Here is a 144,179-nt window from a genome sequence, read left to right on the forward strand (position 1 = left end):
GTGACCGCATTACCCTCAGCAGTTTACATGTTCTGCCTTAGTTCCTTGGCCTCGTTTATGTGACAGCATGACATCGAACCACTGACAGTTTTACCTTTTGATTTTGAAAAGAAAAACAGAAGTAAAGCAAATGCACACAATAATATTATTATTTACGTCTGTGGTGTCGAGGCATAAATGATCTTCTCACGCTTTATGTTAATGAGTCACACATGGCAGTGGTTATGGTTGTACAAAGAGGATAACTTGATTTTGGGTTGGTGTACAGGTTGGTTACAAGCATGGCTGTAGTGGTAAGTAAAGGGCTTGATAGTCTATATCCACTACGTTCCAATTCCGGGATTGCTCCGTTGCCACCGGAAATTCCGCCAGATTTCACTCTTTTCGGCCGGATGTCAGTTAGCTTACTAGCTTTCTTTGTGTTGTAATTTAACATCCCGGTATGCTGTGTGGACAAGCCTGACCCTCCTCCACAGCGCCGTGGAGGAAGGTCTGGCAAAGCGAGACTAAGGGCTTGATAAATCTGGTGCTGTGGCCCAGCCAGGATGAGACTGTTATGAATGTAAACTGTATGCATACACATTATATCATTCTATAAAGAGATCTAACACAGATGGGGGGAGTTTAGCTGCACATAAGGGTTGATAAGCACTTATCAAGTGTTTTTTTATTCAGTAGATCATTTGCATGTTTCAAATACTGTTGGCCGTTGGTCCTGCCTGACCATCTCAGGTTTGTCTGCCCCAAGAAAGGGAAACCAGTCAGTGCTGACTTTAGCACAGGCAAAGGTAAATTTGTTTTACCCCAGCCTCAGGCTAGTGGATGGTGGGTTGATGGTTGCTCCATCATTCCATGGAAGCCATCATCCTGTGAACCATGATCCACAGGAGCAAACCAAATGACCCCAATATTTACCAAAAGGAAGAGTGAGCATGATAACATGTGCATTACACCCAGGGGAAGTGTAAAAAGGATTTTAGAAGAGAGTGAATGGCGTTTTTTAAGTGTCATCAAGTGCCAATGCCTTCTCCGTTAACCATGGGTTGGAGAGCATAAAGTTGCTTATAGCATCCTCTCTGGACTGATGTTTTCAGAAGGAATGAACAACAAATGAGTTAAACATGCACCCGATCCTGTAACCCCCCCATCTAAAACTCTTGGCTAATTCATAGCCCTGTTGATTACCCAGGGGAATTGTTTTATCTCCCCCATTTCATTCGTGAAGCCCTTGGCGGACATTTTAATGGCTGCACTTTCATCGTCTGTCAGATATTTAAATGGAGAAGTGCGTGTGTGTGGTGAGGAATGAGGCAGTGTGGGGGCCTTCTCAGATTCTGCATGTCAATCTTTAATGCCTAGAGATATGGGCGAGCTCTGACCTCTCACTTTGTCATTCTGCCTCTCCCTTGCATAAATTGACCTCCTGATAATCATTTCCTACTCCTGTATGCTGTAACGAGTGTTCCAGAGCACTTCGCAGTCACATGACCCAAAGAGAGCCATTAGGGTTGAGAGATTGACCCCATCTGCAATGGCTAGGCTATAGAGCCTTCCACTCACATATGCACTACAGTAAGACTGTTATGGCAAGTGAATTGCACTCCGCCTGTTTGGCCATGAACATCACAGAATCACATGTAATAAAAGGGGGAACCATTGGTATAATGGAACTGCCAGAGCGATTTATTCGTCATTGCTGCTATCTGTTGGTAGTTAGAGCTAAAGGAATGGCTAAAGTGAGAAGGAGAGTGAAGGGTCCGCCTGAAGAACGATAAATGTGAAATTCTTAAATATTAAGGTCACTTTCATATTGTTTGTACTGCATTGCTAGGGCTGGGTACCGAACTTTGATACTTTTAGGCACCGACCGAATTGCCGCCATAGTATCGAGTATTGGAAAATGCCTTGTCATTCACTACCAAATTTCAATAGCTAAAGGAGTAAATCTTATCAGCGTCAGTTACCCAAGACGCTTGTAGCATGCTTGTAACAAGACAAGATCTATCAATGCTTATGATTGGCTCTCTAACATTACACGTCATAGAGGCATGCAGGAAAAAGACTACAGTACGTTATGCACAGAGACAGGGCTCACGTGTGTGTTGTTGTATTTTGAGAGGCTTGACAGTTTGTGTTGAAAAGGTGTAAAGGTAAAAAAAATTTTACTTACTGTATGTTTAATGTTTTAATTTATTTTTGTTAAAAGGGATTTTATAAAATTGTTATTGAAAAAAGTATTGTTCAGGAACTGGTATTGAAAACACGGCATCGGTATCAAATTTTTTTGAATGATGCGGCCCTATGCATCGCTCAGGCATTTTCCAATATTTTGGCTTGAAATTGTCCCCTGATGGTGCTGCCTTTTGAGCACTGCTGCTTACCTGGTTTAGCACCAGTTTAATGAGGCCCCAGTTTCCTGTCTTTCTCCATCCCAGGCCACACTGCATATGGCTACACACCTGCTCCACAGCAGTGGCTGTTTACAGATGACCAAACACTTCCAACAGGGGCTAAGGCCAATAGGGCCGGTATTAGCATAGTATATTATTTTCTTTCGTACCAACTAATAAGTCTTGTTATTTCCTCCATAAAGCCCACTACATATCGCACCACCTCATCCATAAGGGTTTTTTCCATCCATAAAGACATTTTTATGTTTCAGCCATACTTCCTTTAATTCCATTTGATTTGTCACCATCTTTCTCACTACATAGGACCACAAATTAAAAGCACAGAATTTGAATCCCTTTGAATGGTAAAAAAAGAAGGATAAAACAAAACCCTGACCTTCTGGATCTCTCCAATTCTCTAAATGTATACACCTAATTAGCTCCAGATGTAAATTCTTCTTAATTAGTTTACTTAATCCTTTCAAGAGTTATGGCCACAGGCCAGTGGTCCTCGAATGAACATTTAATCCTTTTGGGGACACCTCTAATCTTTTCATATTAAAAGCTAAATAGTTAAATGTGAGTATTGATCTAATTACACATGGATTGCTCTGGAGAGTGTTAAAAAATAAATGTTGTGTAGTATGTGATGATGTGTAGTACTGAGCCAGACCCCATGGTTAGTGTTCATTTAGAATTTGGTGCTATTGGTTGCCTGTAAAAATACCTAAAAGAAAACCTACAGTATGAATTATTTTTAAGTTCCCAGATTGTTAGCCCCTTATTCCCTAGCTTTACATCTTGTACCTACATTTACAACTAGTTAGCTGCCATATCAATTAATCAGTCATCACTGTGTTTGTTTGAAACTTCTGCCAAATGTTTGTCTTTTTGTGAAATGTGTGCATATACTGGTAAGCAAACCTGGATCCAAATGTCCAAGGACTTGCTAATAACATAAGGGATTTTTTTCCCCCTGTAAAACATTTTGTGCATTGCTAAAGGACACGTATTGTGCCCTTGGTAGTAGGCGGTGCACTGGACTGGAAATGTAATTGGTTTTGTTTATTTAGTTAGGAAATGCAGTTTTGTGCTTATGTAAGTGAATAATTTTTAGACAAATATGTACCCCAACTTGGCTGGCTCACAGGAATACCACAGCTGTGGTGTTGAAAAATAGATGGTTGGTATAATCACTGAGCAAGAATAATGCGTAGAGGTTTGTTCTGAGCAAGAGGGCCAGAGACATCTATAGATCTCGTAAACGATAGCAGTATTTTGAAAAACTTTTAATTTAGTTTCAGATGATGTTTCCTTTCATGTGATCATGTATAGATATATTTTATATGAAGAACAGCTGTCCTTAGAGGTATAAGAAGACTGAAGATGTCCCAAGTACAAAATCATAAGTAAAGTTTAGGTTTTTAGTGAAAACACTAAATGACATTCTTACCACTTGAATCAACCCAACTGAAAGTAAAGAAACTAACATTAACTAACATCAGGTAACTAGTAACACAATCAAGATATTTTAGCATATTGTTTTCCGGAAATACTTCTGTGTGTTTGACTATTCCTAGTACAATCAAAATATAGGGGGCAGTGTATTCAGTATGGAGAAGGTCACTAGTTTCACCATCATAGGTTTTCCAATGCGTTATAAACAGTTTTAGATTTTGGGATGTTTTTATCCTTCTTTTCCAGGCAGCCATTGGCTTATTTTCATTTATCTATGGTGTAACGATCGATTAGCAAAGTCAAGCAAAGTAAAACTTGCTTTGGTTGTGTAATTGATCACAATAATCCTCAAGTAAAATTTTTCCCGTTCATTTTTTTGTTGGGTAGTAAATGCTAAAAAGTACAAGTTTATTTGAAAAATCAGCAATGTGTAACCTAATAACAATATGACAGCTTTGACAAAAACAAAAGCAGACCTGATTTTTCCTGTGACGGAACACACAACTCGAGAAAGACTGCTGATTCATTTTCATACAGTATAGAAATGAATGACAACCAATAGACACCTGGAATGGTAGAAAAATACATTCACATTTTAAAACACAGCAGAGTTGTTTTAAAAATATATTTTTTTTGTGATGTACAGCATATGTGAAATGTAGTGAATGGGCTAAGACATGCACAAGCACTGGTATGGTGCTTTTAAAGAGACCAACCGTGAGATGCTGATGAGGTCTGATGGGAGTTCTGAGAAGTCTAGAGCACTAAACTGTTGATTCCTCCAGTCTATGAGAGCTCCCGGCCTGTCAGTGTTATATCCTTCTCCCTGGTGGGAGGCTACATGCTCCATGGGAAGGGCTATCACCATGGTCTGGTGTGGAATCAGATTCTCCTATCAAATCCCCTGACCTCACTGTTATATGATAGAAAGTGAAAGTTAACCTGTATCAGTGCCTGGGGACAGTGTCTGCCTTTGTCGAGGGAATATGATGTTTCACCGCGTTCTGAGACTTCTCTCTCCTCGGTCTCGCTATCGGACTTGCATGTGTGTGGCTGTACACATGCAGACACATACACACACACTATACCTTTCTAGCTTTCTAAAGCTAGACCAGCCTAGAGAGTAGGTTTCTGAGTCAGTGCAGGCCACATAAGCTTTTTTGTGGACCTTTGTTTATTTTTCAAGTCATATTTCCTATTTCGTCATTCCCCTGTTTACTCGCTAAAGGACATACCTCTTTTACAATACGCTTGCTCGTGAAAAACTGTTATATGCAAGATAAAGAGTAAGGGATAGTAGAGGACAGTGTCCACAACCATTTTACTATTGACTATTATTACTTACTATAATAATAATAAATAATGTAATAAACTTCAGCTTTAAAAAATGAAACATTAGGTTCTCTAAACAAGTACAGTACAAGTGGCATTTCTTAATGAGGTACACATCCTCTACAAATGAGAACCACAAAGAGTGATTGCAGCTCATTCTATAGTACTGTTGGGTTTGGCTGTTGTTTAGCAGTTGCAGTCTTCACGGAGTATCGCTATTTATGTTGGGCAATGCCAACACTGAGTGCAAACCACGAAAGCAATGACTGGTATCACAAAAGCTGCACCTAAAATCTAGGAAAACAAGAATTTTCTAGATTATCCCCTTAAACTTTTACGCAGTGCAGCTGTAACTTTCAGTAGATGTGTGGGAGGACTACTGCTTATAATCCGCTGGGAAGGATCTGTACATGCACTGTTCTGTATAAAGGTTAATGAAATAACGCAGAGGGCTGGTACCACAGCTGCAGGTGTGCTCTCTCACACACAGGCACACTTAACAGAGACAGTGGAAAACAGGACAAGCTGAGTTCCTTTGTTGCAAAATGAACTCTGTACAATTGCATTTGCAGATTGCTAAATCTGCACAGCTGATGGTTTACACTCGCAGCACAATTGACCAGATTGAGAGATGTTAATACACAGACGTAGTTTTACTGGGCTTGTGGACATGATCATGTTAACTTTGAATATTCTCATAGTATTCTCATTATGACAGCATTGGTCATTTTCTCCTTTAACTTTCCTCTTCCCTTCCTATGTACCTCCTTTGTTCAGACCTTTTAAAGGAGAGTATGTGTTTCTATGTGTGTTTAGTTGTATACAGTGACATTGCTAAACATAGTTGTGTGATATGGCCACTTTTCATCATAAAGTTCCACTCACATGACGTTAGTGACTAACCTAATTAAGAATATATTTAAACCGCAAGCCGGACGTGGTATTGAAAACGCAGCAAAGTATCTTTTCTTTTTACGATTGCAGGCCTTTTGTTTTGTGGCGTTTTTTTTCTTAATGTCTTGGTTTGCTGCAGCGGGTCACAGGGCACATAGTGATGACTACGTCTGTGCCCTAGTGAGCTAGAGTGAACCAAGGATTAGAAGGAGCAAAAATACGAAAATGACAGCAGGACAAAGATATTAAGTTTCACTGTCTTCAGTCTGTTCTCTATTCTTAAAGCTGTTTCACAGCTATGTCTGATCCCAGGGAACAGATGGTAGGCTCCCCCTCACTGTTTTTTATTTCTCCATGTGTATCGCCCTTTGCTCATGCATGTTCAAATGCTCATATGTCTGTTTTTTTTGTATGGGTTATATTTGTAATCTATATCTTATTCACTGTACAGCTTTTTTTTTAAGCTTTTACTTTTCTAAAACTAAAAACTTTGGCGCTATCTAATGTTATTCATATTTTCAGCCACTTTGCAACAAATGTGTTTTGTTGTTGTTTTTAGAGTTAATCCCATGTATAGTTTATTAGCAGATTTGGTTGTTTAGATTGTTTACTGTGTACAAAAACATAAATAAAAAGGTTAGATGACAAGTAAGACTAGACAAGATTCTGACAGCATACAATGGCATGGCCAATGATGACATGATAGACAAAACTGATTGTCATGGCACAAAAAAAGAAAGGAGACTGCAAAAAAAAAAGATGGAATGGATGGAAAGGGAGTGTGTTGATACTGAAAACAGATGAGATAGAGTTGCATAGAGAGATGGAGTTAGAGACAGGGAGGGCTAGAGGGATACAGGCAGTGTTCTAATGACTTCACACCCCATTAGCCACTTAGTCTGATGCGTCACACCTCATTATGCTGCTGGAGCAGCAGTGCATGAACGCGTGAAACCGTCCACTCAGCCAGACCTGTCCACCCGCTCCAAACGCTCACTCACTTACAGCAATTAGCGTGTGTGTGTTTGTGTTGCTTGCATGTTTGTGTTGCTTGCATGCGTGCATGTGTGCGTAAAGGTAAAATCCAACTGGCCGGCCTGTTTCTGAAAACAAATGTTTAAAATTGATTGTTTAAAGTCCAATATAGAAGCTCCCACTATGTGGCATTTCAACACAAGTTCACCATGGCTACCCCGCAGCTCAAGGTGGAAATGCTGTGAACAGGCCAGGGCAGCGCTTTCTTTGTCAGCCTACATAGGGGAGGAGGACCGAGTAGCGTGCTCCAGAAGCCTCTCCTTAATCACTCTCCCTTAAACACGCGAGTGCACATGCACACTCTCGCACCACAATAAACGCACACGCACGCGCACACACACACACACACACACACACACACACACACACACACACACACACAAGGATAAGTAGATGGGAGAAAAGAGAAGTCTCCCAATGCCATTCCCTGCACGGGCAGCCCCACTTGGCAGAGTGTGAAGTGTTCCTCTCCAGGACAAGGCCTGCTAACTCAAATCCCTGGCCAGCGGCCACACTCCTCTCCATTACAAACACTAGGCCCATTTATCCCAGTGCGGCGCCGCCCCTCTCCCCCACTCCCCTCCAGTCACACTGCCACCCTAGGGGGAATGCTACATAATGGCTCTGTAGCCACTGTAACTGACATCTCTATTCAGCTAATGTTTATTGTTTTGCTCTGCTTGGTTTGTTGATATTCAACAAAAAATGAACGGCACACAAGAAAAACCAAAATGAGTAGATAATTGTTTCATTGCGCCAAGCTTTGTATAATTCATATATCCCAGACAAATATTTCATATTTAATCTGAGCAGTCTTCCGTTTCCAGCCAAGTTAGACTGTGTTAATACCAAGGAGATGAAGGAGCTACTTTATTATGCAGTTTACCTCTGACTGGCATTTCACTATGAGGTTGAACACTTGAGCTGCTGACCTTAAATTATCTCATCTTTCCCCTTTTCATTGTCCACCCTGGACATATTTTGTCCCATGCCAAATCTGATCTGCGCTCTTTGGACTTTACTCTTTGGACTTCATTCATGTGCCAATTTGATAACATTTAAGCATTGTTTGACTCATCTCAGCAGCCTTTGCTTGCTTATAACATGCTGGGAACAGGATCTTTCTCTGCGAGTCTCCTCCCAAGGTCACTTTCAGTTTACTTTTGCAAATGAGATTGTTGTGCGAGTCTTTTCCACATGCATTCCTTTGTTCTAATTTAAGGGTTAAGATTTGAGATGTCTTGGGGTGGCCTCTAGCTCACTTGGTAGAGCGCACGCCCCATGTAGGCTCAGTCCTTGCCAACGGCCCAGGTTCGAGTCGGACCTGAGGCCCTTTGCTGCATGTCATCCCCCTTCTCTTTCGCCCATTTCCTGTCTCTCTTCAGCTGTTCTAAATAAAGGAGAAAGACCTAAAATTAAAAGATTTGAGGTGCCCTATGCCTTTGTTTCCTAATGTACAGACACACTTAACTTGGTGTATCCTTTCATCAATTGCCCTAAAGAGCAGGTTGGAACACAGTGCAGGAATGCAATAGGGCACATGAACACATACAGTATATACTCACTCCAACTAGCATGTTAGCTGTGACTGCATGCCTGCCATTACTGTAAAATGCATGCTAGTCTAGGAAAGATAAAAGCTGGCTAACTTTGGTTAATGTGTCCAGAGTGACACCACATTATGTCAGGTTTCTTCATAAAGTGAGGGTTAGGTTAGCGTTTATTAGCACTACCATCTGCAGTGCATCACCATCATTACAGTACATAGTGAACATGTTAGCAGACTAGATGGTTTGTGTATGCAAATTTCACATATTGATCATCATTCTTAAAAGTTCCTGTCTGTATCCACTAAAGGTAACATGTCTAAATAAGATAGTCATGTAATGTAAGATAAATCAAAACTCCGAGCACTTTTAAAAAAACATTTAATTCAGTCTTTTGGCACCACTGTCTCACAAGTGTTTGATTTAGCTCGCTAGCTGGGGCTCTCCCCTGACCTTCAGCAGCACTCCGAGAGATAATGTAATCATGGTCAGGGAGTCACTACTGTCAAACACGTCTCCTCCCTGTGATGAACGCATGCTGTGTGAGCATGTCAACCATCACACATCTGAACACCTGTCTGTTTCTGTCTCCAGCCCCAGCTTGCCCCCCATCATACAGGACGAGTGAAGGAAAGGACAAAAAACTGCAGAGGGGTTGTTCAAAATTGCAACGAAAGAGAGGCAGTCCTCCGCTTAGAGCCAAAAGCATCTCGGCACACGTTAGATTACAACTCACAATAATTGCATTGTTAATTTGCTAAAATGGAGGTTTAATTACAGAGCCCTTATCAGTGTGAAGTTCACATGGGTGGGATACATAAATAACATAATTTGTCAGTTATCAAACCGGGCTGACTGGCAGCTGTGACAGTGGGCACAGCTTGCAGTGTGTTGCCCCCTGCAGTGTCCTGTTACTGGGTCACTGAGGCCTTGCTGTGACGCTGTGCACTGCAGACAGGGGGTGGCCTTTAGTGTCACATTCTTCTGTGACCTCCCTCTTGCATCCTGCCCTCTCTTCACCCTCCTCATCTTTGCCTTCTGTCCTCTGGGATAAAAATGGGGTAACCCGTATCAGCTGGGGGACCTGGCATGCAAAACATGGCTCGCATTTCATGCTGGGCTAAGAGTTTAGAGGGAGTGGATTGATTGCATAGCACACATGCATGTGTCTATTGTTGTGTATTGAATTGTGAGTGTAAAAGGTGTGTGTTGAACTGTGAGTGTAAAAGGATAACAGGGTGAATAAGTGGTATCACGCTCTGTCATCTTCAGAAATCCTTTACACAAGCAGGCTGTGGCTGCTCAGCCTTTGAACTTAACCCTTGCTGCTGGGAGGAACCAGCGTCAACAGACATGTGATGAACATGCCCTTGCCCCATCCAGATGTACAAAGAATAAATATTACACTTTATTTTGAAGACACAGGCATGCGGGAGAGGGGTAATAAAACTTTCTATGGTCAAATATTCTCATTATCCCTCTCAGTTCATTATTCCCTCCACTGCTTCCATTCGACGACCCCAAGCCCGCTGTTTCTCTCTCCACCTCCCCTCCTCTCTCTCATTCACCCTCTCTTACTCTTTCTCTCTCACACTCCTTCTATTCTTTTGGACAGAGGTATGGGTGAGATCATAATTATGTTTTGACACATGGCGTTAGCCTCTAGAGCGCTTGGATTTTAACTCAAAGTGGGAGTTGTCAGTGCGACAGCCCTTACTGCTCTTAATTGGAGGGGAGGACCAGGAGGCCCGCCCACAGACCAGGGTGGCAGTTTTAATGAGGTTATGTTTGTACAGGAAGTCAGAGTTGTGACAGGAGGAAACTGTCATTGGCCTGTTAAAGAGTGCGGCTGACATCTCAAAGCCTACTGTGTTCGTCAGTGAGAGGGGAAAACCTCTCCACTCCTCTCTCTACAGGTGGAAGCAGGCAATTAAAACAGAAATAAGTAACTAAAAAACCACCCAGGGCAGCCACACCAACTTGAGTACATCGCCCATAAACACCAATCAGAAGAGGAAAAGCTGCTGATAGAATAATAATTGCTAAATGAAATACTTATTAACCCCCTTGGCCTCACTTCAACAGGACTCCGTTAAAACGTAGCAATGATTACCACAACTAAATGGCAATTAACACAAATCAGCAAGAGTGTGTGTGTGTGTGTGTGTGTTTCATTTTGTACCTGCTCGTGAACACATACATATGCAGTGTCCATTGTTGCACTTGCATGCATTCTGTATTTTATTACATGTCTATTAGGGCTGCAACTAACTAACAACGATTATTTTAATATTCGATTAATCTGTCGATTATTTTTTCGATGAATCGGATAAAAAAAAAAAACATTAATTTACATCAACTCAATACATACATACTTGTTGTTTTAGTTAATAGTTGTGTAAAGGTAAGTAACCCAAATAGCAGATACAGACAAGACACACAGACAGACAGACAGACACACACACACTTATTCATTAAATTATTACCATCACCATACATACCACACACTATTATATTTGTCAACAATAACTGATATGGGACAAAGCACATAATATATACATGACAACAGATTGAAAAATGAATGGGCCAAAAAAGGCGAGTGAATAAAACCGTGTCTTTAGTCTTGCAAACTATACCACCCCTGCTTTATTACTGTTATTACAGAGCTAACGCTAGCTTGTCATGCTAGTCAGCTGGATAACGAGTAGCAGCAGCACCAGAAGAGCTACTGGAGGGACGGTACGTTCCTCACTTCAGAACGGAATAGAAGTAGGATAGTGTAGGTGACTAGTGACTTTGCCCTGCTGTTGAACTCCCTTCCTCCTCATCAAGGACTCAACAGGTTTACGTTTTAGGTGCTGACTCATCACCGTGGTGCGCCCGTGCCATGCCGTGTCGCTTTTGTTTATCTTGCAATTAACACGTTTTTGATTTATTTAGTGTGAAATGCTCCCACACCTTGCATGACTTCGGTCGTACTGATTTCTCTGCCTCCGCCGAGTGTTTCAGAACAACGTTGCGGGTTTCTCCGGTCTCTCTCCGTATTTTCTCTACCCCCGCTCTGCTCTTTTTTTCATTTCTTTCGCTCCGCGCTGCTCCGCTCTGCGCTCAACTAAATTTTTTTTTAATCTTCGCGACTAGGTTGCCTAATAGTTGCGCGACACAACGAATTGATAATTAAATTCATTGCCAACTTTTTTAGTAATCGAATTTTATTGATTTTATCGATTCGTTGTTGCAGCCCTAATATCTATAGGTTTATGCATGTTGTGTGCAGTTTAGTGACTTTGCGCTAATGTTCTTTAGCCTTTGATTCAGTCTGAGAAAAGGGGGAGCAAGGTGTTGAAAGCAAAGCTGCAGACTTCTCTAGCAAAAACACTGCCCTTAGTGTTCTCCAGGTGCACCCTGTTGGGAAAGGGTGCTGTTGCCAGAGTTATGTGGCTGTTGGTAGTCTGCCCTGACAAACAGGCAGTGCATAACCTTTGATCTGCACCACCCTCCAAGTGAGATTCCCCTGAGCCCCCACTTCTACGAAAAGTCCATTTACAAAATGTTTTCCATTCTTTCTCCATGTTATAACCAAAGCCAAAATATTGCTCCAACATTTCATTTCAAACTGAAATTTATTTGGAATGGGAGCTGCGTTTATTTTCCTAAGTAGTTTTTGAACAGGTTTGAGTTTCACCGATGCTTTTAAGCACACACACGATGTGTGCCGGTGTCCAACCAAAATCATCACAGAGATGATAGCCATTTCCTCTCTGCGTGTCTCTCTACAGGGCTCTGCATGTTTTAGACAAACCAGTTTGTTTTGAAGACAAGACTAACTTTGCAGGCCAGGAATTTTGTGGGATGTTGAAAAGGCTTTTTACAAGAAAGAACAAGAAAAAAAGGAGATGGTCCACGTTTCACACTGTTGGTGCTTTGTTTGGCGTAGCTCAAGTCTTATAAGAGAGAGATGGTTTCCTTTGTGTTTCTTTCTTAGCTATATAAGAAAAAAATATTGTGTGTATCAGCGGAGAAATTTGAAGACACTGTTTATGTTACATTAGTTTCTGTGGCACATGTGTCTGAGGCACACACACACACACAGACACACACACACACACACACACACACACACACACACACACACACACACAGCTGATGGCAGCCGGCTTGGTTTTGACACATGGCACAGTCTTTGGTTTGGTGCTTCAGCTGAACCTTATATCATGAACGTAATAGACTCTCTTTGTCCACCATGACAATATGTGGCTTCACACAATTAGGGAGGACTCCTTCCTGCCACACCAGAGATAAGCATCACCTGCTGGCTCTATAGATTGAAACAGGCCCTCCAAGGTTGTCTGGAGGTCTTTCTGTGTTTAGCTCTGGCTTCACGTAAACACCACTGAGCTTGCTTCTCAGAGGAGATGGACGGGAACATGGGAGGATCTGTCATGACCTTGTGTGGCACTGGTCAGGAGGAGTACGATGGAGATGAGGTAGAGGGCATGGTCCTAAGCAGAACGGGACAAGGTCACTGTGTATTTTGATGGGCAGGAGGAGGCTGTTTAGTTAGTGGACATGGACCACAGCAAATGAGCTTATCGGGAGATGTAGAGACCGAGGTGAGAAGGGGCAAAGTCCCATTTAAATCCAATCTGAATTTAATGCTATGGTGAACATGGTTCTTTCCCATGTTGCACATCAAAGCATTCTGTGAGTGTTTTCCTGTGATCCAATCTGGAAAAGAAAAAAAAGAAGTAAGAGAGCAAGGTGCCTTTTAATAGCTACTCTGTCAGGACGCAGGATATGTAAGATCTAACAAGTATATTGAGTGGCTGCTACCCTCAGGCATGCAGGCTCCAGTGATATTGTTTGGTTTCAGCTTGTGACCATTGTTCTGCTGTCGGAAGAATCTGTGAGAACTGAGAAATGTGTAGATGTGACTTTTGAGTTGAAACTGCAACAGGAGCGGGATGTGTGCTATTCTTGAGCTGGATTGTGTGTGTGTGTGTGTGTGTGTGTGTGTGTGTGTGTGTGTCTGTAAAGTCAATGTATGTGTGTGCGTGCATTTGGCTCAGAGCTGAAGGCCTTCCACCTACACGGTATCTGTCAATGCGCTGTGATCAGGTTTGACTGTAATCTTACCACAACTCGTAGCTCAATCTGCTCACATTCATCTCCAAAACATTGTCATGAGTTTCGGTGGAGAGCACTATTACCTAACTGAGAGAAAATACTAATTCTCCTTGTGAGAGCTGTTAGATTGTGAGAACTGACATGCTAATGTCATCACACAGTACTTCTGTGGTGTGCCAACGACGGAAAAGTATGTGCTAGAAAAATGAACACGCTCGAATAGCTACAATATGCAATATTGTAATCACTTCTATTTTAAAATTGGATTGACATGATCAGGAAACATTTGAAAAGGTCATAACTCAGACAGAAATAGGACAAATTGGACTAAATGTCAAGGTTTTTCTTTTTTTCACCTTAAGGTTGAATAACTGCAGATTCATTAGTCTAAAGGTTCCAGTAAATCCATCTGTCACACTGTAATAGAATCATGTTGTACAGTATATACTTTGTGAGTCTACAGTGATCACCTCTGGTTAAACCAAGAATCCTTAATGCTCTAAGGTCCATGGCTTCACTAACATTAATAATGCAGAACATTTTCCTAATGAAGGAACATATTTTTTCTTTTCCATTTTTCTTTCAACATGTTGGATAACTGTGTTAATCAAGGCTTTACTTTCAGATTTCCTCTCTAATGGCATATCCAGTGGAGGGAAAAGGTCATGGTGGTAATAGACTGATGTATAGTCCTTAGGGAGATTCTCTCTCTCTCTCTCTCTCTCTCTCTCTCTCTCTCTCTCTCTCTCTCTCCCTGCTCAGTCCCAGACAGACAGTCTCAGTCCCAGACATCCTCATCTGCCTCCCACTGCGCTCAGCCCAGCTCGCCAGGATTTCAATCACAGGGCCAAATGAAATTATTAAGAGGTGTTAAACTTATTAATCATTAAATTAGCTAAATGATCCTCCAAGTACGGCCCAGATGAATGACATGTCATTCTCTAATGCAATTTGCCTCTCCGGCAGGTGAAGATCAGGAGAGGGCCCACAGCATGGCAGTTGATGGCTTCTTCTTTTTTTTTTTATTCTTTTTTCATTATTCTCATTTAATCTCTTTCTTTATTCATTTTCTTTCTTCATGTCCACTCCAAAGCTTTCTCTGAACATTAAAGGAAGAATATTTCCACTACACACTCTGCTTTGAGAATACAATACATGCAGTGACCGAAACGAAAACCGCAAAAGCAAACTAATTTGATGAAGAAAGAAATTAATTTGATGTATACCTGACACTTCCTGTTATCATTTCCCATTTGATAATAGGCACATATACCAAACCAGCTCAAAGTTCCTTCTTATCTGGATTTGATCGTTAGGAAAGTAGGCGAGCGTATGTGAAACACACCTCCTACACAACACCTACAGAGTACGTTCTCTGTCTTTAGTATGCGGTGACATTCTCTTGATATCATTTATATAAACATCCCATGAGAACTAGAATACAGATACTACTAAGTTAATGTCAGCTACTCTCCCAATGGCTGATTCAACTTTCGTGTACGCCAAGTGTCACAGTGCACTGACGTAGGTTTAAAGGTCCTATGACATGGTGCTCTTTGGAAGCTTTTATATAGGCCTTAGTGATCCCCTAATACTGTATCTGAAGTCTCATTCCTGAAATTCAGCCTTGGTACAGAATTACAGCCACTAGAGCCAGTCCCACAATGAGGGGTGTGGGCTTGACCAACTACCATGCTTTGCTTGTTTGCAAGCCATGATGTCTCTCTCTTTCTCATGGGTGTGTCAGTACCCGATCCGTTCCACCTGCACAATCCGTTCTGCGCATGCGCAAAATGTTAACGCATGCGCAGATGATAATACCGTTTTACGACCTGCCCGATCTGTTCCACGCTAGCCTCCACCCAAGCTAACGTTAGTTTAGCTAACAGCTAATTCGGCTAACCGCTAGCCGACAAATAACGCATGCGCAAAACGGATCGTGCAGGCAGAACGGACAGCTAGATTCAGTCTAAAATAACGTTAAGTCAAACATAATGGGAAAAGCAGGCTACAGAAAAATTAAGACTTTACAGTAACAATAAAGACAAGTATTGAGTGATTGTATTTTAAATGAGCACAAGTAAAGTAGAACTGACGTAACAGCTGTTATATATGTTAACGTTTGTTTTGAAGTTTTATTTTGAGGGTCTTTTAAAAGTTTGCATGCTGTCTCAGCTACCGGTTAGCTGAATTAGCTGTTAGCTAAACTAACGTTAGCTTAACTGTGGAGGCTGACGGACGGCAGACCGCTACAATCAGCTAGCGGTTAGCCAAATGAACTGTTAGCTAAAGTAACGTTAGCTTCCCAGTGGAGGCTAACGGCAGACCGCTATAATCACCTAGCGGTCCGCCCGAATTAGCTATTAGCTAAACTAACGTGAATTAGCTCTTAGCTAAACTAACGTTAGCTTCCCGGTGGAGGCTAGTGTGGGAACAGATCGGGTAGTGTCGTAAATCATCGTACCACAGCGCATGCGCAAACATCTTGCGCATGCGCAGAACGGATTGTGCAGTTGGAACAGATTGGGTACAGACAGGGTGGGTCAAATGCTCTGGGCGGGCAAAGCAGAGAAAGGCGGAGGTAACCATGCCCCCCTTATGACGTCATAAGATTCCAGATCGGCCCATCTGAGCTTACTTTTTCTCAAAGGTGGAGCAGGATACCCAGGGCTTGGTTTACACCTATCGCCATTTCTAGCCACTTGGCTAGGGGAACTCATATTAATGTTGAAAAACCTCATAAAGTGAATTTTTCATGCCATGGGACCTTTAAGTGGTTTTGTTTTATGCAAAATGTTCTGCCAAAATTTATTTTTACTCTTAGTTTGAGAACATCAGATTCAGCACTTATTTAATATAATTTCATTTAGTCATTTACGTAGTGATATTATAAGCCTTTTTTTCTCCTCTTCCCTTTCTAATTCATCAACATCAGCAGAGCCATTGAAAATACGACATTGCCAGGCAATCAGTGAAGTTATTTAAGAATTAACAGAAGGCTAACAAAGCATTCCTCTGGTCCACCAATCACAACTGCAGTTAAGGTCAGTGCTGTGCATGAGCCGGCTTGAGTGGATGGTGGGTTTGAGGAGGGACACACATGGTCAAATCGGCTCAACAATAAACAAAAGGCTTTGCACTGAAAACCTCTTCACAGTTAAACATTTTAATTCCAGCTTCAATTTCACTTCAACGTATGATTCTCTCACTTTGTCTCTCACAATAGTATGGAAACGTGATCTCAGGTATCATAGATGTCCTTGCTTGTGCATACAGGTCACAAAAATGTTTCTGCTTACCTGCAAATTACACATCTTGTCCCCACCACCCATTCCTATGCAATGTTTGCTGCCATACCTGTGTGTGTGTGTGTGTGTGTGTGTGTGTGTGTGTGTGTGTGAGAGAGAGAGAGAGACATACACACCAGTAGTGCAGATTACAGTCCTGAGGGATTTAAATATTTTAATTAATCTGCTCACCCGAATTTAATGAGACATGTCCAAGGGGCTGTATGAATGTGTGAATATGTGCATGTGTGTGTCCATATATGAGAAGGTGTGTGTGTGTGTGTGTGCTGCATGTGCATGTATATGTTCAAGTGTGCATGCCTGTGACTAATGAAGTTCATCGCTGGACTTCAAATCGCCTCCTTCATTTGGTCCTTTCAAAAATTTGGTATATATTACCTGTACAATACTTTAGCCAGAGAGAGATGAGATGAAAGCAGAATCAATGACAGGACTTCCTGTGTTTTTACCTTTGCACTACTACACTACTTTTATACAACAAATGAGTATCTAGAAATCAATTCCATCTGTATTAATACTAGTATGATGATATAATTAGTCTGTGATCAATATGACATTGATTCCAATGAAAAAAAGGGATTAGAGCTTTCTGTGTTCTCTGGACAGTTCAGCAGACATGATCTGGACATGTTCGACAGGCTGACCAGCTGGTCTGTACAACCTTGACCAAGTTTACATCAATACGTGATTGAACAGAACACAGAGGTTATGGGAAAATATAGAGTTAGAAGTTACCGAAAAGAAAACATCTTTCAACATCATGTCAATACACATTCAGAGTTCGGCATAATCCAGTGATTTATTTTTACTGATTGGATGGTTCATGATAGCACAAACTTTGCTGAAATAGTCAAGGTAAGAGTAGAAAGTTGCAATGCCTGCATTGGCACATGCTTCCAGCTAACATGGGCTCTTTTTTTTTTTTTTTTAGCAACCATATTTTTGCAGATCAACAAACCAGCAATATTCTAGTGAAACCTGTACCTGATATTACCACAATAAAGGTGATTTTAGCATCACTTTTTAGGTAATTATTTTGGTTTTTCAATGCTCTTGAATGTTGCTAAAGGAAGGAAGGAAGGGAGGAAAGGAGAAAAGAAAGATGTTGATAGACTGGTAAAAGACTAGTGATATCGTTCAAAATCAATCATTCAAAAGATGTATCTGGTATAAAATATAATGGTTATGTAAATATATGCATTTTACCAATGTATATATTTGTAACATATTTATCCATGTATGAATATATTGTTTCTGTTTCATTTCCAGGCCTGTAACATTATTGTGTGTGCCTGTTTGTGTTGAGTGTGACTGTTGTCAGAACGTGGTTGTCAGTGTGAAAGACGACAACAAACATGCAAAAACGTTGCCAGACATTACACAATAGGCGCGCATAAAACCCTCCCTCCCTCTATCACAATTGCCTGTTTCCCTCTGTTGTGCTTTTGTTTTGTCCAGCCTCATTTGTGATGGTATTTATCTTGGTAAAGGATACAAAAACCTCGCTCTTGTCTGAAAGAAGAGTCATTTACAATCATTTACATTAACAAAAACTGTATTTTACCATTACAATAACCTCAGACAATAGCATATATCTGCCTTGTTCATTCTGAGCAACAAATGAACAGAGGTGCACACACGCTCCCATAGTTCTGGGTAAAATGTGCCACAGACGTAATTATCTCCCCCTGCACTTTGTGTATTAGATAATGAGAAGATGCGGATAAGTTCCTCAATACAATCTGCTCCCCATTGGCTAATCCACATCATTCAGTATTGTGAGGATCACAATGATGGTTTATTATTGCTCATTCTGGGCTCAACAATGATTTAAACATTTGCAATATAGGAACAAACACACAGTCTCAGATCACTCATCCATTTAAGAGGATGCCAGTTCTGCTTAGTAGCAGCTGTTTGTCGCTTGGAGGGTGTAAATCATTGTTAGTCTCAAAGCTCCACAGTAGATACCTTCCTTTGAAAAAGCTGCATGATGGAGGGAATGTTTTGTATAAAAATAAAAAATAAATACACCGAGGATCCATGTGCCTGTGAGATGAGATGCAAGTGTGCTTAATTATACACTTGAATACATAGGTTTACAGTGAAACAAAGAAAATGAATCGAGAGTGGAACTTTGACATGACGTGGCTGCAGTAAATGTTTCCATTTCCCCAGGATCTTATAAAGAGAGATGATCTTAGCTCATCCATCCCTCCTCTGTCAGGCACCTGGGGTATTGAATTTCACTGACACTCAGGCCCTTAATGAGAAGCAGAACGACACCTTCATATTATAGCTTGTGCCCTACCTCTCTCCATTTCTATGACTTGCTTTAATAAATTACTGTCCAATAAGAACTTTTATGATCTTGGCATATGTTGCCTTTTATAGGTGAAAATAATTGCGTTCCCAGATCACCCTGCCCATTCTGAACATGAGAATGAGACTAGCAGAGCCTACAAAATGAGATAGTTTCACAGTGTCTGCACAAGTCCTTCTCATTTGGGTCGTTACGCTTCCCCCTCCTTCTTTCTCAGTTTCCTGGTATACCTTTACAAGCACCATCCCCCCCTTTGCCACTCTCGACTCCACATGCCTAAAGAGGCCTGCGCTTGCATGCCAACCGGCACTCTGTAACCCACAACACCATCCCCCAATCGACTTCACACACACACACACACACACACACACACACACACACACACACACACACACACACACACACACACACACACACACACACACACACACACACACACACACACACACACACAGAGCCTTGTTTTTGAGTTCCTTCTGAAGTATGACAGAAGCCACTTGACAGGTGACACACACACTTGATGTTATCAGGTCAGGGCCAAAGATTCAGCCTCTTGAGTGATGAGAGACTGTCACTCGCATTGTTTATCTATGCTACAGGAGGGAAGAGAGGCGAATGACAGAGAGAAAGTGAATGCTTCTTTCCTTCTATATATCACTCAAGGGGAAAAGGAGGGGGGTGAGGGCAGGAGAGTCAAGAGAGAAGACTGAGTCAACCTGTGAAATTTCTGGGCCAAGACCAGTGACTAAATCAACTTTTGAACACTTAAAGGGATACTTCACTGATTTAGCATTAAGCTTTGTATCAGCAGAAACACGGTAGTATTTTTGAATGACCGTGCTTCCCTCCCACATGTCCCCCTGAGACGAGAGATCTCTGTATTGTGGGTCTGAAAAAAATCTTCAGATGACGTAAAATGAAGATTTTTGCGTCATCAGAAGATTTTTTGCCCAGAGGCAATGGACTACAGCCAGTAGTAGGAGCTACTTCCGCATGTTTTCAACCCGCCTATAGGGGGTTGGACTGTCGTCTTTACCCAAAGGTTGCCGAAGCAAAACGAGTGTCAGCCATCTTGAAGCTTCGCTAAACTGGCTCTGTCTTTTCCTATGGTCTTTTCAGCAGAAAACTTTTACAACAATTATGTGCATTCAACCTACCACACGTGTACCACCGGGATACATTGGTACAGATCGAAGAATATGCCAGAAACATTATTACAGACGGAATACTCGACACACTACGCTTCGCCATTTACGGAGACCAGCACCTCAGCCTCCGGTGTCGCCTGATGCTGCTAGCCGTGGGAAAGGGACCTCGACAGCGGTGTGCAGAAGTTAGAGCTGGTGGCCACCTGTTCCATCAATCCTGCTTGCAAGTGTCCGCTCATTATACAACAAACTGGACTACATCCAACTTCAACGAAACTCCCAACGTGAGTTCAGAGACTGTTGTGTTTTTGTTGTTGTGGAAACATGGCTGAACAACCGTGTACTGGACTATCCAGCTACCAGGCCGGCTAGCTCTGCTGTGTCGCCGGATAAAACTTGTGGAGGTGGTTTGTGTTAACACGGACTGGTGCTTGTATCCAACTAACTGGTGGAGTTTGTGACTGTTAGATGCCGACCATTCTAGCTACATTCCACGCAAATTTATGGCTGTGTTTATACTCAGTGTTTACAGCCCACCAAGCACTAATGCGAGTTTGCGTTAGCAGAACTTAAGGAGCCTATGTGTATGCACTAAATGTAGCCTGTTTTGTATGTTGTTTTTATATATTTTAAATGTGTAACACCACTTGAGCCATGGTGAAATGTTGTTTCGTGTATATGGTTGAAATGACAATAAAACACACTTTTGACTTGACTCAGTTGACTGCCTCTCTGTAAGCGGTAGGCGTGGCTTGGGGGTGGGCTCGTAGTGAAGTGAAGCAAATGCATTCTGGGATTTGGTGTCTTTCATCCACATGAGCCAAAAACACATTTTCTGGCTTTTCTTGGCCTAGAAGGTCCCAATTTAAAAAAAAACTTACTACATAAGTGACCCAATTTAAAGATATATTCATCTTTCCAGCGGTGAAATATCCCTTTAAAGACAGAAAAGATTATCATGGTGTACATGATGACACAGTTCATTGTATGGTTTGTTTTGCTTAAATGCCAGCAGGCAAAACTCATGAAGGCCTGAAATAGAAGTGCTCTTCAATCATTTAGAGAAATGTGCTGGAGTCGGCTCACAAATTGATGTGGCTTTGTTATTGGCATTGTCAATTGATTACACCTAGGGCGATAATGAAATAACTAATTGAATGTGTCCTCTTGTAAACAATTTGTTGAAACGTACAAAACACAAACGACCGCATCTTGCCTTGCTCTGTGCAAGTGTGAGCAGCTTCTAATTAATTAAAGACCGATTCTGATAACCTTCACAAAACTATTAGCCATGCCTTTTGTTGCATACGAGGAGTGATCTCATTGATGACACAGAAAATGCTTCTACTTATAATAATCGACAACTTGGTGTGATATCTGGTGTTCGCCCAAGGCCAAGGTAAAGTGAAACTTAACCTCCCTGCTCCATCTTTCACAGCTGGGAGCCAGGGGTCAAAGGTCATTGTTTCTGAGATGAGTAAAAAGAAGAGGGAGCACTTTACCACAACACAAATGTCCCTAAAGGCCCTTTATAACTAAACTCTTTCTCTTCAGTTTCTCTTTCTCTCACTTGTCTTCTTGTCTTTATTAATTGTATCCATCACATCTATACAATACCATCATGGGGAATATGCACAAGTTAAGAGGATAGTTCAGAACACGACACGTTTTCTTGTTACAATAATTATTTATTAAATTTAAAATATCTTTAGCACAGGTTAAAAATTAGACACTTCCATCTACCATGAGCGCCTAGGGATTTAACATGGTTCTAACATGGTTGAAAATAAACACTCTTAGAAACCAAAAAGATTTCTCCCTACTTTCTCCATCACTTTCTTCATAAAATGCCACATTAGAGTTGCTAGGGCAGAGGCAAATTTGGCATAAAGATAATCATCATTTTCACTTCACATAGTATTAGAAATGAGAAAACAAAACTGTCAAAGTTTTCAAAATGCCTTTCCCTTGCAAATCATCATTTGGGGATTTAGGAATGAGTCACAATTGCTTGTTTTACCAGCTTCATAGTTTGTGTAATGGTTTTGAGTTCATTTATCAGAAAGACATGTATGCCATTTCAAAATAACAGCACACTTTAAAGCTGGTGATACGTATATTTGGTGAGATAACTCAAATGGCAGCCCATTTTCTACTGCTTTTAAGCAACGATTTTGCCATGGCATTATATTGGTTGTGTTAGACACTAAGGCTATGTAATTAATTATTAACTGTATGCATGTGAACGTGCAGTGGCAATGAAAAAACTACAAAGAGTATGGTCAGACATCCATCCTTCCCCTCACCTTCTTATCCCCCGACCTGACTAATCCACAAACCAGTGATTTATGGTCCTTTTTGCCTCAGCCCTACCTTATGAAGCATAAAAAAGATAACAAGTAACATGAGCAGAGCACTGTAGTAAATGGCAGGCCAATGCATTAGTTATCAGTAAGAAAACATTAAGAGCAAAGACATATATTTTCCACTTTTGAAGTTGTTTACAAACCATATCCGTGTTCACAATTTATTATGTTTTTATGTTCAATTTTTTTCATCATTACATGCCATATGAGAAGTCTGGATTACAAAAGTACCTGAACAAATTGCTTGTATATTAGCATGCATAGCTGTTTGGTATTTACATCCTATTTACATACTTGAACTAGAGAAGGTTCTACAATACATTTTCTTTCATGTGTTTCATTTACATTTCTAGGATGGAGAACAAAAAGCAGCCTCATACCGATTTGCCGAGTACACAGGACATGCACATGAAATAGAATGTCTGCTTGACTGAACAAAGTGTTTTGTTTTATTCCCTATCACTGAAAAAGGAATAGCTCAATTCTGTAACAGGCTATGTCTCTGACCAGTGCTATTGCATAACACATCTATTTTTTCCTTTGTCTGTATTGCACACCAGTCTCTGAGCACAGTGGGCTTGGAAAGGTTAATTTACGATGTTAACCATGCCGTGAAGGGAAAAGCAAATAGGAAAGAGCATGCACAGCACCAGAGAAGGACATTAAGCTGCGGCTACATCTCTCTCTTTCTTGCTCCCTCTATCTGTCCAGTGACAACAGTAGGGCCCCCTGATGTGTACAAAGACACAGGGCTATCACCATCCATCATTGCAGACATACTGAAAGGATCTTTCACCAGTGATCAGCCTGTAAGCAGGCGCACACTACTGACACCTCAGTATATTTTTTTTAATCCTATAGCGTCGTTCATAACCACAGGAAAATACCCATATTAACTTAACACAAAAAACCAAAACAAAAATACATCCATCGGACAACTTAGTTAACAGGATCAGTGTAACACAAAAAGGAAGACGGTAAAGGGAATTTCTGTAACCTACTGCATACAGTAAAGCTAACAGAATAAATTATTCAAAAATACAATGCTACATAATGTCTATATGCCCATTTTACATCTCTTACATTATAGTAGTGTCCGGTTTTCTAGAAAGAATGGAAGACATGGATATATTTAGACTGCAGACAGTATTTGTAATCCAGCTCATGGTGGGTTGCAGTCATTAAAGATATTGCTCATTTAGTGAAAATAAAATCAGTATTACATCCTTAATTCTCCCCACTACTACAGGTTATTTGTCCATCTCCAGCTCATTGACACGCAACCTCTAAAATAGGCAATCAGCAGCACTGTACCCTTACTGGGGGTCCATGAACAATTGATTCCACAGAACTGTCTTTGATAAAGAAGGGAGGTGACTGCCGGAACATGTTAATGTGATTTCCCATAAAGCTTATCTCTGACTGGGGTCACGGAGGCCAAGTGACAAGGGGCTGATCGCCATAGCAATAAGACCCTAGAAGCCGTTACTGCAGCTTACGACCCCTTTGACAATAACGGAGTGAACCAAGGCCTACCTTTGGATAATCAAACCCCTCCACCAGGCCCATGTGGGAAATAATGTGAACATTTAATACAGTACAATTGAAATGAGGGGTTAGCACAAATTAACCTCTGGTAACAGAGAAGGGGTTCATTGTGATAGGAATCGTAAATGTTTAATTGTCCATTTTAAAAACCATGTAAATACAAAATCATGAGTGGACCCACACTGTTAGGACATGGCTAGTGTTTCAACAAAGTTTAAACAAAGTCATTCCAGGAAAAATGCCCCTTTGCAGTTCAAAGGCAACACATTTCACATATTTCAAAGGAATGTATTGTTTTTTTCTGTTAGTGTGTTGAGCTGCATGATTATTTTTCTTCTATTTTTGTCAGGTATATGTGATGATACTGTGTAATTTAGTGGACTAAAGACGGGAGCTTTGAAGAACACTTTGATAGCATATGGTTATCCCCTGCTGTCTCACACTCTCTGCTCTGTAGGGGGCCCAGAAGGGATGTATGCGTAACTTTCTGGACTCTGCAAACTTTTCACTTCTCTGAAACTGAAGGATTACACCCTGTTCACAGCAGGGGGAACAGCATGCAGCCTAGCATCTCCCCTCGAGCCACTTTAATCTCTATTTTACACCCTAAAGACAAACCCTAATGTCCCCCCAAAGCATTAAGGCTCAGATGGCAGAGAGTAAGGGTAAATCAAATCAATGCTGTTGCCTTCCTTACTTCCCAGTGTACTTGACCCTGAATGAGTACACATTGTCTTTGCATGATCACAATAAGCCTGGTATGGCAACCAGAAAGTCCATTCTGTGTTTTCCATATACATTAGCTTCATCAATAGTGTTTCAAAGCAGGCAGATCAGGAATCTAGTTAAGCTGTTATTCCTGCCGTTAATTTTCTCTCTTTTTTGGCGCAGGTGCAAGAGACTAAATCAAGCTGTCAGAAACCAGACTGCACAGCTAAATGGTGCAGGCTGAAATGCCACCTGTCCACAGCTTCTGGCAATTTATTATTTCCCTATTTATTTATTTCTATAGTGGCATTGGGTATTTGTAAAAGTCCCTGCTGCTTATGGCAAACCCATTCTGTTTGTGTTTTGATACATTCTCGTACAACCCTTATGTGAAGGAATGGGCTATTTCACCACAGCTAATGGTTGCTTAAAGGATGTCTTTTCCTCCATTACCTAATCAGATGCTAAATATTTGGTTTACAGCATTCATCAATGGTATAAAACTGAGGCCAAACTAAAGCATGTACTCCAATTGAGGCATGTTGGTTAATCCGATTTCTTCACCCCCCCCCCAAAATCTTCTTGGGAGCCCATCTCATCTCAGTGAGGGGCTTGATGGCTAACTGCTCACCCAGAGAACAAGCTTATGCGCAGGCCAGAGTGAGGTGGGAGTAAGGGCTTTAAAGGCTGTATTATCTATCCATTAGCTATGTGACATAAGGAGGTCTGCTCTGTCTTTGCTGCTGTCTTGCTATTAGAACAACCCTCATCCACTCTATCTCTAAATCCAAATCCACGCTTCTTTAAATGCTACGATTCAAGCGTTTTACAAGTTATTTTTAAGTCAAAATACCTAACAAGTCAGTGATTCTTTTAGTAATGTCAGGGTGTACACACATTATGTTGAGTTCATACATTTTTCACGAGTCTCGGGTCGGCTTGAAGGTCAGGATTAAAGCAGAGCAGTTGACATGGGTTGCCTCACTGTAATCCTTTCCCCTTTGACCCCACTCCCACTACCCCAACCATGTGTGTTTTGAGGTCACTGTTAATCATGGCACCCTATCAGACGGACACACACGTGTCACACACACACGTGCGTGCGTGCACACGTGTATTTGTGTGTGTGCATTAAAGAGAGAGAAGAAAAGAGCATGGATGTGTAGCCATGCATGTTTCTATACTCTAGAGTTGGTAAGTGTGAGGAGCCACTGGTAGCTTTTTTCCCCCCATGATATATTCCCATTTAAAATTTTCCTTTTAACAATATCCTCAATAGAAACACAGGTTTGTGTTATGGCTGCCAGGTTTATTTATTTAAACTTTGTAAGTCACGTAACATTGTCCGTGGGACACAAATATTAAGACTTTCAAATGGCTCCTTCCACTAACCAACTCAATTATGTAATGTGAAGTGAATCTATTGTAGCTTTTTGACTATCCGAAAATGTTATGTTATATACATATGCCATCGTACTTTTACATTCTTACTAGTCAAAATGAAATTGTTACTGGTAGGCCTGGTTGAAATAACTAAAATATTTAGACATTGTATCTCTATAGTTACCTTGATTCATCTCCATTACTGTATTGTATTTTATATTGGTTGTCCATACAAAAGCCTTAAAGGGGACGTATTATGCTTTTCCGTGTAATATCAACAATGTTATAATGTTGGATTTTCATGTTAAATATGGATTTCTACTCTCGGCTGTACGCAACTCTAAGCTGGCCTGCTATGATTGGCCATTTGCTCCAAGTTGGCATGACTGGATTTAAAAAAAAAAAATTTTAAGCCACTGCGGTGTTAACATTGTCGCATGTAACTAAATGCTAACGGCAGTTATCATCTTGGCTGCCAGTGTCGTTAAATTCTCACCAATTCCGGGTCACGTTACTCCTAGTTTATGTAGTATTTGGTTTAAAAGCCTTTATTTTGACCGTAGAAATTGCTGCTATATTCTATTACGTGTCCACTGCTAACTATAGTAGCTACATGGCTAACGGCAGTAAACAGTGTCATCTTGGCTGCCAATGTTGTTAAATTCTCCCCAATTCCGGGTCACATTACTGCTGAAACATGTCAGATTGGGTAATGTTTGGCTCAGAAGCCTTTATCTGTGATTTTTGACGGTAGAAAGTGTTGCATCGTTCCACTACAATCTAACGTAAGAATACTGCTAACTATTAAGCAGCTACATGCTAACACAACATAGCTGTAATCTTGGCTAATGCTGGTCATTTCTCCCCAAATTCCGGTCACTTTACTGCTGGGACATGTCCGGTTGTGTAATATTTGGTTTAGAAGCCTTTATTCGTGATTTTTCACGGTACAAACTGCTATACACTCTGTTGCAGTAGCTCCAGCTTCAACTAGTGAAACACAAAGTCAGAGAATTTCTAATAAGGAGAAAAGTTCCACTCTTGGGATACTTCTGAACTGGTTGCAGTTCCACTCTGGTTCCATATGAGGGTGCTCACAGGCGAGTGCAGAATGAATGGTGGTCTATGCTGGTCGAGCTATACCCCTCAAAATCCACTTTTGTCAGGATATACTTTTTGTCTAGTAATTTGAATGTTGCGTTCGAAAGGGGAGGCTAAGAAAATACACACTGCTGGGTGTTAGATTTTTTTAAAGTCGCTTTTTTGTTCTAAAAAGCCTTTAAAAATGTGAATGATGTCATACACATCATAGAGATACTGCTTTACAGCAAGCTCTGAGTCACTTCCTTTTTTCTCTCGAGGCATCAACAACACATCTGACAGGTTAGGCTCTCCCTGTCAATTCACGTGCTAGAAAAAGTTTTGCTAATGTTTTAAAGACCATGGCGAAATATTCACTCTAACATTCTGGTTCTGCTTCGGATGCCATAAAGTGGGATCTCTGGTCGTAATCAGTCCTTTACCGACCAATCAGCATTCATTAGCAGAATGCTAGCGTGTTATGGGCAACAACGACTCAACCTGTAAGAAATCAAAAGGACATAAGTACTCGTTCATTCGACTTTCGACCTATAATCAATGTTTAACTTGCAAAAACTACAATCAAATCTGAGATTTATCAACGGCAATCAGGCGAAAGAGACAAATTTAGCCATCTAGCTCCATAGAGTCCCATTCATTTTGCACTCGCCTGCAATCACCCCCAGTGGAACTCTGGTGGAACTCCAACCACATTTGGTACAATGGGGCTAAATAGGGAGTGAACAGGCTCTCCATAGACAGGCTCTGACGGAGTGGAGGCTCCAGAGTTTTCAGGAAGCATGCTGGCCAATCAGAGCAGACTGGGCTTTTTCGGGAGGAGGGCTTAAAGAGACAGGCGCTCCTACAGAGCATCTCATACATAGGGTGAATACAGGTGCAGCAGCCATGGGCAATGTGAGAAAAATAAAATAAAGTTTTTTTTTTTAACATTAAAGCATGTAAACATGTTCAGGTACAAACACAAAATGCAAGTATAATCCTGAAAATGCTATATAATAGTTGCCCTTTAAACCACATCTTAACCAAATGTCAATGGGGCCAAGGGTCTTGACTGTTACTGTCATCATCAGACTGGCAACCTTTGCACCTATTGTCTGTCTTACAGGTTGTTTTTCTCCCCAGTGTTCTGCCTCTATGTTTACTCTGTCACTTGGCCCCAATGTGTATCTGCCCCAGTGTTCCACACATACAAGCTAGCCAGTGATGACACTAATGGAGTGTTTAGTTAGGAGGACTTATACTTATTAACCAGTTGAGAGAATGGGCTAGATGGTAATCAAATAAAGCAGAGATAAGTTAATAAGCTGTATGTACAATGGAGTAAGCTACACAAGATTTATCTTTACTGACATGGCACTAGTGTGCTGCTACTCATTGAGACACACAAGCATGGTGCTTTCAACATGGTTAAGTAGAGATAACAGGGCATGCGTGTGTATCTCCATCTCTAACTTGATGCTACAAAAATGCTGTCTTTCTGTCTCATCCTTGCTCTTTTGCTCACCCACACCCTCCTTTGCTTAATCCAAAAACAAGATTGTGGAGCTGCTTTATCCGGATCCCACACTGACCTCAGAGATGGATGGATCGCTTTGCTGAAACAGATTATATCCATCCCGAAAAAGAGAGAAATGGTAGGAGGGAAAGAAGATAGAAAAGGAAAGGGTTGAGGTATTAGAACAGAGAAATGGTAAAGAAAGGTAGGGACCTAGTGTCTAAAAAGAAGGTGGGTGAATAGGGGAAGGAGCAAGAAGAGAATAAGGAAGGCTGATTAAGTGGGGCCCATACGAGGGAGATGGAGGAGAAAGAAAGGTTGCGGACGGGGCCCAATAGGGGGTATATCTGAGTCGGTAGCGCTCTATATCTTTCGTATCCCTGCCCCCCTCCTCTCACCCACATATCCATCATGTTAATATACCTCCAGCGTGGCCTTTTGGGTAATATATCTTTGACCTGTGATTACGCTAACAGCTTATTGTTTGCACACTGAACAATCCCATTATGTCGGCGATCTGTTTACATACAGCCTTGCTGTTTATATTAGCATGGTTTGTGTGTGTGTGTCTGTGTGTGTGTGTGTGGGAGAAAAAGAGCAAGGATGTGCTTCTATGCATTTGTGTGCACTTTTACACATTCTGTCTATGAACATGTATATGCCTGCATGTTTACGTACATGTGCTGCTGACCCCGGTCAGGGTCATTGCCATATAAAACAGACATGCTGCCTGACTATCAGGGCAGAACAACGCAGTACTTGCATTCAAAAGCAGAGAAAAACAAATCAACCTGTCACACACTGCCTGCAGCTGCGCAGGAATTGAGCTTTGTTTGACTTCTAAAAAAGTGGAAAGCCTTGAGGCTCAGAGAAGATCAGCACTTGCTCAATGTCTTGTTTCCTACCACATACGTCGTCTCATGTTTGAGTGACATCTTCATCCTTCCTGCATTATAAATCTTCTTTAACTCATCACTGCTAAGTCATAAGTCCTAATTTCAAGTTTGTTTACATGTTGACTGTAAATACCCTCATCTGATTCAGTGTGCCCTGACAGTATTTGAATTAAGAAGATTTCTTCATATAAATTGCCCGCACAAGGGGGCATACAAATTAAGTAATCTACAGCACCTGTATTCTGCTAAAATTTAAAATTTTCTTGATATATGGTGCATAGACTAGATTTTGATCAGTTCGATTATTTTCTGTTAAACAGGAAACACACCTGTTATACACAGTTTTAATCTAATTTCTCCCTACTTAACATGATCTTTCACATGTTAAGTTGTTAGTGGAGCTGCATCTGTGAAAGAGTACAGCTGTTGTGGGCAGGCATTGAAGGACCATTGGTATAGAAGGGTAACAGGTATTTAACCACAGGGCTGAACATCTGGTAGAGCTGAGGGCCATGCTCATTAACACAAAGTTAACCTCAGACAGGACGTGAGGTCACGACGGCCCAGAGAGCTGCATAACGTTCTAACAGTTTGAGGTTAAGGGGTTATTGGACTCTCCAAGGTGGCTGCCGGTCAGAAAAGAATATTATATAGGCCAGGTCTGTTCGTAGACAGACCAGGAGAATACTTGAATATAAGCTCAGTACAAGCATAAATTTTAGTCAAAATAATCTCTTTTCCTTTCCTATCCTTTCTCCCGAGCCTTGCTGCCTTTCTCAGCTTTGCTCTCGGACTTCTCTGGCAGTGCGTAGACTCATTGAGATGTGCAAATCCCTTTGACATAGAATGAATAGACAGTTGCTGGCAGGATGCCCCATGCCACTTTGTGTGCTGCCACTTAATTGGAGTGCCCCAGTTTGCCTTCCCTCCTCTCTCTCCTACCCACGCTCACTGTGGCCAGGTTCTGTCTGACATCAAAGGCAAGGTTATGTGTCCCTTCAAAGAGTTTAAAATCTATCAGTGCTGCTGTTTGGCTGAAGAGGACCTTTCGCAATAGCAACAGGGGCTATGAAACAGTTTATGTCGTGTTACGATACATTTATTCAAATCAAAAATAAGGAGATGCAAAGCTGACAAAGAGCTTGCATTGGCTTAGAGAGTCAATCCAGTGACTAGGCCTACCTGCACAACCTCTTTTATGAGTAATGGTCACGTGCCATCTACAAGTCAACATGCAAAGTACAGCATCTGAGACTATTCATAGGGGATACACTACATATATACAGCAACATATTTGAGCGCTGTTTAATGATTGTGCATCTATATGCATGCGCTCCTATGTGAGAGTTTGTTGGTGTCAAAGTGAACCAGTGTTTGTTTTGTTTTTCCCCATCACTATGTGCATCCATCAGAATGGACACTTTTCTCATGAGGCTCTGGGAACATGCAGTGTTGACGTGGGCTGTGGAGATAGTAGAGGGGGTCACAGATAAGTTATGGTTTCCTACTGTAGATGCACAGCACACACTGAGAGGTAGAGGATGCACTATAGTGGAGATGAGGTGTTCAACAAACTAGTGTTTTCCCTGTTGTCCATGCAAAGGTTTTCTGTCTTCACCAGTGACGGGGTAACCTGTGAGGTTGTCTCTTCATTGGCTTGGCATATTATCTGTCAGTCCATTTGGTTATCTTCGTAGTCCATAGAAGACGGAGGTCAGAGTCCTCGTGTCTACATTGCAATCAATGAGGTGTTCTTTTCCCCCATGTGTAGGCTCAGGATCAGAGCACCGTATCAAACAATGCAAAGAAAAAAATGGCCCTCTCAGGCTAACAGCGGCTTCGCCACAGCAGTTACAACCCACACATGTGGATGGAGAGGGCTATTATTGCCATGGGAAAGATTAAATAGGTAGGTACTGGGGGGGAAGTGTAAATAACAATATAAAACAATATAAAAAGTTAAAAAATAATATTTAGTTTAGTAGTACCAAGGTAGACTGGCACTGGCTTTAGTGAATTGTCTTTTCCTCTTCATTTTGACCGTTTGTTTACAGATGGAACTGATTGATGATACCAAATGGATTGCTTCCCTATAAGGTAGTCAAATAATATCATTACATATAGCTAATGCCTTTACGCATCTATTTAAATACATAGGAAAAGTGTCCAGATACCTAGGACTATGTCTTTAACTATCAGAAAACAAGTTCAAGTATTTTAAACTTTTAAAATGGTTAATTGAAATATCCACATATTGAGATGTGTGATCTACTAGGGGAGTGGTAAATATACACTATAGTCTGTTCCATGCTGTTGTCCTCATTCATCTCTATTTACATGTTCTAGTGTGGATATTGGAGAGGAAGACTAGGCTGTTATGTAAAGAGAATAAGAAGAATAGGAAGTACACTTTTTACAGTCCAAATAACTCCAAAGAGTAGAGAAATTATAATGGAAATGATAATTACATGGTCTCTGAGGAGGTAAGAAGAATACTGACTACATATGGAAAATATTGAACCATGAGTACTCAATCCACAGTCATGAAGATTTATGAAGTTGGTGAGAACGACTTGGTATGTTTCCTATATTAGGAATAAGAATAGGGTTTTATTATGATCTATTTACAGAGGCATGCATCAATGATCTTCCCACCGAAGAGAAAATAGTCCTTCCAATGTATCTATCTGACATTGTCAACCATCTCATGAGTATGAGTCTGTATGTTTTTTCTTTTCTTTTTTTTTTCTTTCGTGTTTTGTAGAAAAAAGCTGGAGGTAAAATATTAGGGAGGGAATCGGGAGTAGTAAGAGGCTTTCAAGAATTTCACTGTAGGGATTTCAGCGGGTCTTGTCTTTTGTTCTTCAGTGAAGTCATTTTTGAACGTTGTGCTTTGTAGGTGTCTTCGTGCAATTGGTCAGCCGCTCTGATGTCATCACTGCTCAGTCATTGGGTTATCTGTTAACAGAAAGAGAAAGTTGGAGGGAAGAGAAGAGAGGAGGGGTTGGACAAGAAAAGAAAAAGAAGGCATCAAAGTGTGACCTAGACCACAGTTCTCTCACACATTTTAGTGTAGTGATTCCACTCCTACACACACACACACACACACACACACACACACACACACACACACACACACACACACAAAGTGCACCATGGGGTAATGAGTGAAGTCCACATTGTGAGCTATACAGAACCCTCTAAACTCCATCCCCCAGTCCAGGGTTTATGGTGACACAGTGAATCACGGTCACTGTATTTGCAGGGTTGAGTGGGCTCTGCTGTCACTGGTGCCAGTGTAAAAACAAAGGCAGAGTGACCACCCTGTGAGTGTACATGGCAAGCCCAGTTGGCTGAGATTCAGAGTGACAGTGGCGTCAGCATAGGGGGTGACTCTTTAATCAGCTTCAATTAGGGCCAAGGAGAGACGAGCAAGTTCAGTGTGGTTGAATCTACTCCATGTCTAAATCCTTCTATTATTCAGTTTGTTTCACTCACAAAAACACTGTTTATTATTCTGTTTTTGTGTCTTGAAATGCACAAAGTTTGGTGGGACCCCTCAGCAGCTTGTGCAATGTGTAAGGATGATTCATGTAGCCAGAAGGAGCACTTTGTGGGTGGGCCATTAGACACAGAGACTATAGTGGAATTCAGCTACTATCTACTGGAGATCCAATTACATGACCTTACTGTAAAGGTGCCTAGCCTGGACCCATTATAAATCACCATAAACAAAGCAGGTATTGACATTGCAGTGCATAGTGTTACAGCTCCACTCAGACCTGTAGAATCTGAAATTATTATCTTAGTAGTATACACTGATTTCTTTCAAAGACGGTGTTATTTATTAGCTATAAGATGTTTAACTTTTATATTCACTAATACAATGTTAGTATTCCAAAAGAGCTAGAGACAACTTGTGCAACTTACGTTGATAAAGGATAGAGTCAAGACTATAATTTAATTCCTACCAGTATTACAGTAGTATCAACAGTCCAATATTGCTATCATTTGTGGTATCATCACACACTCACTTTCTCAATGGCCTCTCTCCATGTGACATTATCCCAGAGTGCCTTTCACCACCACAGAACAAATAACTGCAAGTTATATGTCTCTGTTTTGTCCACCTTTTGCGCAGCAGTGAGCCATGTTCTATGAGCTAATATCCTCACAACTAAGATCACAGCCATTGCCCCCGGGGCATGCTACATCCACTCCCAGAGAACAGCAACAGTCAAGACTCCAACCCTTCAAGACTGAATGTGGTCCCAGGGTGTGTGATAACTGAGTATGTGATGGGAATGCAGGGCTATTTGGACCTACAAAGCCAGGTGTTAGCACTTCAGCTCACTGCCTCATCAATAATTGACAGAGGCAAACCAATCAGAACAATTTGCTCCCCACAGCGAAGTGCTAGAGCCGCCTAACACCGGTGAATCATTAATGAGGCAATTAGCTGAAATGGTTAGACAGTTAGCCCTCACTGGCAGCGCTCCTGTGACGCTACTGCGACGGTTAATCTTATACAGGAGCTGCACATGATGGAGTGATGTGCGGGCTAACACAGGCAGAGGGAGAGAGAGTGGAATCACACAACAGCGCTTGAAGACAGAGCTGAGGCTCTTTAAGGTTGGAGTGTAACTTGTGTCAGTGATGGTAGCTCTCCATCTGTTGACCACGGATCAGAGGGCCAATAATGGGAACAAACCCAATTGGCCATTACCATGGGAGATTGACCTTTATTGGTTGTTGTTACCATTGCGCAGACCAACAGAAGCCGTCTCCCAGGTGATTCAAGTGTGGGAGAGCCTTTATGGACATGGATAAAATCGACCTCAGTGACATCACTCAAACATGGGGGAAGGAACAACAACAATAACAGCAAAGATGGAGTTTGCCTTTGAAGAGCAGAGATCCTGGATTGTTGTTTGAGAGGAAAATCAAAGTCCCAAGAGAGCTGCTCACAAAGCCTCATCGATTGGCCATATTGGAACCATTTCATAGTTTATCGATGCTCCTCTGCCTGCTCTCTCAGCCCTGGGTCCAGTACATGCTCAATTAAACCAGCAACCTTGATGTCAGGAACCAACCATACAAACACTACAAGCTGAATGGATTATTCTCAAACACACACTCCTGAACAATCCTATCTAAAGTAAATATTTCACACACGCCAGATGAGATTAAAATTGTGTTGTTTACTGTACCACATTTACAGCTTTTCCCTGCAAAAAATGCAGTATTTCCTTTTTCATTTTTCAGCTTCCCAATCATCCTAATGCATTCTCAGTTTCAATATATCTTTGTGATGGAAGGATTTGGAATGAGAGTGAAAAAGCTGGAGCAATAGAAAGGGTGGGAGCAAGGCTCAAGGAGAAGAGGGGGAGAAATGCCTACTAAACTCATAGGGTTCATTGCTGGAGTATAACCTTATAGCAGGCAACTGTGTGCAATGACGTTCCAAGTATCTGCAGGTTTTCTTTCTAAACAAAGACTAGATTTAGATTCTAACAAAGTATACTGTATATTATGCTTTTCACTGAACATTCACAATACTTTGATTCAATTTCAATCATGTTTGCTTCTTTGTTTGCTTTGTATTTATTCCAAGCTATCATAATGTGAGCATATTAAAGGTGCCCTGCCACACAAAACCGTTTTTTCTTGCATTTTTTGAAATATGTTAGGTCCATATGTGTTTGTGTTATGTTGTGAATGTGAAAATGAACTGCTACCTCCTCCGTAAGCTTTAGCCACTGAAAAGAAATAAGCAGAGAAATCAGGCCAATTACAAAAGCTGGTCAGTCTGACATCATGTTGCCTGAGCTCATTACTATTCATGAGCTCACCCAGTTGTGCTGGGTAAAGGATGCTGATAGCCAGGCTCTCATTGGCTAGCTGTTAGCCAATCAGAGTCAAGCAGCATAGCTTGTTGAATATTAATGAGAACTGGCACAAATTCAACTGAGTCTTCCTGCTGGCTTCATATACCACGCTAGAATGGCTTGGAACAAGGTAAGGCATTTTTTACTCAAAAAAAGTTAGAGTCCATGGTAGAACTTCAGACACCACAAATAATGAAATACGTGTGGCAGGGCACCTTTAAACACAGTTTGCATTAGTGTAAATTTAAGTATGCATTGGGGAAAATGGTGATGTAGACAACTTCAAGCAAAGTGAAGGAAAATAAGTTGTTTCAATCTCCTCATGTAGTCCGCAAAATTTCCGGCCTCCATTGCATTATGGCCTGCTATGAAGAGATCGTCTTAGTAAAGGTGGCCGTTGTCAAGGCATTTTCAAACACAACCAAGATGGCTGCAGCTGATGTGGACCTTTCTGTTAAAATTCTATTCTCTAATTCTGTTGGCAAAAACGGCAACACTCGTTCACACTTCCGGGATTGCAGGAAATTCCGCCGGATGCATGTATTTTCGCCGATGTCCGTTTCCTTCCGCTTTCTTTTTGTTGGAATTTTAAACTCTGGTAGATTTATGAGGACAAGGGGTGACTTCTCCTCAGATCTCTGCAGGGTAAATCTAGACCGCTAGCTAGACTATCTGTCCAATCTGAGTTTTCTCTCACATGACTGTGAGAGCAGCGGCTCCATGTGGAGCTTAGCGCCGCCCATGACGATTGTGATTGGTTTAAAAAAATGCCATTAAACCAGAGCACGTTTTTGTCCCATCCCGGAATGCTATGTGGAGTAGTCAGACCTTCCTCTGCTCCGCAGCGTGTGGATGGTCTGGCAAAGCGAGACTACAGACGTATTGGTGCTCCACCACCACGGCTCACCTCTGCACGCTGTATCCTGTTTACATCTGTACAACGGCTCAGGGATACGTCACATGATGTTTTGTTGCTCTGATTGATTGTAGGTCTATCCAATTGCGTCCAGAGGCATTTTGGTCTACGGATGTTGATAATGCTCCTTGGAAATCAGAAATAAACTGAGAGGTTCCAGACTAACTCGCATTTGCGATTTGGTCTGGCCATGTGTGACTAACGTAAATCCCCATATGTGCTGAACAGAAAAGAAATACAAAAAAATCTCTCTCAGACAGTCAAAACAGTCACCTATTGTAGTTAATAACCACATTCAACAGTAAGTCCACGATCCTTCATTAATACACTGCTGTCAAATTACTTACTGTATGATGACATATTTTAATGCCAGTGGGAGATAAAGCAATTTGCAGAAGGAAGAAAATAGCTCCAGTTATCTGCTCCATTATTTGCCCCCATTTTAACAATCTTGGTTTCCCTCTGGTGTATTGGTAAGTTACGCTTCACAAAGCAATCAGTTTGGGAAATAATTAAGTATGGTCATAGCAAGCACTTCACAAGAGCTATAGAACATAGATAATGGTGGTTATCTAAATGTGTTTGATAATCATAAATTTAGATGTCTTTTCTCCCAAAAACCATTGTGTCAATTAAGAGTCCAATGGCGTTTTTCCATTACATGGTACCTGCTTGACTCGCCTAGACTCTAGTCAAGTCAGCTTTATTGTCAGATGTGCTATACATGCATGACATACGGCACAAATGAAATTTCAGTCCTCTCGGACCCCCGGTGCAAAATGCAATAAAAAATAAATAAGTTTCTATAAATAGAAAAGACATAGAATAAACAATCAACAATTTAACATGACATAAAAATGAACAATCAACTATCAACAAGACGTACAATAAACAATCAACAATCAGACTCACAATCAATCTACTCGCCTTTTTTGGTTTTCCATTACGAAAAAAAGTCCCTGGTACCTGCTAACAGGAACATTTTTAGTATCGCCTCCATCGAGGTTCCAAGCGAGCTGAGGTGATGCCAAAAGGTGACGTGAAAACCTGCAGACTACTGATTGGTCAGAGAGAATCGTCACTAATCACTGCGTCATCATTGCTAGCGACAGATGGGGGTGTCCTGAACAAACCCACCATTTTTAAATAGTTTAGACAGCAGTGTTTTTTTTTTTTTTTTTTTTTTTGCTGACTCCAGCTTCTTTTGAAACAAAATTGTTCTTGCCGAGAGTAAAAACAACACACCTACAACGTTCTGTGTGTGTGTCACGTTAGGTCATGGCAGTTTTCTGCGGCATCGTTATGACAACCAGCCACGCTCCACTCAGGCATGAGGTTGTACTGAATCTGCAATGGAAAATGGAGGACGGGGCACCTCAGCCAAGTCGAGCCGAGTAGAGTAGAGCTGGTACTAGCAGTGGGTAAGCGCCATAAGTGTTCACCTCAACCTCAGATTGCAGTTTATGGAAGGCAGTCCTAACACTTTCACCTGTTGGCCCCAACCGTCTGGAGAACAATTAAGGCTGCATTGAGACCCCAGTTCTTAAAGCTCCAGAGTGAAAGAGTAGATTCATTACCACTGTAACAGGTCTTTAGCCTGGTTATCTAATCTGTCAAAAATAACATAAAGTATTAAAACACAATTTAAATAAAAAACAGACCTGGTAAGTCTGCAGTATATATCAAACATTCTGTCAGGCTTTTCCCATTTAATCTTCTATTTAATAATTGTTTGAGTCAAGAGTCGTACTACTAACGGTATTAATTGTAGCTCTTTAACTATGTCTCTCTTTTAACCACCATTTTTCTCAAAACAAACTACATTCCTCAGTTTCTAAATGGCTAAATGGATTGGGATGAACTAGTCCATCTGGAAAGTTAAACAGTGTGTCAAAACATTTTCAAATTTGATTTAGCTTTTTCAGGCAACAATGAAACAGACATAAAGAATGGATGGAATGGATCCCCTTTTTCAATAAAACCTTTTATTGTTGATGCAAATGAAAGATTACAAGTAATTGATTAGTAGCTGGGCCGAACTGTGTTGCTGATATTGACACTTGTGCAGATATTGTAGACAGCTAGTCTCTGTTTAATGATTGCTATTCACTTTTATAGCCCTCTCAGGATGCCATCCTCAATAAATATTTGCAAACAGGAAATTTGCAGTATGACTTGAGAGAGTCATAACCCTGGCACCTATGTGTTTTGAGATTAATGTGTAATTAAAATAGTAAATCAATATTTATAAAACAGTAGTGCAAAGCAATTGAGAAATGTAATCAGGTCATATAATGAGTCAGTGGATGGGGCAGGGTCCTTTAAAGCAGCATTCTGCAATGCAAGGATATTTATGTACAGGGAACTTAGTATCTACAAAATGATTTAATAAAAATCAATCAGACATACTGTTCACACATACAAACACTGTTAACACATCACAAATGCACATACAGAAACCTCACCCGGAGACCCCCTTCCTTTTCAAACCGCACTTTTTAAATGTGGAGTGTAGACTTTTTCACTTACTCACCACAGCTTTCCCACAGTTATCGTTTTAAGACTTTCATGCTTACAGCAGCTACAACTGCAGAAAGAAAACACCTGAAAGCACCCCCCCAAACATTACCGAGCACAAAGAGAGTGAAACTGCCCCCACGCACTGTCCATATTTTCCAACCTTCTACTGGAGTATAGAAAAGAGATGTTGAAAGCTTAATGGGCCGCTCCTCTTATTGTTTAAAAATTGCTTGACATATAAATGTCTGAAGAAAACATTGGTTGACCTCAATTATGCATTGAAAATAAAGTTATGAGCTAGTGGCTGAATTATTGATGCTGGCACCGGGATCAAGAGCATGTTGGCAATGTGTCACTCCTTTTTTTTTTTGCTGATGCTTCATCTTGTATTGATAATATTTTCATCTAAAAAGCCCATGAAGTCTTGATCTGTGAAAGATGGAAAAACATTCCATGAGTATTGGAAATCTAATGCTATATTACTGGAAGAGAAAAATGGATAACATAACATCGAGTAATATAATGGAAAAATAAAAAAATAAATATGTAGCTTTGAGACAGGACTTAGATACCGTCTGTTGTTTGAGCAACATACTGTGACATCCCTAAAACGTTAATATATTCTCCATTTAAAGAATTGAGACCACATTGAGACATTTTCTAACCACCATGTTCCATGCCTTATAGAGGCATTGCGTTAATGTCAACATTTCATAACAGCATGTCCGTATCCCGCGTGTGTGTATATAAAATAGGGCATAAAAGCATTAAGACTCTTAGTGTTGGGACTGTCCCATGTGGCTGACGCACTTCCTGAGATGCAAATGCTTGTGGTTCATCTGCCGATAGCCTCTCTCCTATTTGTCTTACTGACTCTGTCTCAGAGAGTCACTATACTCACACACACACACACACACACACACACCATACACATGTTCACACAAGCATTGGCATGTGCAGAGCAAGACAGAAAATTTTATGCAAATGCTTGTTGTAATATTAACGATATTTGCAGTTGTTGAAGGCATGATTTAGAAATAATTGTGAGTTACTGTGATTCTTATGATTGTTTTATTACAGTATATTGGGACATTTTTGCATACATAAATTATATCCAACTTTTTCCATTTTAAAATAGCTGTGACCAACACCAGCAGATATGAGATGACAGCTGACATGATGAAGTAAAACATAGATAGAAAGCAGAGAAACAAAGTTATATATCAAAAGTAGTGTCTGAACTCTCTGAACTCCAGCGAGGTTAGTTCAGTGGATAATTTGATGTGTGGAAAATTACAAATTACCTTCCACTGATCTTATGGAGATGATTTGCTATTAAAACATGTACATACAAAAAAAAGTTGAATCTAAAGGACATAGAATTGAATTTCCTTTTAAATTATAGTATGTACATTTTTTATTTATTTATTATTTATTTCAAAATGGCGATTCATTTTTCATGGTTTCCTAGTTACATGAGTTGATGCTTTTATTTATTTAAAAGAAAATGAAATGCTATCTTTTTTTATTAAAAATGGAAATAGTTTCTAATAAGTTTGTTCATTGTTTCATATATAATATAAACAATTCTAAATGTAGATGTATTTTCCAAAAGCACTTTCTGAAGATGCATAAATACATATAAATGGTTATTTTGAGCAAAAAAGTGAACAGAAGATTCAAATGTTTTTGTACATTGTAATATAAAGTACTCCAGCTATAAAGGAAAAGAGGCTGCTGTCTATTGTCTTCGGCGGCTGACATTTTTTTTTAGCATGCATTAAAAAAGATCAATGAATCAAGTCAACTCTTGAACACAGACAGGTTGAGAGAGGTTGACAAAGACATGGAGCTCAAGAGAAAAACAGAAGTAAAACTGAAGCTGAAAAACGAGTGGCTGTGATATTTCTCACGAAGCAGTATGACTGGCCTCAGCCCACAGCCGAGTTCAGGCCACTCACAATCAAACATCCAGAATATCTCGTTGCATGATTCACTGCGCAGCACTCACGGCTCATGCGTTGCTACAAGGAAGAGGATGTTGTAGTGGTTGTTTGAGTCAAACAGCCACAGGTCACGTCTACAGCTCAGTTTTACATGCCCATGCCTCTCCAGCCTACTCATGTGTGCCTTTGGATGTGCAACACAGCCTTAAAAAAACAAAACAGCATGTGGATATATTTTCTGCTCTGTGTCGGTTTCGTGCCGCCCGTGACTCAACACTTGTCATGCTTCGGTCTTTCATCTCCGTGACGGTGACTGCTGAGATGCTCTTACTTTTATTTCCGATAAATGACTGATTTTATGTTTAACTGGCAGTCAGACACCACTGTTAACCTTTCCACACCTCCACAGCAGTGTGTTTTTCACCTCATTTGTGAGGTGTGAGATGTGTGCTATTGGAAAGCCGCCCACTCTCTTCCCTTCCAGGGTCCCATAAGTTAGCCTGTGGAGGAGCCGCTGAGGAGATCAATATCCATCAGACTGCTAAAATAAATACATTTATCACACCCTGATACTTGCTACACCACACCACTACAGCATGTTACATCTGATTGGAGGCTGAGATACTCAGGCTCACTCACCAGCTAAAGAAGCTGCCGCCAAACTCTCCTCTACCGTGTCTGTAAAAAATAAAAATAAAGGTTGCATAATACAAGGATTGTCACTTTCAATGGTGTTGAGAAGGAAGATGACAAACCTATGGCTCTCTCCGGCTCAAAAAGAACAATACTTTTGACTGCGTGCTTCATCTTTTGCAAGCTCTCTGTGTTTTAAAACCTCATCTGAGGAAAATGTTCCGTCTGTCCTCCCTCTGCTGCAGATAAAGAACAGGCGTTTGAGTAATTATGGTGCATTATCGGCAAGGAACGTTTCATTGCTACATTTTAAGCTGTGTAGTGAGCGGTGACAAACGAACGACCATTTTAATTTCTGTCAGGAGGAAAAACACATGGCTGGAGCCAATGAAGTCAGCTCTCTCATTCTGCCACTGACTGAGACCATCTGGACCAAATAAAGTTTTTCCCTTTGAATCAACAGCTGTTGGAAATTACACGGGAACACTCCTCTATATAGCAATCTTTTTTCTTTCTTTTTTTCTTTTGCACTCCTTTCAAATCAACCATGTTTGTTTTATGGTTTTAGTTTAGTGCCAGATTTGATCAGTGCTCAAAGAACAAAAACAAAATAAAACATGACTTTCTAAATGCACCTGTTTTCCCTCATGTCTTTCACTCTGTATCATTCTCCCTCTAACCCTCCCCTCGCTGTGGTGGTGATCGAAGGGTTGACCATGTCAGTCAATCTGTCAGCGGCTGACAGTTTTACAACACATGCACTACACTGATGGGTGCCATCGCTCATGTAACGATTTCCCTCCACACTGAAATCTAAAGACAAGACGGAGTGAGAGGATTGAAGAAACGGAAGTAAAGGCAGTTGAGTAAAAATAACGGTTGTCTAACAGAGACTTACAGTGAGAGGAAAAAAAACAATTTGAGCTTATCTATGAAACTGCGGTCTTTTTTTTTAAGATTTTCACAAGGTTTTGAACTTAGAGGTAGGTTTTCCTCTCTGTGCTGCAGAGATGGAATCACAGTGGTTTTCATTTTCCACTGGCCAGAGAAGAACTTGTTCCACTCTGCTGGCAGATAGGATTTTTAACACTTCATTTTGTCCTGAATTATTATTATTATAAGGCTAAGACATTTAAACACTTTTGACAATGATTATTTATTTATTTTTAAACCCTAAATGATGATGATGTGTTTAAAGTAGTATTATCTATGTTAAAAAACACAGAAATGAAGAACAGAAATGTAAAGGACAATGAGCATGCAAACATGAACTGAGAAGCTTGACACTTCCTACGTGCAGCTCTTTTAGTTGTATGTGCCACTAATATAGCACCTACTACTGAAGTTCATTTCCATGGAATTTTTTTCCAGAGCTAGTTGACAGCAGACACAGACAGTGACAGGAAACTGTCGGACCTGACGGCACATGTCCTAGACGGTTGGGTCAGCAGGAAGCCACAAGTATGCACATTTGACCCTGGAGTTTTACTTTATATTTTAGCCAATTTGAGGATATAAATGACTTGATGGTTTTTGGAAAATGTAGTTTGAATTGCCAAAACCTTCTTTTTTTTTCTTCTTAATTAATTTTTTATTTTTTTTTTAAATCTACATTTAGTGTATTCTACACGGAGAGATAGACCAACGTTTTTCCCTTGCAAAACAAGAAAATGTCTAATAAGTAGTTCATGCTCACTTAATGACATTTAAGAAACAGTTTGGCAGTTGACTCAACTGTTAAATGTTTTTTGCACACGGACACTGACTTATCTATCTCACAGGCTACACAAAGTGCTGCATAGCTTGCTCCTTTGAGGGAAGTGAGGGAAAGGAGAGCAAACTATTTAGGAAGCAATCCGGTTCGTTGACTAAAACATCTTTTAATTATTTAGAACATTTTGATCTGTGAATGTTTTAATTAAACCAGTAACATTTTGAATCACAGCTACTTATAGACTAAATGGGTTGAGATCTGCTTTCAAAATTAGTTTGACACTTGACAGTGCTCTAGATTAATTAAAAGGAGCCATGCTACAAATTGAAATTACAGCACAAGCAGTAGTCTCTTCGGAGACCCACGGAGGGAACGTCCTAAGCGTTCCTCAGAAAGCTGCCCAGAGGAGAGAGGCAAACGAGCCAATCTGTTTGTCTGTTTACGGGGAAACGGCAGCAGAAGCATCCTGCCACCCCGCACCGTCATATGGGAGCCAGGCTCCCACAAACACATGCTTAATGACTCGATTTATTCACCCCGTCACTATAACTTCATCTTTGCCTCTCTGTTTTCTCTAATGGTTTTGCCCATATGCACTTCCAGTTTTCCATCCCCATTGGTATCTTCAAGTTATGGGCACAATGTTTAATAGCTTACCTACTCTAGCTTCTGTGAAGTGCGGAGGAGCATGCATGTGGATGGCGATATATAAGACGGAACTGTGTCCTTTTGAAAATTGTTGCGTGTCCCATTACAAACTCAGGGCAGGGGTCGCTGGTAGTTCCCAGTCATGCGGTCATGGTGGGGTTGTGTTTTCAGTAGCCGTGTGATGCATGTCAGTGACATCTGGGCCAACGTTGCCAGAGCATCGATCAGAATGTAGCTCTGGAAGGTCTCTCAGAGGCTTTATTCTTAAATCTATGCTGACAGGTGATGACATGATGGAGACGGGCCTGCCGAATTGATTGTGTCCTCTCTCTCCTTTCACTCTCCTACTCACACTCCCACTTCCCTCGCCCTCTCTCTTCTCCTTCGCTTCTTTGTCCCATCACTCTCTCTTTCCCCCCCCCTATCCCGCCTCCTTCTCTACTCATCGTCTGGATGTGTCGAGCACAAGATGTCAGATTATTTCCCAGCAGACACTGCGCTGTGTGACAGAGGACTGGAGCTGTATATCACTGGATAACACTTCCTCTGCCTCCCCCCATCTCTCCTCAGACAACATCAAATATCGCCAGGCCTTTTTGATCACTTAAAAGGCTTGTATTAGGAGAAGAGCCGGTGCTTGAACAAAAGCAAACAAAGTGTTTCATCTGTCATGTTTGTCAGTGGGCCATATGTGTGGCTATCAGAGAGGTGGTAGACCACACAATATCACACGTTATGGGACACCAAAAACAACTCTGACTCTCTGAGAGTCGAAAGAGGCAACATGACCATTCTTATATTTTTATGTGTTAATCTCTGTTTTTTTTGTTTTTTTAAACATATACATGTTATATAAAAAACTAAATTAAAACTTCACTTGTAATGATGAAACATATAAAATCCCTTCAGCTTTCAGAATTTTTATGTTCTCTAATACTGGGCTTCAGTCCATTCCGTCTAATTGTAATTGAATGCACTAAGGGGTTTGGCACGGGTGGGGTCGGCCCAGTTTCCAGGCCAACCGCTCAGCATATTGTTTCTATGGCACCTGTCCCCCCCAGATTAATAAATCTGTAGTCTGCGCTGCCAAAGCATGCATGGATACCAGAAATTACAATACTAATTCACAGCCTCTCCCAGGATTTATGACGAAGTGAGCAAGAAAAGAGAGAGAGAGAGACAGGAAGAGAGACTAATAATACTAGCAAAAGTGATTAGCTCAATGGGAGAAATTGTGCGTTTGTAGTCCTGCGATTATTATTGTGTTTCTCATCACATAATGAGTTTGAACTATGCAGTTAATGGTATTATTGGCGGGCCACCAGAAACGGGGTGTATATAAGCTTGATAGCACTTTTTCATCAATAAATCACTCCAGTGCACATGGCAATATTGAAATCTATGTTATTAAAATTGTTGGAACAACACTATCAGATTTATGTTGTGTTATTTTATTATGGATTGATTATCATCATCACAGGCATATCTGATTTGCGTGGAGGCAGCTGGAGCGTGATTGGTTTAATCCATTTTGATTGCTCTGCAGAGGAATGCCACTGCTCTGGTTGAATGGACAGCCGTGTACCTCTGATGATTGGCTTAGAGAGAAAATAAACCAGTGTTTTTCTTTTGTTCCCCCATATTTGTTAGTATTTATTTCTACCAGTATTTGTATCTTTTAATTATCGATGTCCTCCTTCCTTGTCTCAAAAGAAAATGTATTACAATAAAAAAAATCACAAAAAACAAAATTCTATTATTACTTCTTTTACTATACTGTAGGTCATTTATCTTGGTAAGAGTTGAGGCATGATTACCATTATCAGTTTGATGAAAGCATTATGAAAGAAAAGAAGAAGAAGACAATGAAAATAGTTCCATAACAGGCATACTGGATTATCTAAGTAATTTCAGTTGCATTAAAACAGAGACAGTGGGAAGAAAATGTGTTAAACCAGAGAAATACAACAATGAAATAGGAGCAGGAGTGGGACCACCATGTCGACACATACTCTGCTCTCTGTTTATAAAGTAGTCTGATGTGAATCTAATTATAATCAGTTTGTTTATTCTGTTTTGTGATGAATGTATACATTTTATCTAGTCTGGACAATGAGGGAAGAGATCAGTCTCGGCATGGAGAGGCATCCAAGTACGTCCGTTCACCGATACGGCAACAGAATTACCGGCTCTCAGAACTGTGACAGCCCTGAAATTACAATTGAGGTTCACTCTTTCCCTCTTTCAAACCTACCTCCTTCTCCCTTCCGTGTTCTCCCTCCCTCTCCAGAACTCTCTTTCTTATTTTCTCTCTCTCTCTCTCTCTCTCTCTCTCTCTCTCTCTCTTTCTTTCTCTCTCTCTCTCTCTCTCTCTCTCTCTCTCTCTCTCTCTCTCTCTCTGACGGCTCAATAACAGGTGCCATGCTAAGAGAGCTGTTACAGCCGTCCCTGAGTGGTTGTGTCAGCAGCAATGTTAGGGTTGAGCTTTCCAACCTGCTCACCATGCAGGAAAAAGGAAAGAGAGAAGTAAGAAAAAAATCACTCTGGTCCCCAAATGACGCCCGCTGGGAGCCATCATGCGCTAAATTTCGCCGGGTGGTTCTCCCCTGTTTTCTCTCTTGTGGCCCCCGGACTCCGATTTACAGACAGAGCCATATTGGGCCTTTCTGCATGGTGGGGCCTAAGCAGCTGTGTTCAGCAGAAAAAAAATGACAACAACAAAATAAATAAATAAATAAACAAATCAACAAGCACATAAGAAAGGCTTATTTATTTGCAAATGCTTGAATAAGGACTTTTTGTGTGCCATCTGCAGAAAATGAACCGTGTAGTTGGACCTTGATTGCAGTTACACAGGTTTGGCCTGACTATTCAAAAAAGCCCTAACTCGCAAAACCACTCAAGGGTTAGAAATCCTCCCATCCGCATCAAAACAAATTGATAAAAGTTTTTGTGTGCCGTCCTTGACTTGAAGAGCCAATTTACTGCTGATACTGATATTGCCCGCCTTTAACACAAACGAGGCGATCTGTCGTCATGATTGCTCATCTTTATCTCGTCTTTAAGCACACTCCTTAAGATTTGAGAGGTTCTTGGCAAAATCTATGCAAATGAAGCTGCTTTGTGAAAAGACGCATCACTGTGCATGAAGCCTGGAGCGGGCAATAATCACAGACGGATTGTGTGCAAACAAGAGATGCTAAGCACCTCAAACCTCTGCAAGTGACAGATACACACAGAGAGAAACACACCACATGGTGAAGGAGATAAGTCAAACAGTCAGGTGATTGCTACATTTTACAAAACATTATGTTTACCTTTTTAAAACTTTCTGATTCTGTGTGCTGACTCTTGTAGAAATGTGTATACATTTAAAGGACAAAATTTACACTGCTACAAACACCATGACTGGGGACAAAAAAAAGAGGACAAAGTCAAATGACTAAGATCAGGCTTTTGATTTTACATGTCACAAGCACACTAGCATATGGACTCGGCGTCTCAGCATAATTCATAAACCTTTTTTTTCCCCTTGTCTTTTGAGGGGAGGAGGGGTAGAGATATGTTAGCATATAAGTAATCTAAATTTAGCCTCCATACCATCATGGGGCGTTTCATTTTACGCGCACAAAAAAAATGATAAATTTCAAAGGTGACCTGATGGGTTTCATTACAGCTGATTGATCGGCTTATGTGAGGGTGTCACGAAATGGACACAGCAGACATAGTACACCTTCAGGATTCAACATAGGACATATAGGCCATCTAACCATGGCGCCTGTATACAGTAGGTCAGTGACGTATATCTGAATATGTCTGCAGGTTTCTGAAATATTTAATATTGAAGAGTTAGAGTTCATTAAAATGCTTGTGCTTTGCTGCCTACAAAATCTGAATGATAGTTCAGTCAGAATCAGAAAAAACTTAATTGCTAATCACAAGAAAATGGTGGTTTGTCATTAACATGGCTCACAAGTAAAAACACACAGAGTAAAAACATTCATACAACTATTAAAACATGACTCAACTGCTAGTATGCTTTACTTTCATGCTCACAATTATTCTTTCAGTCTTTAAAAAAACAGACAACTCATCTAAACTATTTTAACAAAACCATGATGTACCAGCTTTAGACAAAAGTGGGATACACTTATGAATTCAAAAAATTATAAAAAATGTTATGTATACTGTAATGTATTGGGTAGTTAAACAATCTGAGGTTATTTAGAGTAGATGTGGCATTTGGGACTATCCCAGTTGATGGAATAAATTAACAAAAAAAATTAGGAATTATGGTAAAGGTTCCAGAGCAGTTATTATTATTTTTTTTTACTATGAATGTATTCTGCATTATTTGCGAGTGTTTGGGAACAAAATAGGAATCTGTGAATCCCTCTATGAACTAGTAAATAACCCCTGCAATTCATCATAAAAACAAGAAGGAAATGTCAAGGGCACAGGAGTCCCTTTTTTGTCGAGGTCACACACAAAACATAAACAGTAACACACATGCAAGAAACACACACACACACATTTACATGCTGCATTGTGACCACACTGCGCTACATAGAAGTTGAGGCATTGACAAATCACTGAGACCTGAAAGTGGGGCTGAGGTGGGACTAATTGAAATGAACTTTAGAAAAGGGGGGACACCTAATTAAACATGAACTTTCTATCCTGTTTGTGTTGACATCATGGGGCCTAAATTTAAGCTCATCTTTGTTTGGCCAAACCTGGCGATGCAGCTAAAAGAATACTATATATGAACACGGAGAAGGAATAAGGTCATTGCTTTTCCTCAGTGAAAACATATTTTTCCTTGTCTCAAGTCACTTGCGACACTTTTCTGGAGTGTGTGAGGGGCCCATTCATTATCTACCACTTTCCCTTAGAGAGACCGTAGCGCATATGGTATCTTGTGTTGTGTGTGTTTCCGTGTTTATCTGTTCTGGTTTGAGACTGCTATCATGAGCGGTGCGCTTATTGGCATACGTACAGCATGTCCTTATGCACCTGTGTACGTGTGACTGAGTGTGGGTGGAGGATAGATAGGTGTGCGCATACATGCATTTGTTTGTTGCTGTTTATTGCCTGTTCTATTTTCTGTATTACTTAGTCGGGGACACAGCCCTGTGCAGGAGCTGTGAAGTTTCCCAGTAACAGGCTAATTCCTCAGTGGCTTTTTAGAGTGTCTCCAGCAGTGCTAAGTGTTCTCCTCCCTGTGCCTGATCAGAAAACAGGACCACTTTAGTCAGTTTGTTTAAGGTCCCCCGAGAAGGCTCTCATATCCTCCCTCTACTCACCCCTTCCTTTTCCCTACTCTGTCTCTCTCTCACACTCTCACACACACTCACAGTGCCACCTTCACACTGCCTATCCTACATGGCATTTTAAACAGATGAACTTAACGTGTGGATGACTCAATTTCATTCTCAGATCATTTTTCTAAAGTTTGTGCTGCACTAACAGAGGAAGATGTGTAATGTGCCTCCTCAAAAACGACTCTTTGACACTTCATTCGATGCAAAGCTTTGAGTAAGCACTATGCGTTGGTGAATATAAGACATCTAAGGCTGAGGTTAGCTTTTGAACAGATTGCAGCTAAATATTTATGCTGTGGATAAATGTTTATGTGGGGTATATTAAACAATACAACAATACATAAAATGATGCATACACTATTTTTAATCACTGCATTATACTCAACAGGTGTTCTTTTCCATAAATGCACAATTAATTGTCTTTTTTTCCTGCATTTGCTACAAATTGTAGCTGCAAAACTTCATAAAGAAACCGTGACATTTAGCTGGAGGAAACCAGATGTATTCTCCTGGCAGCTGTAGTATCATTCATTTATGACACTTTTAATGCATACTGTATATGAATCAAAGTATCTTTAAGGATTGGCAACTAAAACTGCACTCAATTTCACACTCTTTTAGAATAGAGAATAGGATATATTTGCAAGGGAAATTCTTTGCATAGAGAATTTATCCCACAACATCAAGACATATTCACTCTGTTTTCTATGGCCTGTTCTGCTATCCTTGTGTAAAGGTGAAGTTTCCTCACAAGAGCTGACAAGTGTGAAATTACGATAGGAAGTGCTTCATACCCTGCCATTTACCTTCATTCATTACCAAGCCCTACACACACACACACACACACACACACACACACACACACACACACACACACTCTCTCTCTCTCTCTCTCTCTCTCTCTCTCTCTTCTTTTCTCTCTCTTTCTCTCTCTACAGGCTACAGATATGGCACTCATTTCTTTAACCAGGAGTCTAGGGAAATATTACACATAATATGCATGACAGTTTTGCCTTCCGAATCTGTCAGACTTCTCTCTCAAAGGCATCAGCTTGCCTTTGGAATGGTATTGAATATAGAGGTACAAAGGTATTAGAAAAGAGGTTGGAAATAGAGATAGACCTACATGGATTATAGCTCATCTATACCACTAGTCTCCAGCACAGGAACTAGATCCATATGATGTTCAAAGGAGCGCTGGACCACAGAGATTTTCTAGCAAGAGGTGAGGCAGGTCACAGGACACTGAGGGAACTCTCTCTCTCTTGTTCTCTCTCTTTCAATTCAAATTATTTCTATTGCGAAAGAAAGAAAATGAGGTACACAAAGCATTACTATGGAGTATAATATGAAACTGAATCAAAAAATAAATCACACATTGCATAGGGTATAATTACTGCTCACAAGTCTTGAACTGTGATATATATATATATATATATATATATATATAGACAGAGAGTAGAGAGGAAAAAATACAAAATTGTCATTCTCTGTCTTTCTCCTCTCTAGTTAGTGTGTGTTGTCTGAAGGTTATCCAGCTGACTCTGTGGCCAAAGGAACTGAGGAGACGCTGGGCGGTCATAAGTCTTTGTCTTTGAAGACTGCACGCTGTGTTCATATCGCTGTTGCAGCGTAATTGATACAGGCTCACGCTGTTGAGCTTAACGGAGCCCCATCATGGCCTTACACTCAGATCTCTCACAGCTGTAGGGCTCAGAGCACTGAGCTCTCACAAAATCACACAAACATGTGTAGGCATATACACGCACACACGCACACACACACACACACACACACACACACACACACACACACACACACACAAACACCCAGCTGGCTTCTGGCGAGATCACAGCTAAAGAGATCCAGAGCGGAGCTGGTTAGACTAACACTAATGGAGATGAGCTGCCTGGTTAGGTCAATGGAAAATTGAGCAGAGTTGATGCTTATTTCATCACAGCAGTAGTCCTTACCTTCGGGAATAAAGAGTCAACTTACACTGATTTTAAATCTTTCTGAAACGAAGAAATAAGTATATTGTGGCGTTTTGTGAGGGAGCTTGTTGGCTCACTACAGAGAATGCTTTATAATCTGAAGTGTTATAGTGTATGAAACCGAATGTGATGGATGATTTTTCTTTAAGTAGCATTCAGAAAGGATACATTTGTAAGGGCATGCTGTGCTCAATCCGAGCTCTTTCACTGACAACAAGCTCTTCTCACTTGGCTCCTTAGAGGCAAGTGCATTAAATCATGTCACCACTCGGTCCGGTGAAATCTGGGCCACACCTGAGTGCATATGTCCTGCCCGGCAGCACTGTAGCGTAGTAAAAACTACAGAGGATCACTGGCAAGCAGGAGGAGGTCCTGTGCTTTTATTCCTGCGCCTGACATTCTGTGACATTTAAGAAGTCGTTAAAGGTGTGAGCATGTGAAGTGGGAGAGCGTAGCTCCTCAGGCAGAGAAAGACCCTCAGCGCTGTCACAAAATAAAACCTTGTTGGATGAACTGATTATGTTGTCAGAAAAACCATAGCATTACATTACACTTTCCTGGAAAGATGTATTTACTGTGTTTACAAATCATGTACGGTGGTGTGCGCTATAAAGACGCCTGTGGCAGTGTAGTGTTATAATTCATCCTTGTGGCCCATGTAGATGGGAGAATGCACTGCAACTGGAGTGCAGTCAATCTCTGGCCTGGACTGGTCATGTTTCCTTGTGGTCAGTGTTGGCTGTGACACAAACACACAGGGTCCACAGAAGATAAGAGACTCCTCTTTTATGAGCCTCTTCCTCTCCACCAACAAACTATTAAAGTGCGGCCAGATCTGGCTCCTGATGGTGCTGCTGACAGCTAATGTCCTGCTATTTGTCCATCTCTGGCATCCGTCTCCATAAAGGCCTTGCTGTGAAATACCCCGCTGACCTACATCGTTAGGGGCCGACCCTGTCTTTAAAGCTGTAAATGTTTGTTTAGGGGCAGTCCCCTGTTCTGAAGTAGCTATTAGCCTTTGGTAGAGAGAGAGGAGCCCTCAGGTTCAAAGCCCTTCCTCCACTGACAGGATGTCAGCTCTAATACTAACAGAAAACACAGACTGAGAAATGCAGAGACAGGACACTGATTACAAAGCCTCTCTGCTCTGGGCCCTGTACTGCTTCTCTGGAAGGGAGACAAAAAAAACACTATACCCTTCTCAACCAAATGACTTGATGACTAGATGTGTACGTGTAGTGGGGAAGTGGAAAGTATTCCTGCACTAGTAAATGTAGGTTTACATGGTTAACCCAGGCAGTACACCAGAAGACACAAACCCTTAGCAGGTCTTGTGTGTGTGATGGGTGAGCTGTTACATATTTATAAAAATCTCTACAGTCCACACATGTGACATGTGTTCTCCCAACAATACCACAGTTGTTGTGTCCCTGTGTGAATCCATGGCCAACTCGTAACATTGTGTTAAATAAAAGCAAACTATAATGCTGATAAATTGTTGTGGTTGTCAATTATGTGAGCATGCCATCAAACAAGGTTTACTTTTTGTCGTTAGTTATAAAAGGTTAACTACTAACAATTTAAGGGTAATTAGTTGAGTAGTAGGCAACTAAAAGCAAATTTAAGATGGGAATTTGGACAATGTAGAATCAACCACAATAAAACCATGTTGAATATATTGTTTATATTGATCTAGTGGTGTTTTTGCACTTACTGCACGCTGTAACCACATTTCAAAAGTGGATACTGAGTTGAAACTTTAGATTAGAAGTCATCAGTGCAACAATGCGGCTCTGCCGTAAAAGATTGAGGCTCAATCATGTTGAGGCATGTGTATACAATCACCTACAACCCTCTAACTTTCCATTGCACTATTTTATGTCAAAATACACAGTTTTGCATCTTTTGTTCTTTACGTATCACAATCATCTAATGGTGAGACATTTTCTTTTTTTCCTCACCTTTTGAGCGCCGATGTGAGTTTTAAGACATGAAATTTGTGGTGCCCAGGCTCGTAAATCAGTCATCTAAGCCTTCCCCTTTTTACAACTTGTATCCAGGGACATCACCATGATGCACAAAAGCCTAATGCCTGTACCATGTAAGTCTGTCTATAAGAGTAAGAGTGGAAGTCAGCCAGGTCACAGTTAGACCTCTGCCCATCAATCTGAGGCACACGCTCTCCACACATGGAGGTCCTGACATTCCCACAATACATGCAGGGGTTATGGAGTCCCAAGGATGCCTGAGGGGACATGAGTCACAGAGAAAAGAGATGGTGACAGGGTGACACAAGTTTGCCACAGTTGGGTGCCTCCAGCCTCAGGTACAGGCCTCGAAGAAGTAGCTCCAGTCCCCAATCCTTTGTGGTAACCAGCTCAGTTCTGTCCTCAGCCACATCCTTCATCACACGGAGAGGACAGGAGGGCTTTATGATGGATGTTACAAAGTTGACGACTGGGGGTTTGGGTTTAAATAGCAAGCACATCTGTAATATCCTGTGTAACCTCTCATCTGCTACAGTCTACATTTAAAATTTCTCTCTCTGTCTCCCCCGAGTATGACAGCCACAGGCCTACATGCTGGTCTGTGAGCAGGTACAGATCAATCTTAGCTGCTCCTCCCCACAAGACACATGCGTAAGAGGAAACCCAAGGAGGTTCTTCATCTGCACACAAACATCCTCCACCAGCCGTACCCATAACTGATCACGTACAGATTCTACATAATAGCACCTTTCTACATCATGGGCAGCTTTACACTACTGTGCATTATGCAGTCACAGCATGTAGACACAGTAGCAACACTATGAGCCCTTATTATACATTCACATTATGTATTTAGGCAGGCATCAACAAACCAAAGCAGTGATGTCTTTTACAATAAATACATTTAGTCACTACAATAAAGAACATCAAAAGATGGAATATGGCCATATTGAGAGCTCCCTTGGCTTTATAGCCACTTTTGATGAATAATTCAAGTAGCACTTTAAATTATTTACACAAGGTTATGGTGTAATGTTATGCAAAAAAAAGAAAACTAGCTTTCCTGTTAGTGTAGCACTCTCTTAAAGTTATGGGGTGATTTTTCTAACTCTGTTGTTATGATATGGTTTTCATTATTGGAACTATCAGCACCTGGGAACACTGCAGCTTCCAATAGAACGGATGAAAATTTTTCAGGAACATAAATGCTGTTTGTGTTGTTTTTTCTAACTTGTCCCGGCCAGTCTGACCTGAACCTGTCTGGGCTAAAGCCAAAACTAAACACACAGACATCTGGTACCTGTAATCCTCTTAACCCCCCCCCCACTTCCCCCCAGTCTGTGGTATCTGTGACATTGTGACATGGCAATTAACTTTAACTTACGTCCATTGATTATCCAAAAGCAGCTTAGCCTAGCAAGGGTCAAGGAACAGACTTAAACTCTAAGCATTGAACAAGACAAGCGAAGACAGGTCAAGGGGCCGTCAATTGACGAGTGTGTGAGTCTGTGTTGTGTTTACAGTAGATACATGACTCCACACATGCACTGGCAGAATGTGTGTGTTTTCCACTCAAATATGTATATACATTTCAAAATGACTGTCCTAAAATAATGTTCCAGGTTGAAGAGCATGAGTGTGTTAGAGTGACACAATAGAATATATACGGTATGAATATAATATATTCATATTTGTATGAATTCTAAGCAAAGAAATGAGCTTTACATGTGTAAACTCCCAGTGATGAAAAAAATAAGCATTTAATCTATGTTTGGTCTGATGGACAAAAAGTTAAAGGTCTAGGCTAATCATCCAATCTTAGTTTTGTTGATATAATTGATGCAATAATTCATTGTGTTTTTAATGGAACATTTGATGGGTATTTGGGAGCTTCTCTGTAATAGTTATTATACTGATTTGTTGGTTTACACTTTTTTAAAGGCTTATCTTTTTTGGCATGTTCATGTTGTGCTCTTCATTTTCCATAAAAGATGCTAACAACAATTACAATATGCACAAACATATTCAGGCTTCTGCACTATTGGGCTCATTTGCCCATTAGTGTTTTTTTATTATCATTACATTAAAATAATATGTTCAAAAAAACCCTGGTGTCTTTTAAATCTAGATTGGACTTAATGGCCCAATTTGAAAGAATTTCTTTTTTTTTGAAATACATAAAAATAGTACATTTTCTTCATTGTTTTATAGCCGTCTCTTTTTATAATAGTAGTGTATGGCAAATTGTCTTACTGGAGTTTTGGCAAGTTATTTGTAGCACTAAGTCAAGTCACTGAATTTATTTAATATTTTGTTCAGAGATGATGTTACTGGGAGATAATGTTCAGAGATGAACACCCCCCTGTATCTATAAAGCAAAAGCACAGATGTTTCCAAGAGAAGAAAAGAGAAGGGAGAAGTTTGAGAGCAACAGGAAAGCCCGAGTGAGGGCCCTGAGATAACAAAGAGGAAACTGCAGTGTCCCTGCTACGGTACACGACCCTGCTGTCATCACTCACAGGAACATCCTTCATCATCCAAGTTTGCATCTTGTTGTTCTTAATTTATTACATGTTCCACATGTTAAGTGTGCGAACCTCCAGGGTGCAATTTTAGCAGCGCGAACTATCAACAAATCTTTGCTTCTCCCCTGGCAGAGCGCTTAGTAGAAGCGATAAAAGCATTTTGAGAGAAACAGACTGGAACAATGGTGGGGACTATACTCTAAACGGCTTCCTGTTGCACTGCAGCGCAAGATTGAGCACTGCTTCAGAAGAGCAGAGAGAGAGAGAAAGGCGTTTCATATCATGGGTACAGAGAGCTAAGCAAGGGATACACAGAGTGAATGAAAGTGAGAGAGACACTTAAAAGAAACAGTTTATTGACTCTGCCGGGGTAGAGCTTGTGTGTGAAGTAAGAGCAGTGCAAAGATGCATGCGTGTTTACAGAGGCATGTCTTTAGTCTTTTACACAAGTCTCTCCCAGTCCTTTCAGCCACTTAGCACTCTGCTCGAGGGAGCTCAAGTGGCTGTTGTGGCAATGTCTCAGGGGTTAAAATACTAAAGAGCCAGACACTTTAAAAAAAATAAAGAACAGAACTGTGTTTTAGATGTATCTGTATCCTTAAATTGTAAAGGACAATAGATGTGTTTTTGCAATAGTTTTTCATCTATGAAACACTAATCAGTGCAGAGTCATTTTACATATTCATAGAGGCTAACACTTGCTGAGACCCTGTTCTAAGATGAAAAGAAGAGAGGCAGAATCAGCTGTAAAGAATGACTTTGAAGATTTGCAAACACTGCTTCCAAGGACCAAGCAACTTTCTGCTCTTTGCATCTTTTTCAGTCAGGCTTTAGAGTTTTGAAATCATAAAAGTAACTTAGGATTCACATTGGACCACAGAGATTACACATCTATGCGCTTTATATGCAGATTCAACACATTTTCACTCTCATTGCGTAAAATACGGACGCTTGGCCATGTGCTTTTGTCTCCTTAAGCTTCATATCTAAACACGCTTTATCTAAACACGCTTGGTCGGGACTATTCGCATCACTTTAGACGCTCTGGATCAGGACGTTTAACTGACACGCAGGACAAGAACAGGACAGTTGGGTTTAGGAAAAGAAGACATCCATACTGTACAGTTACAATCCTTTGTAATAACTCCCATACCAAGAATAAGGCTACTTACAAGGTCATCTCGATGGTCTCACATCACCCCTGTACTCAAGTCACTGCACTGGCTACCAGTCAAATATAGGATTCAGTTTAAAATTCTCACGCTAATATACAGATCATTGCACGGTCAGTTACCTGCGAGTCTCTATCCACAATGTTCCACTTCCGGGATTGGTCCAATGCCGCCAAAAATTCCGCCGGATGTCACTCTATTCGCACGGATGTCCGTTACCTTCTGTACCTTCCAGACAGCTAGCTAGACGATCTGTCCATTACTTTATGATTTTAAATTGTGCACTTTGTTTTAATATATATCATATTGTATGTTTTATGTTAAGCATTTGTGATTTTTATCTTTGAAAAGCGCTAAATAAATACATTTTACTTACTTACTTTTCTTCCAATAAGTTAATATACAGCTTATTATGATATACAATATCAACACATAATGCTGTAAATAAAAATGTGAAAAGAAAGAAGCTTTTAATACATCTTTTTAAAGCTGGAGTGCATAACTTTTTGATATTAACAAACGTCTGTTACATTCAAGCCATTGCCAAATGAGTTGATACAAAGCTAATTAAGACTATCGCCTCCACAAAACTCTCTCTCTATTTGTCAGTATGGCTACGTTCAGAAGCTATTTTCGTCCGGTGACTTTCTCGCGAAGAGTCCATCATGTTTTTTTAATCTACCGTGTCCTCCTTGGTTACTAGCAGCTGTGTGGAGGAGGGGTGGGGGGTGGGGGTGGGGGGTGCGATCACGGAAGGCTTGTATCATGTGGATGCGCCACATTTTTGTTGTCATTACTTGGAATTCCTCGTGGGGGAGACAGAAACTATGCACTATAGCTTTAAAGTGCGCAAATAGATCCATTTCCCCCATGCCAGATTTAAGTTTCACTTTCCATGATCAGTGAACTATGGAGGAGCATCTTGGCGGCAGGGATTTCAATCTTTAACCAGTGCCGGATCTCACCGGTACTGAGTACTGGCACTTCTGATTTTTGTCCACACGAGTACCCTCACTTTTTACTGCGTGCCGCCACCTCCTGCGGTGAGTAGGTACGCACCCTTGAACACCTGTGTAACTGCGTCTCTCACATAGCAGCTTAATGCTGAGAAAATGGAGCTGAAAATGTGCTTGTTAAAGGAACACACCACCGTTTTTTGAAATAGGGTTATTCACCGTCTCCCCTAGATTTAGATAGGTGGGCTAATGCATTTTTGCGCCCAAGTAGCAGTGCTTCGCCTTTGCTTCGCCCCAATATAGTCCCAAATCAATACCTGCCTAGGAAATCGCCTAGTCTTAATCTGCATTGCTATTTGTACTCGTTAGGAATATGCAGGCCGCAAGAAGTAATTTGTTTTTTTCTTTTTTTGTCTCACTTTTACTCACAACATGCTATCCGGCAACAAAGGATTCTATTCACAATGCTAAGCTAAACTAGCGCCGGTCCTGCCAGACTAAGACAATGCATGCACTGAGACCAAAATGCGTTTGCCCACCTATCTAAATAGGGGAGACGGTGAATAACCCCTATTTCAAAAAACGGTGGCGTATTCCTTTAACATGGATAATTGTAGTGGATAAACATATTATTGCAACCCTGATTACTGGAGTAGACTACTGTGTCACTGTGCCACCACCCGATACAGGAGTACAGCCGTGATCCAGTGCACAGCCTACGGCATTATCCGTTCGCCCCTGTGATCACCAAACCCTGCACACCAGACCAGCTAGCCAAACATTATGACAAGAGGATTGTAAAAGAAGTAGAGAGCGTGCGCAGCAGGACAACAGACTTTTGGTCTGTGCACTCCCCTTCTCGTCACTGGGGGCCAGCTGCTGACTGCTTGAGTGACATGCGAGCGTGCAGTCAAAACCACTTTTAATTAATCTTCTACACCCCTGCACCACTTATGCAATAAGAAGCTACTCTTTTAATGTCTGTGTCTCAATCGTTTTCATACAAAAGGAGCTTTACACACAACCTTATCACAGCTGAATATTTCATCACTGTAGCCACAGTGGCTTGTGAGCAAAAAAGTTAATGTCAAGCCCTGAATGTATGTAATGAAATGCATACCAAAACACATTTTAAGGGATATATTACCAAGACATGCGTAGAACTATAAATATATCCAAGACACATGATCATCTCATGCAACTGCTGAATTAGAGTACCGGCAGCTTTTTTGGTCCAATTAAAAGTTATATATTAGTCCCCCCCCTCCCCACATGATAGGCATGACATAGTCAAGACTTAACAATTCTGATTGGACTATGTCAATTCTTAGTCGGGGACACCCCAAGTCTAAATTTCGCAAAAGTTGTTGTATCAATAAAAACACAGTTCCTGAATAGGAAATAAAATGCCAGTGAAACAAGCAGAAATAATGTTTTTTTTTTCCTAAATGCATTTGGTAAAGCAAATTACAGTATACAAATACAGTAGGCGACTGGGTTGAGATTTTACATGTATAGTATGAAGATATTCCACTAAGCTCTGACTGCCCTAGCAATCTAAACCCATGTATAGAACTCTACCTAATTATAGGTACCTACAGTTCGACTGAAAGAGTGATATATTCTAACCCCCATCTCTCATCGCAAACTGGCAGAGTGTCCCCATGTAGGCACCCATAGCCTTGAACCAGAATCCTTGACAGGGCCTCACCAAGCTTAAATACAGGGTGTTCCTTATTAGCACAGTGCCCAATATAGGACCGTGAAGGCTGGATAGGTGAGAACTCCCTCAGGGGAAATAGGAAGGATAGATGACATTTTGGCTTTGACTCAGACCTATTTGGATTTAGTAGCACTTTGTCACTGTCTTGACTTGCAGACATAAAAATGGAGCTGCTACGAAGGCTCTGCAGTACACATCTGGTTAAGGAGAAAAGAGCATGAATACACAGAATCAAAAAGAGAAGAAAAGAAATTATCAATGTAACTTTAATCACATCCAGACCTATAAATGTAACTCTGAGCTGTAGTAATGGTAATCAGAAACAGAGTGGTCCCGTCAGGAGCCAATCCGCTCTCTGTTTTTCATTAAAATGCTGGCCACTACTTCTCACATCTCTGTGTGCATTTAAATAGTTAATGGACTGCCCATCCGCTTGGCTACTGTAAGCTGGGGAGGGGGGGGCTCTTCAAAAGTTTCTTTTTCAGATCAGAAAGAGTGACTTTACGTTCTTGCAATATTCATGATGTGTTTAGGAACTCTATACCCTTTCCTGACTTTGAAGTTAAGGCAGTAACAGATTTCATCCATCTTGACTGGTCAGTAATTTGGCACCAACATAAATACATACAGTAGATATGTATATATTCTTTCATTACTTCTTGTTGGACCTTCATTTGCTAATGCCAGTCTGAGGAGCTATGAGTTGTAAAAAAAAAACTGCTTGTCGGTAGACTCATAATTCCAATTTAACTAGAAATGTTCAATATGCTGACAAATCCTTTATTTCGTTTGCCTTCATCTTACGCAGCTAAAAACATGTCTGGTCACACGTCCACTGACTGTGTTTAGAAGTAATACTGTTCATGGGTTCAGGTGAAGTGTGCAGTCACTGTTCTGTGGCGATAACGTGTGCGAGGAAGGAAATCAGTAAAAGAGAGAAGGGTAACTCTAGACTACTCTACTCTCTACTCTAGAGGTCCAGGATACCAGGTAGGAAGTCTGAATTCTTGCACTATATCCATACAGCAGCTTTTGTACGAGCAGCGGGACCTCTTTGAAGGAAACTATAAAATATTAAGGGGAAGCGGATACCTCACTTGGCTTAATGCAGACACGAGTCAGGCCACACATAGATACATTCTCATTTTCTCTCTTTTTCCTCTCTCTTTATCTTTTATCACTCCTTCTCCTCTCTCTTTCTCTTTTTCTGGGTCTCTCACTCAGTCTGTGCGGTAAGAAAAGGGTTATGGGGCTCTGAGCTACACAGACTTCAAGTGTGTCTGTCTGCTGTTGGCAGTCTTCCCACAGGCAGGGGGTCACGTTCCTCAGCTACTCCACCCTACAAACAGCTCCACCTCTAGTTTTTTCTTTTCATCTTATTCTTCATCTTAGAGTATCCAAATTAAGCTTTGTTCTGTTTACTTAAGTACAGTTACTGATTGAGTAGACACAAAAAAGCCAAAAATGTCAAACTTTCAATGCTAGGAAAATTATTATTATTATTCAAAAGATATTGCTAATGCTACCCAATTAAGTGAAAACCTAAATGCTTAGAACTCAAACATTTATTAATCAATCAATACAAAATTAATCTCTAATAATTTTGTGTAACTGGCAATGGTCAAAACAATATGAAGATGTCTTTCACTGTTTTCTGACATTTAATAGATCAAGGATTAATCAAGAAAATAATCAGAAGATTAATCGATAATAAAAAAAAAAAATCCTGAGTTGCAGCCCTATTAACGTATACAGCACCCATAGAGATTTATTTCATTTGCAGAAACGGGACTGGGTTTACTTTCTCAACATAGAGAGCAAAAGATAAAGATGAGAGAGAGAGAGAGAGAGAGAGAGAGAGAGAGAGAGAGAGAGAGAGAGAGAGAGAGAGAAAGAGAGAGAGAGGGAGCTACATGAATACATCAATCAAATTGGTGCCACTAAACTCTGGCTGCTTTTAACCCTACAGCTATCTACCCCTCTGTCTCCATCCATCCATCTCCCCTCCTCCTCTCTCTTACAGGACTGCTCAAAGTTACTGGTACACAGTATGCCAAGCCAGATGGTCAGCCACACGGTCGAAGCATGTACCACTCGGTTTCAACACCCCTCTAACAAACCCTCCTCCCAACTCCAGATGGCATGCTGTGCCCGGTTCTAGTGCCACAGGGGGACTGCGATGGTATCAGTATGACTCAAGCCCTTTGGGGCATGGTCCATGTGCATGTGGGTGTTTGCACGTGTGTTTGGGTATGCGTGTGTGTGCAATGTGAGCGTATGTGCTTGTCCCTTAAGTGCTCTTGTTTGATTGTGTGTTTTAGAGAGTCCCCCAACAATCAAATGTCCGTGTCTCGTGGTCTGCTGATTTCTCCCCTTTGGCCACATTTGGCTGCTGTGGTTCAATATGGAGATCCTTCACTAATAATCGTCCCCACTGAGCCTCCCTCTTTAAGTATGTGATTTCAAAGGGGAAAATACAGCCTGTGAAAACTTCACTGCTGGAGGTACCGTATACAGAACAGAATTTAAAGAACGTTTTACTTTACTCTCTTATATTAGCCTGTCTAACAAAGCAATAAGCAGACTGGCAACTTTTGAAATTGCATTGATGACTGAAGAGTTTGTTTTCATTGTTATGCCTCTGGAACTGCTGTTAACTTAAAAGAATCGGCTCCTATCAACAACGCTACAGGAAACTACATTGCAAGAAGCATAACTAAACTAGTTATCACACCGTATTACAATAGTATGCATTAAAGAACCGGTCTGTCTACAACTACGGCTGTAGTACATTTATACTGTACAAGCATGGATGGATATGGCAGAATTACTGCCCAAACTCCCCAGAGGGTCTGAGACCCTAAGGGGCCCCTATAGTCATGTGTTCACTGTGCATCAGTGGCGTATTGTGTTTATCCAGGCAGAACACTGTTCACACCAGTTTCAATCAGCTGTTTATGCTTTACCATCGGAGGCTCATTGGCACATTAGCTGTTCTGGTATCAGTTGAATAGTGACGTCCAGTCCTATTTATACTATTGTACTGTACAGGTTTGCCTTTATATGTATATGCCTTCCATGTCGACACCACTTTGCAGGTGCAGCTCTTTCCACCACCCCAACCTGCTCCTTATTGTGTGTTAAAGCTTTTTTTTTTTTTACTGTTAACTTATAATCTAAGGTATTTGTGGCTACCTGATTTCTTTATGCTATTATTAGTGTGTAATACACTCGGTACTGAGTAGAAATTATCATTGCTGCTCAAATTCTTTGAAATCTAAATGAATGGTCAGTTTATAATCACAAGTGTTTTTGTTTGAGGAAATTTGGATAATGCATGTATATTCGGGAAGATGCGCCATGCAACTAAAAAAGATATTATGTTGGGCCTTACGGGGCCCTGCATTATTATCACATATGTGAGGCTCAGCAAAGCGACCGTGTTTGCAAAATCTACTGATGAGGCCCATACCTTTCTTCTTGATAGTTATGTGGAAAATTTGTCAAAAAGAATTACATTCATTCAAAATATCACAAACTATTTCACAAAAGGTGATAGCAGAGTAAAGTTCAGCATAGGCTACAGGCTGATTCTGGGGCCCTGGATGAAACATAATTTCTTGGGCATAATAGATTTTTGTCCCATGTCACCCTTGTGTGTAATTTGCACACAAAGGTAACTTGTGCAGCACACACAGTGTGCAGAAACATTACATTACACAATAAGGAAACACACCAGAGGAGCTGCACTGTAGTGTTTGTGTTTATTGTTGAAATAACAGGGACGACTCTCTTCTGCTGTGTGTATTCTCCTGCTTCACCCTGCGAATGTCAAGGGGCTTTGAAAAGCAGTGAAAGGGGAAACCAGAGGAGGGATTTTGCCTATGATCTGGGGAATATTTCTGCTGATCACCCTTCTATATTAAAAAGCAGTTATGAATAATCCTCACTGGAGACTCTAATTAAATTAATGCCTCAATTAGATTGGGAACATTAAAGGTAGTAATGATTCCACTCCTCTGTATTGTAATTTAAGGCCTGCTTGCTCTTCCCCGGCAAAGCAGCTCTTTGCAGTGAATGTATTAGAGTAGATTAATGAGGGGAGGATATGGAGGTGGCTAGCAGTGAGCGCCAGGCCACTCTGCATCCTCTTTTCTCACACACCCTTAATGGCGTGGAAAGAGAATGTGTATCAATCATGCAGTCTTTGTCAATCAGAGATTGCAGGATACTTTTACCAACAGTATTGTACTAGACTCTTAAATGTAACTTTACATAAACAGCCCCCAATGCCAACTGGGCCAAAGAACAGTGTATAATAAAAATGATTTCAGCAATCTGGGCAAGGGCACAATTCAGTCAGGAACATCACCTCTCTGTGCTGTTGTGAGTCACTTCGTGGCTCCACCTGAGCACAGGGGTGGGGTTGTAACGATCGCTGCGTGTAAGTGATCCATCCCTAATCGATCCAGACTGTCAGCATGGACTAGACATTCACCTCTGCCTGTTATCTCTATCTGTAAGGAAGCCTGCCTCAGTCACGCCAGTGACCACAGCCTAACCTAGCTGGTCGGCTCCAATCACAACCTAATGTAGCGGTGAGGAGTCACTTTTGACTTCCAGCCAGGTTCTTGTGGGTTCGGATCTGGGTCTGAAGTCAGGTTTAACTTAGGTGAAATTAACAGCAGAGGGATGTAGGCTGGCTTATATTATGTTAATAGGTTAAATCTATGGTGACCTTATTTTTGGTGAAGCAGCATGATAATTGGAAGTCCTGCACAACATTGGGGATTACCATGTTTATCCTTGCATAATCCCCATAAACATTAAGACACAACAAGCTACATGCTGATTAGCTCCAGGCAGGAGCAATCAATCAGCCAGAGATAAATAGCTCCCTTGCTTTCTATCCACATGAAAGAAGGGTAAGTAAATAGCTAATATCTCGCTGCACAGGACTTTCTGTTGCTTTACCACCTCTACAGGGACCATGTGAAATGAATGAATACCCCTCACTAGTAAATGTTTCCAACAGAGCCAAATCACACTTATGACAATAAATCTTTATAATACTGCATTTTTCAGTAATATTTTGGATGAAGTCTGTAACTTTAAAGTGTTTTTTTTTTCGAGTATTTCAAATAAATAGTCAATTATTTCCAGAACTCCTAGTTGACAATCAAAAGTGTAAACATTTATCACATGCTCCAGGCCTGTGGGTAGGGAGGGCCATTTTGCCATGCTGCATATTTGCCTATTCAGACGGGGAATGGGCAGAACCCCTCAAGCAGAACATATTCAGGGGGTGCGTTTTGAGGACTTCATGTTTGCAAATGACTTGCAGGTACACACATAAAACCCCCCACCTGCTCTCGATAAAGAGACTTGTTGAAACCCAGACAAGCGCGGCTGCTCAGCGACTCTCACCAGATGTAGGATGGAGGAGACAGGTTGTGTGGTAAGATGGAAGGAGGACGGGAGTGGGGGGGCAGGCATACGCTCTTTCCTTGTCCGTGCGACGCCATGATAAGGAGACACTAGAGCTTGTTTACATGCGGCAATGGAAAAACAAATTGAAAATTCCTGCCGGGACGCAGATGCATATCAAACAGGATTATTTTAGAAATAATCGCCCATGCCACAAACTGTCACCAGCTAATCTCCACTTTGTTAGAATTCAAATTACTTTCCCATGTTTACATTGCCATTACTGCAAGGGCAGGGACTAGGGACTCTATGGGGGCCTATTTGCACAAGAGTAGCAATAAAAAACAGATAAAATAAACTTTCCATAAATATTCCAGACCAGAGAAAATGCTCAGGTCCTGTTGGTGCAATAGGAATATTGAATAGGAGAAGCTTTTGGAATAATGGAGACTGAAAGACCCAGCTATAAAGGAGAGGCAGCAGACAGATTGCAATTGTGATGGTCTGTCAGACTGGGGATGAGATAGACTGGCAAAGGGAAGAGCCAATCGTACGTGGTCATAAAACTGCTGGAAAAGCCTCCGCTGACCTCCACCTGGCCAGGCCATGTCAGGCTCAGTACGGTAGTGCGAGGCAAATCTGGACTTGGCTAAGAAGAATAGAAGTGCATTAAGTTTGAACTCTGTCAGAGGCAGAGGCGTCTCTTGTCTCTGGATCAGGTTGCCAGTGTTTATCACTTCTAGCTGTGCTGGCACTGAGGGCAGACACACTATCCCTTCTCCAGGGCTGTCAGTCAGCGGACTGAGCCGTCTCACACATATAGCAGCCCGGAGCATCAGCCTGCTTCAGCACTGGAGGGAGCCATGGAAAAACACACAAGGCTTATTACCCCATATCCAACCGATCAATGGGGCTTGTCCTTAAGTGAGAACGGAAGTGCAAACCTGTGCAAAACAGTTCTCATGTATCAGAAACCCTGCCAAGTCATTATGATGTTAATCCTTAATAGGCAGGTAAAAAATAAATAAATAAAAATTTGCACTCAAACTTATTTCAATTTTAAAAAGCCTGCTAAGACTCAAACTGTGCAAATGTGTGAATGGCATTAATCTGAGTCAAAGAGGAAGGCTTCTGCACATGCAGAGACAACTACAGTAGTCCCTCCTTAAGCACCATAAGAGATACAATCGGTCGGCATGCTTCTCTAAAACTCCTTTCTCGCGGTCAGAGTCTCTGCGCTAGTCTATTTGTTGCTTTGCCGTGCTGTCATAGAGGTTGGCCTTATGGTTCCCAGAAGGATAGGGGATGTGTCTTGTGGTGAAAACCACACTGTGTGACAGACACAGAGGAGACATGAGGAAAGCACTTCTCATCCATGTTCATTGCAGCAGTGGTCACATCAAAGACTATTAACTTGTTTTCCTTTGGTTCCCCAAAGGCTCCAACATTCTTATTCTAAATTCGTGACAAATTCCCAAACAAATTCATGTACAAATTATGCATTCGCATTGTGCTTGGAAAAGAAAGATGGTGTCGTTTTTGAGACCTAAATATTGCGACGGGTGACCAAACACATTGATAGAGTTAACCCCGAGTGTTTGGTTCATTTTGTGGGCCTTTTTTTCTGTGAAGCAAAGCAGTCTGTGAGGAGACACTGTGGTGGCGACTTGAATCTACTGCTCTGCTGTGACTTTGCTCTTATGTTCCCAGCCCTTGCCTGAGGCGGGAAACAGCTCTGCTCACTAAGGGAGAGAGAAGAGGGGGTGCGGTGTGGGATGGGAGGGGAGAGCAGACAGAGGTAGGTTAGATTAGGTTTGACAGCGTAATGCTTTGAAAAGGGGCCTGTTAGATGATTTATTCTCAAACACCTCTCCATAATGGGCTGGTGCGTGTTTCTATTAAGGCTGATAGAGATTGTGCTACGCTCACTTTCTTAGACACTCAGTGGTCTGCTGTGCTGTCTGTCCTTCCTTCATATCTTCAGTCTCTTCATCTTTTTTTCACATCTCAACTACTCTTTCTTATGCACTCCCACAGAGATGCACACACGCAAGTTCTCGCCACTCCTCCTCCTCCTCCTCTTTTACTTTCTTCAACATTACTCACTCATCAAAGATTCCCAACAGATATTTTGTCAGTTTGTTCAACTTTGGATCTGTAACAGCAGAACAGACATGCAACAACATAACTCAGGAGACTGAGCTTTATCTGGTTCTCACGTCTTCTGTCTCCTGTCCTCAGACTCAGCGTGAGACTTAGCACCTACTAGCCGTGTGTGACTGATGCTCTAACCAAGCCAAAAGAGGCCTGTCTTTTTAAATTTTTAACTTGCCATCTCACCCTTCAACTGCTGGGCTTCAGCGCTCTGTGTGGGAGTGTAGCGGTTTAGAGTACACCAGAAATGGAGGAGGATGGAGAAGACAGTCAAATAGAAAACATTTCTGAAAGGGTGAATGAAAGATGATGGTTATACCGCAGATAGACTCCAGAAACGATCGAAACCTTAAGATGTTTGTTTATTCTAAATGGGAAGAGGACTACAATACAATGCATACAAACCCATACAGCACATCAATTATATATAGCCCGGTGAAACCAACATCAATTTGTCCTCTATTATCACTTATTTTTATTGTTCTGTTTTATTTGTACTTTAGTATGTAAGCCTTCTCCATTGAACGCATTTACAAAGTGACTGTGTTACAGTATGTGTTCCTGCTCAGTGTAGTTTTGCTTATCACTCTTTTTACCTGTTTTTGTAGCCATCTCTGAGGCCATGAGTTCAGAGCATGACTTCCTGTGCCTGGGGCGAACCAGGGTGATAGCAGTAGTTTCAGTTAAGTAGGGTCAAAGTTGACATAGGAACATTAGAGCAGCCAGTAAGAGGCATTGGTTGGACAAACCAAACAGGAAGCAGCAGTTTCACTCTGTGAGGCTGACAGAGATATGAGGCTAAAGAGAACTATGATGGGGTTAAGGTAAGATATGGATGCCTGCTCTAAGCCATGGCAGGAAGGAACAGAAATAGATACCATTCTTTTCGCGATGCTGGGAAGATGCAGCTCATATCGGACAATCACGTTACCAAAAAAAACAAACACAACTGTAAACCAAGAAATTAGAGATTTGAAAGGTACATTCTAGACTCACAGTGAGTAAGTAATACTAATACTTCCTAAAATAAAAACTGGATATAAATACACTCCAGTTAAAGGTGATCACAGATTTCCTTTTCTCTGCAAATTGTGATCAAGTCCACCAGCAGAGACTGCAGTCAATATTGACCATTGCTGTAATCTGAGGTTTAGGAAAAAAAAAAATAGATTAGAGCTAATCCTAAATTTATTTTAGTAATAAAAGTGGTGATTATTTGTTATTTGTGTTATTTTGCAGCCTCTTGGTCAGCCTTCACTGTATTCATTACTTCCCCCCCCCACTTTTAGTTACACACACTTGTGCGTCCCTTAATCTTGTACACACACACACTTACAAAATGAACAGGATGTTTTGTTATCATTTGTACACAGGCAGGAGGAGTGGTTTGTTCCAAAACAGCCTGCAATGTTTAGCCCTCAAATACTACACTCCATCCTAATTCTCATGTATCAACATTTGTTTGTGGACCTGAAAACAGTACCAATGGAATTCAACACACTTTCAGAAATGTCAAACAATATAACTATAAATAAAACACGTTCCCACAACACACACGACAACAAAGGCAGCACACCTACATAACTGGATGCATTAGTGTTTTGTCTCTAACAGCAGAAAGCCTGGGTCACTATGTACTATTGCAATAAATCCAGTCAATTCATTGTCAAGACAGTTTGCTGAAAACCAGCATTCATTATGTAAGCTCGCTCAGCGGAACATGTCAGCGGGCATTTTTGATGTTCGGAGTCTGTCAGTGTTTTCGTTTGCACAGCAGCAGCAGTAGCTGCAGTCTCGCGTTCGGTGACTTTTCAGGTGGTGAGAAATGATACGGTATCTGTGGCAACAGAAACTTCACTACCTACCTCTCTCTCCCTTTTTTTGGCCCCCCACGGATGTAGGTTTGCGCCTGCAGGTGCGCATACAAACAATCCATAATTCAGCACTCGCACACATCTTTGAACCTCAGTGTGACCACCTTCACCACAGGTTTTCTTTGGAACCCCCCCCCCGCCCGGGCCTCAGGAGCTGTTAGAAGCAGGTAGGGGAGCTGAAGTTGCTCATATGTGTAATGTTAGTGTAATATATAGATGAACATTTCAAACCGCACACATCACTGCTCCACGTGGCTATTTCATTCATTAAAATCAAATGCTGTTTGAGGGGACACCTTCTTAAATATAATGCTTTTTTTTTTAAAAGAGGAGACCTGTTCATAATATGTATGAATTCTAATCTGCAGAAGCCCGCTGTAAATTGAAATTCAACTTGGAAAATGTGTAACAATGCAAACAAATTTTTAACTGCACTTTAAGAGCATCACTTTTTCTTCTTCTACCATGCTGAGCAGAGAGCACGACAGAGGCAGAAAAGTGGGGGTGGTTTGAGAAAAGGAGGGTGAAGTGTGTGTCTTGGTTAGCTCACACATTACTAGAAAACAAGGCTGGAGTGGTCACAACCCCCATACTGTGTTCCTGAGGGAGGCAGAGCGTGATGATGATGAAACAACGGATGATTCACACTTTACTGTCAGAGGATGTAAAGGGAACGCTCGCTCACACGCCTTGAAAAATAGCGTGCGATTGCACCATCGTGGCTGGCATTGACTCACATCACCTCCACCATGTCGCTCAGCCAGTTGCATTTAGTCATGACAACAGAGATACACAGCATTGTTGTTTTTATATTAACAATGCTGCATGATGTCCCTAAAACGAAATGTATTTCAACACGCGTTCCTCTTGATTTGTATATATGCATTTGTGTGTGTGTCTTTCTGTGCAACTGTGTGTGTGTGTGCGCACCTGTGTGTGTGTTGGTGTGTGTGTGTGTGTATCTTAGTGCCTTGGAGTTGCAGATGGTGAAGTCTCTGTTCTCCATCTCAGTAGAAACAGATGCCCATGCAGGCCTGCGTGTGTGTTCCCATTGTGTCTAAACCTGTCTGTGCTCCTTGCCTTGTCTCTGTCTCCTCCTCAACCTGGTCCCAATAACTCCTTACCATGAGGAGGTTGGGACAATGAGGATTACTCTATAAAACACTGTTAAACTTCCTGCCAAGTGGGCCAACTCCAGTCACAATGAAAGCTTGGAAAACAAGGGCAAACACACACAGTAAAAAAATCACTGGCCATGTTAAAACAGTCCTCTGCCTAATGGTATTTGTTAGCGATTAAATGGATAGGGTTACCCATGCAATGAGTCTTAATAAGCTGCTTAGGAAATTACAGACTTATTTAAAAGCAAATTTGGTACTTAGACTAACTGAAATGGTCCTGACACAGTAAAACTACCCATCTGGTATATTGAGCCAAAAACAAAAATATTCCCAAATTTTTGCCAGTACTCATTCACTATGGAACGTTTAAGCACAACATCTGATATTTTTATGGACTTTGCCTCGCTCTGTGCGCAGTGTCCTAAAGGCCTGAGGATAGTGTGTGTCTTTCAGGCCCAGTAGTATCTGTCTAAACACTGATACAGCTCGCCCAGAGCTTCCTCCTGTCATCAAAGATCTGGCTGCTAAAACAAACACTGACCCATCCATCTGTCAGTGACATGCCACAGGTATGTGAAAAGAAGGAAATCATCTTTTCTTCATGTTTGTCCCTGCATATGACCACTTGTTTGTATTACATTGTAGTTGCCTATTTATGCGACTGTACAGGTACAGTTTCAATTTAGTCTGTTAAAGAGGGAAGTTTGTGGTAGTATGTGTATATGGCTGTCATTTCATGAATTGAATGATAGTAGTTTTAGTTGGTTATAGAAGTAACCCACTTTCACTCTTGCTACTGTGGATGGGAAGACATTTCTCAGATAAGACTGAACTCTGACCAAACAGGCATCCTGTCCCTGTCCTCCATGCTTTTTTAACCCCAACACAGGGAGCAGCTGGGGGCCTGCAAGCTTGTGTCTTTATGGTTCCCACTGGGCTCATAAAGCTGCCAGGCCCAGGACACAGTGTACTCTCACACCACCAACCATGTCACTGCCAGCTCTCTCCACATCAGCGGAGTCTGCTCATGTCAAGTGAGGAGCCGGATGTTTGATGATTGTCCCTTGCATGCCTCTGGGTGTTAAAATAACAAAAGCAAGTAGTTTCTCACCCCCTCACTCTGCAGCACACCTAGAAAGCCATTTACTATTAGTCATTTCTTTGACAGAGAGGGAGGAGTGGAAAGGATGAGGAGGCAGAGTAAACAGGATCATAAAAAGTATTAAAAGTAGACAGACAACAAAAGGGTAATGTCCTTCTTAAATGTATTTTACTTTCTTATATGCGAGTCCTCCAGTGCACACCGTCTACTACTTGCAATGACTCCCATTTCATTTAGGCCTGTCCTGGTGACCTGACGCTTGATTATCTCTGTTTTAACTTTCTCAAGAGAGGAACAGGAGAAGCTTTGGCCTTCTTAGAGAAGTATCTCAGTTAGAAAGGTGTGTGTTTGCCATGCGAAGCACTCAAAAAACCCTCACAAACTCCTCCTCAGATGAAGTGCTTAATGCTTGAAGGCCATGAGAGTAGAGCCAAGAGCCCAGAACAGACTCCCATGGACCAGGTTAAATTACTGCACAACTGGGGATGGGCCTATTCGCTTTCATCACCCACACACACACGCTGAATTGCACGCAAGCCTCGCGACCGCAAACCAAATACTTGGGTTTGGTTTTGATGAGTGTAACAGGTTAAAGCGTATGCTGGAATGCTGTTGACTGACCAACTGAGTGGATGATCCTATTGATAGAAACCTGGGTTAGGTTGCTCTCTAATTAGCAAGCAGGTGGAAATTATCTTACACAGGTACAGTGTGTGTCCTGACTCTTGCCAGGTTATCTAATATACACATGCATAATTTTGTGTCCAATGTATTTGCTCTTTTATAAATTAAGTTGAGTAAAATTAACCAACATATTTCACCAGTGTGTATTTATCTGGGTATCTGTTTGAGTCACCTGAGAGACAGAATGAGAACACATAGCACACACTTTGTCACAGCACACACGTGCCAGAGGTTCATGTGAGGGTCAGTGATTTGTATTTATATATCATCTATAGTGGGAATCATATTGGTGTGAATGTAGTCTATATCCTTGAAGTTTGACTTGTGGGATTGCTCCGGTGCTGCAGGAAATTCCGCCGGATGCATATATTTTCGCCGATTCCCGTTTCCTTCCGATTTCTTTTTTGTTGGAATTTTAAACTCTGGTGGATTTATGAGGAATATGTTTAACTGCTCCTTAGATCCCTACATCCAATCTGAGTTTTCTCTCCCACGACTATTTTGCAGCGGCTCCGTGCAGAGCTTAGCACCGCCCATGACGATTGTGATTGGTTTAAAGAAATCCCAATAAACCAAAGCACGTTTTTTTCCCATCCCGTAATGCTGCGTGGAGTAGCCAGACCCTCCTCTGCTCTGCAGCGTGTGTATGGTCTAGCAAAGCGAGACTAGTGTGAGTGTAACAAGGAACAAGTTCGCCACATGGGGAACATGTGCGCACTGAAAACACAATATAGGACACTGTAATAGCCTGTTTGCTCAGCTTGCACACCCATAACTACATTATACAATATATACTGTATCACATAATCTTCCTAAGCAACAAGTAACCACACATCTCAGTGAAAAGGATTCTGTATCAATGTAAAAAATGTGAAGAAGGTCAAGCTGTTGAAAGGAATGCAGATTAAAGCAATTCAGGAAAAGCCTGTATTCTGAGCCTGTGCTTGGCAGCATGTGTGATCAATATAAATAGCATCAAATGGGCTGTTATAAAATTGTCGAGAGTTGTAAATGATCCCCAAAGACAAAACTGGAACATAAAAGAGCACAAAGTTGTTGGCACAAGCACAGACATGCAGCCAATCATATATTTTCAATATGTGCATGTATCCAGTATGTACCCTCTCCCACCACCACCACCACCACTTCCACACTCTATCACACAGAGACAGCTGATATCTGATTGGCTGAGCATTTAAAAAAACTATTACTGTGTGGAAAAAAGAGAGCCAACTCAACAAAATATGCTTTTCTTAAGCAAATAACTTTTTTTTTTTTTCAAGCAAAAAATACTTGGCAAGCACACACTCAAATGAACATGTTTTTTTTAAGGATGCTTGCATCCACGCACACAACACTGCTTAAAGCTGACCCAAGGCAATACTTTTCCTTCAATAATGCAAACAAACATCTTTATTGCTTTGTTTGGTGGATGGCATGATTTATGAGAAAAACTTCCAATCAGCAGTATTTCAGTTGCCGTATACCAGGGGACAGTGAAAGGGCTGACTGTAGGGGAGAGGAGAAGGAGACACTGCAGCCTGGTCCTGGAGACTGACATCCTGTACACGCTGCCCCTTGTGGTCATAAGTAGCATATTCAATAGTAAAACTCATTAAACAATGATATTTTACCATTGTCTATCTTATAAACAATGGTAAAATATTTTTACCTTTTTCCTCTACCTTCCCTGTTTAAACCCATTCGTTTATCCCAGGTAAGTCAAGAGAAGCAGATCCAATGATTATAGGGACTTATTGTATTATAACTCAGCCAAAGATTAAAGGGAGAAACGGGGGTGGAAGGATGAGGGAAGGCTAAAGTGCTGTGCTTGCATTTTATACACACAAAGACTTTTTAATGCATATGCATCCCCCAATTCCTCTTCACAAACGGGTGCACCTTGAGCGAATATATTCCAAGATATCTTTCCAACTAACTTTTTAGGTAAAACAAAAAAGGAAAGAAAGAAATATTGAGTTGGATTCCAACTGACAACAGAGGAGCATGTGCGTAACCACTGGATGTACTCACTTTGCCAGAGCGCTCCCGGTGACAGTCTCTAACAGTAGCCGTGATTCGGCGGATATCACACAGACTGGCTAATGAGCATTAGCATTATAGCTAAGAGACGCACAGGTAAAAACACAGAGGAAGGAACCTCCTGAGGATATGTCTAACTTTTTAAATCCCCCTTTTTTCCCTCTCCTTTATTTTCCCCCTACGGACCATTAGCCAGTAGATCCCTCCCATCTCCCACTTCCCCACTCCGCCTTCCCCCCTTCTCTTTTTTTTCTTTCAGCACGGTGCAATTAGCGCTCTCATTGAATATTGAAGGTATGAAGAAGAATGGGGCTTTTTAGCCGTTTCTCTTCCGTTAAGACCATAGTTCTGCTGAGGGATGGCTGAAGGCTTCAACTAAATCAGGATGCTGAGCTACGGCAACAGCACTTAGAGCCAAACAATCACTGATCATTTATTTAGTCAGCCTTATTTATTCATCCCTGTTTGCTGTTGCTCAGAGCTGTGATTATTTCACTTAGGATTATTCTCATGTGATTTTCTCTCATTGAAGCAGACAACTGGTATGAGCTCCTCAAATTAATGAGAAACCTCAAGATTAGTTTTGCCAATTCAGATGATTTTGTCACTTCTGATTGTTTTGGGTGGTAAAAATCAGGATCTTCAATTAAAGAAAATTGTGTTGCAATCATAATCTTTTGATCTCCTTTGTATTTGCACCGTATCACTATAATCTTATTTTTTAAAGTGTGTCTTGTGTAACAGAGTGTTGGATGTATCAAATCCCATGTGTAATTCAGAACAGAGAGAATAGCCCTAGTGTACTCAGTTGTGTTACATGGAAGTTTGCCTGAGGGCTATATGGCATGTTACTAGCAGCGGGGCCAGTCCAGATCTGCCAGTATACTTTCTCAGGATCCAACACACCAGTCTGCCAGCACAAAACACAAGAATTGTCAATACCACCCTCCATGCCCTGTAGCCACATAATCAGACATAATTCTGATTAGGACTACTCCAGCCATGTATAAACATCCACACATACAAACACACTGCATGAACACACACACACACACACACACACACCCACACACACACACACACACACATGAAAACGCATGCATGCTTTCTCCTAGATCTCGCACATTCACATGAACAACCACCAGACATTGATTCTCACAAATGCTAGATTACAACGTCTCACTCTCTAACAGTCTAATACCCATACCCGGCTCACATTGCACTCTATAAATACATTTACAGTCTTAACAGGACTCAGTATTAGGTCTGGTATGCTGCTGAACTCCACCACTTGTTGGTTGTGGGGCAGATCTTCTAGGGCAAGGCTCTGTGGGGTAAGGATGGGTGAGGGAGGGTGGAGGCAAGGCAACTAAATCCTTCGTGGCTCTGTAAGTGTTTGGACTTGTCACTATGAGCTGTTCTGCTGGCCCTTTGGATTTTTGTGGCATCAACACAACTAATTAACCATATTATTAATACTGATATTTGGTACTCACTGCATGTATGCTTATTTTGATTCTAGTTTTAAACCAATTATTCATCGATATGAAAGTGTTATTTAAGCCAACAGGTCTAAGAAAATGAAGTGATAGCAAGGTGCTAAGATCATGTTCTGATGTTATGCAGCAGTGGAACACACACACACACACACACACACACACACACACACACACACACACACACACACTCACTGATAAGGAAGGAAAGTATTGCCTTCTTGTGTCTCCTACCACTTCCTTTCATATAGTCGTGTTCTGTGGTAAGAGTCATAATGCATAACATAAATGCACCACACATAGACAGAGATGCAAATACAGGAATCAAATACACACACAGAGTCATTTCCAGGAAGTCACGTCTCACTGCTGTGCATTTGGCCACAGGCAGCAGCAGACACTTATCACTCTCATTTCTTGAGATTTGATGCGTCTCTTATACTGAGCATCACTTGCTGCAGATGGCTTCATTTGACCACATTCAAATAACCACAGCAGTAGCAAAGATATAAATTGCAAAGGGAGGGAAAGAAATTGAAAGAAGACAGGTTGCAGCCAGAGAATAGACCTGCTATAGGCAAGGGCCAGACCAGAGTAGGAGACAGGCTCCAGCCTTCTCTTACAGCTCCATCAATGTTTAATGCAGTGGGGCAGAGAAGGGGCCGAGCCTGGGCTGCCCTAATAGAGGAGGTGAGCACTGGAGTCATCAGGCTGGAGGGAGACTACAGCGATGTTAGAGGGGTGTGACAGGAGACAAGGGTCTGCCACACAAGGCATCTATTGGGAGACACTCCATCTCAGAGGCCCCACTCTTTTGTAAGCTTTGTTACAGCAGGTCAATCCATCCATTTTCATCTGCTTATCCAGGGCCGGGTTGCAGGGGCAGCAGGCTTAGCAAAGTATTCCAGACATCCCTTTCCCCAGCAACTTTTCCACCTCTCTTCCAGGAGATATATGATCTCTCCTTGGTCTACCCTGGGGCTTCTTACCAGTTGGCCGTGCCTCTAACAGGAAGAGCCCCGTAGGCATTCTGATCAGATGCCCGAACCACCTCAACTGGCCCCTTTCGAGGCAAAGGAGCAGCGGCTCCACTCCGAGCTCCCTCCGGATGTCAGAGCTCCTCGCCCTATCGCTAAGGCTGAGCCCAACCACCCTAGGCAGGAAACTCATTTTGGCCGCTTGTATCCACAATCTCATCCTTTCGTTCACTACCCAAAGCTTATGACCATAAGTAATGGGTCAGAACATAGATGGACTGGCAACAAAGAGAGAACCATGGACTTAACTTAAAGGTACTGACTCTGACCAGACACTCTTTTCCCCCTGGCTCTGCCTTGAGATCCTGTCCATGAAAATCACAAACAGAATTTTGACAAGCGACAACCCTGGCAGAGGCCAACACACACTGAAAATTCGCTTGACTTTGTGCCAAGTATACAGACACAGCTCTTACTTTGGTTACACAAGGGCCGGATGGCTGGTAGCAGCGTCCTGGTACCCCATATTCCCCCAGTAACCCCAACAAGACTACCTAGGCCTACTCCAAGTCCACAAAACACATGTAGACTGGATGGGCAAACTCCCCTGACCCCCCCAACAGCCCTGCCTTTGTAAAGAGCTGGTCAACTATTTCACCACCAGGACAGCTCCGCCTGGATCTGAGGTTCGGTCGAAGCCTCCTTTCCAGCACCCTGGAATAATCTTTCCCAGGCTGAGCAGTGTGATTATTGAGCACACCCTCCGGTCCCCCTTTTTAAAAATGGGAACCACCAGATCAACCTTGTCTCCTAAAAATTATGATTATAACTAATTTGCATTAAGGAAAATCTATTTTTTAAGATAGTTAATGCCACCAGGAATTATTTATATGGAACATATCTGCAAAATGTTCACTGCCAATGAAAAATGTTTGTAGTGAACGTATCTGCTAAACATTCACTGTCAAAGTATTTTATTCACGTTTTCACTACAGTACTGACTCTTGGCAGCTGACACAAGAGATGTTTTTATGGGCAACTCAAACTACTTAGTTAAAAGATAGGGTCACATTTTTTCAAGTCTATTGTAATACAATACTCACATCCTCATATGTGGATTGTAAACATTACTGATCACTGTAGTTGTTCCTCCAGTTTGTACACCGCAAAGAAATCTCTCTCTGAAGGGTTTTAAAAATATATATCCGTATATAAATTAATATATTATTTGTTCAGGTAATATTATAATAATATGAGGATTCACAACTGAGTGAATTTAATTGATTTGTGAAAATGTATATATGAAAAACAAAAACAAAAAAACAATAATAATGGTGATCATGCAACCTAAATGAACATTTCTTAGTCGAAAAGTAGTAGGAAAAACCATCATGCTTATCTAGTCCTACTTCTGTTCTACATCGATCAAATCTATCGATATTCAATTAATTACATAAACCAACTCTCCACCAATATGTCCATTTCTACAACTAAACCACTATGTTCATTCTCTTTTATAAATAACCAACAACACTACCCAATCAAGAATATGAAAAAGGAAAAAAGAGAAAACCAGTAACAACAATATTACCATTAGCATGCTTTACTTTCCCCTTCCTTATTTCTGTACCTTGCAAAAATATTTATACATATATATATTTTTTACTATTACATCTTTTTGAACTGTCTGATATTTGTTTGATTCCTTCCCCCAGTCCATTCCACAAAATCACCCCACAAAATGATATGCACATGATGTTGTTTCATATAAAATTGTCCTCTTAAGTTATAACCCCTCTCTCTGTCCAAGATTTTATTTTTGTATATTGCCAGGAAGTCAAAACATGTTAAATTCCACCAGATCCCTGAATTTTATTCCATGCCTTTAAAAACAGATCATTGGGTTCCCGATATCCAACATTGTTTACTATCCTTATGGCTCTTTTTTGAGTGAGACAAATCAAGTTGTTATCTTCCAAAGGTTTGTTTTTCCCATCTCTGTGCCACCACGCACTACTTCATTTGCTTGCTGATCCGCAGCAAAGAGCCAGTAACACAAAGTGGTGACCAATAATGCTTTTTAATGTGGCGTGTTTGTATTGTTTGAACCTACCCTTTAAGGCTAGGACATATCATGGTCTTGGTTAAATATTTCTAAAGTCTTTGCTGACTTGAAGTATGAGACAAGACTTGCTGACATTTTAATGTTGACGTTTTTCTCCATAAACATAACCAACAACACCTGAGATGCAAATTGACACCTGTGTCAAAGTTCAACCATCCACCCTGACCTTAATGGGTCCATGTCCTCGATTAAAATAAACAGGGACAGTGAACGTTATCCATAGCATTGACACTAAATAATCAGGTCAAATCAAATGATGATCATTCAGAACTGACTCAAAATCATATGTGACTACAGGTGTTTCCCATCAACCTAAACTGCCAAGAAATACAACACAGAGGTACAGTATTTACCCTTTGGCAGGAACATGAGAATGTAAAGGATAATACCTTAAGAGTGAGTTAACGCAAGGCTCACAAAGTTTGCGCCCATTTGTGAGAGGACATCCTGCAATGATAAACACACAGCACCAGGCTGTGGCCGACCAGACACATACTCTGTGATCAGAGCAGAAAATGGCCTGCTTTCTTCAGGTCCACTTCAACTCAGTGGGATACACTTCATAGTCATCTCGTCACGCAGTATGAAAAGCCACACACACACACACACACAGAGGAAGCACCCCTGCACACTTTTTAGAGAACAGGCACCTACAAGCTGTGATTACCTGGACTAGTGTCTACCAATTCTTTGTCATTGGGGCCATCAGCCGAAAGGAGGGTCTGTGTGTATTTGAGGGGGGGAGGGGCGACATAAACACAGTTGCATAGTGACCTTCATCCGCTCTGCCCATTGAATGGACTATGGGTTGGGACAGAGACAAAGGACAGAAGAAGACAATGACAGACAAGATTACAGGTATAGATGGATGGATAAGCAGCAAAGAATAGACAGTGAAACACACTGGGGGCAAAGAGGTCAAAAAACCCTTATATGCTAATTTAGCTAATTCCCCTGCTTCTTAGAAACATGATTTTTAATTTTTAGTACATTTAAAAAAAACTGGCAGCGGTAGCGACACACACAAATCCTCTGTCAACACACAAACATTCTGCAATGTACATATTAGCTCAGGCGTGTGTCCTGAAGGGATGTCAAACCTGCGGCATCTGTGGTTGGCAGGCAGGGAGGGATGGAGAAAGAGAAAAGGAAAGGGAACGTGGGAAGAGGGAGGGAAAGTGCTGACTCTGACACCGTCTCTGTGTGCCGCTAACACAGGAACCAATTAGCTAGGAGCCAGCTTCCGTTGCCTGAGCTGTTATAGGACCTCCTCTCTGAGTCCCCAGGGCTGACTGCAGCTTCAGGGCTATGGTGGCACATATACTGTATACAGTAGACAAGCTATAGGAGAGACACAGATACTCTGCAGACATGCTATGGACAGGGATGTGGTGTGGCCTCCCAGAAAATAAATGGACAAACATGAGAGCAGACAGATGCAGCAGGTCAAAGAGGTAAAGGGCAATGTGTAAAATAACAGGTCTGGAGTTGTAACAAATGCAGGCTGTAGTTAAGTTAAACAACACACTTTGATTGACCCATATCACCCCACCATTATACGTATAGAATCCTGTAACACATCTAAAAAAACACCTCACATACCATACTGTCTGCAACTCATTTCCTTTCACATGAGAAACATATTTCACATTTTCCACAGACGCTGAGGTTGTTAAAATAAACCACTAGCAAAAAAAACAAAATAAACCACTTGCACTTCTTCTAGCAAGCCAACTCACACCTCATCTTACCTTCATAATCTACACAAACCCCTAAATATTCACTCTACATGCTCACACATCTAAATGCAGACAAACACTTGCATATGTACACACACGCACGCATGCACACACGCACACACACACACACACACACACACACACACACACACACATGCCTCATTAACCTACACACAGCACCTCACTGTCCTGCTCAAAGAGGGCACTGGGTGACGAAGTCTTTTTATGACAATTATTGATCCTCTGGAGCGCAGTAAAAACTATCCCCAGACAGACAACAAAAATAACTGTAACCATATAACATCTTCCTGCCAGGGGAACAGATCCCACAGAGCAGCCACGTGACTGGACTATTCCTGGAGCATACTGTAGACCCCTAGCAGGGCCCAGGGCACTGACCAGGCATACACTCACATACAGGCCGAGCAGAGGAGAAGGTTATAGAAAAGTGTATGTTTAGACTTTGTCAGTTCTTCTGGCTGAAAAAATGAGTATTTCATGTATTTCTGTTGGCTGAGAGGCTTTCAATTTGATTGTTTTTGTGCAGCTCTTTTCCCTCACCATATGGGGCTGCTCACTTTTAATTATGATAATATAAAAGTCTTTGTCTTGCATAGTCCATTTATGTAATAACATTTTCTCAGTGCAGTACTTAAGAAGACATACACCCCCCTTCATACCCACACGCACACACACTGCCCATTTCCTCCAGTAGAGACGTAACTTATCAAATCTATCCTCTTCGAAAACCTAAATAACTTTGGAATATTACACTGACAACACACAAAAGGAGAGAAAGCTGAATACCAGCCTTATTTCAAGTGTAACAATGTGCTATTGTATTCATGGCTCTGTTGTTGAATTTGTACTGCAGGGACAATGGACAAGATAAGTCAATATTTCTTCCTTGGTTGTCGGTAGGGAGGAATTACTGTTATAAAGCTGTCTTTCATTCTGCCACACTGTCATTAATAGAGCCAGCTACAACACAGCTGCTGGACGGACGGCGACTACCTGAGATGAATAAGGCAACGGCAGAGGTAGGCAGTTAGAGAAAGTGGGAGCCCAAAACTGGAATGTTAGACTAAGTTCTGTACACTGTAGGCTATGAAAACTTTGTCTCTTTGACATATTCAAGTACCCCTTCATACTAAGCCTTCCATAGATGGGATGGCTTCATGTAGTCATTCAAAAATACTTCACAGTGGAGAAAACGCAGTTGCTGTAGTGAATATGTGGCTGCACATGTGATTCCATACAAGACATAGTGATCCAGTGTTCTGGCTTCTTGTATCTTCTTTTCTTCAGGTATTATGACTCACTCAGGTTGATGGGAAACTGAGGCATTTGCTGTGCACTCAGCCTGTCGTTAACCTGACTCCGCCAGATGGATTGCTTCGCATTTGCTCGGCATATCCATCTGGGAACTTTCCGTTGGAGAACTTTTGGGAAGGGGCGGAAATACTGGTTAGCTGATTGGATGAACCATCTGTTTATCACCTATGTTGGTGATAGACGGGCCAAATCAACCAATCAGATCCACGAAGCATATGAAAATACAACCACAAGCCCGCCCCTGCTGGTGCAGGCAAAGCATAGCTCGTTAGCTCAGCATGCAAGCAACATGTCGGTAAAGGAGATTTGCCGTTTGTGTAACGAGAATTTAGGAATAAAAGGAACCATTTCAGGTTCCCGGACCATATTCCAAAAGAAGGATCCAAGAGAAAAAAAGCATTAGCAAGCGGCTAACAGAATTAGGGCTACCGCTGTCTGAAAATACTGGTTAGCTGATTGGATAAACCATCGGTCTATCACCACCTAACCCACCTCAAAACCAACGCTGATTGGCCCGGTCATTTGGCTAATGGCTCTAAATTTTCTCTATCTCAAGATGCCAGACTGATCTGCGAGTGGAAAACTGGAGCTCGCGAGATCAGGACGGTCTCACGAGGCTAGCCTGTTGTAGCTGGACAATAAATCTACTAGAGATCAGCAGCATACCAATTTGTAATGCTACTTCTGTGTTTATTTTCCTCTAAAGTAAGAAAATGTTGATATATTTATTTATTTATTTTAATTTATATAAATATCATTGTTTAATAGTTGAGCTACTACTACATGTAAGGGAGAGGTAGAGTGAAAGAGAGAGACAAGAAAAAGTAATCGAGGACAGATCTGAGGGAACAATATGGAAGTGAACTGCCTTTTAAGACTTTGTATAAAAGTCTAAACATGTACATCTGGCTAAGGAGGAGAGGAGAGAAGAGAAAAACTCCAAATGCATTTAAAAAAAAAAAGAGAAAAAAGATGTGGAAGCAGAAGGGGTCTGGTTATGATCTAGTCTCAGAATAAGAGCAGTAAGCTGGCTGTCAGACAAACAGCGGTCAGTCTTGTCAAACTCTAACACTCCACAGTCCACATTAGGTTCTGGCTCCCAGCCGGCTCAGCGATAGAAACCTCTCATCAATGCCAGTCATCGTCTGTCCTCAGAGTCCCATTGTCTGCTGTGTTTGGACCCCTTCAGCTCTGATCTCTGTTCAGACTAACATATAGCCACTGAAGTACTTAAATCATATTTTCTTCTCAGTATTTGATGTAGAATTTATCATGAAAGTGCCATTAAGTACTTTACAGCGGCACACAGAGAGAGCAAAGAAAAGTGACATAACTGATCTTTTTTTTTTCTCCTAATAACTTATCGTCTGTCCATCTCATCAACCTCGTTAGCGGTTGCCTCCACGAAATGAGACGTACACTGAGCCGTGCTTTGCAGCCCTCCTGCCCCTCTAGGGGAGCTTTTGACTGGGGAAGGTCTGTTTGATCTTAACACTTATCCGCTTCATTTCTGTTCTCTTATGTGGTACTCACCAGCCATCGCTTTGATTTGTGGTCAGGCTCAAGTCAAGTGCATTTACCACGTACAACACAGATGCGCACATTTAGCTGCATAAACACACAAACACAAATACACACACCATCAAAAAGAAATGGTCCCTTTGCAAACCTCAGGGGGAGTGAGATGAATGTGCTTGCTCGCAGGGTGTTTGATATTGTAGAAACTGTTTGTTTAGACTGTATTCATGTACTGCTGAAGAAAATACCAGCATGCTGCTGGCAATGTAGTACGTATTTCAACAGGTCCAGAGCCTTTTTGTTTTTTGTTTTTTCAGCCAGAGTGATTCATTTGTTCAGTATTCACTCTGAGACAAATCTGTAAATTGCTCCCTTCTTTACATCCAAATGGCCAATCCCATAATGACTCCAAATTAGAGCAACGTTTTATACTAAAGCAAAGTGTTTCACAAGTATTTTAACTACTTTTGAAGATTTTAAAAACCAATCACTTTTACCCAAACCAAGAGCAGAAGCTGTAATCTCTGCATCAAAAGCAATGGTTAAAGTAAGCGTCGCTCCTTTAACAAATTTACTGGATACAGACTTTATTTGTTTACATTCATAGCCTTGCACATTTACGATAATTACAGACCATGTTACTATTTGTCCAGCTATGATATGAGAAGGATACCGTCTTATATGGTTCAGGGAATGGGATTCTGACTCTGGAGCGTTCACACATTTCCAGGATGGTTAACCCCACTGCTAGCCTTGTAGCTACAACACGTAAACAACCTACAGTAGTAGCTTTTGAAGTCATATGTGTTTGTGGTGGTTTGTTACTGTAATTAGGAAACCCAGATTGAATAAACGTAAAGAGCTACACTTCTTTTTGAATTAGCTGAATGGGTCTGGCTAGTTCACACAGCTTTCCGGGATGGGAGAAAAACGTGCTCTGGTTTATTGGCATTTCATTAAACCAATCACAATTATCATGGGCGGCGCTAGCTCCGCACATAGCCGCTGCAAAATAGCCTCAGGAAGGAACTTGAATTTACCCTGCAGAGATCTGAGGAGCATTTTATCATAGTCCTCATAAATCTACCGGAGTTTAAAATTCGAAACACACAAAAACACAAAAAAAGCGGAAGGAAACGGACATCGGCGAAAATACATCCTTCCAGCGAAATTTCCTGCAGCACCGGAGCAATCCCGGAAGTGGAACTTTTGAGGATATAGACTAGATCTCGCACATGCACTGACTTCACAGTCTAACCCCCCAACCCCCGGACTTTCTTCTACCCACCTACTGTGCAATAATTAATATTTAATACTATTGATAATACTGTGCTATATCGGTATACTGTGCAATATCATTACTCTAATTGTCCAATATCTATTTCTCATTGAATATGATCACCACTATTGGGCAGTATTCAAATAATTCGCAATAACCCACACTACATATCACACTGTGTATAAAACTAATCAATTTTTTTATATGTATATAGCGTCTCAGAACTGTGCACCCGTGTTTTAGATTTGGCTTCTTGTAATTATGGTATGAACTACAGAATGTGGCATTAGTACTAGTTTTAGAATTTTTTTTTTATCTTTGTTATGAATCAAAATTGAGAAAGCAAGACCACCTATCCTGTTTAGTTAAAAAAAAAAAAAGAAACAAAGAAAGATTTCTTCAAAACTGTGTATTTTCTTTTCTGTTTAAACTTTATTCTGCCTGATGAAGCAACACAGGCAAAGTCATCAAAAGTAATACAAAATAAAAGCATTTATCTACCTTCAAGCTTTTAAAAACAATGTGTTTTAACACTGGTCCCTGAACAGGCAGTGACAAAAGACTCAAATAAATAGAATTAGACAGCGGATAACCATGGCGCAATACAAAAGAGGGTCAGTGAAATTGAAAACACACTATTCCCTGCTCTATATCCTATTCCTGCACGCTAGCCCTGTGCATCTATATGTGAAATAGATTCCTATGCCATCCAGAGTCCTTCACGCTGCTTGGTAGCGTCATCCCTAAATATAAGGAAGGTAAGTATGCATGTAGATTAGGTTGAGCACGGGAGACGCACTCCTAGACGGAGTTGGCCTGTTTTAGTGGAGAAAAGTATTTTTTGTTGGAGAAGGAAAAGCACTGCAGGCTAGGCTTTTCTGCAGTGTCTGCAATAAGAGTGTTCATTTCTGGAGGTGTCTCCTTTCTATGGGGTTTGTTGTGAAAGACTGGGAGGCAAAACGGAGAGTTAGGAGGTTTTGGGGAGGCTGGGGGCTTCTAGTAGCAGGTTATCTGTTTAAATAAAGCCCTGCAAAGCTGTGTGATAGAGGAGAAAAAACACACACATGCATAATTATTTTTTTCCCCATGCAGACACATTCTCACGCATGTGCATAAAAGCAAAACATTTCAGAAGTCAACATGCAAACAAACACAAACAGTTTGCCTCTTTTTTTTCCCCTCTAAAGCATTATGACTTATTGTTTCCACCCTTTTTCAGAGGCTGTGTTCTGTCTGTTGTGTGTATAACATGTTTAATCGAGAGTTGAACAATAGTGAAGGACAGATTTCGTTTTTGTGGTTTTGCTTCTGGATTTCTTTTTAACAGTTAAATAAGAGCAATAAGCATGAGTTTACCATCACAAATGAGGCACAGTCATACAAGACACATATGCACATTTCATAGGCTGCAAAAAAAATCCCGAGAGCTTCTGCTGTTTTTTAGATTTTTGTTTGTCTATGAAATAAATGTTTGTGTTTGTCTCTGCTCGCTTATTAACAACTAACTTTTCTTTATGACAAAAAACCCAGCAAGAGGAAGAAATAAAGATAGCGAGAGGGAGAAAGAGAGGAAGAGATGCTGACAGACGCAGAGAATGAGAGTGAAAGTACTGTAGATAAAGAGTGGAGATTTCAGATATAGCCGTTAGCAGTTCAGCCATGATGGTGGCTGAACACAGCTGTCAGACCCAGATGGTGAGGTGCTAATAACATTCAGAGTTTTGCAGCGCACCGTTTATTTTCTAATAATAAAACTGTTAGCGCTTGCTAATAGCATAGCCGCTGCCTTGCCAAGCACATGTTCCAGCTGACCACTCACACCACTCCGCTGCCATTTCGTGCCATACTGCTGAGCCGAATGGGTCTACTAGGCCCTAACACAGCAAGACAGACAGACCCACACACATACACACACATACACACACTGACCAGCGAGCTGTTATGTGTAACCAAGCAGAGCAGAATGACGTAAGGTAATAAACAAGTGGATGTGAGTGTTAAAAACATGAAGAAATAGATCTGCATTTGGAGGTGAATGTAAACACACACTCATACACCCATAGCCTAATGAACAAATCTGAGAAAACCTGTCTAGAATGTGTTGTTAAAAGTAAATTCTTTTGCTAATTTTAAGACAATTAGGCCTGTTTTTTTCTGTAAAAGGTTTACTTCACAAACCTTTCACAGCTGCTCCTGAGGAACCCTTGTGCACATCAGCCAAATCCACAGAAATAGATATTGTATCAGTCACCAACACTGACTATATGTAGTATATCCTACACTAAAGATTATGTTTTGAAAGCTGTTCAACATGTGCATTTAAGATAACAGTTTGCTTTGAAGTTTAGTCATTAAAAATGTCCAGAAAATGGAATCTCAGTAATCTCAGTAGATGTAAACTGAACGCGAATCCTTTAGCATATTCAGAATACCACGGTAAAAAAAAGAAGAAGAAATCATTAAATATGAAAAATCAAATTCATGAATGGGTTGTGTCTGGACAGTAGATCTAGGCAGAACACCCATACTCCCAGGGACAAAAACAAAAGGTGCTATTCTGCGAAAGTGCTGACCCATCAGAGTGCGTCCTACAATAGAGAGCTACTGTGGCGTGACACAGTATGTCACTGGCCCTAAAAGACTCCTGTTTCCTTTTATAGACTTTCCCATTTTAGGTTAGATCGGCAGTGTGCATCCATACCTAATTTTATCTTCCTATTTTTTTTCATACCAATTTCAGGTTTTAGAAAATTATGTCTTCCTCCATTTTTTATTTTATTCAATAGCTGACAGCACACAGTGACAGGAATTATGGGGAGAGAAAGATAGGAGTGACGTGCAAAAAAAGTCTACAGCTGGAATTCAATGTGTCATCATGGTTAAATGCAATGCATCTTAAACTATTGGCTAACTCCTTATATCTGCATGAGCTGTGTGTGTGTGTGTGTGTGTGTGTGTGTGTGTGTGTGTGTGTGTGTGTGCATGTGCGTGTGTGTAAAATACAGAAAGTACAAGCTACATTTGTCAGTGTCATACACAATTGTTTTACCTCACAACTTATTTATTAAACAGGAGCCAATTTCCTGTTAAGTGTCATTACCGTGTTTCTGCACACACGTACGCCTCCAAAGTGCCACAATTAATTGGACTTCATTTCCAGGAGATAATTTCCGACTGTTAGGCAGGCTGTAAAAGCACATCACCATGCACATAATTACATAGGAAGGCAGGAGCAGCCTGAAGAATTTATCTTCCACCCCAAATATGAGAGGCTGGTGAGTAGGACACTGATATAGCCTTTGAATAGGCATTTATGTTGGTGTGCAAACGGTCTCTAAATAAGTTAGTGCTATCATGACACTGAGATGCAGCTTCATTTAGGTATAATCTCACTGAGTACCTCAAAAATATTTAGTGAGTGAATAAAAGAAAAAGATGTTGAATTAAATTAAATCAACCTGATGGACAAAGGAATTAAACTTTTTTTTTTAAATACGCGGTCCAGAAACAATAAACCAGAATAAAAAAATGTAATTAACTCTAAATTAACTCTAAAGCTAAACTGTGCCAGGTCTCCAGCTGTCTCATGTAGCTGAAAGCAGAAACCTGTTTTGGGTAATTGAGCTCCCCTCTGCCAGAGTTATCATTTGCTTATTATGCAGGGATAACACAGAGAAACAGCTAGATTCTCTCTAGTTGGCTCAGAAGTGAAATATGCACTGCAAGGTTTGAAATGTACAATACTAAAGACAAGATGAGGGACATGGTACAGGGGGCTGCCAAGTGACACAGCAGGGTGCTTTTGTTAAAGGTCTTTCCAGTCAGTTTGTGGAAAACGGGAATAGAACAGAGGGATGAGCGAAGGAGTGTTGACTTAAAAAGGAAATTAAATGATTCGTGGAAGTCTATGAGGTGGATGAAGCACTGGTAGGTTGTTAACATGGAAAAATCTTGTCTGTCTGTGTGTATGCCTGCATGCCGTGTGTGTGTGTGTGTGTGTGTGTGTGTGTGTGTGTTGTGTTGTGTGTGTGTGTCTGTGTGACAGAAGGTTCCGGGGCTGCTGTGTGCAGTACCGGCTGGCAGGGTGGCTGTCAGAATGGCCCTGTTTCCTGTGTCAGCTCTAAAATAGGTCCAAACACAGCAGAGATGCACGACACACTCTGGCTATTTACAGCACTCACACAGTGTGTGCGCAGGATGCTGCCAAATGTATGGAACCAGACACACTCAGTGTCATACTGTATCTGCTCACAGACTGAAAAAAATATGTATTCACTTTGAAAAACATACAATATGACAGGCGAATAATAGAAAAATAGTCTAAAAATGAAAGGTACATATATTATGCTTTTTTGGAATGTTTTTTGCATCACAATAACTGTGTGTGTGTGTGTGTGTGTGTGTGTGTGCGCGCACGTCCTTGACCCCTCCATATGTAGGGATTGTGAGAGTCTTGTCTATGGTAAGGGCACTGCGCCCTGCTTATGTCACTGCACCCACCTCCTGTTCACTGGAACGTCGCCCTCTGTGTGTCCGTGACAACTAGCAAACCTCCCAAGTGACGCAGACATACTGCCACCTTGCCATTTCTCTCTGGGCATGCTCAGTAAAGCCTTACATGTGCAAACACACACACACACACAGGTAAACAGATTCACAAGTCTTACACCACAGTACATAAGAGCAGGTCATTTCATAAATTTGTCATATCTTTATCATTTGGTCACACCTCTACATTGGTTTTTAACAACACACACCTATCATCGTATTTAAGTTTTGAAAAGCGCAAGTTCCATTATATGATTGTCTCTCTTTATTTGTATCCTCGTTTCATTTCATCAACATGCACACATGCTGATTGTGACATTTTGGAGCCATGTGTGAAAAACATTGGTTCACCACTGTTTCACTCTTTATCCAAGGCTCTGAAAGGCTACCTGACGCACTGTGTCATTACCCAACACACACACACACACACACACACACACACACACACACACACACACACACTTATCCATAACTGCCTCTGACCATTTCCTGCCACAGTTGTTTATGTTGAGCAGCAGAAAGTCTGTCAGTTGTCACATCACATCAGCTACCAAGAAGATTATCAACAGTTTGACCTCAACTCTACCACGGACTGTACAATAGGAACTGAGCAATTATCTTGTGGGAGATTTTTGAATCGCAATAGGGATCCTCAGTTTATCAGTTTCTGCAAAACAATCTCTATAATGATGGAATCCTTACTTGCTGGCTCCCCAAAGACCTGCATTGTAAAGCAAGGCGCCCATTTACAAACAAGACTGACTCAAGTCAGGTTTGACATAGTCAAATAGTGTGGAGAACACATATTTGATTCTCTTTGCCGCTCTGTTTTGAGAAGGTCCGCCCCCGCTGTTGCCGAGCAGCACACCCATAACTTAAACAAGTCTCATTCATATTAGACAGGTTTAAATATCTGCAAGATGCCTCACCTATCGTCTCACTCGGACCAGTGAAATGTTAGCAGTTACTGTTACTGCGTGCATGCTCACTACCTGAGTGTTGTTTTTATCTGCTGTAGTTTTTAGTTTAGCAAGTAACCCCCATAAATAGAAACAACATATCATTAAGTTTCAGTCCCTGTTAAGTTTTGCTTTGTTGCTCGCCCACACTTTCTCTAGTGTGCACTCCCTCTCCTCTCCCTCTCTTTCTCTTTGTGTTTTTTTTTAATCAAACTTTCCATCTCTGGTTTCAATTAGGAAGCCAAACGCTTAACGTTTATTTCTCGGCTGAGGTGAAAAATAAAGATAGAAGACGCCTAAAAACCAACATATACATGATTTTTGAAAAAGCATGTTGTGCTATATGGTAAAAACCACATGCACACACAGACATGCACAAATAGCAAGTACATTTCCCAAAATACATTAGGAAAACAAAGAAACAAGAAAGATGACAAGTTGAGCCGGTGCTCACTTTTGGCTGGGGCTACTGCCCCTTCAAAATCTTGGTACTGCCTGTCAGCTAACTTGAGCATGTTTATTTGTGTGTGTATGCGTGTAAGCACATGCATCTGTAAGTGTTTGTGCAGGAGCAAGTGGATGGAATTTAGTGGAGAGGAGGCAGCAATATGGTAGCAGATATCAGTGTCATATGTCAGATGTCAGTTTTCAGTCATGAAGAGCCCTCACACATTCTGGTTGAGGAAGAAGAAGAGAAGGAGGAGGAGACTTATCTGGAAACTGATAAGACTGCTCAGGCCTTTCTGAAATTATACAAAAAAATATTTTAATTGCTAGTGAGAGCAACAGAGCTTTGAATTGCATCTCCCCGTTTCTCTATGCCTGCATCAATTTCTCTCACTCTCACAATCCCGCCCCATATGGCTCCCCTCCTATTCCCTCCTGACTCGCTTCACCTCATTGTCTATCAAGTTTTCCCCAAAATATCTTTTTATACATATGCAACTGTTAGCCTCCATCTGGGGCTGCTGGTAAGTGAGTGTGAGTGCTTATTTCTTCCAGTGCGTTATGTATGTGTACCGGTGTGTGCTTGGAGCCTGTTAATATACAAAGGTCATAGGGTCGATGTTTAACACCCAGGCACTGTATGACCGCATGTATGACGCATTGAACCAGAAAAGTGAACCAAGAACTCTTGTCTTGGTTGATGTGTATGTGTGTGTGTGTGTGTGTGTGTGTGTGTGTGTGTGTGTGTGTGTGTGTGTGTGTGTGTGTGTGTGTGTGTGTGTGTGTGTGTGTGTGTGTGCGTGTGCGTGTGCGCAAGAGAGCGCATTTCTATGTGTGTTCACGCGTGTCTTGTGTGCTCCATGAAGCAGAGAGCTCAGGTCAGATGCCTCCAGTGTTGGGCTTAAAGCTGCTTTGAATGGGCCAGGCTGTGCTCGTCTTCTGTCTAATCTTCCTGCTCTTGTGAGTGTAGGGAGGAGGAGAAAAAATCCATAGTCTTTTCATCCTCCTGTGACCACTGTGCCGGTGAGACAGCAGCCGTGGGAATGGAGATGGATACAGGAAGCCCTGCCTCCGACCTCCCTCTACTCCAACACAAGGGTGGAGATAAACAGGGCCACAAGGATCGCTAACATCTTTCTTTCTCAGGCACACACAGACACATGCACACACACTCATACCGACACATACACACAACGGTGCAGACATCTCATTAAAGCAATAGTAGGTGAATGTTGCAACAGCAGTGTGCCACTGGGAGAGAGGTCTATTAGGGATACTATCAAGAGACGGGGGAAGGAAATTTGAGTGGAGGTGCTCGTCCTGTGTGCATCTAATTCTGGTATGGCATATGTGTTTGACGTATGTCTAATTTTGACCCAGGGATCCAGCCAAGGAGCAAGCATTAATACTTATTGGCTGAATCATTATGGTAATGTAGTGACTAGAGAGTTAATAAAATAAATATCTATTACCTTAAGTGTGAGTGTGTGTCTGATAGAAAAAGACTTGTTCACATGCGATTCTGGGTGTATGTCCAAAAGTGAGAGAGACAGCAGAAACAGACAGCCTGAGAGAGGCTACGGCAGGCGCTTCATCCTCGTCCTAAATTACTCTTCCCTCCTCTCTGTTTCCTGGGGATTTTGGAGTGATACTCCTCTCTTGCTCCCTCACTCCCTCAGCTGTCACAACCCGTCACCACAACTATTCCACTTCCGCCGCAGGGATAAAGGGAAAGCTTTGTCCCTCTCCATCACCCTTCCTTCACATCTCTTTCTCTCTCTCTCCCAAGGTAGGCATACTGGGTTGTATATTGAGTACACATGAACTTGTGTCCTTTTTTTCTACCATGACCTATTGGCTTAAAGAAACAACAGAAAACTAATGATGTTTTAGTTGTTGCTAACAAGAGTCTCATACTGCAGAATGTGAAATTGGAAAGTGAACTCAGAGCCATTCCATTGGTCATGGCTAGTATCCATAGAGATGCGTGTGTCTTATTATGGTATGTCAGCTGTCATTAGTGTAATCCAAGCAGACATAAGTTTATACTGAGAGAAGTGCGCCATAGTATTCTCTTTCTGTTTGTGTCTTTTTTTTTGTATCTATATGCAGCCACTTCCGATAATGTCATCCTACACTGCTCTCCGCTCTTCGCAACCAGAGACTATCAGCTGTGAACTCATCGCTCTCCTTTAATGGCCAGGTCGCAGAGAGGGACAAAAAACACAACCTAAGAGCATTGCAAAGCAGTGAATATGTTGTGTATGTTCAATAGAGAGGCTGTGTGTGAGAGAGAAAAGATGATTTCCTTAGTTCTGAGAGAGAGTGAGCAGTGCCTCTCTTGATTTCTGTTTTTGTCTCTGCCACAACATTCTTTCCCAGGGGTCACACACCCTTCCAAGGCAACAAAAAGACGACAGCGAAGTGACCAGCTGAGTTAGCAGCGTGCCTGGCCTGGCATGCCTGTGTTACACTTGAAAGAGTAACCTCACGGCACATGGCCCTTGACTGCAGTTAATGGCCATGTGTCGTGAGGTTACTCTGTGCCAATTTTGAATGTGCCTCCTCAGTACAGTAGTGACATGAAGAAGTGTGCTGCTCCTCAGCCTCACTTTAAGCCCCAGTCACTACATTGTGTCTACAGAAAGTCCTGCTCTGCCAGGTCTCTGAGGCCATGTACTCTCCAAGGGTGACACTACTCAAACTCTGTAATTATAAAACGCAAAAAGCATTCCTTAGCCTGGTTAGCCAGAACTATGAGAGAGAGGGACAAATATGTACCCCCTCCACCCGTTCCCTCTGTTCCTTCTCCTTTAATGCGCCCCCACCCCAATAATTTAACAGTAAGAGCAACTCAGCCTTGTAAACACAATAGTTATGTCTGCGCTCACAGAGCCATGAAGCAGACATACAGGCTCCACTACCCCTGCAGCTACTACTAATGCAGGCTCCTCTCCTCTCCTCTCCTCTCCTCTCCTCTCCTCTACATCATCCTCAATATTTATACCACTTTATAAAGCCAAAGTTTGGGTGTCTTCACATTCACCTTTCAGAATATTTTATTCGTATATAGATTAAATGAGGAATGGCGGAAACTCAATGGGATATTTACAGCTGTGTACATTTTGTACCAGTGTTGAATTTAATTTTTTCTTTGTCACTGGACACAATGTCTTTCACAAAGTCTTGAAAAGCAAACAACTTTATGGGCTTCCCTATCAATATGTATTCTCACATGCTGTATATTCAGTCTACTAAGGCTGAAGCAGACCCTCAGGGAATGCATTACCTGCCAATGTTGTCAAATCAAAACACTTTGGATACTGAAATAAAGTACAGTGCAGTTTAATTAAACAATCTACCTCTTCCTACACACTTCTCTCTGTGAAGTTATGCTTTCTTAAAGGTAGGAAACTTAAAGGTCAACCAGCAGTGCTTTTATTTTCTACTACACCTTGTGCAAATAACCTACGATAAATTTCTTATATCATAACTGTTTTACAGAAACATATTTGTGCTGTCCACTGTTTCAGTAGGATAGTCCTAGGAACCTGAAATCAATAAATTAGTGAGCTGTCAGGGACACACCAGCAATTTAAGGAAGTGTTGGCCTTAATGAAATCTGTATGTTTATTAATGTGATACCAAATATTGTTTTAATTGTCTGAGCCAACGGAAACGTAAGCCTTGTCGCTGCAGAGCACAGACCACACAACTGTGTATGTGTCTCAGACATGTATTAATAGGATACTCAACCAGACTGTTTGTCTTGACACTTTGTAAACAGCGTATCTTAGGCTTTAATTCCTGTGTCTGTGCATGCATTATGGTGATCCTGCTTTGATTAGACGCCCCAACTCATTTTAATTAAATACATTAAATAGAGAATAACAACTTTTGGTGCAAGCGTCTGTCTGACAACAAAAAAGTAAGAGAATCGTATCATCTTGCATGCTATTTGTGTTTGATGTTAACGGGCAAGCACAATGCATTAAGCCTGGAATGTAAGTAATGTGCACTTAGACATAGAGCGCCAGTCACACTGTGTGAACAGCATCGTTTAATATGCACCTATAACTCTGTTAGGCTGCAGCATCTCATTGCCTCTCTTTAATCCTGCATCTTCTCTATATCTCTTCCCATTGTCACTCTCTGTATACACTTCTTAAATGGTGCACTGGTGTGAAAGATGAAAGATGAGAGGGGACACTGCAGGTCTCTTTGGAGCTATTTACTTTGTAGCTTTCCATCTCCCTCTGGTCCTGTTTGTCTGAGTGAAGCAAGATACTGAAAATACTCCAGAAACATTTGATATGATGCACTGGTACCAACCGACTTTTATTCTCGCTGTAAAAAATACTGAAACATGTTGTGATTCAAGAGTGGAGCTGAACTCTATCAGTATAAATGCAGGTCTGGCCTCCACAGAGGACCCGCATCCTGGGTGAATGACTGTGAGAGCTGCTGTATGGCAGGATGAAGTGTGTTCATTTCCTTATTTATTGACTCACTTGCTTTTCTCTGAGTGTTTGAAATTAATAACAGCCAGCAGAAATCAGACAGAGGGATGAAAATCAGCACTTTCCCTGCAGTGAAGCCATTCATCAAGCTAACGAGGGGGAGAATGGGAGTGGAGGAGAGGAGGGGAAAAGTGACGTTTGGAGAGGGAGCAGAGAGCGGGAGGGAAGCAGGTGCAGTGTGAGGCAGAGGGGGGAGGGAAAGTGACGTTGGGTACAGAGGCGAGGGGAAGGAAGCTAAGTTTGTTTGGGAGGAGGAGGAGAGTCATTTGGAGGATAGCAGAGCAGACAGAACAGGAGGAGCCGTGTGTCACTCTAAAAAGAGGGGTAGAGATAGAAAGAAAGACAAGTTTGACATTGGAGTATAAATAGAGAGGGAGGAGAGACACAGCGCATGCAGACAGTTTCTTCTGGACTGAATGACTGAGGGATTGGCACTGAGATCAAGGCAGTATAGAAACTGATGTTGATGTCTTTATATGTTTAAAGTCCATGCCTTTGCTAATGGCTAATGAGTGGATCCTGCAGCTTTAGAGACTTGTATAACAATGTCCACAATGACACAATGTTTGTTTTTAGGACTCTGCAAGTGGCATCCATCCACGAACAAACTACCAGCTCTAACAGCGATATTTCCACATGATGATGAGGATTGAGGCAGATACAATACAGAGCTCTCGTTCACTGCTGTCTCCAACAGTAGTATTTTACTCCCCTTTCTTTCACTGATGGGTGATGATGGGCCTTCCCTCTCCTCAAAGCCTTCGCCCTTGCAATGGCTCGGTCCCATGCTGCTCTGCTCCGCTCCCCCCCCCTCCCGACAGTCCACCAGAGACCCAACAGTATCTCACACCCAGAGCAGGGCTGACTAAGCACTTACCGCTGAGCCTCTCTTTTCAGAGCGAGAGAGGAGCGCCATGCTGAGAACTCCTGCCACAGGAAAATAATTAGCAAAGTGGAGCTCTGCCCAAACACACTGGGCTAAATCTAGTACTACTTCACATACAAATGTAGCCATAAATCTTCCCCTGTCTTCCTTTCTTTGCTAGAAAATCATTCTCACAATCAGAAGTAGAATGTGAGTTTATTGTTTAAGTTTTATGTGTATGTATAATCATTTTGGTGGTAACTCCAATGAATGTGGCTACCTACAGTCTGCAGCTACAATCTACTTTGCAGTCTTTCTTTGAGTCGGTTCAAGCTGAGAAACTTGTGCTTGGTGCCATGTAGTGACGCAAACTGTGCCAATCTCACTGTACATGGATATCTGTATTTTTAACTTTAAAGTTAGACCACAGTGTCTTTGGTCACTAAGGCTGAATATAGTCAGCTTCCCCTGAGCAGTCTCCAGTTTCTCACTCCTTTCCGAGAGGCAGGTGGACCAGAGAGGAGGAGGGGGGAAGGAGGGAGAACACCCAGTATTGAATAAATCATTCCTCGACTTTTGACCCATATGGAGCAGGAGGTTGTTTTCGTACTTCTGCACTGCTCCCCTTCTCTCTATGGCCTCTGCACCCCTCCTCTATCTCATTCATTTTCTCCTCCACATGACAGGTCAATCTGGATCGATTTCATCTGCCCTCAACGACTGAGACCAACATCCTGGCACCCAGAAATAGAGCTCTCTGTGATAGAAGAGCCTCCGACCAAGCGTTACCGTTAGCACGCAGCTCTGAGAACGGCTGAGTGAGAGAAGATGGGGGAACTAAACCATTTAGAAAACATTTACAGGATGTAATTTACTGCACTGATGAACTACACTGATATAGGGAAGCAAAATGCATGAGTAATGGATTGTGGCTAGATGTGGTTTGTTTAGGTGACACTGTTTCAGCAAGTTTCACCTAAACCATCCTGCCATACACTGGCCACACGGTTGGTGGCATTGCCTACCTGTTACAGTATGCTTATGTGATCACACGCACATGCACACACACATACAGACACAATCACACACAAGCCTGCTTCCCCCAATCTATATTTACACGCAGCTCTCTTTCTCACAGCCTATTTCACACACTTACTGTGCATATACACACACCTGGTGTTTTATCTTTGTCAGCATATTCTGGGTCCTTCAACTCTCTGCTGGGCTCTGAACTCCAGTATCTCTTTGCATGGCGAACCCCTGAGGTGTGCCTGCCTTCATAACACACACACACACACACACACACACACACACACACACACACCAGTTGCAGGTGAGACACACTGGCAGCCTCATACCGTTAACCTCTCTTTATCTCCTTGCCATCCCAACATCTCACAGTGTAAATACATTTCTGCCTGGAAAATTCTTTTTCCCTTGCATTGGTGGGCTAGAGGCGCAGTGACACAGTGTCCTGGTGGTGTCTATAGGCAGTCCAGGCTGGAGTCAGGACACTCTTTCCCCAGGCAAGGACACAGAGACCTGGCTCTCCATCTCCATCACTCAGCCTGTCCTCCTGGAGCTACGTGGCCAGACTGCTCATCGCCCTCCTCCCCCCCGTCCTCATATGCATGGATTTGCATAAAACAAAGACATGGCTCTGCCTGCAACGTCTGCCTTGGTTGAAACTGCTAAGAGCAGGATCGACCAGACCACACCGCACACAGCCCCTCTAAGCTCGGCTGGCAGGTTGTCAGAGCGCTACATCAGTATAGCGCAGCGGCGTGGCAAGGGAACTGAGATTTACGAGGCTGACTAAGATAGACACCCTCATGGTTTTCCACTTTCATTCGTTTAACATCCGTTCCCTTGGCATTGTTTATATTCTATACCCCTTAGCAGTGAGCAGAGGGCACCTAATTCACAGTGATGACGTGGGAGGAGAATCAGAGCACTTAAAACACTTCATCTAAAGATGATTTGTCCTTGTCTTCCCTGATGGCTTTTGTCCTGCTTCCCCTCCTGAAGTTAAGTGAAGCTGGAGAAAGGCCAGCTTCTGATCCCACACCCCACTTAGACACAATCAAGTAAATAACACTGCATACAAGTAGATGTACAGTAACACACATACATACATTCTACTTCACCAAGGTACAAAGTCATGAATACAAGCTCAAACCTTCTCTCATCCTCATGTGTCATGACCAAGCACAATCAGTGAAGCCATTACAGGAACAATTGGGTTTGCAATATACATTTACCCAGTTTCCTCTCTGTCTCTGTAAATTGATTTCAGGACTAGAAGCTTATTCTTTACTCTGCCTCTCTCCTGCTGTCCGACACTCTGCTTTTTCTCTCTGCCTTTTTCACCCAAAATCTCAACATACGATTTACATTTAAATGAGTGGCTATAATGTGCTGGTTTTGCTGTTGATCCAGGATGACTGATATTGTCATATCTCTTCTGTGTGTGTGTGTGTGTGTGTGTGTGTGTCTTGGATTTAAATAAGTTGGGAAAATGCATATAGTACTCTGCTAAGTTAAGAAACTGGGGCAATAGAGAGAGATGGGATGGAGAGAGATACTGTATTGGCAACATAAAGGTGTGTGCTCTTTAGCGTATGAATAGGAATTGACAAACTATAGTACATTATGTATCTATTATTCCTTTACAGACATTTGTAATATGCTATAAAACATTCAATATTATACTGTATGTGGTGACTGTGTCCTCTCCCTATTTAATATGAGAGTCGAATATTAATTAATAATTAATATGGATTTCATTGTGTAGGTGTATAATAGGAAACAACGTGACCAGTAATAATTCTGTATATTATTATTTGTACAGCTGTGATAATTTTTTTAAAGCTTGTTTTACAAATTTGACATCACTCACTATTATGAAGTTGAAATTAAAGGAAAAAAAAAAAAAAAAAGCTGAGAGAGATCAAGTGAAAAGTGTTTTACCTCAGAGAGCCAAGGGCACGGACGATTGGGGCTTGAAATCACAGATGGAGGAATTTTCTGGATGACCTAAAGGAGCAGATAAGATTGGACAAAACCTATGAGAATAGAGAGATGAATATCAAGGCAAATACACATGCTGTCTTCTTCTGTGCTTCCTCTGTTTCTTCTACTGTGTGTGTCACTCTCTGCTACCCTGTCAGACACAGACATACTGAAACGCACAAACAATCAGAGAAAAACAAGTAGATCCATTCCGAGCGAGATTCACTCTCACCTTGTCTGTCTGGTGAAACACAGTACATGTATCATAGTAAGCGTTTGATGCGGAGGGAAATGTAAAAATTTGCATGCAAATAGATTCTACAGGCAGAACCCATGCATCAAAACACTGTAACCACGAGAGAGAAAGCTAAAATATCTAAGCATAAAGTGTGCCGTCACACAGAAAAGGCAAAAGAGTTCTATGCCAAGGCTGTTACTCCTGTTCATCTCATTAAATTACATAATTAATTGTTCTAAAAGGGAGGGAATTTATCATGCAGACAAATAAAAACTGGAGGGTGTTAATGTCTGACTCCCCTACTACCTCGTGACGGACACTTTCACAAGCACCCTCCTCAGAACACACACAAGTAAGCATGTTGCTCCAGGCAGGTCTGAATACAGTTATTCATATTTCCTATAAATGTTTCTACACAAGTAAAAACACTAGCTTAGCTCTTAGCTCTTAGGGGCCTGATGCCAAGTAGGGTCCCTTTTAAAACGCTGTGGAAAATGACAGTTGTGGAAATACTTTGCCCATGCACTGCAGTAGAGGAAATTTTAAATCATTGGATTTTCAAATAAATGCCACATAACTCAGTGCTACAGAGTTTATAGAACCTGCAGGAAAACAGCAGTGATGCAGCATGAGGATATTAGTACTGCAGCAGAAAAACGAGTCATTGCATCTAAATCAGAAAGTGTAAACTTTCATTAGAGTGACAGATTTTTCTAAAACACTGTTAACAGAGGTGAAAAGGCAAGAACTTATGTTTGAAAAAAGACAGAAAGTCGTCCGCATGAACAAATAGCTGAATGAAGAATACTCTCCATGTAAAAACAAATGGCTTGATATTGATCATTCTTCTCTGTAAAAGACTAAACCTTCATTTGAGGTGTTTCTCATGTGCATTGCTCTGTTGCAGTAAAATCACACTTTAGAAATAATAATAACTTAAAATGCCAATGAAACTTCACATTTATGGATTGAAACTGTGATTTTGGTCATCACGCTGCATGGCCTGCTCCTCATTCCCCACACCAGACTCTGTACCTTTAGAGACAGAGTCTTTAGTGTTGCAGCCCCATCCCTCTGGAACACCCTCCTTGCAGATATTCAAAATCCTACATCCCTGGACATTTAAAAAAAAACTCCTGAAACACCACCTGTTTACCACAGCCTACAACCTGCCTAGTGTCCTTGAGTTTCATGAAAGGTGCTATATAAATCAAAGTTAGTTATTATTATTATTATTATTATTATTATTATTATTATTATTATATATCTCAGTTTTATTTGTAGACATTTGAAAAAATGTATGCTACTTGGAAAGATCCCTCTTACATTTTTTGTCACCTTTTGTGCAATGGGACTGCTGAGAGATGGTGCTGCATTTATTTAAGTCCCAGCCTCTTGGTTTGGGTCCATTTACAGACATATAAAATTACCCCAGCAAGTCCCGACCACCTCATTACCAACATAACCTGCAGCCAGTCTTTCAAGGACAACTCTCTAATGACACCGCGCATATCCGCTTAATGTCTATTTGATGCACACTGAGACTTTCTGCCACAAAGAAAGAAAGACATGTATAGAAAGAGCAAAGCGTACTCTGATCAACTAAGCAGCTTAATTGATCCCTGATGTGTATTTAATTCTAAAGAAGTGAGTGTACTGTACCTCTCATATCATCTGTAAAGTGAGAGAAATTTTGGTTGTCTCTGTATCTGCGATTAATCTGGTCACATTTGCAGATGTGGCTGCCACCTGGTTGTGCTGAGACACCTGACTACTGTTACTGTAATCTACCTGCACAACCGATATGTCTTCTATCTGCATTGCTGTTTTTCAGTTTTGTAATTTGTCAAAAAAAAAAAAAAAAAATCAAAATCCTAACTTTATGAAATACATACACTAAAATTCAATTATATGATTATTTGAATGTATTTAATTTTTTTTTAAAGAGGCAGCATGGCCTTAAGAATATGAGCAGTACATGTATGTTTTTGTATTGCCTTTTTTAGAGCAGCTAAAGAATAACAGGAAAGGGGGAGAGAAAGAGAAAGAGGATGTTACGCAGAAAAGGGCCGCAGGTCGAATTCGAACCCGGGCTGCTGCCAAGGACTCAGCCTACATGGGGCGCACGCTCCACCGGGTGTGCTAGAGGTCGCCCCAGTGTATGTATGTGAGGAAAGGGTTCAACCCGAGCAAACATTAAAAGGATAAAACTGAAATAACACAAAAAAAATGGGGATAACATCAAGCAAAAGTTAACTTCTTATCAAAAATGCACACTGACCTTATGGTTACAAAGTTAAACTGAACGATAACTTAAATCTTTTCAGATCTTTAAAATGACATCGTGAAATTCGTTTTTACACTGGAAACTTCTTTTTTAAGTAAAAAACAAGCTAACTAAAAACAAAATATTTAAAAAATTCAATTATTTTAGATAAGGAATAATACATATTTTCTTCAAAAATCACAATTGGAATTGATGGTATTTCTCAGATGTTATATGTTCTTTTTACCTTAATTAAACTGTAAACTTGAGACTGACACTGAAAATCCCAATTTAGCACACCCAGTCTGACTCAGTGGATATTAGAAGATACAATGAGTTTTGCTTCAGCACCACTGCTTGTTTTGTTTTGTCTTTGCAACACCCAAAATGCAATCCTTGAATGATCTGGGTGTAAGAATAAAATGAACTGCTGTTAGTGATCATCATGGCTGCCACGAACACTACCAAACAATTCCCTTTAAACTCCAGTAATTAGTTAAACCCACTACAAAGGCTGCTTTACTTTTATCATCCCTATTTTCACTTGACAGTGACTCAATGGCTTTTTCTGTTCAGCTGGGATGAAAAAAGAAAAATGTTTGGCAGCATGAAACTACACCTACCAGGCTTCGGCTGGTGGCTGGTGCCCTGTTCTACATATTTTTAGGAAACACTTGTGCTGCATACATGTAAGGACATACGGTAAACACATTTTGTGTATTTAAACCTACTGTATATGAGTCATCAAGTGGGAGCTGAGTCATTTTAACACATCACCTAATGACAAGGAACACTTCTACTAAAAGCTTTTTTGTGTTAAAGTAATTTGACTTTGTTCCAATCCTCAAAAACATACTTGTGTAAATAAAACAAAGTATGCTGCAATAGTAACCCTCTTAGGCAGTGGTGACATACAGGAAATGGGTTGAAAAAAAAAATGGCAGTGACTAGTCTTGAATTGACTGTGTACTGTACCATGTCGGATGTGCATGTACATCTTATTCAGTGGGTTCTGGGCAGAGGAAATTAGCTTGAGCTCCCCAGGGCAGGGATTACTCTAATGACTTTGAGAGCAGCCTTGTGCACTGTAACTTTTGACCTCTGCTCATCCTCTTCTCAAAAAGACGACATGAGACACACACACACACACACGCATTCACAGACACATAGGCCTACACGTACATTTACACATACAAGCACACATATTATGCACACAGGCATTAATCGACCTAGCACACCGGCCGGCGTAAGTTAAGAGATGCGGAATCACACAAACAGAAACACAACAGATCCTCTCCAGCCCTTCCTGTGGCACCATCTTAAGCCTGGGAGAATTCAGACACCCAACTAGCTCTTATTTTCGGGTCTGTCAACTGGCGTACTGCTACTTTAGAGAACGTCGTGCTGCATCTTATGCTATCAGCCCGCATAGAGCCAATGTTCCATATGAGTGCATCACTGGAAAATCGATAGATTTATCACTTGCATAACCACTGCGCACTCGTGCCACAGATATAACGGGAAACATATTTTGCAAATCTGATCTGTCTTCACGCAGATGTCATTTAGCTGGGAGACTGAAGCATTTGAATCATAAGTACTAGCATACAGAGAAACACAAGGAACATCATGCCGTGAAACAAAAGAGGGCAAATCTATGCAGGGCCATTTATTGTTTGTCTGGTGCGTGTAGGCTTGTGAGTGTGTTTTTGTTTCTAGTCTCTGTGTGGTGAGTGTGCTTTCAGTTCTAGTGCATGGACATTAGATGTCTAACTGCTCTATCCCAATAAGGAAACAATCAAAATAAACAAGCTAAAGAGTCAAACAGGGCAGCCTTAAACAGAAACCAAATTTTCATTTTTTACATGCCACTCTAAACACATAAAAAAACACCACACAAATGCACAGCCTACAGAGAAGCAAAGCCTAACTCCTAAATAAAGAAAAAAAAACATTCTTTTTTGAAATGGCAAGTAGAGACATTTTCTTTAAATGGGAAAAAGGCAAACAATTATCTTCCCTGTAGTCATTCAATACATTCTTGTGGTTAATAGGAAATATCAAAATATAGCAGCGCTACTGCTTAGATCAAATAGATGTAATTAGATAAATTGAGGAAGAAGGAGAACGGCTTGGCTGTAAATTGCATGGTGTGTGCATGCTAAGACCCAACACTGGCACAGCTGCATGGAGCTGCACTCACGATTTATCATCTCTACATCGCAGGAGCCAGTGGCCCACACCACTATTAATCATCAGCAAAATCATTTAATTCAGCCCAAGCCCGACTATTGTCTCAGTCTCTCCCCTCACTCTGGGCAAATCAGCCACCACAGCAGCAGCACGCACCTCAGAGGAAATCACACAAAACAGAGTGGGATACAAGTGTTGGGTTAAAACTGGCATTATTATTATTTTTTTTTTTTTTGACAAGCTGTGCAGCACATCATTCCTGGCAGATTGCTTTTTTTGGGTAAATTTAACAAATATGAAATTTATAACTGCAAAGACTACTGTTTATAGTATAGAATAACAGTTGATCACTCAGTGCTTTGATAACACACTGATAGTGGTTCATTTTCATGAAAGTTGCCCTTTGTGTATATCATTTGCTCACAGCCGTGCACACACAAACTGTGGCTAAGTTGCAAAAAGCTGACAAATCCAGACTAAATCTATCCGCAGAAACCTTAGTGTTTCTTCAAAGTGGATTTTGGCACGTGGGTCTTCTTATTTCAACAAACAAATTGTTCTGGAACAGTGAAACAAGATGCCCACAAGGCTATTCTTTGTCCCAGAACTTACAAAAGAACTTTTCCTCTTGTGTTTCAGAAAAGTGGCCTTTTCAGTTAGTGCACCAGTGTCCAAACACCAACTGTAATGCACGATTGGGTACAGCAGCGCTGAGCCTCTTTCTGCCCACCGCAGCGGCTGACTTACATTGGCACCTTCTCCAGCGCCCCCACACATGCCTGACATGCCCTCACTGCACCCCCCTCTCCGAGAGCATGTCTGCTCCATGCCCACTGACAAACAGGATAAAGCGGGGTGAAATTGGGAAAGCCAAACGGTGACAGGCTAATGACAGTAAGCACACAGCGTCCGAAAAACACAGACACAACACACATACACAGATCAGGAAGCAAGCAATGTGAAAAAGGGCAAATGGACGGACCAAATATACAGAACATGCAGAGCCACGAGAGATTCACAGAGGTGTGCCATCCCCATATACTGTCTTTCAGGGAAAACACACATTCACACCTATTTAAGTTCACAGACATTAATGCACATCCATACACACACACACAATCACAGAGACAGAGAGACTCACACAGACATTAATGCACATCCATACACACACACACACACACACAATCACAGAGACAGAGAGACTCACACACATCACTTATCACAGGTCACATTCTACAATAAAATGAACATGATGTAATTATATTATACAAACCATACTGGGCTTCCATAATCACAAATGAGGGTGTAATTCATTAACCAAAATAATTGAAATAAGGCTATTTCATTCTACATAATAATGTGATTGTATATATGATTTAGAATGGAAATGGAGTAGAAAACAAAAAATGACAACAAATAGGAGTTCAGTCTAAGTCTACATTTTGGGATCATTATAGTGCAAACAAAAATATGAAACCTGTAGGCCTATCGGACAATTTGGGTAGTCTAAATGTATAAATAACTAAAAATGATGTTTCTAATTTGTTTAGGGTGGCCTGTTTAAATTAGGAAAACACATTCAAAAGGGCGACAGCTAACAAATGAGCAAATAAACAGTGTTAATAGTGCAGTAATCTCAGTCACGTTGTGATTCTAGTTTCATTATATTTCAATCACAAAACCGTTCTCAGGACAAGTCAAAAGAAAAGTGAGAAACTTATTGAAGACAATTACATACCTTTATTGCATATCATTTAATTGTATGAAATGAAAAAACGAGCACATATGAACATCACATATGGTTAGTGAGTGAAATAATTTTGCACAGCAAAATATATATATATATATATATATATATACTATATAAGATGAAAGATTAATTAACATATTTTCAAGATTTATTGGCGAATGGTACTCCCTCATTTTGTACATGCAGGGTGTCAATCCCTGACAATCTAAACAATGTCCAGACATTATTGATTATAATAATTGTTATTGCTTTGCAAATATTGAGTTCGTTTAAGACAAAACAACAGTCTCTCCTGAACTGATAATAAAATATTAAAATGTTACGATTGAGTCATAACAGAATGTCAAACGTATCTTCTTGAGATGTGGAGAATTCGAACTTTTTCCTGAATTTCCGAGAATATTTAGTGCATTTCAGTCCAAAATACGTCTATTTGTTGAAGACACAAAAGCATTGCAATTTATTTTCACTTCTCCAACAATACTTTTTGAAATACAATAGGGAAATGTGTGGCGGAGCTCTCACACTTCTGTTTGACGCACATGCTGCAAAAGCGCTGTTTATGCACTGCACAATACTGCTCATTGTAGCCTATAAATTGGAACCGAGCCAATTTTTTTTTTAAACCACTGTTAAAAAATACTGTTGTGCAGCAATCACCTTTTTAATTATCGAATAATATGCTTCAACCTGTAGCACGCTATCTTTTGCAACTTATAAAACTTTGTACTTAAATTACGCTTTAAAATGTATTTAAAGGTTGTCAAATGCAGAGTGGAATATCTTTAAATAACAATATAGGCTTTAAGCAACAGACTAAACTTCCAAGAAAGGGATCGGTGATTTCCTTAATAGTGAAGTCTTTTCTTTTTACCCCTCCGCCGATCAACTTCCATCAGGAATGCATAGCGCATTCACTGCAGCCTAATGACAGTCGGTGGTGGTGCACTTCAACACAGCTGAAATGCACTTCGTTAAGAGGGGTGGGAAGTCCTGTCACTTTTTTGTTGCTGTCCCAAAAAAGTGAGGAGGCCATAAATGAAGTATGAATGCCATGCTGGAGTCATCCGACAAGAAGGATCTTCAAGCACAGAAAGAAAAAAAAAACCATACATGTCCAGCATGCAGGGGAAGTTCAATAAGACATCTCTTTAAAAACAATGAATAGTTTGTAATGAATATTGTCTTTTGTTGCTCAACACAAAAGCAAGCAAACGCATGAGATGAGGTGGCGTCAAACGGCAGGCTCGCAATCCTCCAAGTTTGGCAAAAAAGAAAAGGAAAAAAAAGGTTTAAAAAAAAAAAAAAGACCAAAAACATGTTGTCGATGGATGCAGTTTTGACAAGAATCTGTACACTGAATTCAAAGTAAAATGATGAAAAAGGACAAGTTGATGAACTTCAAAAGGAGTATACTTAGTGCTTGCATGCACACTTCGTATAGCCTACTGCAGCATTAAGTTGGATCAACTTTCAAAAATCATATTTTACTCAAACACTGCAAATCTAATGAACAACGACGAAAGAAATCTTGACAAACAGGCTATGCATAATATAGACTGAGTATAATAGCAAAACGTAGATGTTCTTAATATGCCTCTCAAAAAATAAAAACACGGATGACTAAGCCCTCCAAATCTAAAAACAGTCGCAGATGTTTACAAAAAAAAGTATAAAATTAAAAAAAGAAGAAAAGTCGACAAGTTAGTTCTTGGTCTATAGGCATTTGCGCCAAATGAAAAAAGTTTCATAATGAAAACTTTTGTTAAGTGGGGGTGAGTAACCCTATTCTTTTTTTTTTTTCACGATAATGTCGAGACTCACATGAAAAACTCCGGGGATGAAGGGTTGTTGTCACTGCTGGATCCATTTTCTCTGAAGCCGTTGCTGATGAGCTTCTCATACTTTTCTTTGTACGCGTCCCTCTCCCGGACCAGCCTGGAGATCTCCTGCTTTAGGTGATCGACCTGCTGGACGAGTTGCGTCTTCTCTCCCTCCAGGACGTGCCGCTGCTGGACCCGCTTGAACCGGCAGGACTGCGCGTAGCCTCTGTTCTTTAGGGTCCTCCTCTTCTGTTTCAATCTGATCACTTCTTCCTTGCTGACCCCCCGTAGCTGCCGGTTGAGCTCCCGCACTGACATGCTGACCAGCTGGTCGTCTGAAAAACGGTCATCCAAGCGCATGTGTGGGTGAATTGTCCCAGAAGTGCCGTTGGACTGGACGCCAGGTCCTTGGTGGTGGCTGTTGCTGTGGTGGTGATGGTGGTGGTGGTGGTGTTGCCCTCCGTTCTGAGCGGCTGCCGCAGCGATAACGGCCGACACCACCGCCGCTGCGGACCCCATCTCTTCCCCGGCCATGGTGCCTCCTGCTCCGGCTGCGCCAGCAAACTGCTGGCCCCTTGCATAGCCATCGAATGACTGGAGCTGGTGACTGCTGTTGATCAGCGCCTCGACTGCGTCTTCGGGGCTGAAGCCCAGCGCCTCTGGATTCAACTGCTGTTGATAACCGGACATCCAGTAGAAATCCTCTATGTGTGTCTTCTGCTCGCTCCCCGAGCCCGGACTGGGCGCCGAGAAGCTTGGGGAAGGGGGCACCGAGCTGCACGGCGTGCTCATCGGGGTGGAAGACAAGGATCCCCCGGCGATAAGGCGACTGCACTGGCTGATGTTGCGATCGGGCTCCACCGGCTCCTTTTTCACTTCAAACTTCATCAGATCGAAGTCATTAACATATTCCATGGCCAGGGGACTGGTGGGCAGGTCGGAGTTGCTCATTGCCAGCTCTGATGCCATCCTCTTGCTGCTGACAGTCCTCCAAGTGGGGTGAAGAGCAGCTGTCAAACTGGGTTGGCTGGAAAGAACGTGAGCCAGTTTGATTTTTAAGCGTTTGTCTTGAAACTGAAAAATGAGGTTTTCAGCGTCCTTTTTGCAGCCGCGGACTTGCAGGCGTGTGAGAGTAGTTTTTCTTTGCAGAGTCTATTGCACAGACACACCAGTGCCGCGCGCACGAGTAGCGGAGTCCTTTTTCAGCATGTGGAATTCGGCGGTTTTGTATTTCAAACATTTAACACTTTACGGGTTCTTCATTAATACATTGCGCAAGCGGAGAGGGAGAAACGCCGAAAGTAGGGGAGTGAATGCAGCCTCGCACGTTACAAGGTGCTGACTGGAGGGGCGATTTTTTAGAGGGATCACACAGCAGATGAGTTTAAGAGCATTGTAGCTGCCCTGACGTCAGGCTGGAAATAGGAAATTGACTCGGACGAAGAGCCAATAGGGTCGCACACTCCGAGAGGTAATTAACATATTGGCAGCAGAAACAAAACTTTTCGCAACTGTCAAAGGCCATCAGCTGACTGTCAGCTGGGACACTGACTTTTAACTCTTTGACTACTATTGTTTAAATCAGTGAAATTAAGTGAAGTTTGCATGATGTAAAGTCATTAACATGTGAGTCCTAATGCAAAGCATAGAGAGGAGAGAACACAAAGAAAGAAAGAGAAAGAAAGAAAGAAAGAAAGAAAGAAAATAAGAAAAAAACAAAGAAAGAAACAAAGAAACGGATAGATAGATATATTTTTACATCTACAGTGTATCATAACTGTAGACGTATTAATGAATAGTTAGAGTATTTAACTGTTTGCTTATGTAGACTACTTCATTTATATGTTTTTAATGCAGTATATTATATTTTTACAGTTTGTCTTTCCTATAAAAATCACAATTGTTGTTATTTTATAGCACAAATAACTAGGCTATATAAAACACAAGTGCCATTTCAGAGACAACTGACCAAAAATATGAAAGGTGAATTGAAGTGATTTGTCAAGCCTCTGCGCACCATAATAAAACTCAACACTGCCACCTTTTGGACATGCCAGTGCATTGGATTCCCCTTTCTATCCGAATAATAGTCCACACAAATGTCAAACAAAGCATAAAATGTGCTATAAAAAGATGAAAAACACATACAAACACACATACATACATACACATTATATGTATGTTCTTTATTTCATCCAGAAAACACTTGTGAATTGTAAAGGAGTTATGTAAGCAAGGCAAACCTGTGTAAGAAGTCATGTCAGTGGAAGTGAATGCAAGTGAACCCAGTGTTCCATCCAAACTGATATTATGTCCCACAGCCATAAAAAAATCACTTTATCTCTGCCCTGGCCAAGGCGTTTTAGGTGGAGTCATATAAACCTCTCTTGTACATTGTATGTTATCTCAGTTCAGAGGTCTCCTACTTTTAATTGACTCATGTACAACAGTAACATAAGGCAGTCAGGGTATTCCTAGTTTCCATATCACTGTGTCCTGTATAGTTAGGGGATCATGATGGGCTTAACCATGTGAATCATTTTTTGTATTTTAGCTGGAGGATACATATAGACCCTTGTGATGCTTTTTATATATTCTTATTTCATACATTTATAGAACAGACAACTTGGTTCACTGCTGGTGTGAAGTGATTCAGACACATACAGTTTCAGCAGACTCGTGAATGAGAATTATGATGACGTTCCTGATATAGAACCACATAATTCTAATTTTTTTTCAGCTTGATTGTTATGCCTGGATTCATCAACAAGGATGACATTACTTTTGGATTTATACTCTTAAGTCTGAGTTCCCTATTGTATTTTCTGATCAATTTATGACACATGGCAGTTTACTCATTCAATAATAATGCAATTTGTTTGGGTAAAGAGTGATGTAAGCTATAAGGCTTGGTCTCGCTGGCCACTCAGTGTTTCTTTTGTGGCCTCTTTTAACATGGTGCTGACAAATAACCATTTCTTTCCTGTGACAAAAGCCTATAATCATGGTCTCTCTCTTTCTCTCTATCTCTCTCTCTCTCTCTCTCTCTCTCTCTCTCTCTCTCTCTCTTTCCAAGTGTATGATCTCATCGTTGCGACTATATTATTTTTAGATTCCTGGGAGCACAACATTTAATGATAGGCCAAATCAGTCACGTCCCTGCTGCCAAAAGCTGTGGAAGATGATCCTGCCAATCAGGCGGATATTTTCATAAGCATAAGGAGTTCAACACTTTCACAATGGTTGTCCAAAACTGTAGCAGACATTCAGTTTTTTAGCTTCCTCTGTTTTAAAATGTTGTGGATACACTCTCTTTTTCAATCTGTCTCTCTGTTTTATGTGGATACGTCATGTCATAACTGCTATAGTAAGTGCTCAAACATACGACAGATGCTGTATATACTGTACGTATCTTAACAAAATTTAGATTTACAATTGTGAAATACGGAATTAAATATTCTACTGCTACTACTTCTAAAGGTTAGCAGACTGTTTATGAAAGAAACAAAAATAAAGTCAACCAAAAACACGTATCATTGCCAGTTGCTAAATGTTCCAGTAAAGGGGTAAATGGATGCAAGTTATTATAACACTGCGTGTGGCTCAAACAAAACTCAAATAGAACCCTATTGTTTCTATTCCCATTCTGTTGCCTTGTCATCTGTTTGGGCTTACCTGTTCAAGGGAAGGCACAGCAGTGGCCCGTTCCCTGGGGTACGGCCACAGCAGAGCGAGACTAATACACAAACGAATGGAGAGCTCATTAGTCATGACAGAAGAAAGTGGCGGACTTAATTTAGCGGCTTTTGTGCCTCTGAAGTTATTGATGATGCAGAGCTGAGATCTACATGGAGAGGAATCGGGCCACTGTTAAAAGAACACAGGTTGTTTGAGATGTAAAAAATTACAATATCATTAAAAGGGTCCATCCCATTTTATTATACTTTTAAATTATTCTTAAAACTAGAGGATTTCTGAAAGTAAAGCAACCATGTGAAACAGAACAGTGTGTTTGTTAGAGCACTGTAGCAAATATGACATTCTCATCATTAGCGTTGATCAGGTTTGGTGGCCTCACCGTTGCAAAGTTCAGAATTACTAAGTCTGATTTAATGCAAGCTTTTTACAACGTTGTACACATATATTTAAAGTGTGTTTAAAATCCCTTTGTCAACTTTTGGACTGATTAATGACATATTATCATCTGGTGTTAACTGAAAATGTATTTAGAGACATTTATGAGGCATTTACTGTATTTAGATTTGCAAATACTAAATCTTAAGGACTTCCTTAGGAGTTTCCTTGGAACATTGTATTGCTATTAAGGCTTCTTTTGAATAAGTTGAAACAACAACAACAATGTTATAAAGATTACATAACGCTTTATATAATTTTTTTTGCAGTGTGATGTGGCTTGGATACTACAAGATGACTTCTGGTTTTGTCTTGGAGTGGTCTAGGGTCAGCCAACAGTGTTGCTGGTCCCAGATTCAAACCCTTTTCTTACCAGCCTCTTGTCAGTTTATTGGCATAAACAGTATACTGTTAGGATTGCACATCTTTTTTCTTTTTTTTTTTAAAGTGATCAGGGCCAAGTTGTAATGTCCCCGCTTACACACTTAGAAACTTTGACACACACTCCTGATAAGTCCATGAGGGCTCAGAGCTGTCCCACTGTGAAATTGGCAAGGGTTTGAGGGCTCTCTGATTGACTTTTCTTTTTACTCTTTATGCACACTTTCCATGAGTCTGCAGACTTTGCTTCGGTGACAAACCTGCAATGCATAGAATTTAGACATGTTCTGCTGTGGTTTAATGCACCTATTGTAAGTTGCTGAATAATGTATTTTTTTACATTACATTGCTAAATGTGATGTAATATAAAATGGGAAAGACAGCGGAAATGTGCATCATAAAAGAAAGAAAGCGGAAAGGTAATATTTCCTTTTAACTATAAACACACACATATTGTTAACCAGCACTATGTATGCATACTTGTTTGTCATATGATGGCAGGATGGTGACTTCCAAATACTTGGATTGGTTCAACAGAAGTGTTTAGCTTATAAACAGGGAGCAAACAACAAAACCCAACGTGGAGCCATAACACGCTCCTGCGCTTAGGATGATGTCACGGGTGAGGGTTTAGTGGGTTATCTGATTTTCCAATACTCAGACAGTGGTGAGAATTGTCTTTGAGCAACAGACCAGACAATGAGTTGAAAAAAGAAATCAGAATCACTGAAGTTTAAAATCAACCTTGTTAGAAGTAAACATCAGGGAACAGTCCCATGAATGTCCTCTATGTCCTGGGTGAAAGACATGAACGTACAACTTGCATTGACTCTTGTCTATAGGGAGACTTCTTTTAAGTTTGTCGAGTTACTATTGGCAAGACATCTGCCAAAAGCTTGCAATAATCTTCTAAAAAAAAAAGTTGAAATTTAAACAAATTCAATCCTTTAACCTAAACTCTGCAATAACATGAAGAATGTAATTAAGATTAGACTATTAGTGGGGGTATCAGTCTGAACTCGTATCATTCTGGTGAGAGATAGAGGCGACTGAGTGGAAAGAGCAGAGGTCAGTGAGTTGTTTGCTGTATGACTGTGTGTGTGTGTGTGTGTGTGTGTGTGTGTGTGTGTGTTGGTTGGGGGTTGCTTAGTTCCAGTCAGGGCTTGATAAGGCCATCTAATCAGCCTTTTTACATTCCAACACTTTGTAGCCACCCCTAACCTGAGCCTATTACTGTATCCATGTCTGCATTGGTAAATACCTGAAAGCTGATAACCCCTACAAACACACAGGTGAAATAATAGAGTCACACACTTTTAATATGAATTATTCTTTTTTGTTTGAGCACCGCTTTTAACTTTAAGATGAAGAAGACAGAAACACTACCTGTGCTTTACATCTCCGTTAACGTGAAGGGCTGGTAATGCTCTGGGGCAATGCAATTTAATCAACAGTTTAGTGAGAACAACAAAGCTGGAATATCAATTGCCACCCCACCAACAGAATGTGGGCACAGCCATGGCATAATTACCTTAATCCATTAGTCAGAAGAAGGGTGAGGCTGCGAAGGGTAGGACAGAGGACAGAGCAGACAAAACAAGGTCAAGAAGAGAGCAAATCTGTAGTCTGAGTTGGATTTTGGATGGCCTCTCTGACAATGGTGGAAAGTATTTGGTAGGCTACAGCTAGTGGGCTTTGTGTGACTGGAGAACTCCAGTGTACGACCCCGAGTCAGTATCGGTTCTGTGGCTTGAGGGCGAGGGACTGGCAGTAAACCAGTGAATGTGTTACAGTGCTGTGAACAGCAGAGTCACACGTGTTTTCTAGACTGTCTCAGTTTCACATGACCAGGAATGACAGAGTTTTGAGGTTTAATATCTCATATTTATTCCACTTCCCCTTCCAACTGAATATTTGTCAAGTTAAATAACATGGTTGCTAATTAATACTGTGTGGCCTGTAAATGTAGGCTACGCTGTTCACCACATATAGAGTAATCGAAGGAGACTGGTCAATATTGCACAAGAGTTGGCAGAGTGGCTTGCATATTAGCCATAATTGCATTCACATGAACATAATGTATTGGTTTGCTGTCATGTGTAAGGTTAATGTGTATAGCAATTTAATGGCATATTAACTGTTGGATAGCTTTCAGGGGTTATCTCCTTTGGACGCCCTCGATGCTTTAACGCAACTTAGACTTTCATCTCCAACTCTGTGTGTGTGTGTGTGTGCGTGCGTGTGTGTGTGTGTGTGTGTGTGTCTGTGTCTGTGTGTCTGTGTGGTGCTTGAGCGTGCCTGTTAACCTGTGTATCTATGTGTGTGTGTGCCACAATTACTTACAGTACAACAAAACAGTTTTCTACTAGACTAAACAAACATTACATTTACATGATAACAAATTTAGGCTCTGAGAGTCTGAGAGCAGTTATTTTGTAACAAAGAAAACATTTTTAATCACGTCATTGTTTTTGTACTGGTTTAAAATTGAGTAGTATAGGAGCAAAATACTGTCTGCAATAATGCAAATCAACATAAATACTTAATATGACCACAAACATTATCATAAAGTTACCAACACTTCTCTTACTGGCTAAACAACAAAATCCAAAAGGTCGAGATTTTGTTAGGGATATAGTATTGGCTTGCATTAGATTGTATGTAAATGCATACAATATTTTTGTGTCCACCTCTTTAAAGTTAGGGCCAATAGGAATTACATCAATGTGTGCAGGAGTTGTCGCCTCCTACTCGGTTCTTCGGCCAGTCTCTTGCCTCCACCCCCCAGCTGCTACTGTAGCTTAGAACTGACACTAATATTAAAGTATCATTTTCACAATTACAGAGAGTTAGCAAGGTTATTACAGCAGAGATCCAATAGAAATATAAGAGACTTTTTAGCCCCCTAGCTGAAATGCTTTGCCCTGTCATCTGTTGTTGAGCACATGAAAATGTGCAGAAAAGAAATGTGTGGTGAGTTTGTGTGTATATGGGGAGTGGTAGCTGTGGAAGATAACACACTAATGACATGTCCACATTTATAGTAAGTAAACAGACGATCACACTGAGTTTATGTTTAGTTTTTTGTTGTTGTTTATCTCACAGATATAACCTTATCTATGATGTTTTCCGATTAATTTCTCATCTCTTACAGGGTCATTACGCTGAACTTAATGAGCCCATCTATTCATTGCTGTCTAGTCATTCAATGTTTATCAAATATGCCATTACAGGCCATTGACACAGTGACGACAAACAGGAGTAACTGCTGTTCCTAAACTACTGTTTGATAAAAGCGGCATCATTTCTAGAAGGGGTTACCGAAAAATATCTGTCCTCAAGTCTTATTCTTCTCTTATATAACAGAGTATGTAGACGTATCAAAATTATTAGAGATGTAATAACTTTCTTTTTGTTTTAGTTGGTCAGACAGTTCAGCTCAGTGATAAAAGATGACTGCATATTTGTGCATGGATGATCAGGATTCCTCTCTTGTCTTGTGTTCTTCTGATATCATAGATATCTCCAATCACAGTGCACATTACGGACTAACAAGTAAATAGGAACTCACAAGCAGATACAATGACACAAACCAACTCCCAAATGCATGCATGGTTACACAAATGCACATAGGGGGACACACATGCGCATGCTCATAGCCTAATGAGAGATTTTCTGACCTTTCTTCATGTACCCCTGGAGAATATTGATGAATCCCCTTTTAAAAATAACTCTCGCCTTGTAGGGTCATTAAATGATTTACAGTTATTTCACCAACACATAATTATTACATTTATTATGTTGGACTTTACAGCGTTGGGCTATTGTGGTAGGAGATGGACCTTTTAACACACAATAGAGCCGATTAAAAGTGTATTTTTTCTGAATACACTTTACTTATGTTCCACTCAGACGTTAACATCATAGGAAAGAGTTTACAGCTTTTAGAGTGGTGCATTAGCCACTATAAAACTAAACCTGTAGCATTTACGGTGCATTGTCTGATTAGTAAAAGAAAACCTATTAGAGGAGAAGGAGAGACCATAAAGTTTTAGTGTGGGCTCGGGCTAATCATATTTAACTTTCCCATAATATCCTGCAACTTTAAAACTCTGGTCCTGAATTTCAGCCATTTCTAATTTGTAGGATTTGCAATGACATTTAATTTTTTTTTATCGTCATACGATCTAAACCTTTTATGAGGAAAACCTTTGTCACAATGAAACGTGAGCGGATGAATTTTGTCCCCTCTCAGATCATTCCTATTACCCGTGTCAAATCAGATGTAATCTAAGATAGTGAGCTAAGTTATCATGGATAATGTCACATTTGGTCTTATGGCAAAAAGACTAATCGCCACATTGAAATTGCAAGGTTATGGAATTATCTTAATCAGAGCTATTTCTGACCTGCAAATGTGTGTTACTTGCTTCACCGTTGCTACCCATGTCATTACCAATATTACCAAAGCCTTTGTGTGTTTGAATCCTGCAGTCTGTGTCTGTTCCTAATAATAATATCTTCTCAATTGTTATGCTGCTAAGCTGGTTAAAATGTCATCTGACTGTGATTGTGAGCATGGCCCTTCAAACACTCCCAGTGGGTGAGGCGCTTAATGTTCATTTGAGCCCTGTGTTGAGCACTCAGCATTAAAAACCCGACTGAAGCCCAAATGAAGATGATTTAAATGAACTCATTTGAGGAACATTTAATTACCATTGGAGCATAATTGAATGCATCTCTGAAGTGCTGAGTGATTCCTAATGAAATGAGAAAGACTGGGAAGATACTGACGAGGCTGAGCACAGATGCTGATATTCAGGTCCATTCTCAACCTCCAGGACCGATTAAAAACGATCAGAGACGCATCTACTGGATAAATAAATCCGTCACTGCTAAATTGTCCTCAAAAGTGCAAAAAAATAAAGCTTATTAACAGGTCTACTGATCCTCCAAAGGTAGCTTTTAGTTCATTTTTTGAATGATTCCCACAACAGAATCACAATAAAGTGTAAAGTTAATTAATGAATTCTAAAATGTAAGTAGATGTTTAGTTTAAACAGAGATGTCAGTGTAGCGATGGATGAGTTGGGTGGAGTCACCTATATAACATAAAGGTAGGTAACACAATATTTACAGGGCAGGTGTGGTGCTTGTCCAGTAAAAACCCCTTCTTCTGGACACATGTTGTTAAGCGGAGGCTACTATTGGCCCCACCATTATAGCATGCATATTTCATGGCTTTTGGAAATTCCCACATGGCAACATCCTGACACCTGCACCATCCATTACAGGGGATCTCATTCTCCCTCTGCTCTCTAAGTGTGTATTTGTGCATGTGTTTGAGAAGAAGAGAGAGACGGTGAGTGCATGTAAGTAAATATGTGTCAGTCTTTATGAGTGGCAGAAGCTGCAGCTGCCCCCCCCTCACCACCCCCCCAGGCTCACGGCTCTCTCAAAGTCTGGAAGGCCTCAAGGCAGAAGATGCCAAACAAATGCACCTTTTAGCTTATTGTAGGTTTGAAGCAAACTGTCAAAACAAAATACAGATATAATATTTTTTTTAAAAACTGTTCTTTTGTTTCCCCACTTTATGTGTAATCATCTGTCTCTGTCGAGATTTTGTGAGAGAGCCTAGCAAGGTGTTGTTTGTCAAAGTCTATTTTGTATCTGTAACGGGGCTTCAACATAAAGCAAGCGGAAGCTAGTTGGTTAAATGCTGGTAACGCTATTATAAGGTTAAATCTAGAGTATACAAGCCTGCAGTCTGTATGATGAGAGCATTTCCTGCAGAACAATGAGTCTCCAAGCTTGTCTGACAGAGAGACAGACACACAGGAAGATAGAGAGAGAGAGAGAGAGAGAGAGTGAGAGAGAGAAAAACAGAAGGAGAGAGAGAGAGATCATCATTGCATTTAAACTGCTTGGCAACTAACCAATTGCAAACATAACGCATGATGATAATTCTGAGTCAATGTAGTGATTTCAGAACATATTGATACCCTGCATGGCTGTACACACACACACACACACACACACACACACACACACACACACACACACACAGTGCATGCAAACATTTACTAACTTCTTATTAGCAAGCACAAGCTCTGCAGCGTTGGGCCTCTGCTACACTTGGGATACATGAATACAGAAGGGGATACCACTAAATTGAAAATCATCTACCCATTAATGTACATTTTCATGCTTGCCAGCCTCAAGAAAAAGAATTGACAAACAAATTGTCAAATACAATTGTATACAATGTATCAAATCCAACAAAAATTGTTAACTTGAACACTAACCTTTTAAGCAAATGCAAGCAATACTAAAGAGCTGTTCAGTTGGGACATTGTGTTTAAATGTTTGTGAAAATCCAATGTACAGCAATTTTAAGTTTGATCACAATAGTAATTATGAAAACATTCTCTGTCTGTATTTTTGTCAATTAGGGGTGAGGACATTAAATAGGCTAATTTATAATGATTGGAAATCCCTGTTTGGTATAATGTAAAGATTAAGAGGGTTATATATATATATATATATATATATATATATATATATATATATATATATATATATATATATATATATATATATATATATATATATATATATATATATATATATATATGAAACAGGTTTTTAGGGTGTGAGGCTGTCCATAGTATCTTGCACATTCCCAGTGTAAAGTGGCTTCCGTGGGTGGTGCTTACTGTAATCTTCTGTAGACACACACTTGACACCAACAACTTACAACAGCTAACGATTTTTGGAAGTGTGGCTCTTATTTATTATTAATTGTTTATTATTAGGTAGATCAATATATAAAAATGTAGAATTATATAGAATTGCAAACAAATAGGAAGTCGGGAAATTGCTTGTGTCCCGTCAGCAATGTTATGAGTTACAGTAATCTAAAGCCGTCACTTAGTACAGAAACTGTGTGGCCAGGTTGGCTCAGTGGGTAGAGCAGGCGCACATATACTGAGAGGTTTATGCCTCGACGCAGAGGTCCAGGGTTCAAATTGGACCTGTGACAATTTCCTGCATGTCTTCCCCCTCTCTTTCTCACCTAGCTGTCTTATCAAATAAAGATGGATTATTATCCCAACAGCTTGGACTCTTGCCTGCCATTGAGTAATAGTACCCTATATTACTTACAGTAATGCAGAGTAAAGGAGGATACAAGGAAAATGTGTCATACAAAGTCGTAGCATTATTTGTAATGTTTCTGTGTACAAAGGTTTGATTCACCTATGAGTAGCAAACAACAGTTTGACCAAATCAAGTACATTTTACTCTGAGGCCAACCACTGTTTAATGTTCAGTAGAGGTTAAAAGGCAGACAACTTACTAACCTTATTCTTACACTATGTGTATCTAAAGCCAGTAGCTCTGTTGTAGCTGTAAAAAAGAAATGTCAAATGTTACGTCACATGTAACAGGTATTGTTTCAATAGAGCTATGACAGACATTCAACTTCTTATCAGCACAGACACATGCATCTATACCCTGACCACACACACACACACACACACACACACACACACACACACACACACACACACATTTATACATATATAAATGGGCAAACACACAAGTATGCTATGCATGCATACTACATGAATTAGTTTAATTCTCAAGATAGACATCACATGGTTGTTTTACATTCAGACCATTTAGACCAGTTAAAAAGTCAAATGACTCTCTGTGCTGTACGCACTTACCATGGAGACAAAGGGATCTAAATTAGCTAATGAAAGCTCATAATCTTAATTGTAGTACGTGACTCCAGAGTTCTGGCGTTGGAGTGCACATGGACAATGAAACCCAGTAGTCAGAGCACATCCTCTAACCGGGCTGACATTCCAAACAGCAATTACAGCATGGGGCCCACCAATCCAGACCAAAACACCTACTCACAAAAACAATGTGCATCACTGTTTGCACACAAGGAAAACCCTCTTTGGACCCTCTTCATTCCTCTGTCCCCTCTCCTCCACGGCTCCTGGTCCAATCTTGTTATTAATCTTAACTCGTTCATTAGAAGAATTCTCAGTCGTCGCATGTTCTCACATTAATGTAATGGCCATGACAGCAGGTCAGGTCCTGGCAGTGTGTTTGCTGTTAGAGAATACACATCGCAATTGATGTGACTTTCAAATTTTCTTTCTTTTTACTCTAAGATGATTTACCTACATCTCCATCACATTTGCACGATTGGTTTTGTTTGCTTTTGGTTTTGTAAGTCCTTACATAGATAACAGAAGGACATGTGTCATAATAGTATTTGTCAGAGGTCGTACTCGTTATAAGCATTACACCTGTCTGTACCAATATATCGATACATCCATTTCTAATTACACAGGTAGTAGATTTATATACAAATTAATAAACATGTCACATACAAAGCCTTCAGATTATGTAACAGCTCCTACAATTGCATTTAGGGTGATGATGTTGAAAAAGTGAGACTGATTACTATTACAAGGCCCAGTGTAGGCTGCCAATCAATGAGTAAAATGATTTGGCAAGTGCTCGGCCACAAACAAAGTGAAAATAATGCAATAAAGCAAACATATATCCTACTCTCCAAGTTGCATTGCATCACAAATTGATGGAAGAAGTCGTGTTTGTTGGAGGCTGCTTTTTAAACCATCTGCAGCAAAGCTAGCTCACTGCTGGGCCGTGCAAGAACCAAGTCTTGTGCAACGCTCCCTCAAAAGAACATTTGTTCACCATCTGTGACTGCTGCTCCCACTCCATGCAGAGTGGAAGCAAAGAGGCAGTACTGCTAACTTTCTTACAATGCAGATGGAGATGTTGCTGCTGGAGGTTTTTTTTAACCTTCTCCCTCCCACAAAAAATACTAAATTAAACCATATATCAACTCTATCTATGACAGTAAATCTCCAACCCTCTCTGGGATCATGAAAACATAATCACTGCATAAATTAAACCCCCTTTTTTATCACCAAGACCCCTGGCCAGTACAGTGTGTTTTGATGACAGCTATGTGTTTCCTGTTGCGCCCCATTCAGGCTGCAGCTGGCTGTTAAACGAATTAGTCCAGGCTGGAAATATTGCAAGGGTGCCACACATGTGACTCACATGTCCACACACACACTCACCGACAAACCTCAGCTACAGAATGACAGGAGAATGGATCCATTAGAGACCATTGCATTTTATTTAATATAAGTGTTTGAGATTAAATGTCCAATGGAGTACAGTATGGATTTTACATGCTTCCCTGCAGGAGTTTGCAACTTTGTGCACAAAAGGACACAATAGATTTTAACTCTCTTGATATTATATTCTAAAGCATTTTCAATATAATGCTCCATTTAACCTCCTTGCAACATATTTTACCAATGCTAAAAAAAAGGGCACAGTCAAGGTAAGTTGGACATGGACATTTTATCAACGTGAATAGTTAGTCAGAACTCAGGCCTGCAACTCAGGCCAGAGGATTGTGACTCAGACTTGGGTGACGTTGCAGCTACATCAACACAGAGAGCTAATACAGGCAGGCCTCTTCTCTGTTAGCTTTCTCTCTTTCAGCACACTCACATTCACATATGTCCAATCTACACTGTTTCATTGTCCAGCGCTGTGGGATCTCTCAGCTCGTTCCTTTCTCTCCTATTTTGTTTGGTTAAGCGGGGGCCAGAGGTTTGGCTTTGTCTGTGTAGGTGGAGTTCTGGAAATCTGGTTTAAACTGCCTGGTGAGAGTTTGCTGTACTCCAATCGGAGACTGTGCTGGGACTGAACACATAACTGTTGGATAGTATACTGTACATGCTAGTTTAGTTGACTTATATTTATGATTATCTGTCAGCACTAAACTACTGGAATAGCAAGAGGGGAATATATGTATCCTGTGTTTTGTCATGTGGATTGTTTAAGAATTTGACTTTTTAATTACAAAACCTACATCCAATAACAGTCAAGCATTCTGATAACTGAATTAGCAAAGCAAATAATCAAAGTTCAGTCATATTTCAATTTATTGATTCTTTGATAGTGTGTTTAGTTACATTGTATGTTTTGTATCTTCTTCATTTGCAGTTGTAAACTTGGTTGTGTGAAACTGTGAAACTCTGTCAAAAAAATCTTTCCCTTCTTATTACTCACAATTCCTTTGTAATTTAATTTTCCGTAACTCCTTTCCATTTCTCTTGTGGATGATACAATCAATTACCCATGGCTGAAGATAAGTCACCCTGTGTCAATCGGAGTTTGCGAAAGGACGAGTTGGGGACACTAAAGTGAAGGCTATGGTGCCTTTTTCATTGTCAGGATTAAAGGTATTCACAGATCCAGAAATCTGGATTGATCTGAAACAGACCAGTGGAAAACCTGCACCTAACATCCGAAAATTGGTTTTCAATTCAAAATGGAGTCAATCCAAACAAACCCAAATGGAGAACCCCAACAATACTGACAGCAGCATGATGGATCACCAATAAATGAGCAGCTACAGTCAGAGTAGAACTACATGAACATTCCTGCACATCACATCTGTCTGACCTAAAAAAAACCTCTTTCCCCTAAAATGATTTTGGCAGAGCTCATTTTCAGAGCTGATAATGACACATGTTGACACTCAAAACCAAGAATATTGGCAACATAACAAGACCCTACCCAAACCAGACTAAATATAATTTGGACCCGGTACCCAGGTCTTTGGTTGGGTTTTTTGGTTGGGTGGAGTTGATCCTGGTATAAAAACTGTAATAACCTGCTGTTATGCTCTTTAAATCATCCACATTCAAATGGTATGAACTCATGAGTACATAAACATACTGAGCAATGACTGACATGTACTATATATATTATGTCATGTGGAGCCATGTGGAGTTTTGCTCAAGGGCAGGGTTACAGTCAAAGGCAGCAAAGTCTGAAATGTTGGCCAGAGGAGCACAGCTAGGAAAGGAAAGCTGGTTTAATGAGAGGTCAAAGGTCATTCTGGGTCAAGTACCTTGCCTGGGGACTACATGTTAAACACAAAAAGAGGGACCGAACAATGTCTGACATGATCAACAATGCTGGCCTAATTAGAACAAACACAGACGCCAGGGACCAACCATATCTCTGAAGTGCAAAAGGAACAAAGATAATATACTAGCTGTTATTGTTTTGAAATAAACTTATTTCCTTGAATTATTCTTTCCTTTCCAGTTAGTGCTGCAGTCTTCACCACCAACAAGGATTTACCGTCTGGAGTATAATTTGGATAGGCTCCTTGAGGAAACAGCCTCCTCAGGGGGAAAGACAATTAGTCCTTCAACAAACAGCACGGATCAGTCGCTTTAATTAAACACCCTCCCCCATTATTGCCTCATCTTTCTTCCGTCCCATCTCCTCCCCTCTCTTTCGGTTCTACTTTTTCTTCTCTTTTTATGTGGAGTCTGGATTTTAATCCTAGGCCAGATGACACCCTAATAATTTGTTGTGCGGCTTGGTGAGCTCCTAACCAGTGGATTAGATGGATATTGGTCGGTGGGGTAGTTTGTGGAGTTAGCGCTAAAAGGATTTACCATCTACTGAGTATATCAAAGGCAGAGTCCTGTGCTAAGCACTGTGCACTTCACCAAATTAAAAAGTGACCCACAGGTGGGCTCTCTGCACTGTTTGTGCCGATGGGCCATGACACTAATTGCTTTCTAACTCTGTTACGAGTGCCATCAAATTATACTCGTCAATTAGAGTGAAGAGGAGTGTATGGAAGGTCTGAGAGCTTATCCCAGTGATCACTGCTGGTGCTTTACTTCTGTCATTATTGCACACTGGGCATTGAGTCAGATAGACAGAGTGAAACACAGCTCTCTCTCGGTTTTCTATGTCTTACTAAATTCTGCAATTTGCCTTTAAAAGGCATTGTAATGTTATGCACAAGTTTTGTCATCTTTTTATTACAATGTAGGCCAATTAGGAACAGCTCTTCTAAGCAATCTTTCCACGATTTCAGATAAATACTGAATCGAGGTCATGCTCTATACTATTCATTGTATATTGTAGAAGATCAGAAGGATGATAAAGAGGTTAAGATGCATACAGGCAGCAGAAAAAAAGCCTAGAAAGTAGGTGAAGTACAGTAGCAGAGAAAACAAAACTGAAACACCACAGGAAACTACTCAACTCATCCTTTGTGTGGGAATATTCTCAAGGTTGTGTGTGTGTGTGTGTGTGTGTGTGTGTGTGTGTGTGTGTGTGTTTTGTGTGTGCGAGAGCGTGTGCATTTTCTTCAATGTGATGTGGTAAAGCAGTGAGAGGAAGGCAGGATGTGAAGCTGCATGTTCATATATATATCCTGTGATTTTGGGGAACCCCATTCTCGTCTTTCACCTATAGCCTACAGCATGTTAAGACACTACAATATTTCCTGTGCTGGTGTAACTGGGTGTCCTTTGTGGGCAGGAGTCCCAGAAAAAACAGCATTTACTCATCTGAGGTGCCCATGAGAAAAGATTAATTTCCAAATAAACTTCAAAATCTAAAATCGGCTCTTATCAAGACAACATCTGATGTTTCCTAATCGCTGTAACAGTGTTTGTCTGGTTTGGCATGTGTGCTGTATCTTCTTGTAACTTGCTGATCTGACATAAAGACTTTCAGGGAAGTTTTTTTGTAGCTCAGTGAACCCATAACCTCAGTTTAGTGAGTGACATGAGCTGGGTCAACGGAAGGAGGTGTGACATCTGTACATGATGATTTACTGGAAGTGCAGGGCGTACCATTCCTGGAAGAGCAAAAAAATAATGGGGGAAGAGAACAAAGAGATAACTTACTCCCTCAGACAAGCTAATCAGACAACACACCTGTAGCAGGAGGTGAGCGAGTCGAGTGGCATGGCCAGGGTAGTAATTCTACTTGTGCTCTACCCCCTGTGGGCACAAATCCACTCCAACAGCCTTCAGCAGGGAGCGGCAACACGTTGGAAATACAAATACATAGATATATCATAGTTGGCGTGACTAATGCAGTTAAATCAAGTCCTTCATATTGATATTCTCAAATTTACTGTGTTGTAGAATTTGGCCAGGGAACTACCCCCTCTCAGTTTTCTCAGTTTCACTCCAGCAAGGCGTATGCACAACAGCTGTTTCTCTCCGCTGCTTCACTGTGCTGCTTTCAAGTGTTGAGATTTTCATTTACTTGACTGCTTCAGGGCACCACACCTCAAATGTGTGGCATACCGCATGTCTGGCATAGCGGGTCTTAAATAAACAAAGGGCCTCTGTTATACACCATGAAACACAAGTGAAAGAGAGAGACAGAGAGAGAAGTGGGGAAGAAATCCATTTGTCGCCTGAATTAGCGGATTACTCAAAGTAACACTCAAGTCAAGTCAAATTTATTTATAAAGCCCAATATCCCAAATTTGACTCAAGGGGCTTTACAATCTGTACAGCATATGACATCCTCTGTCCTTACACCCTTACTTCGGATAAGGATCCCCCCAAAAAAAAAAAAAAAAAAAAAAGAAAAGAAAAGAAAAAGAAAACCAACAACACGCAATTGCTACTTTTTTTTTTAAAGCTATCAATTTAAGTATGAACTTTAAATTGTACCAGTGCTGTAGTTGACTCATGCAGGTTATAACGAAGCATTTACTGTTACTCAACTCATGTCAATTCTGATCTATAATGGATAATATGCTGGCATGGCAGGGAGATGGTGGATGCAAGAGTCCTGGGGGACAGTGTTGGGCAGCAGCAAGTAACTGAGTGACGTGTTCCAGTAATGGGATTTCTTTTTTGGTTGTGTAAGAGATTACAATTTTAAATTCACTAATAACATTATAATAGCTGGAGATGGCCAGCCTCTACCAAAAGAGGAGGAATACAGTTTAATGACAAACACCACTGGTGTATGCTAACACAAACTTTTGATCCTGAAAGAAAAATGGTAAAACCATTTATTCTGCAACAGTGGCTGTTTAATAGAAGAAAAAAAACTTCCTAAAAAAAAAGGGTAAATGAAATAGCTTTCTATAACACATGGCTTTTGGACATGCACTGATTTGAAGGAGAAGATTACAATAGAAACAGGTATGTAACTTGGCCACTTAAATATATCATCTAATAAAGACAATGCTATAGCATCTTACTTTTTTTTTCTTGACATTTACAGGAGCTTCTCAAATCGCTAGTGTAACGACTTGACAGTTTTCAGAATGAAAGGTTGAGTGTTCTCGCATCAGATATGATAGAAATTGAGGAGTCATGCTGTTATCTTGAAATATAAGAAAAGGCCAGCAAGAAAGAGGATTTGTGGTTGTGTTTTGGCACATAATGTACAAAATTGCAAAATGTGTGTGTGTGTGTGAATGTGTGTGTGTGTGTGTGTGCACGTGTGTGTGTGCTACCAAACAGATGTTTCACAGTCTGCACCTCCACGTGCAGTGGCATGTCCTTGTCTGGGATTGCTGCCAAGACATGAAGACTCTGTGTTAACCCATTGTGATCTGGATACACTAAGGGGAGGGATACATCTAATAACTCTTCTATGGGGACGGGTCGTGGAATGATATTTTCAGTGGGAATGGGGTTAATTTTACAGTAACCACTGAATCTACTGAGCTGATATTTCTTTGCTTTCTGCAGCTGTTGACAAGAACGTGCCTCCACTCTAGTATTCATGAAGACAATGAGGGATTTGCGCACGTTGCATACAAAAATATACAGTGGAGGTGAGAGTTTGGAGATGTTGGCAATCTGTATGATTTACAATTTTTAAATCATGCAGATTGCCAATGGTACTACAAAACTAGCATAACACTTGTGGAATGGAAGAAAAATGTTTCACTGACAAAAATGAATGAACAGCATTAACATTCACACACAGGGAGTTTCCCACTATTGACCACGCTCCTGTTAAAGATTGTAATAGGTTGAAGTGTTAACATTAAAATTTTGATAATCTAGTGTCATTATTGCAATTAAGTAAGTAGCTGAAATCAAGTTAGGTTTTCTGTGGTTAGGCAGCTTGGTTGCTATTCCTGTTTCACCAAGGGGATTTCAGGCCACAATGGCATCTTACTTTGGGGTGCTAATACTCATTTTAATCATCACATTTAGCTGAAAAGCATCCATTGTTCACTGCAGATCATTGTAGTCAAGCTAAAAGGAGACATCATCTGCATACAGTAGAGATACCATTCTCCAGATATTTTATACTATGTGCTTTTTATATAGTACATTTCTTCACCCTGCTAAGAACAACCTTGGTGATGGTCTAACTTCCCATGTTGAGTCAACAACTTCTCTAAAAGTCATCCTCCAAACTCATGGGCTCTGTCTTCTGTCACAATGAACACAGTGGCAGTCTCTCTGGCTGCGTGGAGATAGAACTGTGACCCTTTGTTGCACATTGATGCCAACATGGATGGTTGAATGATATAAAAGAGGATGGCAGATACCAATAAAACCTTTGGTTTGCTCATATGGAAATGCATTTGAAACAGTAAAGGTTTAATGGTAAGATACCAAATTTTGAATGGATGCATAGACACATGAAGGGGCAGGCAGATGGATGATTAGATGAATGTCTGCTTGCCTCTCTCAATGTGTATGCATATATGAGGTGACTAAGGACCTCACTGATTAATCTTTGGACATATATAAGCATCTTGGTTAGGTTGGCTGTGGAGGGAAGCCATAGGTTATTTTTAGTCTTACTTTTCCCCCAATTCTACAAACCATTTACCCTTCCATTTTAAAGGGAGAAGAAGCTGGTGCTTATTAACATTAACATAATTATTAAACAAAGAAGTCTAAAGTAAAACAAAAACAAAGAAGTCCCAGTCATATAAAACAAATCAATGCTGACACTTTATGCAGCTGCAATTCTTTTGGCAGGTGGACAAGTGATTTCATTTACACCTTCATTGCAAGAAAAACATGGCCAGGGAAATGAAAACATTATACAGAGGCCGTGGATGTGAATTGGACGTTAGACAAGAGAAAGTTCTGATTTACAAGCATATGCATTAAATTTGCAGCCAGCCGTGCTACACACCACAGGGACACATTCATCTCACACTTACACCTGCTGCCAAGCAGAAACAGGAAAACAGAAAAAGGAGGACAGAAATATGGCACAGAAAAGGTTGTTGGGAAAGAATATTTGATTTTCACAGCAGTGAAACAGTGAAAATTTGCCCATCTGAAATCAAGCTCAAAATTTTCTTTTTATAGTCCAAAACGTTAAACAATATCAATCATACATACTATTATTTCAACCACGCACAACAAAAACTTTACTCATGTAGTTTACTTATGTACAGTTAGATTCACAATTCACAAATAAACTAATTTGCTAATTTCCAAACCTCCAGACTTGAAACAACAAATTTCTCTAAAAGGTTCACTGGGGTAAGAGATCATTCCTAGTCAAAGTTAAGTAAACACCTTGTCTGTCTTAAAGAAAACCCGCTCCTTGTTCACCATCTTCTGCCTACCCAGAGAGAAGTGTTTCTAATTGAAGTAGACTTGATGTTTGTCCTCACGATTTGGGCCGAGGCCAAATGCTGAGCATCAGGGGGCAGGGCCCCTCCAGGCTATGGAGGTTCTAAGATTTCCCTCTGCTAGCTTACATCTTCACTAGGTTTGCAGCCCTCCCCCTACCTCCCCCTTTTTTCTTTCTCTCTCTCTACACAAGGCCAATTTGTTGTGGCAGGCGTGCATCTCAATGTCCAGATCTTGTTACACAAATGTAGGTTTTGCTAGAGGATTTTGGACCTGGTCCAGACCAGATAGACGAGGCAGCGTGTATCTCTAAGGAGTGTGAGGCAGAGAAGACATGATATGGGCTGTTATGTTTGATGAGATTTAATAGGATCGCTTTGTGTGGTGAACAAACAGCATAATCTGTAGGCTATAATGTTACAAATCATTTACTAAGTGCCATCTGAAAAACATTATTCCACTGTGTTCCACTTCATAGATCAAATAACCCCAAAAACTCTGATAATCATACACAAAACTACACATTTATACAAAGAATGAATATTATCAATCTAAATGAATAGTTTTGCATGTTGTCATTTCAGCTGCTGTTCATTTCAACTCTTTTCATGACATCCTGTGTTGCTCCTTTGCCACACAGTCAGGCTCATCCCACCAAGACGACAGAACTAGGATTAACTAAGAGAAGAATTATCCTTTCCTGGTGCGATCTTTAACAGGGGAAGCAGTGGCCATGGGTTTTGTGCTCAAGAGGAAGAGAGGCTTCTGTGGTTTACACAGCACTGCTTTTATCTCCCCTTTTGTTGTTTTAGGGATTGGTTGGTTGATGAGGGTAAGCTGGGGTTGAAGTGTTGAACAGGGATGTCCGGCAGTGATAACCATCTCTAGGCAGTATATTGCAAGTTTGATGATGGTACTGAGGCCATTACAGATGAGATAACATGTCTTTCATGGTTCAGAAGCAAACACTCTGTCCATGTAGGCTACACCGGGTTCTGATCTGCATTTCCATAATAGTAGTAAGTAAAGATTTAAATAGTTAAATTACATTATGAATGCCTTCACAAAAATATCATACTGCATTATGGCAATGCTCTAAATCGGGGGCATAACCTATATTAGACAAACAGTATTCCCTTTACCAAGTTATGCACCAGAGTAGATGATTTTGAAAGACAATCCAATAAAAAAAATAAAGATAAAGTAAATAAAAGTGAATATTGAGACAATGCAGTTTATCTAGATGTCTTTTCTTACTAGACCAGTGCCATCATGTAAAGATAAACCTCCTTATATATTATGTTTGCCAGGTTGTTACTATGAGGAGGATAATATGGAACACATAGCACCCGCTCACAGTATTGATGTGCTGCATCTTCCTAGAACTAATACTGATCTGGGAAAGACTGCTTTTAGATTGCATTTAGAATAAATATGAAAATATATACCAGCCAAGTATATTTTTTGTTGGACTAAATCATAAATTGTCTTTTTTTTGTCACATATACATTTGTTTCAGTACATTTCAATGAGATAATAAGGTTTTGTTTTTTTCAAATGAGTTGTTTCTGTTTGTGTCTTGGGCATGCTGGCAACACACAGAACAACTCATCACCATGGCCTCGGCATCATACAGTAGGCAGCCTCCTACTCCTCCAACTCCTTTATCTCCAAACCTCCATTACTCATAGAACTTTCTTTTTGTACGGGCTTTGTCCACCTTTTTGTCTGAGATTTTTTATTGCTTCAAAGGTTGTTGTACTTCTTGTAAATATGGCCACATAATAGGTTATTAGCCTAGCTAGCAGCAGATTGTCCCATACAGTAAACTGTGGGTAGCCTTCCAAGAGTTACTCGCCAAACGGAAAATCTACCTGCATTTGGTGCGAGGCAGGTATTCATTTTGGATCCTGCTCATACCACCAGAGGCCTCAGTGTCAACGGGACATCCAGCAGCTAGCTACTACTGCAGTCTCCATTCCTCTCCTACAGAACAGTGGGCAGCAAGCCTGAGAACAGAGGGCAGAGAGAGGCCTTTAGAAAGTAAACAGACACAGAATTGAAGCAACAAGGAAGACGGAGGCATCTGAAACATGTGGGCATTATGGGAATGTCGGATTGGATGGACAAAGGTTAACTGTGATGGCTGAAAAGTATGGAATTGTCCCTTCTTGTTTGGAAAAGATTACATGATTATGACCCAAGTCATTTTCCCACAGACTTTAGGTAAAGCATTGTGAGCCTGTTTCACTGACAGGCCTTTCAGCGTACAGGCAGAGAGTGGGAAGACATGTTGATAAACTGGGTGTCCATTGTGAATGAACTTTCTGTCTGAATAGTGATCAGTTCAGTCATACAAACACTTTTTCTTTCACTTGTTGGGCTTCTTTAGGCCATATCAAATTCTTTAATGTGAATGCAGCCTGTGGCCTGACATAAACCATTCATGCAGCGTCATGTAAGCCATATTCGAAACAGCTGAAGACTGTGCTGGGACGCAGAGTAAAATAGGCATGAAAGTCTGCTGAAAATGTGACATATTACTGTCATTAACAGCATTATCAGGCTGGACTATAGTTATAATGCTGTTACACTGGCTGACACGCAGAGGATTTAAAGAGAGCTGTATTTCTCTGCCAGACTCTTAAACATCTCATTTTCCATTAACATGAGACCTAGAGCAGCGTGTGTCACAGAAAGACATAAATCTCCTGTTTCCCTTCCCCCTCCCTGGCCCCGCACAGTTTGGAGGCAGAGAATACAATCCAGCCGGAGCAGTTCTCTGCCTAAACCCTTCAGTGTGCGGCTGAACAAGAAAGTAATAGTCACACACTTTGTCAAATATTATCCGTGTGTTACCTCTGTTTCAAAATACTTAGTTCCAATTACACAATCAAAATCATGCCCAGTCCCTGAATCTCAGTCTGTACCTCAAGAGAAGGCCCAGATATACCTCAGTGCTCCATTCCTAGTCCCAGCAAAGCAGTCATTAGCCGCTCATCCCCTTGCGAAAGGGCTTCACAAAAGCAGTGATGGATGACTCCTCTCAGTCGTCTCTCCTGTGGCAGAAGGGAGCATGCAGCACCACCAAAGACCCTGCTGCCTGCTGTCTGATCTGCTCCAGAGATGACGTGCAATCAGCAAGGAAAGAGCCCATTTAAAGCATTATCCTGTGCTCTTAAAGGGGTATCAGAGACTGGCAAATGGTCATCCAGGGCCTTTTTAATGGGTGTCTAGTTCTGCACTCATGGGGACACCAAGCACACTGAAGAGTTAACGAAGGAGATTCCTGTGGTACTATTCAAGTTCTGGCCAGAGACCTCCATGTTTCCAATTTTAACACTTAAACTATATAAAATTCCCCAGTGTCCTAAATGTAATGGAAATGATAAAAATACTATCACAAAAAGCTAAAAAAATTCCCATTTGAGATAGATGACTTGTCTTGTTAGTCACGGATAGGGCTGGGTATCGCAAAAAAAAAAGACGATACCAGTACCATTAAAGTGATACCGATACCAAAAGAGTACTTCATTCAGTAACCATCATGTGAATGGAAGCATCTCAGCACGCTGAACTGCTAACTTCGTCAAACACACCACATTCGACTTCACCACGCCATAGACTGTATGGGTTGAAGTTGCTGCAGTAGTGGGCCAATCACATGTTGCATCAAATCCAAGAACGCTTGTGGTGATTGGCTGCGAGCAAAACTATACAAATAGTCATGTTTGTCCAGATGTGGGTACAAAAAGAATTTTACTGCAGGTATCGTTTGACTGGAGAAGTTTCGACTACTTGGCATAGTTATTTTGGTCAATACCTTAAAGCTTTCGACTACCGATACCCAGGGCTAGTCAATTTATTGCCTTGGGGCAATATCGGTATGGTGCCTCAAGTTATGTTGACTGTGACTTTTTCTTTCAAAACAACCTAAAGATTAAAAAAAATACTGTTGTGATCTGCTGCCTCTGTGATTAGGATTACTGTCATGGCTAAGGTTAGAAAAAAAATCACAGTCACAGTCCATTCTCCTTTGGATGCAAATTGTGCCAAATGTCAAAGTCACAGTTTGTTGACTCAACTATTCCTAAAAGTCCTTTTAGACCTTTAAAGGAGGGTATACTGTAACTACGTCAAGCTACTTCTGCCTTTCCTGCTGAGAGAGAGTTTCTCTGGTGTGAAATTTCTTATATCAGATTATCAAAATGTAGTGCTTATTTTAGCAAAAAATCCAGCAGAAAGAATGGAACATGGGCATCCTATTGGAGTCCTTTTTCTCGTCATCTTTCAAGAGCAAAGTATCTTTTTTATGTGTCTTCGGGGCAATTTGTTTTTGAGCCTCCAACAGGAAGTTAAAAAAATAAAATAATAGCCTTCTTAAAAATCCTGTAAAAGTCATACATAGAATACTACTATTTGCTGTCGTCAAAGGGTCTTACAACTTGTGTATTTGCTCAGCATTATATTTAGAAAAAAGGCCCCTTTTTATTGTTTGATTTTTTTTTCCATTTGAAGTTCCCTCTGATGTAACATTTCATACATGCACATACAATCATGAAACAATGGTTTCAATCAGGCTAAATGTGATCCATCTGTGTGAACAATCACATTTTGCAGCTACTTGTCCGTTCAGCCACATTAGCTGTAATGGAGGTTGTTTTATCAAAACCACAGTTTTGGGTTCTGGATCAGTTTTTGCCTCGATATTATTTCCCAGCAATAGTTTATGATTTTTGAAAATTGATTTTCACCTGTTAGTTAATTAGTGTAGTTAAGTTTCTTTTTCCAGGCTTCTTGTCCATCTTAAGCTTCATGCGTTCCACATCTTACTGACACACTGACCTACGAATGCAGACAGACAGACAGACACACACACACACACACACACACACACACACACACACACAACACACACACAATTTGGTCATTAAGCGTATTCTCATTAGTGGTGAATGGGTCTTGATTAGGGGCAAGTTCACACAATCCATCTGATGGCTATCCACAGGGACTGGGGGAGGATAGAGGGAGACAGGAGAGCACCAGCCAGTCAATTAGAGTTGGATGCTTCTGCTGAGGGGGTCACATTTGGACACTTCTGCCTCCCATGGCAGATTTCTTGCCTCCCACAGGCGCACATATCCTTCACTCTTAGAGCATAAACACCTACACTTCAACAATCATCTGTGGCACATTCTGTACTGTGGCAGAAAACACACAGTGTACAAGGTCACAGAAGTCAGGAGTCATTAGTTGGCTTAGACACTTGTATGCCCCTGCAATTTTTACTTGCACAGGTACTACTGGAATATGCTGTAATATTACAAACTAGAGACCATCAAGCAATGGGATCACCCCAGCCTTGATGCAAAATCGGACCAGGAGCGTAAAGTGGGAGGGCCAAGGACTCTTCCTTACTTCCTACACGCCTACTTCCGGTGCCCTTGCTTGGACCACACCCATCTTCGACACACCTGTTAAGTTTGTGATCTTTCTGTCACGGCTGGTAACAACACTGAGCCTCAAATGTCTGCTTATTCAGTTTTAGGCTTGCTCTGATATGCACCAACCAGGATAAAACAACCACTGGTATAAAAGTATGTATCGCATTAAAATGTTGGTCTTTGTTAAAAGTGCAAAAACAGGCATGAGTGTGCAACAAGAAAAGTGTGATTCAGTGTGAAAGCAATTGCCCTAAAAATACACAAAACTTCTCTCTAACACTGGCAACACTATGTGGTGTTTTTATAACTTACTACTTACCAATTATTTTACACAGTGAGCTAAAAACAATTAAGACGCTTTAGATTCATCATAGTGTCACAACAACCTTTCTTAAAGTGAGTTTAAGTTCATCCAAGTATTTTTCCTATCAGACTTCAGACTAAGAAAAAAACCCACAAAATAAGTGGGAAAACATTTATATAACATATAAAATAAACACAGTAAAATCTACTGTAAATGGAAGCCGGTGTCCAAACTTATATGAGGTGTTGGTTGAATGGAAACAAGACAGTGATTTAGCAATGTAGTTGAAAGCACAGGGAAAGGTTTGGAAAATGTGCAGCTGACTCCAGCTTATCCTGAGGTGACTCCAGACTCAAACGACATTCTCATATGTCTGGAGTGGACGTGAGGCTTGGGGCCCAGCCAATACCTATCACCAGACACTGCCGCTAGGCATGGAGCTGAAGGCTCCACTCTGGACGAGCTTCACAGACAGCCGTAAGCAGGCTAGTTTTGGCGTCTGCCAACAAGCGGCATGGATGAAGCAAGAGGGGGTCAATAGGGGCACAGGTAGTAGGTATAAGGAAACAGAATAGCATCAATAGATGAACTATAGTGTTAGTTACATTCAGGTGTTGTTGGCAATTATGCCACTCAACCTCCAGGTATGCCAACAGTTGACCAGTATTCTACTAAAATAAATAAAGGAAAGGCGATACCTGAGTTGGAATAAGCAGAACATGAGACGTAAGTATTGGGCAATCAAAATGAAATGAAGAAAGACGGAGTGGGTGAGTGACTTGAAAAATAGACGTGGATAAGCAGAGAAAAAAGAGGCAGAGAACGACAAAGTTCCACTGAGAAATCTCCAGACCGCTCCGTCTCCAGAGGAAAATGTTTTCACAATCCTCTAAGTGCCCATTAACTGTCTATTCCCATTCCAGCCGCGCTCTGCACCATGCTCCGGCACAGTGGGATCTGTGGCCGGAGCCGCCCACGGTATTCCAGGGAGGCCAGGCTGAGCTGAGAGTGTAGGGAAGCAGGGAAGGGTAGAAAGCTGTGCAGGCCTCCTGGTGCGTGAAGACATGTAGGTCAGTCCTTGTGCGCACAATGCACAGAGAGAAATTGGGAGATCTCATAAACAGATGGTGTACCCCAGCTAATTTTCCCCTCTGCTCTTTTGGTTTTAAACTAGGATGTTAATGCATTCATCATCTGTTTGATGTGCATTTCTATTATTTCCTGCTCTTTTAAAAATATTGAGGAATGAAAGGTGTTGTTATGGGTGGCAGGACAAGTTGCCAAAACTATTAACAAGTATTAGTAGCTTATTTACTTGCTGCCATTTCCATCATAGATTAGAACATCTGAGGGTTAAAGAGATTGCACCCCAATTAGGGTCTGATAAGTAATCAATAGCTGCATATTCTGCGAGCAGGAAGTAAACGATTGGGCCCCTGGGAAAAGCAGTTCAAATTACACTGCTGTCAATGCTGAGAGGGGAGAGAGAAAGACAGAGAAAGAGAGCGCAGGGGAAGAAGGGCACATAGATTGAAAGAATTATAGAGTACTGAAGTTTACCTGTGTTGCTGCTATTAGTCTGCATTGTTATAAAGGAAAATGTGTCAACACCTACTGTTTGTTCCGTCTTTTTAAATGATACAACTTCATGACCCCCAACCATTCTCCATCAAAAACAAAGGAAAGAAAGACATGTAGTGGAAGAGTGGAGGAAATGAGCAACGCCTTGTCACTACAGTAGTTTGCTGTAGGGGCTGATCTGTACCTCCCTGGCTGAATTATGTGGTGCGGAGAGTGAATAACTGGTAGAAGGAGGCTGTTCCTACAACAGCCACCGCAGCCAGAAGCAGACCACGGACAAGGACACCGCAAGTGGAAACAGGAAGAACCACTACAACCCCTCCAAGCCCATGCCTTTATTTATGTATTTATTGTACCACGCTGAAACCACAAATATGAAGGAAAATATGTAAACTGATGCCAGTATAGGTCTATTTTTAAGACCTATCCATTACCGTCAGTGTTGTGCTTTCTTCAGTTTATTCATATCTTTATATTTTCAGGTCTCAGAAACAGTTTCATTTGGCACCTAATTTGGCAAATCCTCTTAGGGCTTGATTAACTTTAGCCGATGCACCGAAAATAATTGTTCAGATTTATAATTAAACATATTTCTATGGAAATAACAGCAGATTCCGATATTTAAATGAGAATTACTATTTGAGGTAACAAGAAGAAAAAGCCCCTAGATATTCACATCCATAAACCTTTCCTTTAAAGTATTATAAGTAGTAATCCCTTGATTTTATCTCTCTCTTTCGTCTTTTTTCATCTGCTGTTCGAATGTCATCTCCAAGCCAATCAATAGTTTAAGGAATCATTCAAAGCCATTCCTTATCAAAGCATGGTGCTCTGGAGCATGGTGTGGACCATCTATATGTAGATAGATTAGTCTTGTCTTCCTCGGCGCTCAATCAAACTGGTGAGACAGGGCCAGTCCAGTGTCAAACTGAGTGGATCAAAGGGGAACATTTCAAAGAACAATGTTGAAAAAAATGTGTGAATTAGCATTTGAAAAGACATTTGGTTTGTACAATAATCACATATGCTATTTTTAATCAACATTTGTACCGTCAGTTTATCATGTGAACTGCTGTTAGGTCTAATGCTGATGTTGATAATTACACTGTAATGTTACAATATTTTGCCATGTTGTTGTTTTTTACAAACAGTAGACAGCAGTAAGTAACATATTAATAGAATATATTTAAATATATTTCAGCAACTTTAATTGTAATGAGAAAGTAAGTTTTACTTTAGGTGGAAGAACTAAGATAAAAAAAGAGAAATCGATTGATTACAGTCTTTTTCCTTTGATGCAACCTAATCCAAGTCTTAGTGTGGGGATGTTGAGAGTAAGGCATCTGCATATCGAGAAGATTTGGGCTCTAGGTGCTGCTTTTTGCTATTAGTGATGCGTTGCATTAATCTCTTTTGCTGTCAGAGTTAATGAAATAGGGAGATAGCTATATGGAAAATCTTGGACGTACTTGTGTGTGTGTGTGTGTGTGTGTGTGTGTGTGTGTGTGTGTGTGTGTGTGTGTGTGTCCATGCTCTTGCCTTTATGGCTAAGTGTGTGCGTGCCCTTAAACCTCTGGCTCAGTCTTATGGTGGGTTTGTGTGCGGCCTATGGAGGAACTTAGTGAAAAGAACCATTGTGCTGTGGGAGTGTTCTCCTGGTGGGTAAAGCTTGTAAGCCCCTCTGCTCCACATGGGGCCTGCAGTCGAGGCTCTGAGCTGTGGTCTGGATGGCACCAGAGACTGTTCCCCTTGAGACAATACCAGTAATAGCCATACTCAGAGAGAAGATGAGGGCCATAGAAAACATGTCGTATAAATATGATGCAAAAGAGAAAGAGGGGACAAGAGGAACAATGGAGATGGAGAGACCACGTAACAAAAAGACAGTCATGTGCAAAAAAATGGAGGGCTTGTTTATTTTAACATTATTATTTTATGTTTTGTTAATAATGGCACAGCTTGAGTCTGTGTTTAACCAGAGAAAATAATTTTCCTCTCATACTTATGTTACCAGTGATAGCTCTGTGAAGTAAAAAGAGTACCTTTTCATAATTTCTTTATGAAAGCCAATGCTGTAAAATTATCAGGTTAGAGCCCAAAGGTCAGGTCATGTAAGGTCATGTTCTTTCCTCCAAACTCTAAAACAGGGTCACTCATAGTTTTTACTTCTCACAACGTCACAGAGTCAAATAGAGGATGTCTGTATGTAAGCTACTATAGTGTAGATGTCTTTCATATGTAACTGAACAACTATATCTGGGCACACTCTTATCTAGTCATACATCATCTTGTCATATCAGCAATCTAAATTTTGTCCTCACTCTATTCGCAAGTCCCCAGTAGATAGCAACATATTTGTCAGGGATGAGTTGAGGGAGGTTGATATGGCTCTCCGCTAAGGTCAGATATAACACACATGAATGAGCGTGTATTTGTGTCTACCTGTGTGAAAGTTTATTTTATACTGTTAACACTGCATCCCAGTCTATGACACGCCTGTGGCTTGTATGATGATAAATTCAGTGCAGGTGTCATTGTGGTTACGGTAGGTGAGGATTGATGGTCTGCAGAGGCTGGCGATCCATCACCATCGCATCAGGATTTCAGGAATCTGTTCCTGATCACACCCCACAGCAGGGGCCGTGTGGTAACGACCCCTCTCAGTGCGACACCACAGGAAATCGATACCAGGCACTCAAGGTCAATGTACTGTTGGAAAACTACTTAAGCCCTGACGGATGGAGGGCCCGCCTACAGATGAGACAAGCCATTGACAGCTCCTCCCCCTGAACTGAAAACACGCACATTCAGACTTTAACAAATATTTGTGTCCTTTAAGGTTAGAGGTTTATTTATCATGTGAAATTCAAAGTGACAAAGAAAAGGCCATATTTACAACTGTATCTACTACAAATGTTGTTTATACAATAGCCTATTCTGTGTTTTGCATTTTAAGTGTAATTCCAGGTGGATATCGTGTTGATGAGAGGGGTGGTTATTTTGTTTTGTTTTGCCCATAGACTTAAAATAATGGTATTAAGGTTAAAATAATGGACGGAGCCTCCGGGCCTGAGAGGTGAATTCAATGCGGAAGTGCCTTAAACCTGCATTCTATCTAATTTGCAGCAGGTGGCTGCGCTAGTTGCACCGCTAGTTGCAATGTTAACCATAGAACTGTGTACATTAAAATAGCCGTGAACTAATTTTAGGTATACTACTTGTTTTCTGTGTTTTTGCTTAAACGTTCGGTAGCACCTTGCCAACCAAAGCTAGCTAGATAGCCCTACAGTTAGCCGATAATGCTGATATTAATTTTATTTGTACTGCCGTACATGCAGTTATATGACGCCGGTGCCTATGGTTGCAACCATAGACTACACTGGCTTGGCCAAGTCATCCTCCCCAGCTCCACCCTCTCGACCAAAAATCCTCTTGTCCGGTTTCAAAAGAACCAAGACAATGACAGCCAAATTGCCAAACTCAAGGCTTCAAAACTGTAGTCCAAAAATCAATGGGTGAAGTCACTGCTGCTACAACTATTATTTTATTTGTCTGTGGTTTTGCCCTTGACATTCAGGAGCAAGTTATTTATCTGTCCCACGTGATGTAAATTTCAGTTGACATGGAAGCGGTGGTAGTAGTTATTAGGAGCCGTTTAGGAGCTTAATTTTGCATGTTAATCCAAATATGCCAATTTAAGAGTTGTTTCTGTACTCCAAACATGCTGACCTAATTTTTCAACTAAGAAAATGTAACCTGACCTCTATTTCCAGATTGTGAAAGGATGACGATTGTGCACACACTTTTCACTCCTACTAGAACTTAAAACTTGTATAAATTGTTTAAATGCTGTTGCTTCTGAATCTCTTACTATATATGCCCACGTGCATGCATGTGTGAATCTCTTTTAGTTTGTTTGTGTGTTACAGCTATCTGTTATAGATACCATGAATTAAGAGACTAACATTTTGGGTGAATTACTGGGTTTGTCTCAGCTTTGGCAGCTATCGTGTAGCCACAAACCCAGAAGTGGTGTAGCTGTCCTTTCTTTTTCCAACCACCTCTTTAGGTTGCCTTCTTTTGCGTCACGTTTGCATTAGATTTCCAGCCACTGGCGTAACACAACTCCATCACTAGGCTATTCTGTACCAGCAAGGCCAATTAGAAACCCATGCACTCTTCAGTAGCATCATATCAATCAGAATTTCAAACATACTTTTTAAACCACAAATTAGTATATGTCTGTATAATACTCAATAGTTGTTTATCAAAAACAAAGCAACATCAAATTGCCCGGTTTTATGCGGGGGGTGTCCTAGTCCCTCCCTAGTCTTTAACATACCAATACCTACCAACTGTTTCCGTAACAAACCTTTTTTACGGTACTGGGTTGTTAGCCCTGTGCCCAACCCCCAACCTGGAGGACCAGAGACTAAACAACGTCTGGAAGTCTGCCCAGTACAGCACCAACACCAAGCTGAGACTGTACCAGAGCTGTGTCCTGTCTATCTTGCTATACAGCTCTGAGTGCTGGTGAACAACTGAAAGCGATCTCCACAAACTGTCGACCTTCCACCAAAAGCCTACGTATAGTAAAGAGAATATTCTGGCCCAACACCATCTCCAATCAACTTCTACTCAGCCAGTGTAAACATGACAACATGGCTACCATCATTATGAGAAGGCGATGGAATTGGATTGGACATGTAATACGTAGAGAGCAAGAAAACATCACGCAAACTGCCCTTCACTGGACACCAGATGGCAAACGTAAAAGAGGTTGACCCAAGAATACCTTGCACAGGACGGTGGAGGGAGAGCTGAATACCCTACATCACACCTGGGGCTCTATAAAGACACTGGCCCAAAACAGACAAGAGTGGAAATCCTTTGTTGCTGCCCTACATGCCAACAGGCATAATGGGCAGTAAGTAAGTAAGTACCTACCAACTACTATGTGGAGTACACTGCATCAGTAAGCACCCACCCTGCTCAAGTGTCCTTGCGCACTGTCCTATAGCTGATACTGCGCTCTTCCCTCCCAATGAGCTGGAATAAATGATACTGTTTTGTTCAAGCTCCTCTACTCAATTGGTTTTCAGAAACATTTCTTTCCCACCCCAACGTGTTTCACTTTATTGGCAGGTTTATTCAAGAAATATCTGTAACACTTGATTCTTTGTAAGATTGCCATTAAATTGCAGAACATACAATCCATTGCTGAAACCACAACAAGAACAAGAACAATGACATTTGTTTCCTTAGCTTAAGGAGACAGCACTAGACATACAGAATTCAAATGTGATTGCAAAATGATATGGAGCAATACAAGAATGAAGATCATCTCAAGTATTTTTTTTGTCATAAACAGATTCTTCTCTTCATTCCCTCAATGACATTCCACAAGGCCACAAGGTACTTTCACTGAGGTTACGTGTAAGTTGTACAAGAAGATGATCTACATCCTGTATATTTCATTCGAACACCTCAACAAAAAGTCCGGGTTCTTTGAGAAGCTGTAAACTGGTCTGCGTTCTTCACACAGGAAAGCCACAGAGAGACATTTCGAGTAAAAGATAAAGGGATTTTCAGTGCAGTACCTAACAGTCTTCCTTATAGATTGTTGTTAAGTTATGAAGTGTGCTGGATGTGGTAAAACACACCTCTATGATGATGAAGTATGAAAAAGTGGCTAATAGCAACATTAAACACATAAACAATATGTGAGACAGCTGCCTTCACAAAGACAATTAATTAAGTGCTGGCAAATCTGCTTTATCATGCTGATGCAGTACTTCACTAATAGAGGCAATGTGTTGACAGTGTTCCTATCAGAAAGCCATGAGGTCATAATATATTTTGTATGTATACTAGTGCTCTGCCTGCTTTAAATTGCCACAGCAAATGAATATACATTTTCTAAACACATTATATTTGGGTGGCAAACTAATTGTGCAGGCTACTAATGAGCACATCACAAAATGGTGCAAAGGTGATCACTCATAATCATTAAGATAGCAGTAAATAACGTTTTATTGGGCACCAAGATACACTTGGTATACTGTACAGTATATATGGTATAAGTATAGTGGCAATCATTAATTGTGGATTTGTGTTACACCTTCTGTCATTCCCACAATGCAAAACTGCAAGCATGAGGATGTAAAGGGACACACACACACACACACGCAGGCACACAGACACGCACACACACACACACACACACACACACACACACACACACACACACACACACACACATGAAATGAATCTAGACAGTTGTGTTGTGAACTTCCTACAACCACATTGTGAATATTGTCTTCATCTACATAATGGATTATGTGGGTCACCATGGAGGTGGTCTATTTTTCTTGCTCCAGCTCATCTGTTTGCCTTATTCTTTTTATACCTACAAATAATTACTGTATCTAGCTGCATTCTTCCCGCTAACCTATTTACAGTAAAGTCTGAAGTCACCAACACCTAATGCAGCCAACTCTGCCTTTAGCAAACAATCAGGATGCACTGCCTTCCAAATCTATATTTCCCTTTCTATACCATACTGCACTGAGAAGGCTAATACGTTTAGAATGTTTATGTTTCTGCCTGTTGGAAACACGATTTGCAGACAGTTTGTTGGAGCAAAACCACATAGAATCAAGCCAACAGTAGCATCGCCAGGCAGGAAGGAGAGTAAAGAACTTAAGTAACAGGCCTGTAGAGCTAGGAGCAGCTGCTCTGTAGGGCGCTAAGGTCAGAGGAAAATGTAAATAAAGGCCAATCGGTAAACTAATGGGAACAGGCCAGGATCCAGAGTAACAGTCCTCGGTGTCGGATTACATGGAGAAGGGTGAACTGAATTCAAGATAAGAGGGCAGAAATAATGTAGCTTCCCCTTTGCACAAAACAAAATAAGCTTCCACTTCTTCAGAGCTCTTGAAGATGAGGTCAGCAGAGCTAAAGACTGGATAAGTAAAAAAAAAAGCATTGCATCACCCAAAAATGACATGTTCATTGACACACACATAATCACTCATCTGGTTTGTCTTAATTAATACATGAATGCATACAGTATAACATCACATACACTTCGTTGTTTATTGACCCTTCAGTTGAACACTTACAAATGCATAGTATTAGTTGCTCAGTGAATATGGAAGAAATCCCTTGAATATTTAATTTGAGTTGTCTCTAGAAAACACACTATAGGCTCATAATAATTTTCTGTGTATTAGAAGTTGTTTGGAAAAAGTGTCTGACATTTTTATGTGATTTGGATTTTGGTCTAGATTGTGTAAAAGAGATCAGAGGCTCATGTTGCCGTGTTTTACAACCCCTGGAGGGCACTGACAAACCTTACGTTAGTCCTAGTCTGGGCCCAGCAGTCAGCCGCCTGTTTGAACATGAAAAATTAGCCAGGCCCTCAGACACCGGTCATTATGTGGTCACCACTCGGCTTTTCCACTATAGCTGGGCCAAATGGGACGTGATGCCGGGCCAAAGAGCCAACCAATGCTGGCTATTCATGGTAGAACCTCCCTGAGGAATGGTAACTGCACACAGGGAACTGTGCAATCAATGGAAAGGCACGTCGAGGTGAGGGACAGTTGTAAAGATTGAAAGGAAGAAGAAAAAGAGAGGAAATGGACAGAGAAAGGCTAGTGATGCAAAGACAAAAAGAACTACAGGGAATGTTGAACAAAAGGAAGAGGGATGGATAAAGATGCTGTCTAAAAGCCAGCTCAGTGTCTCACTCTGGGATTCACTGGCATGAGACAAGGACAAGCCATAAAAAGGCTTAACATTACCTTCTAGCAGTTACGGGAAAATACATTTAATTAATAAGTAGATCATTTAATTACAATACAACTTAATTTTTTCCATCCATACTTACCCTTAAAAAAATAAATGTCCTAATCTGTAGGTCTTCATTCATAGTGTGATGATGAAATAAATGCTTTTATGTAAATTGCGGGCTGGCAAGGAAAAAGGCTTCCACAGCAAAAAGGACATGAAGGCACACAGTTTGTAGTAAATTGAAAGAAAAGAAATATCAACATTTTCTCACTGCACTGATTTAAGACAAGGTAGTAAATCATCTTCAGATTAATTCACGACATATTGGTAAGTACCTTGAATACTGTTGATGGTCTTGTTCTATCGAATGCATGCTGTGTGTGTGTGTGTGTGTGTGTGTTTTTGTGCGCATCTAACAGATAAGTTAATACTTTGGCCCCTAGGAACACAAACATGCATGCACTTGGACACACACAAACGCACACATATCTCCAACTTTATTTTAACCTACTTTGAAATATTTTTTCCATCACTCTGATAGAATAAGTACTTACACTGA

The 144,179-nt window shown here is 40.9% G+C and overlaps 1 protein-coding gene across 2 annotated transcripts; it reads right to left on the reverse strand.

Moving 5' to 3' along the window:
• Positions 1-31,043: 31,043 nt before the first annotated feature.
• Positions 31,044-108,847, reverse strand: mafa (MAF bZIP transcription factor a). Of its 2 annotated transcripts, XR_003693244.1 has the most exons (4): positions 107,503-108,847; positions 99,190-99,255; positions 97,393-97,490; positions 31,044-33,017 (listed from the first exon to the last, which is right to left on the reverse strand). XR_003693244.1 is itself a non-coding variant. In XM_028586452.1 (3 exons), the coding sequence occupies exons 1-2, from the start codon at positions 108,468-108,470 to the stop codon at positions 99,228-99,230; spliced, it is 996 nt and encodes a 331-aa protein (XP_028442253.1). In that variant the 5' UTR covers positions 108,471-108,847; the 3' UTR covers positions 31,044-33,017; positions 99,190-99,227. The 2 variants fall into 2 exon arrangements, 1 of the variants encoding a protein (XP_028442253.1); XM_028586452.1 differs by lacking the exon at positions 97,393-97,490.
• Between the last annotated feature and the right edge of the window lie 35,332 nt (positions 108,848-144,179).

This window comes from Perca flavescens, chromosome 1 (assembly GCF_004354835.1).
Source record: "Perca flavescens isolate YP-PL-M2 chromosome 1, PFLA_1.0, whole genome shotgun sequence".
Lineage (NCBI taxonomy): Eukaryota > Metazoa > Chordata > Actinopteri > Perciformes > Percidae > Perca > Perca flavescens.

What these genes read in the sequence shown, in the direction of transcription:
- mafa (XM_028586452.1), bottom strand. Translation starts at nt 108,470, where the DNA reads ATGGCATCAGAGCTGGCAATGAGCAACTCCGACCTGCCCACCAGTCCC. An exon ending in TCATCCCCGGAGTTTTTCAT is followed by an intron (nt 99,256 to 107,502) that starts GTGAGTCTCGAC and finishes CTGCTCCTTTAG; the next exon opens with GTCATCCAGAAAATTCCTCC.